This window comes from Hemicordylus capensis, chromosome 3, assembly GCF_027244095.1.
Source record: "Hemicordylus capensis ecotype Gifberg chromosome 3, rHemCap1.1.pri, whole genome shotgun sequence".
NCBI lineage: Eukaryota > Metazoa > Chordata > Lepidosauria > Squamata > Cordylidae > Hemicordylus > Hemicordylus capensis.
The window spans coordinates 357354092-357497132 of record NC_069659.1 but is presented as its reverse complement, the minus strand read 5'-3'; the positions used below and the strand labels follow the sequence as shown (position 1 = coordinate 357497132).

Here is a 143041-nt window from a genome sequence, read left to right as displayed (position 1 = left end):
CCAGGGATCTGTACTGGGACCGGTGCTTTTTAATTGATTCATAAGTGATCTAGAAGCAGGGGTAAGCAGCGAGGTGGCCAGATTTGCAGATGATACCAAACTCTTTTGGGTAGTGAAATCCCAAACGGATTGTGAGCAGCTCCAAAAGGATCTCTCCAAACTGGGTGAGTGGGTGACAAAATGGCAAATGCGGTTCAATGTTAGCAAGTGTAAATTGATGCACATTGGGATGAAAAACCCCAACTTCAAGTATACGCTGATGGGATCTGAGCTGTCGGTGACGGACCAGGAGACGGATCTTGGGGTGGTGGTGGACAGCTCGTTGAAAGTGTCAGCTCAATTTGCGGCAGCTGTAAAAAAGGCCTATTCCGTGCTAGGGATCATTAGGAAGGGGTCTGAAAATAAAACGGCTAACATTATAATGCCCTTATACAAAACTATGGTGCGACCACACTTGGAGTACTGCGTACAATTCTGGTCACCACATCTTAAAAAGGACATTGTTGAACCGGAGAAGGTACAGAAGAGGGCAACCAAGATGATCAAGGGCCTAGAGCACCTTTCTTATGAGGCAAGACAACAACACCTGGGGCTTTTTAGTTTAGAAAAAAGACGACTGCGGGGAGACATGATAGAGGTCTATAAAATCATGCATGGTGTGGAGAAAGTGGAGAGAGAGAGATTCTTTTCCCTCTCACACAACACTAGAACTAGGGGTCACTCCATGAAGTTGATTGCCAGGAAATTGAGGACCAGCAAACGGAGGTACTTTTTCACACAACGCATAATCAACTTGTGGAATTCTCTGCCACAAGACGTGGTGACAGCAAACCACCTGGATGGCTTTGAGAGGGGTTTGGATGACTTCATGGAGGAGAGGTCTATCAACGGCTACTAATCGGAGGGCTATGGGCCACCTCCAGCTTCAGAGGCAGGATGCCTCTGAGTACCAGTTGCAGGGGAGCAACAACAGCAGGAGAGAGGGCATGCCCTCAACTCTTGCCTGTAGGCTTCCAGCAGCGGCATCTGGTGGGCCACTGTGTGAAACAGGATCCTGGACTAGATGGGACTCATTGGGCCTGATGCAGCAGGCCTGTATAGAATTTTCACATCTGTACATACAGAGCTGGAGATCTACAAACTCCCACTATGGGGAGCAGTTTGTGCATCTCACTGGGTGGAATGGGCAGATGAAAGTTATCTTTTTCAGAGAACGTTCAGACACAAGGGAATGGGGAGTGTAGCACATGGCAGCATTGCCAAAGGTATCCTGAAAATTGCTCTTCAAAAGCTAAATTTGGCATATCATAGGAACCATGCAGAACAGCTCATCTCCCCTGCAAACCTTGCAAGACCCAAGTTCATTTGCCACATCTTTGCTAAAACTGCAAAGATCCAAACAAGAGTGTGTATATATAAAATAGAGTTATAGTATATAAAATAGTAGAATAAATAAATTTAACCAGCACAGTGGAGTGTCCCCCTTTTAATTGTGGTCAAATTATGAGAGAGGACAGGGCCTGAGCACCCCGCCCCCCCAAAAAAAAGAAAAGAAAGGAAAAAAGAAAAAGGCAATTCCCAATAGTTTTGCTCAACTTGACAGAGCTGATCCCTGTTCTCTAGAGTTCGGGGTGCTTTCCAGACTAGATGCTACAATGGGGTCAGGACGTATCTCAGAAGTGTGTTTCCACACTTACTGCGTCATGACAACACAGTCCCTACATGGACAGCAGGCTGCCGTTCACATTTCCAATGCCTTGTTGTGAATTCAATCACTGTGATACAGAGCAAGGATGTCGTATATCCAGTGTGAGAAAGTTGCTGTTTTTTCGGGTTGTTTGTTGCTGTGAGACTGCTCCCCCTACTGTTTACGATTCGAATGCGACTTGCCTAAATGGAGTCATTTTGCTGCTGATGAGCAGCTGGTCTGGAAAGCGCCCAGAATGGCTAGTCCTGGAGCTCAGGACAAGATTAGGCCTGACGCTGGAGCTTCCTGGTCTGCAGCCAGGACCAGAGCATTTGATGGACTCTCGAGCCATGGTGCAAGACCTCTGTGTGGTCCCCAAAAGGAAACGGAGCACCCTCTTGCAGGGATGCAGCCACCACACTCTCAGAACTGCAGGGATCCAGTTGACTCTGCTTGGTGACATGGATCCAGGCTGAGGTGGAGAAAGGATCTGAAAAAGCTGACTGCGCAGGATGCTTGATGGTGACACAGAAGGCCCCCTTAAAGGAGTGATAAGAAGCTTTCCAGCGGGTCGTGTTCATATCTATCAACTCTGCTGATGCTTTATGTTTCATTAGCTGCTGAAGCCATAATGTGAACCGAAGGCTGCAAGTTACGGTTGGATGATTTCAGATTAGAAATAAGGCAAAGGAGAGGGAGGGAGGAGTGGAGATAATTAACCCTCAGCAGGAGCGGGGAAGAGTTCTCCATCTGCTCAATCATGCAAATTGTGCTGGGGTCCTCTTTGGGGAATGCAGAGTTCCAAAACTGAAAGGCAATACAATCCAGAAGGCACAGTCATGATGAGAGGGGATTCCTAGGAGCTTGTAGACAGAAGAGTGGGCAGGCTGCTGCTGCTGCTGCTGCTGCTTCTTCTCCTTCTCCTTCTCCTTCTTCTTCTTCAGACCCTCCTTTCCTATGAAACCTTTGGCACAACCCCTTAGTTCCCATCCCTACTGAGATCAAGCCTAAGGAAGGCCAAATGAACTGGATCCATCTTCTTCCTCATTTACATTTGCCATAATTTCCCTCCCCTCCTTTCACTGCTCGCTCCTGTGGCAAGGTGTTGACTGTTTCTCTATCAAGTGCTATGCAAATTAATGCAAAGTGCTATGCAAATTAAGGGCATTCTACAAAGCCCAGCTGACAGGGAGTCGGCCGGCCGCTGCAATGGCTCTCTGGGGACCCTGCCTGCAGCGGTGCTGAGCCCCTCCCTGCTTGCTGGACCCTGAGAGAGTATTTTATTATTGTTTTTCTGGTTTTAACTTATTGTAATGTTTTGATGTGATTTTTATGGAATTTCATTGCATTGTGATTTTTGTAATGTGCCTTAGGATGGGTGATAGGAAAGGCAATATAGAAGTTGAACTATTAATAGATAAACAGAGGTGAAAATATTTTACTCATCAAATGGTGTCTTAAGCTATGTGGGTACATTAATCATCAGGATACCATTTTTCACTGGTCAGAGACTAGTAGACTGGTGGATTTCCTCAGCCCTTTAAATAAATAATAGTCTCATAATGTGTGCAGTTGGAATTTTACCATTACCATACCACCAGTGGACAGCTTTTCTCTGCTACCAGAAATGGAAGGGAGTGCAAAACTATCTCCCCCCTTCTTCCTCCTGAACTTCAGTAATATCACTCTTGGAGCTCCACTCACAGCTCTTTCCCGGGGAACCTTGAAATAATTCAGGTGGAAGCTTTTCACACAGGGCTTTTGAAGCCCTTTAACTTGCATCTCCTCCGGAATGGAGGGGGTGCATTCACCTATCGGCCAGATTTACCCCAAAGTCCATGCAAAGTTACTGGGGAGCAGTTCACACACAATTCAGGTTTTTCACTGTGCATTAGAGTGTAGCCTGATTTATATCTGGGGTAAAACAAATCCACTATTTGCAGCGGTTTTTTGGGACAATTTCAAGTTCACAGTAAAGCCTCCCGTCCCCATAAACTCGCAGTAAAACCTGCTGTGTGTAAAAGTGCCTGGAGAGATCAGATCTCTCTAAACAATTGTATGTCAACAATTTTAAAAAACCGTGTGTGTGTGTGTGTGTGTGAGAGAGAGAGAGAGAGATTTTCTCCAGCCATGGCCTGCCTGACCCCCACCCCAGCCCCATGCCCAGTCCCCTCTTGCTTTGCAAGAAGACTGCCTTTTACTTTGTGGTGTGTGACCATCTATACTTGTTTGACTGTCATAGCATTTTATTAACTGGGCGCTTTCCAGATTGCACACTACCACAGTGTCACAACATATCCCTTAAGTGTGCTTCCGCACTGCCTGTGCTGTCTCTGCGCTGTAACAAAGATGCCATTTACATTTCCGTTGCCTTCTTTCGGATTTTGTTGCTGCTTTGTAGCCCTATAACATTGCATATGTGGTGCAGAAAAATAGCTGTATTTCTCTGTAGTAGCTTACAATAGATTTCAACTGAGGTTTTAATCTGGCACACAAAAACATTGCCGTCTACACCACTTTTTGCATTGTAAGGCTTGCTATCTGGAAACCACCCTAGTCTATTTTGAGTTCTGGCTTCTTTTGCTGCTGCCTAATGAATTTTGAAAGTCCTGAAGGAAAAAGTCCTGTATGCTGCAGCTCACAAAAATCCTTGGTTGGTCCATCAGAAAAAATCCGTAAGGCGCAGTCCGGTAATCGCTTTATTAGAACCAGCCAAAATGACTCAAATGTCATCAGCAGCAAGCTTTCAAGTTACCCAGAACTCTTCATCAGTCTGGATGTTAAGCAGAGCAAATGGGTTTGAGGAGAGAAAAAAAGGTTACGGCCCTCAACACACTGCTTACACTCCAATCCCATCTTATGCACTTTTAACTTACAAATAAGTGCTACTGAGGTAAATGAGGCTGCTCAGGTTGTGGCCTGATGGTGTGATCCTAAGCATATTTACTCAGAAGTAATTCCTAGTGAATTAAATGGGAGCTTATCTGAATAGAAACAGAGGGAGGTAGAAAGATGCCATTTACTGAGTCAGACCATTGATCTATCTAGCTCAGTATTGTCTTCACAGACTGGCAGCAGCTTCTCCAAGGTTGCAGGCAGGAGTCTCTCTCAGCCCTATCTGGAGATGCTGCCAGGGAGGGACCTTGGAACCTTCTGCTCTTCCCAGAGCGGTGGCTCCATCCCCTGAGGAGAATGTTTTACAGTGCTCACTCTTCTAGTCTCCCATTCAAATACAAGCCAGGGCAGACCCTACTTAGCTAAGGGGAGAAGTCATGCTTGCTACCACCAGACCAGCTCTCCTCTGGATAATAAGCAATACATGAGCTTAGAACTGAGACGCCAGTTCTGCTTTCCTTAGATATACTTTCCCTTTTTATTAGGACTATGCGAAGCGGTGGCAGCTTGTTTACAAGAAAATGTTCTGGTGTCCTGTAAAAGGGTGGTGCCCCCCGCATTCCAACTCCTGAGCCCCCCCAGTGGTGACTTGCCCCAAGCCAGCTGAGCAGAACTGTTCCAGCTGGCATTTCTGGCCTTTCCAAGTCACGCGCTGTCATGGCTGGCCCCGAATCCTGGCAAGAGAAGCCTTTCTTGGCACAGGAGGAGAGGCACTGATGCAAGTGAGAGAGCCAGACAGCCAGTCTGAGGGGAAGAATCCTGAGCAGCCAGCCAGGCCCGCCGTCCCTTGTTCTCCTTGCAGCCCAGGGCACTGGCGGAGCGGAGACATAAATAGCAGGCGGCAGGGGCCCGGCATTGTGTTTCTGTGGCTCCGTTTGTCCAAGACGACAGCGAGATCAAAGAGGCGGCAGGCCTTAATCTTGATGGAAAGCTCGTCGGTGCCCAACACATTAAAGAAATTGTTCAAGAGCAGTTCATCCTTGGAAAAATATTGCTTCTGGGCAGCTGCCAAGATCAGAGTATGCCTGAGTTGCCATTCTGTTATGCAAGTGGTGCCCCACTGCTCACTCTCTCTCTCTCTCTCACTTGAGGGACAGGCGACATTTCCAGAGCTACAGGAGAGCCCTGGCAGGGTGGAAACCTGGGGCAGATCCACCAGTGCGCCGTCCCCTTCCGGTTGATTTTAATAGGGATTAAAAGAGCGGGACACAAGGCAGTTGCCCTGCTGGAGGAAGAGGAGGAGGAGGAGAAGAAGAGGAAGAAGAAGAAGAAGAGGAAGAAGAAGAAGAGGAGGGAGGAAGAAGAAGAAGAAGAAGAAGAAGAAGAAGAAGAAGAAGAAGAAGAAGAAGAAGAAGAAGAAGAAGAAGAGGAGGAGGAGGAGGAGGAGGAGGAGGAGGAGGAGAGAGCTGTCAAAATAGAGCGGGGGGGGAGAGATATGTCTGCAGAAGAGCCAGGGCCACCAAAATGTTTCAAGGTCCTTCTTGTTATGCTCATCTTCTTTGCCAATAACAAAAGATGTGCTCAGACCTGAGTTACTTAGACCAACATTGAGTCCTCCGCATTGTTAGCACACGTCTCCCGGTCACAGAAAGCTGGAGTCTGGCCACGTGAACTACCCAGCACACATTTGTGCATTGCTTCCTCAAAACAGGGGACTCAAAAGTGTACTCCCATTGGATACACAGGTTACCTAGACATAATTACTGGAAGAGGCTGAAAGGGGGGCATTTGTTCCTCCCCTCCCCCTCAAAAAATAGGGGATTCCAGGCCATGCAGAAAGCTGGAACTGTGCACAGGGGCATAGCAAGGTTGGAGGGGGCCCAGAGACAAGATTTTTAAATGGGCCCCTCGCTGATATACACACACAAACACACTTCACAATATATTGTGCACTCACACTCACATCCCCATTATGAATACGGTGAATATCTAGTTCACATTGAATCTGGTTTTCTTACTCTCTGCTACTGCCGATTCCAGGAGACTCAACATAATTCATAGGGGGTGCCACACGGGCAGGTGGGGAGTCATGTGACGTGCCTCGGGTGGGGGGCTCATCGAGGCAGTGGGGCCCCGAGACGACTGTCTCCCCTTGCCTAATGGTAGTTACACCCCTGAGTGTGCACACCTTCCACATACAAAGCGTTGACACTATCGTTAGCGGTCACGGAGATTTATTCTAACTGTTCTGGCACCAGAGCAGGTTTCCCACTGTGCACAAGCGGGGCACTGGAAATTAAGGGATTTGAGACTGAATCCCAATCCAAGTGTTTGATCTTTATCAGGACACAGAACAAGGCTGCTTACTTGCTGGCTCCTCCACTCAGAAAAAAGGCCATTAGGGTTATCACTCAGCCATTCAGCTCAAAATTAGCCGAGTACACGAGAAGTTCAGAAAAGGACTCTCTGCTGAGCATTGTGGGTTATAATTTAGTTCTGCCTGGGGGGATATGGCTAATCAAGAGTCAGCTCAAGCTGTTGATATAAAACAGATAGTTTTAATGGAATTCTCCACCACCACCGGCACCCCTCCTTGTTTTGCTATTAACAGCGACAGCACAGTAACTTCCCATTACCAGATCTTCAATTAAACATACTGCAAAAGTTGTTTTTCCCAGGGATTGTGTGCAAAGCAAGGTTGCCCAGAAAAACCCCAAGCAGGTGCTATGTTAATTCACCTGATTGCCAGGGGTGGGGGAGGGGGAGGGGAGATGGGGCAGCTCCCACGTTGGGAGGAATCACACAGACATCAAGGTATGCAACGTTACCACCACATTATGGAGGAAGAGGTGATGGGTGCCCCTTGCTGATCAGAACTGTGTTGAGGAGTGGAGCACTACCGATGCAGGTGTATGACAAGCCAGAAAGGGATGGAAGGAGAGAAGCCATGAAGAGGTGCCCGGCCCGGGGCGGGGGTGTCACACTGGATGGGGAGGAGGGGCAGAGCACCTGCCACTCCAGTTTAGGTGCCATCCTCTTACATGGTGTAACCCTGATGGGTTTCACACTGGGGTCAATGCACCAAGCAATAAGTGATCTACCTAATGCTGGAATATTTACTAATTTATTAGTTATTGAATTTATATACCGCCTAATATAGAAATCTCTATCAATATAATAGAGAAACTCTCTCCAGTGCTCATCAAAGTGGCCAAGAGGTCAATCATCATTGTTTGCTCAATTCACCTGAGCCTATTCAGTCCATTTTCTACATAGATTTTATTTTCATTCATTCATTCAATTTATATACCATCCTTGCTAAAGTGGCTCAGGGGGGTTTGCATTAAAGTCAAAAACACATAATGAAACAATTTTTTAAAAAACATTTAAACCAGATTAAAACTCAAAATTAAAACTAGATATCATTAAAAGCCAGGTTTAAAAGATGGGTCTTTAAGATGGGTCTCCTGATGGTCTCCAAGGAAGACAGTCCTTTTTATATCCACGGGGCGTGCGTTCCACAACCCAGGGGCAATTGCAGAGAAGGCCCTATTCCAGGTTGCCACTAGATGAACCAGTGGCACCCAAAGATGGACGCCTCCTGATGATCTTAATGAGCAGTGGGGATCTTGTAGAGAAAGGCACGCTCTCAGGTAACCCGGTCCTAAGCTATTCAGAGCTTTAAGAACATAAGAACATAAGAACAGCCCTGCTGGATCAGGCCCAAGGCCCATCTAGTCCAGCATCCTGTTTTGCACAGTGGCCCACCAGATGCCACTGGAAGCCTCAGACAGGAGTTGAGGGCGTGCCCTCTCACCTGCCATTACTCCCCCGCAACTGGTACTCAGAGGCACCCCGCCCCCGAGGCTGGAGGTGGCCCACAGCCCACCTTTAAAGCTAATAACCAGCACTCTGTATCTTGCCTGGAAACGTATCAGCAGCCAGTGCAACTGTTTAAGAACAGTCATCATGTGGTATCTCCAGGATACCCCAGAGACCAGTCTGGCTGCTGCACTTTGAACTAACTGAAATTTCTAAACTAATTAGAGGCAGCCCTACATAGAGCTCATTGCAGTAGTCCAAACTGGAGGTATCAGCTGGTGTACAACTATTTTCAGGTCATTCTCTTCAAGGAATGGGTGGAGTTGCTGAATCAATTGCAGTTGGTAAAAAGCACTCCTGGACACAGTCTCAACCTGAGACACCAGGGTAAGACTCAGGTCCAAGAGTACTCCCAAGCTACAAATCTGTTCTTTCTGTGGGAGTGTAACCTTGTCCAGAACAGGGCGTTCTATCCCATCTTGCAGATTACAACCCCCAACAATTAGTACCTCTGTCTTGCTTGGATTCAGCTTCAGTTTATTATCCCTCATCCAACCCATTACTACTTGTAGGCAAGCATTTAAGGGGCTGACGTCATTTCCTGATATTGATGACATGGAAAAATAGATGTTGGTGTCATCAGCCTATTGATAACACCCAGCACCAAATCCCCTGATGACTTCACCCAGCAGTTTCATGTAGATGTTAAAAAGCATTTGTGAAGGAATGGAGAACTGAGGGATTCCATATAGTAGCTCCCGTTTTGAAGAGCAACTGTCACCAAGCACCACCATCTGAAATCTACTCCAGACATAGCTGCGGAACCACTGTAAAACAGTGCCTCCTATCCCCAAATCCCTCAGGTGATCCATAAGGATACCGTGGTTGATGGCCACTGAGAGATCCAAAAGAACCATCAGAGTCACATTCCCTCTGTCAATTCCCTGGCAGTCATCTATCAGAACAGAAGAGAGCCAGCATGGTGTAGTGGTTAAAGGGCTGGACTAGGACCGGGGAGACCCGAGTTCCAATCTTTAGATTTAGATATGCAGAATGGCTTTAGATACGCAGAATGCATGTAACCTGAGCCTTTTTGTCTGTACTGATTCCATTAGCCTGCAGTTTTCTTCATGACAGAGAGAAAGCTCTGATGTCTGCTTTAAGCTTCTCTGCCTCTTAAATCATCTGGTGTGTGTGTGTGGGGGGGAGGGACATGAGGTGATGAAGGCAGTCACTCATAAAGGCAAGGGTCAAGCATTCTGCTGTTTGATTGAGCTTTTGGCAATTTGTCATGTCGGTATTCCGCTCCTCCATAGTTCAAACTAACAGCAAAAAAAGCTCTCTCACTCTCCTCCTCTCTGATGTGATTTGTGGTTGGTTGGAGGAAAAACCTGGTGTACGCCAGTGGGAACGCACAGGAAAAAGATCCGCCAGGGACTGCGGAGAGGAGCTGACCCTATGTGAACTGTCCGTTTAATCCCCCGAATTAAACATCTTACGAATCTGCTGCGAAGCAGATTCGCTCTCCATTTGCATGAAGGCATGGGTGCTTCTCATGAAGGCCTGTGTGAATAACTCCCAGGGGATCCAGAGTGGGGGGCTTCAGAAGGGGTCTAACCACCACCTCCTTGAAACAAGGCAGCCTCCTGCCCTCCCTCAGTGAGGTATTAATGGTATCAACCAGGCCAGCTGCAGCAACCTCCCTGCAAGATGAAATCAGCCATGCTGGGCAAGGATCCAAAGATGCAATGAGAGGGAGAGAGAAGCTGGCTTGGTGTGAAGGGCACCCTTGGGTGAGGGGCTCTGATGGGAGTCTAGACACAAGATACTCATCACCCCAAAGTGGGCCAGGAGGATTCTCACATTAAAGGGGGAAACGAGACCACGGTTGGAAACCTTTCTGCAGAAGGTGCATGGCACATCAGCTTCTTGACAACCAAGTCACTATGCAATGACTATCCCATATGCACTGCCACCCAGTCCTTCAGCTCCAAGTCCTCTGATCCTTTTCCTCACCTGCTGCAAGCACCAGCTGCATCCTTTTTGGATTCCTTCCCCTCACCAGCTGCAGAGAAATGGAGATGCATTTGACAGAATGTTTTAAAGCTGGGACCTAGTTGTGGAAGTGTTGAAAGCTGGTCTTGTGGTAGCAAGCAGGAATTGTCCTCTTTGCTAAGCTGGGTCCATCCTGGTTTGCATTTGAATGGGAGGCTACATGTGTGAGCTCTGGAAGAGATTCCCCTCAGGGGATGGGGCTGCTCTGGGAAGAGCAGAAGGTTCCAAGCCCCCTCCCTGGCAGCATCTCCAAGATAGGGCTGAGAGATACTCTGGCCTGTAACCTTGGAGAATCTATATATTTACCCAAAGCAAACTGTTGGAAAAAATAAATGGGGCCACTTGGAGTAATGGTTGTCATGAGCATCTTAGTGATCTCATTAAGTGTCAACTCAAACACTCAAGAGTCCCAGTCAGCTGTGAATAAATTTATTGCTTCCACAGCATTCAGATGACTCACATGTACAGAGGCAGTAGAATGCAGACAGTTGATGGTCCAAACGGAGACCAAATCACAATAGATGCACTACGTCAGATGGAGAGTGTGATCTGTTAGGTGAAAGGATGGAGCGTTTTATGGGCTAAATTGGGACCTTCCTGGTGAGTACCAGAGAGAGAAGGCTGCTTCGTGGCAATACCCAGTGAAGATGGAAGGAAACAAGCAGGCAGGGCTGCTTACAGCACAGGATTAGCTGGCTGAGAGAAAGACCCTGTCAATCAGTTCCTGGCACCTTGATTCTTGACTCTGGTTTTGATCAGGCTTGACTAGGTGATTTCTGCTCTCACACACAGGCGACACATGATTGATCCACGACATCCGAAGAGATTCTCCTAAAACTGCTACAAAAGGCTGACTCAACAATAACATGATTCTCTACTAGGCACACAATCTAAACCCCTGTTTACTACCACCACTACAACAAATATTTATATACTGCTTTTCAAACAAAGTTCTCAGAGCGGTTGAGATGCCCTCATGGCACCACAATGCTGGAGGGAAACCTGTGAGAAGTCCAGCTCAATGCTGATTCAAGCTCACTTTAGAGCCAGCTCCATCATGGCGGCAGCAAAGGAACCTTCCTTTCCCGCCACTGCTAACTGGGCCAAGAGGCACCTTTTACCATGGTGATTCTCTTTATTGAGCAGGGGGAGAGCAACTGGCCCTCTCCACCCCCAGCACAGCATCCCTCCAGTGACTGTCGCTGGTGTCTATCCTATGTTACTTTTTAGATTGTGAGCCCTTTGGGGACAGGCGGGTCCATCTTATTCATTTATTATTTCTCTGTGTAAACCTCCCTGAGTCATTTCTGGAAGGGCGGTATAGAAATTGAATAAAATAAAATAAATATGCCCATACAACACCAGCCAGCGGCGCATTTCCTGGTGGCCTGCAGCCTGTGACATCCTGGTCCTCAAGGCAGGGGTTTCCTGTGACCGATTTGTAGTGCACTTTGCAAAGAGTTGCGCACATTTGCACCAACCTTACTCCGAGGGTCACTTCTGCAGATATGCGCTTAAAAATAGCAACAACCATCAGTGCAGAAAATGTCTCTGGTCAATTTGCACTTTGAACCAGGGAGAAATAAGGTGCTGACATGAGGAGGGACCTAAGTGTCTTCCATCGTCTGCAAACCCTTCAACCAGTCCAGCCAACAGCCCCAGCACAGTGTTCAAGGGGCTGTTGCTGTTCTCTCTCTTTGGTTTCTTTTACACTGTGAGCCCTTTGGGGACAGGGTCTTGTTTCTTATCTATATAATTATTTCTCTTAGCCAGCATGCGTGCCCAGGCTTTTTTGCGGCTGAACTCTCGCGACATGCTGCGAGAGTTCCTGGCATTACCCCGTCATGGTAATGGAGGTGGCGGCGGCTCAGCCCAGCCCAGCCCATGAGGAGGAGGAGGAGGAGGAGGAGGAGGCAGTCCTGGCGAGAGCAGCCCGGTCAGTCACTGACAGCTCAGATGCCATCAGCGTATATGTGAAGTTGGTTTTTTTTGCCCCAATATGCATCACTTTACGCTTGCAAACATTGAACCACATTTGCCATTTTGTTGCCCACTCACCCAGTTTGGAAAGATCCTTTTGGAGCTCCTCACAATCTGTTGTGGATTTGACTTCCCTAAATAGTTTGGTGTCATCTGTAAATTTCAACACCTCTCCAACTTCTGGATCATGCATGAATAAATTAAAAAGCAGTGATCCTAGTACAGATCCCTGGGGGACGCCACTTCTTACTTCCCTCCATTTAGAGAACTGTTCATTTATTCCTACCCTCTGTTTCCTGTCCTTCAGCCAGCTACCAATCCACACATGTACTTGTCCCCTTATCCCATGACTGCTAAGTTTTCTCAAGAGCCTTTGATGATGAACTTTTTCAAGAGCTTTTTGGAAGTCCAGGTGTACTATGTCAACTAGATCACCTTTATCCACACACACTTGTTGACACTCTCAAAGAACTCCAAAAGGTTGGTGAAGCAAGATTTACCCTTGCAGAAGCCATGCTGGTTCTCCTTCAGCAGGATTGTATGGACAAATTACATATTTTTGCTAGGAGGTCAGTAATTTCACTGTTAAGTACTTTAAGGACTCTCGGGTGGATGCCATTTGGCCCTGGCAATTTGTTAATTTTTAATTTTCCATCACCTCTGTCTGACTCAGAGGAGCTCAGTTCAGGCACTGGTATATGCTCAGTATCCTCTGCTATGAAGACAGATGCAAATAACTGGATTAGCTTCTCTGCAGTCTCCATATCTTCCTTAATAATCCCTTTCACTCCCTCATAACCTAACAGACCAACCACCTGCCTCGCAGGTTTCATGCTTCTGATGTATTTAAATAAGTTTTTGTTATTCCCCTTGATACTTTTATCTAAATGTTCCTCTAACTCTCTTTTTGCCTCCTTTCTTGTCTCCTTGCATTTCTTCTGCCGAGTTTTGTGTTCCTTTCTGTTCTCTTCATTTGGGCAGGACTTCCAATTTCTGAAGGAAGATCTTCCCCACTTTATAACTTCATTGACTTTGCTTGCTAGCATGCTGGCATCCTCCTGGGTGGGACGCGGTGGTACCTTTCCTCCTTTTTGGTATACAGTCTAACTGGGCTTCTATTATTGGGGTCTTAAATAAAATCCATGCATTCTGGAGCATACTCCCATGTATGCACATATAGAATTTCAAACTTAAAAACCAAGCTCTAGATAAAAGGCTCACAACTGAGAATCCTAGAGGTGCTAATGGGATTCAGCCAAAGAAGGAATCCTCCCTCACAAGAAGCATGGCATTGGCATTTCAAGCAAACAGGCAAGACCTCCTTGCACCCGCAGATGTCAAGAAGAAGGCAAGAGATGGGACGCCATCTTGCTGACTCAGGGTGCTTTGGACACAAACCAGCTTTCCATTTCTGAGCATGTTTATCCAGAGCAGGTCTCTGTCAGGCTTCCTTCATGGGAAGGGCCAATTTTCAAGTGGTGGTGGCAGCAGCAGCAGCTGTTGGAGATTGAGTTCCATGCATTGACCTTTTGCACCAACTATCCTGATGACCACTAGGGGCATTGGGCATAGAGGTAGCTAGTGAGGGTCTCCTTACCTGTCCCTGCTTGCCTCTATTCAATGGCCCCTGCCTTGACTCCTCAGGTACTTCCTGTAGTGAGTCAGTCCTCTTCCTCTCCTCCTAGAGAAAAGATGGAAACATCTCTCTCTCTCTCTACCTATTCATTATGTAGCTGAAAGATAGGATAGGTCTTTCCTAACTCAAATGTACTTCACCAGAGAGGAGAGCTGGTCTTGTGGTAGCAAGCATGACTTGTCCCCATAACTAAGCAGGGTCTGCCCTGGCTGCATATGAATGGGAGACTTGATGTGTGAGCAATGCAAGATCTTCCTTTCAGGGGATGAAGCTGCTCTGAGAAGAGCAGAAGGTTTAAAGTTCCCTCCCTGGCATCTCCAAGAGAGGGCTGAGAGAGACTCCTGCCTGCAACCTTGGAGCAGCTGCTGCCAGTCTGTGAAGACAATACTGAGCTGGATAGACCAATGGTCTGACTCAGTATATGGCAGCTTCCTATGTTCCTATGTACCAATAAATCTATTTAGTATAGTTTGTACAAGAATCTCTATGTGTGTTCTTTAAACAGCTGCAACAACTAAACTCTGTAACTGGAATGGGTAGCTTCCTCTGGCACTTTGCTAAATAATTATAAATCCCAACAAGTCTCAGGTTTCATTCTCTCACCTGGGGGAAAGACTTCCGTCTTCTTCCTCCTCCACTCCTGATCTCTCTCTCTCTATTCAATTTCTATACCGCCCTTCCAAAAATGGCTCAGGGCTCTAATTTACATTAAAAACAAAACAATTAAAATCAATTAACAGTTAAAGACAAAAATTATAAAACACCATAAAAAAAATTAAAACATTCAAAACAGTTTTAAAACCCTAGAAAACCAGGTTACAACAAATTAAAAACATTTACAACAATTAAAAAACCCTGGAAGGCCAGGCCAAACAGAAAGCCAATAATGAATTCAGATTATGGATTTCTGCCGGGAGTGCATTCCACAGCCCAGGAGCAGCTACAGAGAAGGTCCCCCTCTGAGTTGCCACCAGACATACCAGTGGTAACTGGAGACGGACCTCCTTAGATGACCTCAACTTGCAATGGGGATCATACAGAAGAAGGCGCTCTCTAAGGTAACCCCGGACCCAAGCCATTCAGGGCTTTAAAGGTACTAACCAGCACTTTGTATTTTTCCTGGAAATATATAGGCAGTCAGTGCAACTGTTTCAAAACAGGCATAATATGGTCTCTCCAGGTTGCCCCAGAGACCAATCTGGCTGCCCCATTTTGAACTAACTGAAGTTTCTGACCTACATACAAAGGCAGCCCCACGTAGAGCGCATTGCAATAGTCAAGCCTGGAGGTTATCTGCTGATGCACCAGTTTTGAGGTCATCCTCTTCAAGGAATGGGCGCAGCTGTCGAATCAGCGGATCTAGTGAGCAGCTAGGCATGTAGGCCTTTCCTATCTCTCTGGCGTATTTCCTCAATAAACTATTTCACTTTGAACCTGAACTCCATGCCCCCATCTGCTCTTCTCGCCTGTGCACCTTCTGCTGCTGTTGCTGTGGTTGGGGCAGATAAGGAACTGAGCCCTCCAAACTCCAGCAGGAGCCACACTCAGCCCTTCAGAAGGAAAAGGAGGGCCTCTGGGGTGCCCGAGGATTTGCTGCGGTCTTCTTGTGTAATGGGCATCCCTTTGGGCAGGGTGACCAGTGCCTGGGCTTCCTCTCTGGAGAGCTACTGCAGGCAGATGCTGGCGGGCTAATTCAGGAGTAACACTGCTGCTGCTGTGTTAAGAACTGAAAGTATTTTGAACTGCCAGATCATAACAAAACACCCCATGTTCGAACTCTATTGTTGGCCTAGGTGTGCAGAGGGATATTTAGAAGGACACAAACAGCAAGGATGCTGGTCCCTTTAGCCTGGACCGACCAACCCCGTCCCCCCAGGGAGAGAGCCTGGATCGTGGGATCTGTGTAGCCAGGGTGGGGCCAGATGGCACAAGTCTATCCTGATACATGCAAGGGAGCGAGGGTTTAATCATGACACAGTATCTGCACACACAGGGCATAGCTCACCAACAAAATCCTCTGCCCTAAGTTGCAGTGGTGGCCACTGGCTTAGATGGCTTCAGAAGGGGGATCAGGCAGATTCCTAGAGGTAGGTCTCCCCTGCATTTCTGAAACCTGGTTGCTGGGAAGCAAAAGCAAGAATGGGCTTATTTCCATCTCACTCTGCTTGTGAGTTTCCCCAGAGGCAGCTGGGCGCTTTCCAGGTTAGACCCTGCAACGGGGTCACGTCGTATCTCAGAAGTGTGCTTCCATACTTCCTGCATCGTGACACCGCAGTCCCTACACTGACAGCTGGGTGTCGTTCACATTTCCAGTGCCTTGTTGCGAATTTAATCGCTGCGATATAGAGCTAAGGCATCATATATCCGGCATAAAAAGGTTGCAGTTTTTCCATGTTGTTAGCTTCCACGAGACTGCTCCCCCTGCTGTTTATGTTTCAAATGCAACTTGCCTGAACTGAGGCATTTTGCTGCTGTTGAGCAGCTAGGCTGGAAAGCGCCCTGGTCAGTTACTGAAGCAGCAGCGGGATGCTGGCCTGATGCAGCCCATTTCTCCTTCTATAATGCACCCCCCTCCACCCCCAGTAGATATGATACAATATAGGGTATGCTGTAGGGTGGAAAACTGGGTACAAAAGAGGTGTGGGGCTTGGCAGAGTACCTTGGAGGCCTTACAGAAGCAATGTCCCATTATGTGGCAACAATCCCCCCCCAGTCCCCAATATGTTGGGAAGAGTGGTCACTGGATGGAGGTGACGAAGGGGTACTTTGAACATGCCCAGTGGTGCTCATTCCTTCATGCATTCCGGCAGTGAGCCCAGCATCTATAAAGTTTTTGAGGCTTGACAAAGCTACGCAAGGGAGTAGACAGACGGGCAAGATTTAATGAAGACCTAGCTCAAGAATGGCTGGCCTGAAGATCTTCACACCAAATGCATCTGGAGGGTGCTGAACCCTGACAGCTGGAGACAAAAGCAAGGGAAAGAGAAGTCGGTTCTGCTTTGCTTGCTAGACTTTGTTAGACACTGTGAGAGTGGAGGAGATAAGATAAGAGTCCACTTTAAGGTTTCTCGCTTCAGCCAGAGGCTCAGCTTATCTTCACACACCATTTAAATGCCTCTATTAAAAAGGATGGAGGAGAGTTCTCCCTTGAACTCACACGTATTACAGAGGAGCTGGACTTGAGGGGTCAGAAGTTCTGCTGGATAAGACACCCCATGTTCAAAAGCTGGCTAGCTTCGCAATCTAGAATTTGAAGGGAAAATATGTGACCGCTAGGCTACCATCTGGAGAAAAACTGATGAGAAAGACATGCCCAGGGATTCCAATCCACGGCTGAGATAAGGAGCGAGGTGGCTTCCCAGAAGACAGACATCAAGCCTGAAGGTGAGCCATTCCACAACACGCAAACTTTTAAGCTCTGAACTTTGGCCCATAACTTCTAGAGCCAGCATTAAGTACAGTTTTGGCAACACGAGGCCTAATTGCTTTCTAACATGGTTGTGTAGTCCTCTTTCCTTAATCTTCTTTTTATACACAGAATTGATTCTGAAGCTGGGGGTGTTCAGTGTAGCATGGCTTTAAGACACTGCCTAAATTCCATGAGTAATCCACGGTTGGCATTTAAGAGCACCAGTCAGTTAAAATATTTCACACGCGCACACAGACTGCAGTATGAGTGGGTTGCTGCTCAGACCTTGCTGCAAGAAAAGTGTGTCCCTATATAAGTCTGTGAAGTGTGGAGAAGGTGGAATTATTCTTTGTTTTAGAGGAAACCCCTCTGCTGGGCTCTATTTCTCCTGCCTCCTGCTGCTCAGGTGCTTCAGAAGTCAGGACTTGATGGTCATGGATAAGGTATCATCACATATTAAAAGTTCCAGGTACTCAACATAGATATTTTCTTGAGAAATGGTTGCCCTCCCTCAGTCCCATAGATAGAAATAAACTGCCATGCTCAAGACTTGAAAAATTTAATTCAGTACCCCTCTAGTAAGTAGTAACCCTTACAGCTCTGATATACAGTATGCTGACAAGTCATAGATCAGACAGGCAAAATACATCACCCTCCTTGTTTCTTTTATGTGTATATATTAACCATTGAGTACAGTCAGGAGAGCCACCGAATGGTGCAGTGGGGAAATGACTTGACTAGCAAGCCAGAGGTTGCTGGTTCGAATCCCTGCTGGTATGTTCCCCAAACTATGGGAAACACCTATATCAGGCAGCAGCAATGTAGGAAGATGCTGAAAGGCATCATCTCCTACTGCGCGGGAGGAGGCCATGGCAAACCCCTCCTGTATTCTACCAAAGAAAAACCACAGGGCTCTGTGGGCGCCAGGAGTCGACACTGACTCGACGGCACACTTGACCTTTTACAGTTGACAGTGGATTACAAAGTGAAACACTTGAGAATACTTTTCTTCTTGTATATCTGATGTAAATTGAAAATGCTTGTTCCCTTAAAAAAAGATTTTCCCAATTGAAAATCAAAATAAAATATTTAAAAAGGCAAAAGGTGGCTCAGAAATTGCACTTAGATAACTTCCCCTTGTGCACAACTCAGTGATGGCTTTTGCACAGGGGTCTGTCCGACCACTCTTGGAATGTAAGTGAGCTTTTCCCAGGGGCGTTTTGCCACCTCTGATAGGGCTCAACAGACTGCCAGCATTGCCAGGGGGGCTCTAGAAACAGCTTCATAAGTATACTCACTCTCACTAGAGTTTGACATGCCATTCAACGACTGGGGGTTGAACTAGGCGGTCTCCAAGTCTCTTCCCGTAGCTTCCAAGCACGTATTGTAGTTGTCACTTGCAAATACAGAGCTTTTTGCAAAAGAGGTATTGGGACCATCAAGAATATTTATATTCTGTAAATGTTCCAGCCTCAGTTTATTAATGGCTCACTCTGAAAAGCCTTTAGCTGCCTGGAGGAGGCAGTGGTCATGAATAGGCAAATGCTGCTACTACTGTTAATTGATAATTGATTTTAATGGTTGGTTTTGTTTTGTTTTGATGTAAACTGTCCTGAGCCATCTTTGGAAGGGTGGTATATAAATCAAATAAATAACCAATACTGTTTACATACCACTTTTCAATGAAAAAAAAATCTCAATGCAGTTGAGAGAGAGAGAGAGAGAGAGAGAGAGAGAGAGAGAGAGAGAGAGAGAGAGATGGCTCACAGTCTGTGCTGGGGATGGACAAGGCCCATTGCTCTCCCCCGATCAACAGAAGAGAATTGCCACTTTAAAAAGGTGCCTCTTTGCCTAGTTAGGAGGGCGCAGCCTCTGCTCCAAGTCATTTTCTGTTCATGGGGAGTTCCTGTCTGCAGTTTACATTTTTTGAAAAATCCGGGGGATGACTTTTAGGAGTGCCAACTGAACACAGATTGCTGCTCTAGGCAACAGCCCACTTTCCTGAGTCTGAAGAGAGCAAGCCTCTGAGTATTACTGCTTGAATTGCAGCCACTCTGACAATAGCCCATAACCTCCAGAGCCAACATGAAGTACAGTTTTGGCAACATTCGGCCTAATTGCTTTCTAACACAGTTGTGTTGTCCTCTTTCCTTAATCCTCTTTTTATACATAGGAAAATAGGAAGTAATGAGTCAGACCATTGGTCAATCTAGCTCAGGATTGTCTTCACAGACTGGCAGCGGCTTCTTCAAGGTTGCAGGCAGGAGTTTCTCTCAGCCCTATCTTGGAACTTGGAATCTTCTGCTTTTCCCAGAGTGGCTCCATCCCCAGAGGGGAATCTCTTCCAGTGCTCAAACTTCTAGTCTCCCACTCATATGCAACCAAGGTGGACCCTGCTTAGCTAAAGGAACAAGTCATGCTTGCTGCCACAAGACCAGCTCTCCTCTCCTCACAGCTACACACACTATTTTTTCTTTTCTTTTATCCCGACTGGAACCTTGGTCCTGATTTGTTTTTAAGGAAACTTGGACATCTGCAGTGTATAGTATGTTTGTATTGTAATGATATTTTATCTTTGTGAATGGTACCGTCCCGCTTCCCCTGCTTATGTAGTATGATTGCCTCAATAAACCTTGAGTTTCAGTCCAAAGGCTGCAGCTGTTACGTGTCCAGCTATGTAGAGTTCTCTGGAATGATCTCTGAGCAGGAGAGCAGATCTCTTGCAGTTCAGGGGGTCATCAAACAGGAACTGGGCACTTTCCAGGTTGGAGACTACAACAGAGTCACTACGTGTCCATTAAGTGTGCTTCCGTATTGCCAGTGTATCAACATTGCAGTCCCTGCTCTGTCTGCAAGGTCCCATTCACATTTCCGATGCCTTCTTTTGGTGTTACAGTCCTACAATCGTGTTTTTTTTTTTAAAGCTATATTTTCCCATTGTAGGGAGTTTCTTGCACACTAGAAAAGACTGCTCCCCCTGCTGGTGGCTTTGCACAACACTCTTTAATTACATGGCCAATTTGGTCCTGCCAAGCCAAAGCATTTTACGGTGGTTGTCGTCTGTAACCTGGAAAGCGCCCTGGAGAGGCTGTCCTCGGAGTGGAGTCACTCCTCCCTAGAGATCCATCCTTCCAGAGGGATTCTCACACAGGAAGGGTGAATGTCTGAAGAGGCCTCTTTGCTTGCCTTTCTGCCCCACCTATTGCTGACTTGTGTCGCTGCATGGCCTTAAACTTAGCTCAGCTGTAAATGAAGACCATGATGGGGCCAGTGCCCACCAGGAGAGGAGTGGGGTGCTCCAGATGAGATGTTCCCACACCAGCAGTTCTGACCTATCCAGTCTTTCAGAAAGCAATTGCTCAAACAGGATTTGCAATTACATCATTCCAATTCATTTCAGCTGCTTTAGCTGGTTGAGCAGCTCTTTCACAAAGGGGCTGCTGGCACGACTTCGGAGAGCCGGTGCGTTGGTGGAGAGCTCCTGGCAGCAAGAGAGTTTGCTTTTCTGAGCTGGGCAGCCTGCATCGAGCCTGCTCAGTGGTTGGACGGTGACCAAGTTCTATCGGCCAGCCAGCAAAACCTGCATTCTAATGCCCGAGGCTTTTAATTTTCCATCATGAAAAGAATTAAGGGGGGAGATTACTTCAGGAGGACACTTCATTTTCTCAGCCCCTCAAGCAGGATAAATAGCAGGGTTCATTCCCCTTTCCTCTTCTCCTTGCTCAAAGCAGACTTAGCTTGCCTCAAGCCATGCACAGGGCTTATGTTCTTCTATGGAATTCTTTGCCATGGGATATGGTGATGGCCAACAGCTTGGATGGCTTTAAAAGGGGCTTAGAGAAATTCATGGAGGACAGGTCTATCAATGGCTACTAGTCTGGTGGCTGTGGGCCACCTCCAGCCTCAGAGGCATGATGCCTCTCAATACCAGTTGCAGGGGAGCAACAGCAGGAGCGAGGGCAGGCACATACCTCTTGCCTGTGGGCTCCCCAGAGGATTTGGTGGGCCACTGTGTGAAACAGGATGCTGGACTAGATGGGCTTCCTTGGGCCTGATCCAGCCGGGCTGTTGTTAGGTTCTCATGCACAGCATGATATTGCTCTTTTATTCATGTGGCTGCTGACAATGTGCATGAATGCTTCCCCTCGGTCACCTTCTGTCACTTGATGAGCTTCAAAAACTGTGATTACTGTATTTACCTGAATCAAAGACAACTCTGAATGGAAGACAACCCCCTTAAAAAGTAGCACTTAAAAATACAGGCCATGTTTTCATTCACTCAAAAGGAACAGAACTCTGAATTTAAGATGACCTCCTGGTTTCTAATCTCAAAAAGCCTGGGGGAAACATCTTCTTGGATTCGGGTAAACATAGTCCTCTTTCCACAAGCAGAGTGTTGAAAATATGCTGTCCTCCTAATATTCCCACAGGATGTAAACAAATACAGTCCACCAGTAGCCTTTACAGAGTCAACCAAACAGCATCAGCACAGAGCAATTTTAGCAGACTGGACTGTGAGTAGGCCTCATGGAACACAGAGGCACTTACTCTGGAGTAAGTATGATGAAAAGCCGAGGACATTTTTACATGGAACGTATGCTATAGAACTGAGAAGTGAAATGCCCTGAGGGAGGGAGGGAGGGAGGGAGGGAGGGAGGACACACTCTATCAGAAGGAGGTTCTCCTGCACATGCCCCATCTCAATACAGTTTGTGCATGGCGCTACCTAGATTACACCCTAGGACAGCAGTAAAATGCTTTGGCTTGGCAGGATCGTATTGAAAACGATTCCCAGAATCTCAAACTCCTACAATGGGAAAATACAGCTAATTTTCTGCAACGGACTTGCAACGTTGTAGCACTATAACGCAAAGACAGAATCCGGAAATGTGAACGGCACCTTGGGACTGCGGTGTCACAACACAGAGAGTATAGAAGCACACTTTGCAGATCCGTAGTGACACTGTGGTAAGCGGTGGTTGTTGGGGTAATTACTTATATCGCAGAGCTTTTCAGGAGCTAACTCACTCCCATTACAGCAGAAGATAACAGAGTCTCAGAGGCAACAGCTTGAAAATGATAAGCATGGCGATCTGTGTAAGGTTAAACAATCTACTTTATTAAGAAGTACATGATGATATGAAATGATATGATAAATTGAACTATTTAAGTGTTGTTTTACAAACACCCTTCTACCTTTTCTTCCATCTGTCTGTTGCCTAAAATTTAGTTGTTTGCAATTAGTGTGTTTAACCATTTTTGTCACAGAGTTTATAACTTAAGAAAACTTTTTATATAATAAACTTATAGGAAATAAGATATAGGAAAAGACCTATATCTAACAGTTGGCTACATGTTGGTCAGAGAGAGACCCATAGAAGCATGGTGCTCAGAGAGACAGCTGGAAGCATTCAGAGGAGGAGGAGGAGGAGGAGGAGGAGGAGGAGGAGGAAATCACACTCAGGACGTTCTTGAGTACACTTTGTCAGCTGAGGCGTCCTAAAGGCAGAGATAGACTGGAGGAAAGAGAAGGAGGCCCTAACTATCTGTCTCTACTCACAATGCCCCTTGTGGTCATTAGGGTTACTGGTGCAAAAAGTCGACGCCGTCTGGAGCTGGATCTCCAACAAATCTGGAAAGCGCCCAGGAGAGGACTTCCCAGTCAATTGCATCCAACATGCACAAAGCATTACTTGCATGATCTGATGAAGGGGTCTGTATAACTTGCAAATCTGCAGATTCCTCTCCCAGCTGATAATGGCACAGTGAGCCATCTCCTCCTTTCCTCTCTGGCATCCCTTCCACCCACACTCCTTTGGAAGCGAGCAGCCCCCTTCCTCCACCCATGCAAGCTCTCGCTCTGCAGCTGTCATTTTTAAAACCATTACAGTGAATAGACTTTAATTATTTAGCATTCCTTATAAAACGTTAACTGGCTCTTAATTGTTTCAGCTGAACATTTTTAGAGAAACCCTTTGTATTTTCAAACAGAGGCATTGTCCCAGGCAGCCAGGCAATTCTGAATTAACAGTAGACTTTTAAGTGCTGGCTTCTCCTTCTTTTCCTCCTCCTTCTTTTAAAAGCCCCCCCAAAACCCCCACAAACTAAATTATTATTTCAGACATTTCGGTTCTCAGTATTTGCTCAGATTTGGTTCTCCCTCTGCATTACTAGAGCAGCTGTGGAGAGGGCTGAGGGACTCCAGCCAACAGAAGCAGATGCAAAGACACTTTAAGTGGTTTTTTAAAACCTGTAAAATTGCATTCCTCCCTCTAAAACAAGGCGGCTTTCCTTGTGGGAAACACTTGCCAACTTCTTTGAAGCAAAGAGAAATTCCTGTTAGGTCCCCAAATGTTAGAAAGCAAGTGCCTCCCACCACCCCCAGCAGCCACGCTGGCCTTTGGCCAATGTGGCTGATAGGGTTGTGCGTTGTTTTTTTCCTGTTTTTTTCCTGTTTTTGGCCCGAATCCACAATACCCCAATTTCGTTCTTTGTTCAAAATTGCAAAATCCAAATCCGAAACGTTTTGGATTTTAAAAAATGGCCCCAGGGCAAAACTAGTGGGTGTGGGTGGTAGCGCCCAGTGGGTGGAAGCTACCACCCACATTTCAGAGGAACTGGGCAAAGGGCTGATTTTTGGTGAATTTTTGAAGTTTAAGATTTTTCCCATAGGGAATAATGGAGTTTTCAGCAAAAGTATAGCTTCACGTTGGGGGGAAAGGGGTGGCCCAGAGTAGAGTTGGGTGGGTGGTAGTGCCCAGTGGAGGTAAGGAAGCTGCCAGAATTATTTCAAGGGAATTGGGCAGAGGGATGATTTGTAAAGATTTAATTGAGTTTACGCATCTTTAAAGTTCTTCCCCATAGGGAATGATGGAGGTTTCAGCAGCCCCATAACTGCACTTGGGGGGCACCAGGGTGGCCCAGAGTGAGTGGTAGTGTAGAGCATAGAGGGTGCCAACCACCCTCATGGGTTGCTAACCCATGAGGTACTGGGTTCTGTTGTTTCTGAGATGTTTTGAGTGTAGATTCTCTGGTAGCATATGAGAATGGATTCATGGTTTGTTGTTGAAAATCTCATATGCTACCAGAGAATCTACACTCAGAACACCTCAGAAACAACAGAACCCAGCACCCCATGGGTTAGCAACCCGCCAACCACCATTCACTCTCCCCCCCCATGCCCCCCCAGGTGGAGTTATAGGTCTGCTAAAACCTCCATTATCCCCTATGGGGAGAAACCTTAAAGATGTGTAAACTCCAACAATTCCTAAGAAATCAGCCCTTTGCCCTATTCCTTTGGAATCTGGGTTGTGGCAGGCACCCCTTGGGGCAACCCAACCCACTGTTTTGCTCCTCAGACCCCCTTTCTGCCCCAAAGACATGCAAACTTCAGAAATTCTTTTAAAAATCACCCCTTTTCCTAATTCCTTTGGAATCTGGGTGACAGCAGGCACCCATTGGGGTGCTACCACCTGAGCCACTCTTCTGCCCCCAAAGCCCCCTTTCTGCCCTGAATCCACCCCAAATAACATCAACATCACACATCAACAGCAGCAGAGCTTTGCAAAGAACCAGGCAGATTTCCAAAGGTCATGCACATGCATATCCCACCCCCCAGAAATGCAACTGATCTACGCACAACAGTGTGAAACAACAACAATGAAATGCACACTGCCCCATGCAGTGTGCACACTACCCCACTTGCCAATGAGGGTAAAATTTACCCTTAAATTTGCTTAAAAGGAATAAGGAGCCAATTGCCAGCAGATCAGCCCATGCTTTCGCTGGCCAATCTGCAGGCTGGAAGGATTGGAAATTCAAACAGATGTCAAAACTCAAAATGGAGACTGAAGGAGAAAGACTTTTTGCAATTTCAAAATGGAGTTCCGAAACAGCCGAAACAACAAAATGTTTTGTATCTGAAACAGGGATGTTTTGTTTGGGCTACAAAATGTTCTGTTTTGAGCACTGGGTGTTTTGTTTTGGCTACAAAACAGCCGAAATGGCCTGTTTTGGGCACAAAACGTTTTGTATCCGAAACAAAATGCACATCCCTAGTGGCTGAGCATGAAAGGACTTGTAATCCAGCATCAGGGGAAACAACACTGAGAAGAACCCCCTGGCCTAGTCCCATTACTGTGGCCCAAATGACTTGCAAAAATAATGACGCAAAAGTCTCCCTGAAAATTAGAGCGTGTGCGTGTGTGTGTGTGTGTGTGCATGCACTCCCTGCCCCGCCCTTCTATGGCTCTGCTTCATGCCTGGCTTGTGAGCTTCCCAAATGCATCTGGGCAGGCCACTGCTGGGAAAGGGGGATGGACTGAACAGCGGCTAGATGGATCTCTGAGACTGCTTGCCGTGCACATATCAATCCAGTCTTGAAGGCACTGCAGTGGCTGCCAGGCTGTTTCTGGGTACAATTCAAGGCACTGGTTATTACCTTTAAAGCCCTAAGCAGCTTGGGTCTCAAATACCTTAGGGACCGTCTGCTCCCAGCTGAATCGACCCGCTTGACCAGATTGTCTGGGAGAGCTCTGCTCCACATGCCGACCCCTGCTAAGGTCCGTTTGTTGAGCACACGGAACGGGGCCTTCTCAGAGATGGCCCCCAGGCTGTGGAACCCACCTGGCTGCCTCTCTCCCAGCCTTTAGGAGGAAAGTGAAGGCTGCCCTCTTTATCCATGCTTTTGGGAAATGAGCTGTCCTTTGCTCTTTTACAACTTTTAGCTTTACTCGTCCTGTTTTTATTATTTGACATCCCAGATGTGCCTGGCTAGCCATGTCCCCGCCTCTGACTTCAGAGGCGGGGGCGTGGTCTCCCTTCCAAATGGGGCTGTGTGGCCCCGTTTAGGAGAGAGATCAGCCAGCGCTGCACTGGCAGCATGGCCAGAACAGCTCTCCCTGCCTTTAAGGCAAGGAGAGTTGTTCTGGTCCGTGCTACTCAAAGCAGTGCGGATGGATCTCCTTTCCAGATAGGGCCAAGCAGCCCCATTGGGAAGGGAGACCACGCCCCCGCCTCTGACATCAGATGTGAGGGCATGGCTAGCCGGGTGCAGAGTTGCCAGAACCTAAGGGGTATACTCGTGGGTCAAATGGGCTGTAAGCCAGAATTTGGCTTTTTAAAAGCCAAATCTGGCCACCTAGGCCAGGTGTGCCTGATGTCAGATGCCGGGGGCAGGGCCAGAGGGCCATGGCGGGGACTGCACATGGGTCGCCGCCAGCCTGGCTCCGGTCCTGGAGAAGACACATGGAGATCCTTGTAGAACTAAATACTAAGTAGATGCATTGGTGAAGTACACCATTGAATAGGAAAGACCTAATCCTTAATCTAAAGAACTACATAATGGATAGTTAGGGGGAGAGAGAAATATTTCCATCTGCTCTCTAAGAGGAAAAGAAGGGATTCTGACTCATCACAGGAAATACCTGTAGAGTCATATCAGGGGTCATAGAGTAGAGACAGGTAGAACAGATAAGGGGACCCTTGCTCATTATCTCCACTCCCAGTGCCCCTACTGGTCATTAGGATAGTTGGTGCAAAAGGTCGAGGCATTGGAACTCCAAGGTGCTTTCCAGACTAGACCCTACAACGGGCTCAGGACGTATCTCGGCAGTGTGCTTCCACAATTCCTGTGTCTTGACACCCCAGTCCCTATGCGGACAGCAGGGTGATGTTCATATTTCCAATGCCTTGTTGTGAATTTAATCGCTGCGATACAGAACAAGGATGTCATATATCTGGTCCGAAAAAGTTGCTGTTTTTTCAGGTTGTTAGTTGCTGCAGGACGGCTCCCCCTGCTGTTTCTGTTCCGAATACGACTTGCCCGAATGGAGGCATTTTGCTGCTAATGAGCAGCTGTTCAGGAAAGCGCCCAACAAGCATAAGGTGCGGGGAGGTGCCCGCCAGTCAGGTCTGTATCTCCGAAGCATGGAGTAAGAAATCCTTTTCTTAGTGGAGCTGCTTCCTCTGACTGTGCTAAATGAGAGATGCTCATCCTCCCATGCAATATAGAATGCATCTTCCCTCCCTGCTCTGTGAAGGGAGGGCCCAGAGCCAGCCTTGGCACTTACCAAATTGCAAGCCTTACACCGCAGAAAGTGGTGTAGACTGCAATGTTTTGTGGCACTGAATTCAAGCCACAGTAGAGGTCTGTTGTAATGGAGGAAGCCTCCTTCAACAGGCAAATACAGCTGTTTTGTTGCAGCGCAAATGAGTTGTTATAGGGCTCTGTGACACTGGAAATATGAGCGGCACCTTCCTTACCATGCAGGGGCTGCGATGTCAAAACTCAGGCAATATGGAAGCACACTTAAGGAACCCACTGCGACACTGTGACAGCATGCAATCTGGAAAGCACCCTGGCAAGATTGACAGCAGCCCCGTTCTAATTACATCCCTGTTCATGATCAACAGAGGTGTGATTAAAAGTGCCACTGGTTACAACACAAACACCCAGTTTACCTGGCGGGCACTCTCATTCCTTCCTCTGACTCTGCACTGGACTAATTGCATCCAGTTCAATTAAGATGAAGCTACTTGCAACATCTTAAGTGCATTGGGGCCAATCTGAAAGCTATTCTGCATTCAGAACACCTTGATCTGTCCTGAAAAAGGGAGGGAGGGAGGGAGGGATTATATCAATTTTCTGTGTGGAGCAGTAAGAAATGGGGGGGGGGAGCTGGCTGTGGAGGGTGCCTATTGGCTAGCACCAGTAACATCACTAAGACAAGCACACTGATTCTCAGAGCAATTTTGCAAATGGCTTTTGTGACTTTTTGCTAAGCTGAAGGTTGAATGTACAGATGTGTGTGTGCATGCACACAAACACATATTGCTTACTGTATGTGTGTGGGGTGTGTTTTAAGTGGAAGCATGTAAGGGAGGGGCAAGACAGGTGGCTGAATCTGTTTTAAGTTTGCACAGTGTGAAGCCAGGGCCACAGGACTGGTATATCACTGAGTGACAAGAGTATCAACCGATGCCTCCATCTCAGCCAGTTCATGGTATGGATGGACATTGGAAACTACACCCAACATGCAAGCTGGCAAGAAATGATGCTGCCCGGCAGCCAAGTTGCCTGGCCCTTTTCGTTTAGAGGAGAGAAGAGGAAGGAGAACCCTGGAGCAGGATATGTGCTCAGTGGAGGCTGGCAGTCCTAATCTTGCCCAAGGATACCTAACACTGCTGAATGTGTGCTAAATGTTTACCTGCCACAGTTACCACTCACGGTTGGGCATGCATCGCCTGTTTCCTTTCAGGAATAAGCTATGTTAATCTTCCAGTCACCTCCCTTCCTTTCTGATCTCTCTTTGCATTCCCATCAGTGGATGCAATCAATATTCCTCCGGACACGCTCTGGGTGTCCCTTCTTATATAAACAACAACCCTTGTTCTCAGACTCATAAGATGCGACATTCAGTAAAAGGAAATGACCTTTCTGCTCTAAATCATTTGAGCAATTTGTATTCCTTAGTGAGTCTGGAACAGCTCAGCCAACCCCCAAAGAAGCAGAACTCAGGCTGACAGCACCCAACAAGCTGAAACAAGCACCAGCATTACCGTGATGGCTCCAACCAAGGGTCCTGCTGGTCCCTGAGGATGTTGTTCCTAGCGGTGCCCAGCCAGATGCCTCTGGGGAACCCAGAAGGAGGGCAGGAGGGCCTCAGCCCTTCCCTACTCTTGGGCAGAAGCATCAGGCAAAAGGAGATTTTCAAGGGGTGCAGGTGCCTGAGAAACCTATTCACAGGACAGGAAGCCGCAGTTCAGATGGAGGCATGACTCGTTCCAGATCAGCAAGGAGTGAGACAAGGCTGTCTGCTTTCTCCTTATTTATTCAACTTATATGCTGAACATATACTGAGAGAAGCTGGATTGGAAGAAGATGAGCGTGGTTTTAAAGCTGGAGGAAGAAACATCCATAACCTGCACTATGCTGATGACACCACTCTGATAGCTGAGAATGCGGATGATCTGCAAGCTCTAGTAATGAAAGTCAAGCAGCACAGTGAAAAAATGGGACTACTATTAAATGTAAAGAAGACTAAACTAATGACAACGGGTACAGCAACCAGCCTCAAAATTGGCAATGAAGACACTGAAGTGGTGGATAGCTTCTGCCTTTTAGGATCAACCATCAAAAGTAAAGGATCCAGTAGTCAAGAAATACACCGCAGACTAGCACTTGGTAGGGTTGCAATGAAGGCCTTGGAAAGGATATTTAGATGCTGTGACGTGTCGACACCTACAAAGATTAGAATCATTCTGACAATGGTTTTCCCTGTGACACTCTATGGATGCGAAAGCTGGACTTTGAAGAAGCAAGATAGAAAAAGCATTGATGCTTTTGAACTTTGGTGTTGGAGAAGACTTTTGAGGCTACCACGGACAGCCAGGAAAACAAACAAATGGATCATAGAACAAATCAATCCTGAATTTTCACTCAAAGCACAAATGACCAGGCTCAAACTATCCTACTTCGTTCACATTACGTGAAGGCCCAGCTCCCTTGAGAAGTCCATAATTCTGGGGAAAGTTGAAGGAAAGAGAAGAAGAGGACGACCAGCAGCAAGGTGGATGCACCCGATGACGCCAGCAATGAATGCACCCCTGAGAGACCTTCAAGGCCAAGTTGAAGACAGATCACCCTGGAGAGAATCTATCGATGTGGTCACTAAGAGTCGACACCGACTTGACAGCACTTAAATCAATCAGTCAGTCAATCAGGTGCAGCATTAATCTGTGGAATCTGCTGCCACCAGATGTGGTGATGGCATCCAAAGGGGATTAGACATATAGTGGAGAGGAGTAGCGATGGATATTCATTGTAATGACTAGATACATCTCCATGTTCCAAGGCAGCATGCCCTGCTGGCGGGGGACAGCCCCCCAAAGTGGAGGGGCAGTTAGCATCATGCCCTGCTTGTGGGCTTCATTCTGGAGGAACCTGGCTGGTCACTCTGTGGAGCAGAGTGCTGGACTAGACGGACCCAGGCTCTGCAGAAGCTCTGACCATGTATCCTTGCAACACATCCTGTATTCATCTATCTCTAAACTTCTCTATATTGCCTGTTAGTATCAAGATTCCCAGGGCAGGGGGCAGATGAACAGAACGGCAGACATCCTATGCAGCACTAGTCCTCTTGCTTTTGAAGAGGAAGCTCTCTTGTGCAAGGATGCATCTCTCACAGATGTTTTTCTGCTGTAGAGCCCTCCCAGAGCAAAGGGGGACAGCCGAAAGCAACCATGCTCTTAGACCTGTCCATGTTTTGGAAACCAGGAGTCTAGCACAGGAGTTTGTGGCACATGCGTACTATTGTTAGAAGCATGTGTGCAGCGTTAAACAGGATGCCAGCCAATAAGATTACATAATAAAAATGACATATCTCACTGAAGCAGGGATACAACCTGGAGGAGAAAAAATCACCTGAGCAGATAAGAAGCCCAGCAGAGAGAGAAAGGGAGAGTCCATCTATCTCCCATCCATCCCTCTGCTGTTGCCTGCCTGCTTTTGCTTCCCCTGTGGGGCTGCAGCCTCAGGTTAACATCTGTGGGAAGTGGGGGCAGGATTGGGACCAGCACCTGAGTGACTCAGCTGTTCCTTGAGTCACCTGCTCAGTTTTGGGCTTTATAGGAAGGCTCCTTGTGGCGGTGGGCCTGCCACCGGCGGGTTGCTACCAAAGGGGCGACACCAAAGGGGGTCGCCCCTTTGGGGGAGCCACTTTGGGGGAGAACGAGAGCGAGGGCTAGCAGGCTTCTGTTTAATTAGTTTTAAGCTGTTTTAGACTTGGGTTGAAGTTGCTGCAATGTGTTTGGGTTCGTCTGGAGATGGGGAGTCAGTGGGTGCCTTCATTGACTATGTGGCAGCTATCCTGGTGGTGGTGGGGAATAGAAGAAGTAATGTTGGCAGGTCAGCGGGGCATTCCAGGGGAAGGGTAGCCAGAAATTTAATAGCTGTCTCTCCTTCCGGCTGTCCTGCCAGCTCTTTGACCTCGGGGAGCACTGCCAACAACCCACATAGCTTTTACCTGCTCCTCTGTAATGCCAGGTCGGTCCAAAATAAATCAGAACTCATCCATGATTTGATCATGGATGAAGGGGCCAACCTGATGTGTATTACTGAGACTTGGTTGGGGGAGGCTAGTGGTCCAGTCTGGTCCCAGCTTCTCCCTCCAGGATATTCTGTAGAGGAGCAGGTGAGGGGACGTGGGCGGGGAGGTGGGGTGGCTGTGGTCTATAGGGATAACATCTCTGCTACCAGGGTCCCTGTCAGGGTATCGGACCATCTTGAATGTGTGTACATGAGTTTGGGGACCAGGGATAGATTGGGACTTCTGTTGGTCTACCGATTGCCCTGCTGCCCAGCGAAATCCCTTACTGAGCTCGCGGACTTGGTCACGGAACTTGCGTGGGAGTCTCACAGACTTCGGGGACTTTAATGTTCATTTTGGGACCAACATGTCTGGGGCAGCTCAGGAGTTCATAGTGGCCATGACAACTATGGGCCTATCCCAAGTGGTCTCTGGACCAATGCGTATTGCAGGTCACACGCTTGATTGGGTCTTTTACTCTGATCACGGTGGTGTTCCGTGGGTGGAGACCCCTGTGATTTCCCCATTGTCATGGACGGACCACCATCTCCTGTATTGAAGGAGCTACACTGGCTGCCGATATGTTTCCGGGCAAAATACAAAGTGCTGGTTATAACCTACTAGTATTTTTAAGCCCATTAAAATAACGGGCGCTAGTAGACCTTTGGGGCCAACTATCTCCGCCTCTGCTGCACCGCATCCTCCTCCACCCGGCTGGGCCCACCGCCTCCTCTGGCCGTGAGTGGGGACCCTTTTCTGGGAGTACTGCCCCACTCTCCCTCCCTCCCTTCTGCACCACACTCTTGCCTCTCTTCCCCTCCCTCCCACCCCACTCTCTTGCCCTCCCTCCCCTCTCTCTCACCCCCCCTTCCTGTCAGCCTCCTGCCCCAGTCCCTTCTGCCCTCCCCACTCCCTCTTGCCCTTCCCTTCCCCCTCCCCCTTCCCCACTCCCTCTTGCCCTTCCCCCTCCCCCTCCCCCTCTCCCCTCCTCCTGCCCCACCCCCTCTTGCCCTTCCCCCTCCCTCCTGCCCCACTATCTCTTGCCCCTCCCTCCTGCCTCATACCCTCTTGCCCCTCCCCCTTCCCTCTGCCCCACTCCCTTTTGCCCTCCCCCAGCCCCACTCCCTTTTGCCCTTCCCCTTCCCCCTTCCGCCTTCCCCCTGCCCCACTCCCTCTTGCCCTCCCCCTCCCCCAACCCATTCCCTCTTGCCCTCCCCCTCCCCCCTGCCCCCTCCCCTTGCCCTCCCCCTGCATTTTTAAAATTTCTTCTTACCGGCCTGCCACTCCTCCTCCCAGGCGGCAAACAGTTAAGTTCCGCCGCCCGGTTCCGTCGCACCCCAGTGTCCCACGGGCTCCTCCTGGCCTCCTCGGCTTGTTCCGCCGGCGGGCCCGCCATGCCACGCGGCCTGACGTGGCTGCTGCCGCCGCTTGCCAGTCGTTGCAGGCAGCTGCAGGACAGCCACCGCTCCCCCCATTCCCACCTTTTGCCCCGGTATTGGGGCCCACTGCGGACTGCCCATCCTCTGCCGGGCCGGCCCCGCAACCACCACCCGTTGCCCCGCCGTGGCCGCTGCGGTCATGGGCCTCAGTCGCCTCCGCCATCACCCCTCCGTTGCCCCACCACGGCCGCAGCCGCCATCGGGCCCTGTTGCCCCAGCTTGTTCGGTTGTGTTGCCTCGGCGTGTTCGCAGCTGGGCTGGACCCGCCGCCACCACCCAGAGTGTTGCCTTCCGATCCCGCCTCTACCCTCCCCGTGGCATGGCCGGTCCTGTTGCCGCCGCCTCTACCCTCCCCCCGGCTTGTCCATTTGCATTGCCGCCGCCAACATGGCCGCCTGGTGCTGGAAGTCGTGTCTCCCTCGGCGTGTTCTGGGCATGCGCTCTGCGCATGCCCAGAACAGCCGAGGGAGACATGGACGCAGACACCATCCATCGGACACACGGACACACACCAGGCACTTTATTATAGAGGATAAAGCCCTAAACAGTTTGGGCCCTGGGTATTTAAGGGGACACCTTCTTCGGCATGAACCCCACTGCCCACTGAGATCATCAGGAGAGGTCCATCTGCAGCTGCCACTGGCTCGTCTGGTAGCCACTCAGGGACAAGCCTTCTCTGTTGCTGCCCCGAGGCTTTGGAATGTGCTCCCTAGTGAAATAAGAGCCTCCCCATCTCTGACAGCTTTTTAAAAGTCTTTAAAAACACATCTCTTCACCCAGGCTTTTAAATAATGTTGTTTTAATGGTTTTAATGCTGTTTTAAAATATTATTTAAAAATTTTTAAATTGTTGTAATGTGCGTGTCCCCCCCACCCCTTTTTGTATTAACGAATGTTTTACTTTGTTTTTATTCTGTTGTAAACTGCCCAGAGACATAAGTTTTGGGCGGTACGCTGATGACACCCAGCTCTACTTCTCCATGTCAACTTCTTCAGGAGCTGGCATATCCTCGCTAAATGCCTTCCTGGAAGCATTAATGGGCTGGATGAGGGAGAATAAACTGAAGCTGAATCCAGATAAGACGGAGGTACTTATTGTGAGGGGTCAGAACTCTAGACACGATTTTGATCTACCTGTTCTAGATGGAGTCACACTTCCCCAAAAGGAACAGGTTTGCAGTCTGGGAATACTTCTGGATTCACACCTCTCCCTGGTTTCTCAGGTTGAGGAAGTGGCCAGGGGTGCTTTCTATCTGCTTCGGCTGATATGCCAGCTGTGCCCGTTTCTCAAGATCAATGACCTCAAAACAGTAGTACGTTTGTTGGTAACTTCCAGACTTGACTTCTGTAATGCGCTCTTCGTGGGGCTGCCTTTGTACATAGTCTGGAAACTTCAGTTGGTTCAGAATGCGGCAGCCAGGTTGGTCTCTGGGTCATCTCGGAGAGACCACATTACTCCTTTATTGATGGAGTTACACTGGCTGCCAATAGGTTTCCAGGCAAAATACTAAGTGCTAGTTATAACTTATAAAGCTCTAAACGGCTTAGGCCCTGGGTACCTAAGAGAGCGTCTTGTTCGTTATGAGCCCCACCGCCCATTGAGGTCATCTGAGGAGGCCCGTCTCCATTTGCTGCCGACTCATCTGGTGGCTACACAGAGACGGGCCTTCTCGGCTGCTGCCCCGAGACTGTGGAATGCGCTCCCTGCTGAGATACAATCCTCCCTATCTCTGGCAATTTTCAAGAAACACTTGAAAACCCATCTTTTCGCCCATGTTTCCCCAGCTTTAAAAATAGTCTGTTTTAATTTTATGGTTGATTTTAAATTGTTGAATTGTTTTAAGTTTTTTGTATATGTTTTTAACTTGTTTTATGCTATTGTAAACCACCCAGAGATGAAAGTTTGGGGTGGTCTACATATCTGATAAATACAATAATAAATAAATAAATAAAAAGACAGCTTTGAAACCAACCAGCTACATCCCATGCTGGAATACTGGGAGGCTTTACAGACAGGGCTTTTACTTCGAATCCCTTCCTGATGGGAGAGTGCCAGTCCACATATTAGCTGCATTTAGCCCAACGTCTCTGCGGGCTATCAGAGACTAGTACAGACATGACTCTGTTTCCCCACGAATCAAGCCTGGGCATTCTGGCTTAGCCCAAACTATGTCCGGTTTTTAAAAAATCCTCTCGTTTCAGCAGCATTCGGGGGTGGGGACCGAGGCTTCTCTTGTGCCCTCGCTGCTTCTCCGGTGATGTGTGTAATGGCCAAGCCAGTAATTCGGTGTTTTTCAAATGTTAACTCCCCTTCATTGTTTACATAGGTGTTAGATATGCAGCATGGCTGTGACCTGGGCCTTTTTGACTGAGCTGATTCCATTAGCCTGCAATTTTCTTCCAGGACAGAGAGAAAGCACTGATTCTGCTTTAATCTTCCCTGCCTCTTAAATCTTCTGGGGCGGGGTGTAGCCTTACACAGCACCGGGTCTCAAAAAAGACACCCCCCCCCCCAGCATGTGGCAGCAGTCCTCACAAGCTGGAATTGAAACAAATACACACTGCAGCAGCCCATCAGACCAAGTGCATCTTGCCAACTCAAAGTCAACCACATGGTGTGTCAGGCTTGGACCTCCCCATGCCCCCTGCTGTGCTGCCACATCTCAGCTCCTTCAGGGGTCCTCACCCACATTCTCTGTCCAGGGTGGCCAGCACAAAAAGGAAAGCAAGCAGCCCTAAAATGGCCAGAGCTCCCCGTGCCCCACCTGCCTGGGTAGGGAGGGAGGGGCTGGTTGTGTGGTTGGGATGTGTGGGCTGGCTCTCTTCTGCTGCGGGCCTCTTCTGTGGACCACAGTCCATCAGCGACAGCAGCATCAGGGAAGCCTCCAACGCACCCTTCCTAGAGAGCGGCCTGCTTGCTGCCACCTCCCAGAGCTGGAGCGGTTTGATCCAGCTTTCGCCAACTGGTCATGCCGGTCTTCTACTTCTCCTCCATAGCTCTCAAACTAAGAGCAACAAAAAGGCTCTCTCATTCTCCTCCCCTATGATGTGATTTGTGATTGGTTGGAGGAAAAACCCGGACTAAGTTAGTGGGAACGCACAGGAAAAAGATCTGCCGGGGATTGCAGAGAGGAGCCAAGCGTCTGTGAACTGTCCATTTAAATCCCCAAATTAAACATCTTGCGAATTTGCTGGGAAGCAGATTTGCGCTTCAGCTATTCCACGGCATGAAGGCATGTGTGAATAACTCCCTGGGCAAGTGAAAAGAATGCCTTTGCCTGGCACCCAAAGTGCCTCTGAGTTGTCTGCAGTCCAGCTTTTCAAAGGGAGGGCACCACACCTGCCCAGGTCCTCTTGCCAGCCACCACTCCCCTCCTGATCTCAGCTGCCTGTCTTTCTCAGTACACCCAGCACCCTCCTCAAGGTCTCTGTGGGTCTCTCCCTCTGCTTACATGCTGCAGCCTTTTCAGGCAGCCAAGTGCTCTGGGCCGCCCATGATTCAGTGCCCTGTCTGTAGCTCTGCCGCAACAGGGGTCCTGTGGCTGCCCTTGGGCTGACATTGGTTGCATCAAGGGCTGGGCAGCGATGAAAGTGGGACTCCGGATGGAGCGGGGGCCCTTTATCCCCATGGGCTGCATGGGCTGTCAGATGGATTCTGGTCCGTTACTGTTAGTGCAAGCGAGCATTGTTGCTGTCTACACTAATAAGGAGATTTTTCACGGTGTCATTTCTGAAGTGGAAGGAGCTGTCAGGTGAGCTGCTGACAAATAGCCGCCCCACAGAGTTTCTTAGTTGGTTATTGCAAATAAAAGCAGAGTGCAGAGCATGCTATTAAGTCCCTGGCCCAGCCTTTTCTCTGCCCCCACCGTGCCTGTCCGACGGCAAGCCGAGCCAGAGATTCCTGCTAATTGAATGAGCCCAGCTTGTTACAGATGCAGCCCAAGCCTGGCACTTTCAGCACCAGTAACTTCCAGCGCTGCAGGAAACCTTGGAAATTGCACAGAGCCACATCGCCGGAGAAGATCGACTCCCTGTAGGAGACCAAGCACCCGAACTGCCCTGCCATTAAATTTATCCACGGCACAGCCGGTGGCAAATAGAAGTAATGGAGCAATCTGGAGGGGAAACGGGCACGTCCCCAGCTGCAGTGTGGAAAGTGCTGCTCTCCTGCTATTGTTTGTTAATCATTTCCATCATCTTTAGCCCAGGTGCCTCTCCTTTTGCAGCCTTTATTCCCCCCTCTAGTTGGCTCCCTCCCTTGCATCCCATCATGACCCGTCAATCCGAGCACCAGCTCCCCAGCCCCATCTGTATGCGAAGCACACAACAGAGAGAGGGCAGCCCCGTAACTGTGGAACTCCCTCCCACTGGAGAGCAGCCAGGCCTGCACCCTGAGGTCCATTCTGAAACGTTGTCAAATGTTTCATTTCTTTGATGTGGGATCTGGGACAGCGGTGGATGGGAATACGCTAAGAGTAGGTTTGCTTTGTGAAGTTGATTTGTTGTGTAATGTATGCTTCAGTGCATCGTTGCCTGCCCCAGAGCCCAGAGCTGGCGATAAACAGCTAATAAATAAATGAACAATCTGTTGGCTTTGTACAAAACACCAAATCGGGATCATCCGTGCCTGGCAGGCTCAGCTTCTCCTTGAGAGGCATGATGGATGGGCCCAGAGCTGCATTGGAAGGGCCAGTGGGGGGCAGTCAAAGAGGAGGCTGAGGGGGCCACCACTTTAGCCCCTACAGATAGCTGTGAGTGAAGAAAAAGAGTGTGGGGAGGCGGGGAGGGGAGACATCATCTGATGGACTTTGGTGGAACAGAGAGGTGCAAGGCTTGATTACTTTCAAGAAGTGACATGAAGTTTGACTTGTATAATAACTGTGGAGAGTTTGACAACCATGGAACCCTTTCAGCTAGTACCTTGTGAGGAAGGGCTGCATTGCACCTGTTTTGTTGATGGGTGTCTTGAGAGTCACACTTCTGTCCACAGCCATCCTGTGCATCACGAGCCAGTGTGGTGTAGTGGTTAGAGTGCTGGACAAGGACCGGGGAGACCAGACTTCAAATCCCCATTCAGCCATGAGACTTGCTGGGGGACTCTGGGCCAGTCACTTCTCTCTCAGCCTAACCTACTTCACAGGGTTGTTGTGAAAGAGAAACTCAAAGTATGTAGTACACCGCTCTGGGCTCCTTGGAGGAAGAGCGGGATATGAAATGAGTAAACAAACAAACAATCACTTCATGGAGGAGGAGGGACTGGAACCCCACTCACTCAGTTCTAAGCTGCTGTTTCCTAGCCCACTGGGTATGTGTGTGTGTGTGTCAGTTTTTTCATTGGCATTATTAGTAGGTTTTCTGTTCTGAAAGTTGCTCCAATTGGCCATGCAAAAATCAAAATCAAATGAAACCAACAACACAACACAAACTTCAGGCTGAACCTGCAAAGCAGAAGTCACCGGCAAAGCAAAATCAACCCCAAAGGGCACAACCAAGCCAAAGTGAGTGATGTTTGTGCCTAAGCATCTCTCTCTCTCTCTCTCATTCTCTAAGGCATACCCATGGCTAATCCCATGCGTGGCAGCTCTTGCGAGGACAGAGAGCTGCTGGATAGGCTAGCCACGGGACGGGTGAGAGAGGCAAGATGGCAGCAGCCAAAGAAAAATGTGGCAGCCGGCCGACCAGCAGCAAAACAAGTAGGAGAACAAAATGGTGGCAGGCCACGCACCGTGTGGATGGGCAAAATGGTAGAAGCTGGGTGGGAGGACGGGTGGGTAAAATGGTGGTGACAGTGGCTGGGGAAGAAGGTGGCGATGGTGGCTGGCTGGCCGGTGGGCCAGAAGCCAGGGGAAGGAAGAAGCCGGGCTGGCGGGTGATGGGAGAGGAAACAACAGTGATGGGAGAAACAGTGGCGGAGGGCGGGGGGGAGGCAGCGGTGGGGCAGGCGGCTAGAGGTGCAGGTGCTCTGTGCCTGGCCCAGCTAGTGTGCTTAGATTTCTCCCACTGAAATCACTGGGGCCTTGGCTAGCTCATGGGCACTGCTTCAACGGAAGAGTTTCCAGTTGGTAGTGGTGGAGGGTCTCCAGAGGGGATGAGAAAGAGCATTCCTCAGAGAAGGCACTGTGTCATCGCTCCTTCTAGAGCCAGAGGAGGAGGGGGAGTTCACTGGGGTGAATCCTTGCCTGCAAGGGATTCGCATTAGTCTGCCACTATCCACTTTGTTTTTATGTGGGACAACCTGCTCTCCCCATACACAGTTCTTCTAGGGTGTGTGGCAAAACCCTCCGTAGAAGGGCTGAGCAGTCCAAAGGTATGTGACTAAGGCAGAACTTGTAGCAGAGACCTTGCATTCACTCACCTCATTCAGACCTAACAGGGAACCAGAGGCCCTTCCACCTCTGGTTTCCTAACCCGCATGTCCGAATTTGGGGGAATGGAATTTCCAGGGGAAAGCAACTGTTGGTTGCTTTGGAGTGGAGTCTGGGCGCTGCAAATGCCTCCTGTCGGGAAGGAAGCCCACCCAGCCAGCTCCCATGCCTCTCTGTGGTCTTCTTGACTGCAGAGAGGCAGTTCTCCCCAACATTCAACAGCAGATGGGAGTGCGGGGGGAGGGTCCCCACGGTTCTGTGTTATGTCTGAATGGGGCCACTGAACAGGGAGCTCTGACTCCTTTGTTTTGCGGTTCTCTTCAGTCCGTTGTTTAGTAAAAGTGGCCTTGGATGCCTTGCACAGCTTTGCAGGGACTGGCTGGGCCCTGACCCCTGGAGTGCCGCCTGCTGTGTCCCAGGGAAGGCTTCATGGGGTGGGGAGGGGAGGAGGAATCCACCTACCTAGAGACAGTTGGAGACTCAACCAGCAGTGATTTTCTACGCCAGGGAGCTTTCCCGATTAGACTCTGCAACGGGGTCATGTCGTATCTCGGAAGTGTGCTTCCGCACTCCCTGTGTTGTGACACCGCAGTCCCTACACAGACAGCAGGGTGCTGTTCACATTTCCAATGCCTTGTTTCAAATGTAATTGCTGCGATATAGTGCTATGATGTCGTGTATCTGGTGTAAAAAGGTTGCTGTTTTGGGGGTTGTTCATTTTCGTGAGACTGCTCCCCCTGCTGGGTGCTTTGCTATTTATGTTTTGAATGCAATTTGCCTGAATGGAAGCATTTTGCCGCTGTTGAGCAGCTAATCTGGAAAGCGCCCTGGAGCAAGCCAGAAGAAGATGGTGGTGTTAACCTCTCTTTCTCCCTCACTCCTTTCCAATCCAGGCCCTCCTTATCCATTTGTTCAAATAAACCACCCTTTTGTTTGGCATTTGCTGGCTTGTGCCTAGTTTGCCCAATTGTAAAACTCTCCATGGGCTAGCTAGCTACTTGGTGCATGTGGTTGTGAAGATGGGGGTAGCTCTAGAGCTAGCCTCCTGCCCTGTCTTCTTCTTCTTCTTCTTCTTCTTCTTCTTCTTCTTCTTCTTCTTCTTCTTCTTCTTCTTCTTCTTCTTCTTCTTCATTTATTTAGAGAATAGCAAGCAAGAAAGGAACAGATTACATTTCCATCTCTTGAATTTCCATCTTACAGTAATTATATAAGGAATGTTACAAGTAGCGATTTGGAGATCTTCTTCCACCCTTTACCCACGCTTGCCCAGTTATCCAAAGTTACAGAGAAATATGGGATCTGTATATATAATACACAAAAGAGTCATCAGTGCTAGTGAAAACCAACTCTTGGATGTGGATGGTTTAAATTTTGCATCCGCTTGATCATGCAGTCCATGATCTATTCTGTTTCCATATCATATTTCAACAGCAGCTTGTATATCAGTCCCAATAGATGATCCGGGTTTTTAGTTACCAATAGTTCAAATTCAGTTAAGTCTCTGAGTTTTCCACCATGCTTTTGTATTTTCTTTCTTCATTTTCGAGCTGATTTGTAAATATGCCTTCTTTCTCCAAAGATCATATCTTTTGGACTTTTCTTCTTCATAAAAATATATTCAAAATAGATGACAAGGGTGATAAATCTGGGCTAACCCTTTTCTTATATTTATGCCAAACACTTAACAAACTGTTTCTGATTATATGGGATTTTATTTCTGCATTATTTCTTTTTATGTTGGTCTACAAAAGTTTATGTAGCCCTTCTAGCAGATCTGATCCTTCCATGTCCATAAACAAATGGTATGGTGTTCTAATCCAATCGAAAATCCATGTCAAACTACTGGTGTGATAATATAGTTTCACATTAGAAGCAGCAAGTCCTCCCCTTTCTTTTGTGTCTTGCATAATCTTAAATTTAAGTCTTGGTTTTTTGTGGGCCCAAATAAAAGAGTTTAAATATCTCTGCCATGTGGTCAATGTTTTATCTTCAATCTTAACCGGAATCATTTGGAATAAAAAAATTCATTCTTGGTAAAACATTCATTTTGACAGATGCTATCTTTCCTAACCAGGAAAGATTTAATTTTTTCCACACTTCTAGATCTGCTAGAATAAGTTTCCATACCTGAAAATAGTTATTCTTAAACAAGTCTTTATTGTTCCCTGTCAAGTTGATCCCCAACTATTTAATGGGTTTTGTTGTTATCTGAAATCCAGTCTTGTCTTTTAAATAACATAATTCCACGGCTGACAAGTTCCACGTAATAATCTGTGTTTTATTTTTGTTAATCTTGTCACCTGAAATCTTGCTGTATTAGTCTAGATGTTCTATTATTGCATCCAGAGAGTCCTTTGGCTGGCTAATGGTCAGAACCACGTCGTCTGCATAAAGCTCTATTTTATGCTCTTGGTTCCCCATTTTAATCCCGTGTATCCCTTGCTTGTGCCGAATTTTCTTTGCTGGAGGCTCCAAAGCCAGAATAAACAGCAGTGGGCACCCTTGACTGGTACCTTTATTGATGACAAACTTTTTAGAAAGAGTCCCATTCACTATTGTTTTTGCCAATTGCTGCTGATAAATACTTTGAATCCAAGAAAAAAAGATTGGACCACAGTTCATTCTTTCTAGAACTGAGAACAAGAAAGTCCAGTCCAAGTTGTCAAAAGCCTTTTCTTCATCCAAGAAGATCACTGCAGCTTTGCTCCTCTTTTTTGCAATATCATCGATCACATTTAATGCATATTTCATATTATCTTTCATGTATCTCCCCAACATGAATCCTGTTTGATCTGAATGAATTACATCGGTTAGAAAACCCTTCAACCTTCCTGCCAGAATCACAGTGAAAATCTTATAATCCACATTTAATAAAGAGATTGGTCTATACAACTCAGGAAGGGTTGCATCTTTTCCTTCTTTGTAAATGAGAGAAATAAACGCTTCTTGCCAGGAAGAGGGCAAAACATGGTGATGTAATATTTCATTCATTACTCGGGTTAATGGGCTAATTAATATTTCCATAAAATGCTAGTAATAGACTAATGGAAGTCCATCTGGGCCTGGAGTACTGTTTTTTAAACACTGTATTGCCTCTTTTGTTTCTTCCTCAGAGATTGGTTTATTCAACAGTTCTTTCTGTTTATCCATAAACAATGCAATTTGTGTCTTTTCTAAAAAATGCACGTTTCTTCTTTTCTTAATTAGTATGCCAATAGTTTGTCAGGTTTATTACCCTCCTTAAAATATTTTTGTTTTGTGAATGTCTTGTTCTTGTACATCTCTTTTGCTTCTGTGAGGTCCATTTGTTTACGAAGCTCCTTTGTGCTTTGCCATATGTCTTTCGCAGGGTCCATCTTATGAGTCACTTCTAAATGGTTCAATTCAGTTAATATCAGCTCTTTCTGTTTTTGTGAGTCCCTCTTCCTTTTCGAAGTCTCTGAAATAAAGATTCCTCTCATGAAGGCTTTACTTGAGTCCCATACAGAATATAATGAAAATTCTGAGGTCATATTTCTCTGGGAAAAAAATGTGTTAATTCATCCTGGCATTTCAACTTAATTTTATCTTGTTGTAACAGAAGATTATTCAGTCTCCACCTTCTTAGTCCTATGTATTCTTTATGAAATTTGATTATTAATGGATTATGGTCAGCATAGGTAAGCGGAGCTACTTCCACCTCCTTCAGTCTTGGTAATAGGCTTGTGCATTTTGATTTGGGTACAAAATGTTTTGTGCCAGAAAATGGCAATTTTGGGGTTTTGTAACCAAAACAAAATCAAGAATTAAAAATCAGAGATGTTTCCAAATCGAAATGACTGTGTTTCGGACAGAATACTTTGTTCTTCGGAAAAGCATTGCAATTCAAATTGACTTCTCTGGCTCTCTCCACTCCAGCTGAGGCACTGACTGGTTAGCAGAAGATAAGATATGCAAAAAGCTGTTGAGCATGAATAGTTTAGTTAAGTGTTGTATTCAGTGTGATTGAAATGCAAACTGACCTTGCAAAGGGATTTGGAAGACAGCATTTTGAGAAAGAAATACCCAAATATCTTTGGGAGCTCAATGCAATTCCAAAGCTCTTGCGAAAAGCCATGGTATAAATTGTATGGAGAAGCTTTTCAAGAAGCTGGTTAGGAAAGTTCTGAAATTACACAGGTGTTTCTTTCCAAAGGTTTAGAAAGAATCTCTTGACTTGTTCAGGGGTCTTTTGAAGAGCTATTTTGTTTTTCTTCTGATTTTTATGAGTTATAGTGGTGTCTAAGTTTTGTTGCCCAAGTTGAGCAGTCTAATGTAATTTAGGTCAAAATGTAATTTGGTGGGACATGATGTCTCAGCCAGGGGTTCACAACTTTTGCCATTGCAGGGGCAAGTCATCCACATGGGACTACAGGAGACAGAAGAAGGGTGGTGGGGAATACACCTGTCAATCTATTGACATCCCCAAGAATCTTAGTTGCTTCTCTCTTTCTAGTAACCATGATCCATGGTTTTGCACTTTCTTAAGTGCAGTGATGATAAATCTCAACGATTCTGAACAGTAGGCTGATTTGTTTGGGCTACGGCTCACTCCAGTTCAGTTAAATGAACATCTGAAGCTGTTCCATAGTACCAAGGCAGTTTTATTTTATTTTTTTACATTTTATATCCTGCTCTTCCTTCAAGGAGCCCAGAGCAGTGCACTACATACTTAGGTTTCTCCTCACAACTACCCTGTGAAGTAGGTTAGGCTGAGAGAAATGAATGGCCCAGAGTCACCCAGCTAGATCATGGCTGAATGGGGATTTGAACTCGGGTCTCCTCAGTCCTAGTCCAGCACTCTAACCACTACACCACGCTGGCTCATTGGTCTATCTTGCTATCTCAAATGACCTGTGGTCACTGTTCCATGGGGAGGGAGTGTTTTTATTGAAAGATTGCTTGAATCCACAAATGGGTTGTGCTGCTGTGCTAGTGCCACAGGGACAGGCTCACACCCCCTGCAAAATTCTTAAATAACTGTGCCAAAAAATTAAGTGGTTTTGTTCATCATTCTCTCCACTCTTTCAACTTGTTTATGTGGGGCTTCAGGAGCAAAACAGTGGGTTGGGTGGCAGTGCCCCAAGGGTGGTGCACCCAGATTCCAAATAGGGCAAAGGGCTGATTTCTTAGGAATTTTTGAGGTTTATGCTTCTCTAAGATTTCCCCCCATAGGGAATAATGGAGGTTTCAGCAGCCCCATAACTCCACCTGGGGGGCACTGGGATGGCCCGAAGAGAGTGGTGGTGTAGTGCACAGAGGGTGCCAAGCACCCCCCTGGATTGATAACCCATTGGGGTACTGGGCTTTGTTGTTTCTGAGGTGTTGAGTTTAGATTCTCTGGTAGCAAATGAGATTTTTTAATGAAAAATCATGAATCCACTCTCATATGCTACTAGAGAATCTACTCTCAGAACACCTCTAGAACAACAAAACCCTGTACTTCATGGGTTGGCAACCCATGTGGGTGGTTGGCACCCTATGTGCACTACACCACCACTTGCTCTGGGCCACCCCAGTGTCCATCAAGTGGAGTTATGGGACTGCAGGAACCCCATTATACCCTATGAGGAAAATCTGAAAGACGCATAACTTCATTAATTCTTTAAAAATCAGCCCTTTGCCAAATTCCTCAGAAAAAATTGTGGTAGCTTCCTTGTACCAACTCGGCACTACCACCAACCACACTCCACTCTGGGACACCCCTCCACCCCTCCGCGTGAAGCTCTACTTTTCCTGAAACCTCCATCATACCCTGTGGGGAAAATCTGAAAGACGCACAGAATTAAAAAATTCACCAAAAATCAGCCATTTGCCCAATTCCTTTGAAATTTTTGTGGTGGCTTCCACTCATTGGGCACTATAACCCACACCCACTCTTTTGACCATGTGATCCATTTTTAAATCTGAATTAATTCGGATTCAGATTCGGATTAATTTCGATACAAAACAAAACTGGGGTGATTCGGAAGGCTTAATTTCGGACAAAATACAAAATGGTGTTGATTTGGATTTGGTACAAATCGAAACAGGGGAAAAAACCACGCACAACCCTAAGAGAAATGCCTTTCACTATGCTGAAGGAAAGGGAACACCAGCCCTGCTGGCAGCCTGAGGGATGGGCCAGGAAGTTTTGGAAAGGTCCCTTCATCAGCACCTTTTTTTATGAGGCAAGGTGACAACACCTGGGACTTTTTAGTTTAGAAAAAAGATGACTGCGGGGAGACATGATAGAGGTCTATAAAATCATGCATGGAGTGGATAGAGAGAAATTCTTCTCCCTCTCACATAATAATAGAACCAGGGGTCATTCCATGAAATTGATTGCCAGGAAATCTAGGACCAACAAATGGAAGTACTTTTTCACACAACGCATAATCCACTTGTGGAATTCTCTGCCACAAGATGTGGTGCCAGCCAACAACCTGGATGGCTTCAAGAGGGGTTTGGATCACTTCATGGAGGAGAGGTCTGACATCGGGTACTAGTTGGAGGGCTGTAGGCCACCTCTAGCCTCAAAGGCAGGATGCTTCTGAGTTCCAGTTTCAGGGGAGTAATAGCAGGAGAGAAGGCATGCCCTCAACTCCTGCCCTGTGGCTCCCAGTAGCATCTGGTGGGCCACTGTGTGAAACAGGATTCTGGACTAGATGGGCCTTGGGCCTGATCCAGCAAGGTTGTTCTTATTTTCTTAAAGGAAAGAAGACTGCCTTTTCCTCCTTAATAAATCTACAGGCAGCACCATGAGGCAAGGCAAGGCAAGGTGGCATATAGGGTGGAAGACAGACCTGTGGGCAACTGTCTTGGGCTCGGGGAATCTGAGCATTGGTCCCTTTAGCCCAGGATTGTGCCGTCTTACTGGCAGCAGCTCTCTGCAGTCTGAGGCAGAGGGAGATCCTCTTCATCTGTTGTTACTACCTGATTCTTTTCATTCATTCATTCATTCATTCATTCATTCATTCGATTTCTATACTGCCCTTCCAAAAATTGGAGATGCTACCCTGCTAACTGAGCAAAGAGACACCTTTTCAAGTGGCAATTCTCTTCTGTTTAGCAGGGGGAGAGCAACTGGTCCTATCCCACCCCAGCACAGCATCCCTCCAGTGGCTGTTGCTGGTATATGCTTTATGCTTATTTTTAGACTGTGAGGCCTTTGGGGACAGGGGACCATCTTATTTATGTATTATTTAGTTCTCTGTGTAAACCACTTTGAGAACTTTGGTTGAACAGTGGTATAAAAATATTTGTTGTAGGTCCCATTGAAACAAAGAGGAGGTTTTGGTCAGTCAAGCCCTCCCTCTGCTGCTTGTTAGACTGCTAGACGGTGAGCCCCTTGGGACAGGGAGCCGTTTGTTCCTTATTATTCTTTTTCTGTGTAAACTGCTTTGCAAGCTTTTTGTTGAAACGGGGTCTATCAATAACAGCAGTCGGTGATGAACTTAGTTCTTCCTCTTGCAAATTGGCAGCTGGGCACGGAGGGCAGCCACCATAGCAATGACGGACCGGCTGCCTTTCAGAGAGACGGAGTGAGAGAAGCCCGGAGACAGCTCTGTGGTGTCTTCATCCCAGAGGAGAGAATAATTTGTTTCTCGTAGTAAATTCTATCACGAAGCGATGAATCACCAGGAATAAATCTGAGATATTACAAGAGGTGAGAACAGGTTGCTGTGGATTTACAGCCTGCAAAGAGCATGTGGGCTTCCGGGGGCTGGTGGGCAGGGAGGTGCCCTCAGGACATGGTGTCCTCATCACCCAGGAGGCTTCTTTTCCGTCTCATTTTGTTACCGGCAGAGACAGAACCATCAGTTAGGGAGATGCTGGAAGGGTTCTCAGGGGACTGGATCACATTCCCTCTTGGGATCAACGAGAGACTGACAGCCAGGGCTGGGCTGTCCACTAGGTGAACCGAGGTGCCCCCCCTCGCCCTCCTCCCTCAATGAACCACTGAGGTGGCTCCCTGTGGTGGCTGGTGGGGGGCAGTGAGGAGGCAGATTAGACCACTAAACATTTGCAAAATGTCCCACTGCTGCCACACCACTGTCTGCCTTGCTCCACACAGTCTGCCCTGCCACACGCCCCACCCTTCAGCTGGCCGCTAGGCATGCATGGTGGCCATTTGAGGAGCCATCCCCGTAAAAGGCTTTGCTGGACTGACCCTCACATTGGCCACCACGCATGCACACTAGCCAGCTGAGCAGTGGGGCCGGGGCAAGAGGCATGGGCATGGGGTGGCAGCAGTGGGCTTTGTAAAGGAATAGTCTGCTTCCTCACCCTCACTTCCCCTTCCCCGGTCAACACCAGCCTCCAAGTATGACTTTGGCGCACTCACCCACATGCACATTCAGTTAAGTGTATATCATGCACAGTGGTTGATTGATTGATTGATTAAGTGCCATAAAGTTGGTGTCGACTCTTAGCAACCACATAGAGAGACTCTCTCCAGGATGATCTGTCTTCAACTTGGCCTTTCGGGTCTCTCACTGGTGCATTCATGGCTGTCGTCATCAAATCCATGCACCTTGCTGCTGGACATCCTCTTCTTCGCTTTCCTTCCACTTTCCCCAGCATGATGGACTTCTCAAGGGAGCTAGATCTTCGCATAATGTGTCCAAAGTATGATAGTTTGGGCCTGGTCATTTGTGCCTTGAGTGAAAATTCTGCATTGATTTGTTCTATGATCCATTGGTTTGTTTTCCTGGCTGTCCATGGTCTCCTCAAAAGTCTTCTCCAGCACCCAAGTTCAAAAGCGTCAATGCTTTTTCTATCTTGTTTCTTCAAAGTCCAGCTTTCGCATCCATAGAGTGTCACGGAGAAAACCGTTGTCCGAACGATTCTAATCTTTGTAGGTGTAGACACGTCACTGCTTCTCAATATCCTTTCCAAGGCCTTCATTGCAACCCTACCAAGTGCTGGTCTGCGGCATATTTCTTGACTGTTGGATCCTTTATTGTTGACGGTCGATCCTAAAAGGCAGAAGCTATCCACCTCTTCAATGTCTTCATTGTCAGTTCAGAGGCTGGTTGCCGCACCCATGTCATTAGTTTAGTCTTCTAATCTTGACATTTAATTGTAGTCCCATTTTTTCACTGTGTTCCTTGGCTTTCATTACTAGAGCTTGCAGTTCATCTGCATTCTCAGTTATCAGAGTACACAGTACTCTGTACTGCACAGTACAGCATATAATTTAACAGAATGGGGGGTACCCACGTCATACTTTGCCCTAGGGCACCAAAACCCCTCAGACCGATCCTGCTAAGAAACTTTCCTGATGCCATGACAGGTAGTAATCACCTGTAATAACACCAAATCCCAGGGGCTGGAGCTTCATGTTTGGCTCTGTTTTCTAAATTTTTATTTTACATTTTATTCGTATGCCGCTCTTCCTCCAAGGAGCCCAGAATGGTGTACATGGGTATGTTTATCCTCACAACAACCTTGTGAGGTAAGTTAGGCTGGGGGATACTTGATTGGCCCAGATCACCCAGCGAATTTCATGGCTGAGTGGAGATTTGAACTCGGGTCTCCCTGGTCCTAGTCTAACACTCTAACCATCCACTTCCTTGTGAAGAGAGCACACAGGATGGTGTCTGGGCTTTGCAACAGTCTGTTTCTGTGCAGCAGGGTTTCTCAACCACAGAAGCTGTTGTCCGACAACAACTGGGGACCAGTGCCAGATTTAGGCCCAAGCTATTAGCTAAGTATGCTACAGCATAGGGCCCATCTCCAACACCGCTCCCATTATGAGGGGGCTGCTCTGAATACAAAACATTTCAAGTTTTACATAATTGGTTGAAAAATAAAGCACAATGAAAAAAAATTAAATTGTATTATTATTATTATTTTATTATTATTTTTACATTTATATCCTGCTCTTCCTCCAAGGAGCCCAGAGCGGTGTACTACACACTTGAGTTTCTCCTCACAACAACCCTGTGAAGTAGGTTCGGCTGAGAGAGAAGTGACTGGCCCTGAGTCACCCAGCAAGTCTCATGGCTGAATGGGGATTTGAACTCGGGTCTCCCCGGTCCTTGTCCAGCACTCTAACCACTACACCACACTGGCTCTCTATGTGATGTGTGCATACAATTTACACATTAAAACTTGTACAATTTGTATTGCTTCTTCAGCTGAGTAATGCGGAACTGCTCTTGTGCTTCTGTGCTTTAGAAGTATTCATAAATGCAAAGGAAGAAATCACAACATATTTTCATTTAAACACCTCCCCCACCATGCAAATAAGTGTAATAACTGCGTGTTTCAGATGAGTTTTTTGTTACAGGGAAACAACAGAAAAATCCCAGCATCCCCACCACGGCAAGCCCTCGCAACTGCGGTGCTGCTCTCTTCCAAGTCTGGCTACCTGCACCTCACAGCAGCCTCTAATCCTCGGCATCTCTGCTCAGCAGCAGCCTGCCGGTATGGCCTCCCGTTAAACCCTCAAGCATCTGAATGCTGCGAGCTCCAGCAAGTGAGGTGGGAGGCTGCGTTTTGCATTCCCGCTCCGTAGCAAGTGTCTACATCAGGTTCCCAAATATGCTTTGTTTGCATTTAATGAGACACAGGAGAGAAGCAATTCAGAACAGACTGAATAAAACACACAGAGAACTGGGAAGCGGAGCCACGAGCCAGCATGATGTGGCCCTCAAGAATGGCTGGAGTGAGTTTTAGCATGGATTCAGACCTAAGCCTCACCCTCATGCCAGAAACCAAGAGCCCTTCTTCTCCAGCGCTCTTGGCTTCTGGAAGAAGCGGACAGATTTCCTTCTGCTGGCAGCCCGTACAGGCAGCAGAGCCCTTCTGGCATATTCAGTGGCTGGCAAAAGCCCAGCTTCCACTGCCAGGGAGGCATTAGATATCCCCCTCCACCCCGTTCTCCATCTCCCCTGCAGAACAAGGCCACACAGCCCATACAATTTTCAGGGGCCAAGTGAGGCCTTGGCCCCAGGACCTAGCGGGAGGTGTCAGAAGCAGCAGGCAGCGGCACCCCTGTGAGTTCGTTGCACCCCTGCGGAACCCCCCACCATCCAGAAGTGGGGAAGTCCCTGCCTTTGGGAAGACTGGTGGGTGGTCAGCAGTGGTGTGTGTGGGGGGATTAGGGGGAAAGCTGGTGTGGAGGGCTGCCCCCGGCCACCTAATGGCGCAGCAGGAAAGTAACTTGACTAGGGAGCAAGAGGTTGCTGGTTCGAATCCCTGAACACCTCTATCGGGCAGCAGCGATATAGGAAAGATGCTGAAAGGCATCATCATCTCACACTGCGCCGGAGGAGGCAATGGTCAACCCCTCCTGTATTCTACCAAAGACAACCACAGGGCTCTGTGGGCGCCAGGAGTCAAAATCGACTCGACGGCACAACTTTTACTTTAGGGCTGCCCCCAAGAGACCCAGCAGCTCCCCCACTGCAGTGAAGGGGGGCACAGCAGGGGCAGCAGCCCCTCCTTTCCCCTCTCTGTGCTACCCCCCATTCGACACCATCTGGAATCTGTCCGAGAGATAAGAGCAGAACCACTGTAAAACAGTGCGTCCCACCCCCAACACTCTCAGACAATAGTAATAGGTCACTAGTATCGAAAACCACTGAGAGATCCAAAAGGACCAACAGAGTCACACTTCCTCTGTCAATTCCCAGTTGGAGATCATCCATCAGGCCGACCAAGGCATTCTTCACCCCATAGCCCGCCCCAAAACTAGTTTGAAATGGGTCTAGATAATCAGTTTCCTCCAAGACCGACTGGAGCTGAGAGGCCACCACCCTCTCAATTACCTTGCCCAGCCATGGGAGGTAGGAAACAGACCTATAATTGCTCAACTCCGAGGGATCTAATGCAGGCGTCTTTAGAAGAGGTCTAATAATTGCCTCCTTAAGACAAGGAGGCATCCTGCCCTCCCTCAGAGACGCATTTCTGATTTCTACCAGGCCGCCTACAACAGCCTCCCTGCTAGATAGAACAAGCCATGTTGGACAAGGATCAAGAGAACAAGTGGTAGGCCTCACCGCTCCAAGCAGCTTGTCCACATCTTTCAAATTTTGAAGGTTATCACCTTCAAAACCCTAAGCAGCCTTTGAGTGCTGGTGATATGGAGCAGGGATTCTCAACGTTGGGTCCCCAGATGTTATTGGACTTCAACTCCCATAACCCCCAGCCCTAGTGGCCTTTGGTTGGGGATCATGGGAGTTGAAGTCCAATAACATCTGGGGACCCAACGTTGAGAATCCCTGATCTAGAGGACTGCCTGCTACTGTGACCCTGTCTGCCAACTGAGGCCTTCTGGGTCAAGCAATTTGTTGTTTCAAGCACACAGTTGGCCCTCATGTACTTGGGCGGGCTGGTTTTCCTTTGCTAAATATTAGCCACAGGAGCTGGATTGGGATGGCTGCACTGTTGGTGGGGTGGGGGGAGCTTTGACCCTTGCCCCCACACTGTTCCTGCTCCAACAGGAGCTTCCCAGACAGGAGAAACAGCAATCACTGGGGGCCAACCTGGACTGGGACCAAGATCGGGTGGGACACAGGGTTAAAGCCTCCTCCCATTACGCTGGGGTCCTGATCCGGAACGAGTGCTCTGGAGGCTGCTTCATACACACAGACCAAGTGTGGGCTTGGAAACATTGTCCAGTTTGACCCTTGTTGCCAGAACTGCCCCAGAGCACTCGCTAGATGCTCCGACTGCGCTTTGGCTTAGAGTGGGGAAATTAGCTTGGCTTGAGGGAGCAGTTTGGTTCCAGTATCAATTTGAGCAAGTTCTGGTATATTGGAAAAACAAGGAAACAGGGATAAAGTTCAAAGGTTTTATTAAGGGTAAAATGGGGATACAGAGGGCAAAAGTTTGGTTAGGCAACAAAATCAATCTTAGCTGATATTTTAACTCAGCAAGGTCATTCACACAATCGAAAACTGTGTTCTACCCAGGTTTGGGAGCTGTGTGTGCTCCCAGTTTTTGATTGTGTGGAAACAAGGTTAGAGGAAAACCTGAGTAGAAGTGATTGTGTGGAAGGAAGGTTAGAGGAAAACCTGGGTAGCTTTTTCTCCTACCTTGCTTCCACACAATCTCTTCTACCCAGGTTTTCCTCTAACCTTGCTTCCACACAATCAAAACTTGGGAGTACACACAGTTCCCAAACCCAGGTAGAACACAGTTTTCGATTGTGTGAATGACCTCACTATCTTACTGGAAATAATTTACCTAAGGTCCTAATTAATAGTAAATTAGATTGGCTAGGGCTCGTAGACCAGAGCCTGGCTTAAGGCTTGCCCTGAAAAGCACTTAGGAACCAAGGAGGGAGGCAGAAAAGTGACAAGGAGATTTAGAAGGGCAAGAGGTTAATTTTAACTATCTTTCCCAGGTAAGTGGGTGCATCTGTTGCACATTGGCAGAGAGGCCTCCTCATGGGGAACAGGCAAGGAAAGTAGAGAAGAAGAGCAAGGAGTACAGGGCTGCAACATGTGTGTAATGTATGAAAGTCTGTAGGATAGTGATCCAAACAGATTCCAAGGCCATATCTTTGGCCAGAGGTAGGAATACCTCGAAATGTGCCCTGTGGCAGTTCCCAAGCCATCCTGCCTACCCAGAGGGTGACATTTTCCATGAAAGTCAAAGAAGTTTCATTGCTACTCAAACTTAATCATTCTGAGGGTAGCTTGCCCAACAAAGGCAAAAGGAAGCAATGCAGAGTACGTGGTGAATAGAGCTGTGCTTGGTTGACTGTCTTAAGATCAGGATGTCTTCCAGGTATAAAAAGATTACATATCTATAGTTTTTATGAGACCTTCCACTGGCTCCTTGGCAGCCAGTTTGTTAATTCATAATGAGCTTGGCAAATGTGCCATTTACTTGCGCTTCTCCTGAAGCGTACATAAGAACAGCCCGGCTGGATCAGGCTCTAGGCCCATCTAGTCCAGCCTCCTGTTTCCTACAGTGGCCCACTAGATGCCTCTGAGAAGCCCACAGGCAGGGGTGAGGACATGCCCTGCTGTTGCTCCCCTGCAACTGGTATTTACAGGTATCTTGCCTCTGAGGCTGCAGGTGGCCTATAGCCACTAGACTAGTAGCCTTTGATAGACCTGTCCTCCACGATTTTGTCTAAGCCCCTTTTAGAGCCATCCGTGCTAGTGGCCATCACCACATCCTGTGGCAGAGAATTCCATAAGAATTATGCGCTGTGTGAAGAAGTACTTATTTTTGTCGGTCATAAATGTCCCACCCTTCAGTTTCATGGAATGGCCCCTGGTTCTAGTGTTGTGAGAGAGGCAGATAAACTTCTCCCTGTCCACTCTCTCTACTCTAAGCATAATTGTATACCTCTGTCATGTCTCCCCATAGTCGCCTCTTATCCAAACTAAAGAGCTCCATATTCTGTAGCCTTGCTTCATTAGGAAGGTGCTCAAGGCCCCTGATCATCTTCTGCACCTTTTCCAGTTCTACAATGTCCTTCTTAAGATATGGTGATCAGAACTGTACACACAGTACTCCAACTGTGGTTGTACCATAAATTTGTATAAGGGCATTATAACACTAGCATTTTTATTTTCAATCCCCGTCCTAATGATCCCTAGAATGGAATTTTGCCTTTTCCACAGCTACCATGAGTTGACACTTTCAACGAGATGTCCATCACTTTCAACAAGCTGTCCACCTCTCTCCTGGTCAGTCACCGACAACTCAGATCCCATCAGTGTATATGGGAAGTTGTTGGTTTTTTGCCTCAATATGCATCACTTTACACTTGCTTACATTGAACAGCATTTGCCATTTTGTCACCCACTCCCCCAGTTTTGAGAGATCTTTTTGAAGTGCCTCACAATCTGCTTTGGATTTCACTACTCAAAATAGTTTGGTGTCATCAGCAAATTTGGCCACTTCACTGCTGACCCTAACTTCCCAGATCATTTATGAACAAGTGATTTATGACTCTGGAATGCTCTCCCAGTGGCCATTCACTCCTCAGACTCCATCACAGTTTTTAGCAAGCTTCTTAAATCTTGGCTTTTTATCCAGGTTTTTACGTGATTGTTTTTATTGCTGCTTCTATGTGTTTTTACCTGTGTATAGTTTTTATGCTTGTATTTTATAGGTTTTAAATTTGGTTTGTTTTTATATTTTTAGCTTAATATTCTTATTGTCATTTTATTGTATGTTTTTTAACTTTTGCAAACCACCTTGAGATTGTTTTTAATGAAAGGTGGTATATAAATTCAACAATAAATAAATAAATAAAAACTTAAAGAGCACTGGTCCCAGTAAAGATCCTTGAGGGACCCCACTTCTAACTTCCCTCCATAGTGAGAACTGTCCATTTATTCCTACCCTCTGTTTCCTGTCCTTCAACCAGTTACCAATTCACACAGGAACCTGTCCCCCTATCCCATGACTGCTATGTTTCCCCTGTGGTGGGGAACTTTATCAAAAGCTTTTTAAAGTCCACATGTACTATATGAACTGGATCACCTTTGTCCACATGCCTGTTGACACTCTCAAAGAACTCCAAAAGGTGAGTGAGGTGAGGCTTGCCCTTGCAGAAGCCAAGCTGGTTCTCCTTCAACAAGGCCTGTTCTTCTATACATTCAACAATTTTGCTCTTAAGTATACTTTCCATCCATTTGCCTGGCACTGAAATTAAGCTAACCAGCCTGTAATTTCCTGGATGGCCCCTGGATCCCTTTTTGAAAACTGGAGTCACATTAGCTACTTTCCAGTCCTCTGGTACAGAGCCTGATTGTAGGGACAAGTTACATATTTTTGTTAGGATATCAGCAATTTCACATCTGAGTTCCTTCAGAACTCTTGGGTGGATGCCATCTGGCCATGGCGATTTGTTAATTTTTAGTTTTCCAAGACAGTTTAGAACATCTTCTCTTGGCACTTCAAATTGGCTCACTTCTTCAGCCTCAGAGCCTGAGAAGCTCAGTTCCGGAGAGGGTGTATGGTATGGTCAGTATTTTCTGCTGTGTAGACAGATAGATGCAAAGAACTCATTCAGCTTCTCTGCAGTCTCCTTATCCTCCTTAATAATCCCTTTCACGCCCTACTCATCTAAGGGTCCAACCACCTACTTGCCAGGTTTTCTGCTGCTGATACAATTAAAGAAGTTTTTCTTATTCCTCTTGATTTCTTTTGCCTGAGTTTAAGTTCCTCCCCCCGCCTTCATTTGGGCAGGACTTCCATTTTCTGAAGGAAGGCTTCTTCCCTTTTATAGCTTCCCTGACTCTACTTGTTAGCTACGCTGGCATCCTCCTGAACTTGGTGGTGCCTTTCCTCCTTCTTGGTATGCATTCTATTAAATAAGTTCTATGCTTTCTGATTTGACCCTTCTGACTTTCCCTTTCAGCTTCCTTTTTACCAGTTCCCTCATTTTTGAGAAGTTTCCTCTTCTGAAGTCTAACACATCTGTGTTGGACTTCCTTGACAATTCTCCTCTTGCATATATGCTGACTTGGATCATACTATGGTCAATGTTCTTCAATGGTTCTACAACTCTGACATCTGGCACCATGTCACCACTCCAGATTAAGTCCAAGGTCACCATCTCTCTGGTTGGTTCCATGACCAATTGTTTTAAGGCACAGTCATTTATCACATTTAGATATTTGTCCTGTATGTTATTACCTGAATGTGAATTTTCTCAGTCTATGTTTGTGTAGTTGAATTGGATCACACTATGGTCACTTTCCCCCAATGGTTCTGCAACTCTGACACCATGCACCAGGTTGCAGGTTCCACTCAGGATTAAGTCCAAGGTTGCAATCTCTCTGGTTGGTTCTGCAACTTAAATGTTCTAAGGCAGTTATTTCATATGTCTAGAAATTTGGAGCCTCTGTCATTATCTGCATGTGAATTTGCCCAGTCTATTTGTGGGTAATCAAAGTTGCCCATTATTACAGCTCTCTCTCTCTCTCTTTGATGGCTCTCTGATTTGCTTCTCAAACTCCAGGTCACTCTCAGCATTTTGATCTGGAAGGCGATAGCACATTCCTAGTAACACATTTCCTTTCAGTCCCTGTATTGTCACCCATAATGATTCTGTGGAGGACTCTGGTCCACCTAGGTTTTCTAGCTTGTTGGAAGCTATCCCTTCTTTAATATATATTGCTACTCCACACACACACACCCCGTCCTCCCCTCCCTGTCCCTTCTACAGTTGAAACTCGGAAAATTAGAATATCGTGCAAAAGTCCATTAATTTCAGTAATGCAAATTAAAAGGTGAAACTGATATATGAGACAGACGCATTACATGCAAAGCGAGATAAGTCAAGCCTTAATTTGTTATAATTGTGATGATCATGGCGTACAGCTCATGAAAACCCCAAATCTCCAATCTCAGAAAATTAGAATATTACATGGAACCAAGAAGACAAGGATTGAAGAATAGAACAATATCGGACCTCTGAAAAGTATAGTGTACTGTGCTTGATTGGCCAGCAAACTCGCCTGACCTGACCCCATAGAGAATCTATGGGGCATTGCCAAGAGAAGGATGAGAGACATGAGACCAAACAATGCAGAATTGCTGAAGGCCGCTAATGAAGCATCCTGGTCTTCCAGAACACCTCATCAGTGCCACAGGCTGATAGCATCCACGCCACGCCGCATTGAGGCAGTAATTGCTGCAAAAGGGGCCCAAACCAAGTACTGAATACATATGCATGCTTATACTTTTCAGAGGTCCGATACTGTCCTGTTCTTCAATCCTTGTCTTCTTGGTTCCATGTAATATTCTAATTTTCTGAGATTGTGGATTTGGGGTTTTCATGAGCTGTACGCCATGATCATCACAATTATAACAAATTAAGGCTTGACTTATCTTGCTTTGCATGTAATGCGTCTGTCTGATATATCAGTTTCACCTTTTAATTTGCATTACTGAAATTAATGGACTTTTGCACGATATTCTAATTTTCCGAGTTTCACCTGTATAGAGTTTGCAGTCTCTATAGAATAACAGTATCCCACTGGATCTCACTGTTCCACCAGGTTTCCGTTATGCCCACTATCTCTCTTGGATGAGGAGATTCATTCCTCCTGTCAGTGAGTTACCTTTGAAGTAGGGTCTGAAGCCTGGCAGACCTCATTATCAAGGGCGTTGGAGTGTCCTTTTCAGCCTTGTTAGATGCTAAACCTGAAGGCACACTGCCAGCGCAGCCTGTGTTTATCGACCCATTTGGAGCCAAGTCTTCTGACTAGGCAGGGTAAAATATGCACTAAGAACATGAGCCCATGGATCCAGTGTGGTTGAAACATCATTTGGATAGAGTGGTGCTCTCTGTGCTACCCTGAACTGCAGCTTACTGGCAACACCCTTGGAGGGAACTCTGCTGTTCCACATCTCAGTGAGGTTAGATTGGTGACGGGGTCTCCTCTGCAGTGGCACCTGGGCTCTGGAATCCCTGCCACCATGTCTCACTGCTCTTTCCAGTGAATGCTGAAAATGAAAATGACTGTGCACCCGCCCTGGCTTCCTTCAGTTGGATTCACCCTCCAAAATTGACGTGGGTGTTAAGACCTGGAGCTACCAGAACAGCATGGCTTTCTCTAGTGCCATTAAATGACTTGCATCGTCCACAATTCACAAAATCTTTTAAAAAATAATTTAGGATGATGTTCTATTGTGACATATAGGTTATATATACATATAAATTTTACTATGCTTTTTGTTACCACTATTCAGCCTCATTTAAGATTTCTTTACTTCATGAGCTGAGCTTCAGTGAGGTGGTGGTGGTGGGGGGGGCATTTTAAAACCTTGTCTCTGGACCCACTCCAACCTTGCTATGCCCCTGGCCTGATTGGTGTATTGGGGGCCATTGGGCAAAAAGCAGAATCCAAGTCAATGTTAACATAACTTTAGCCCCTTCCCCTAGCCCACCACCCAAGAGCTTCAGACTTTCCTGGGGCCTCCACCCCAAGAGGCCTCCCAGGAGCTGCTCCTCAAGGGGATCCTAGTTCCTTCTTGTCTGGGAAAAAGGAAGACCCTTTTTTCATCCTCATGGAAAATAGAGGGTAAGATTTGTACGTCTTGTGTTGGGGTAACACACACACACACACACACACACACACACACTGCGTGGCAGGGCTTTCTTTCCCCCAATGCCACACACCTTTTCGAGTGTTGTAGATCTCATCGAACTCTTTCTCGCTCTCCGATCCCTTCTTCTCAGACCCAAAGGGCTCACGCTGGACTGCTCCACACTGAAAACACCCGGTCAGCTGAATTCACGCACAAGGGAAAATAAACCTTCTGTTCTTCTTGCAAAGTGGCGCGCACACACGGCACAAGTATAATGTTTAAAAGTAAAAACCCCAAATTAAACACAGAAAGGGAACGCCTACAGTGGATTCCACACAAGTGAGCGGAGTGGGGGGCTGCAGGCAGGAATCGGACAGACAAGCGCGGGGCGGGCAAGCAGGTTTTAAAACAACCGCCGATCATCCATTTTGCAAAATCTTATTCTGATGCAACTGGAAGAGTAAACCCTCCCGAGGAGCGGGGCGCTCTCTCCGGCTCCCCCCCCTCCTCCTCCCCACACACTCCCTGCTTCCTTCCTTCCTTGCACGGATTCACTTACAAACACACACACAGCACAGGTGTGTTGTTCTTTGGGAACCTCCCTTCACCGGCAGCAGCCGCCCGCCTCGTCTCCAGCGCAGAGCCGCGGCGGGCAGCAGCCGACTCGGGCGGGATTCAAGGTCAGTTGGGCAAATTGCTGCGGGGCGGCGGAGCAGCAGAGAGCCGGCCAGCCCGCCCGCCCGCCCGGGCAACCCTCCCTCGGCCGGCCAGCAGGGGAAGGAGGGCCGCTCGCCGCTGCTTCCCAGGGAGGGGAGGATTTGCGCTTGCCCCGGCCAGCCAGTCGCACAGGCAGCCCCCCCCCCCGCCCCGCCTTGCTTGCTCGGCCAGAGGGAGGGGCTGGCAAGATGAAGCCCCCGCCCCGCCCTCCGGATCTCCCCGCCCTTCCATTCTTCCTTCCCTTGCGGCTTGCTGTTAGCTCTGCTGGGGGGCAAAGCGGAATCCTGGGCATGGCAGCAGCCTCTCTTCCCCGCCCCCCCCCCGCCCACAAGTCGCGTGCAAAGCAGCGCTGCGCTGCTCCACCGTGGCGGCGCAGGGAAACATAGGGAGCTGCCCTATACCGAGTCAGACCCTTGGTCCATCTAGCTCAGTGTTGTCTTCACAGACTGGCAGCAGCTTCTCTAAGGTTGCAGGCAGGAATCATTCTCAGCCCTATTTTGGAGAAGCCAGGGAGGGAATTTGAAACCTTCTGCTCTTCCCAGAGCGGCTCCATCCCCTAAAGGGGAATATCTTACAGTGCTGACATGTGGTATCCCATTCATATGCAACCGGGGCGGACCCTGCTTAGCTATGGGGACAAGTCCTGCTGGCGACCACCAGACCAGCTCTCCTCTGGCTTGCTCGCTCTGCGGCCGAGCGAGTCTGACCTGACCCCCAATGCGGCGAGCAGGGATGGCTGGTTCGGGGTGTCCGGAGATGAGCCGCGGGAGCGGCGGTGGACGCCGCAGCAGCAGCCGAGGAGGAGGAGGAGCCCCGCCTGGGCCGTGGCAGTTCGCGGCCAGTCGCCCCAGCAGCTCCGTGGGAGGAAGAAGATCTCGGGCGCGGCCCAGCTGGGGACGTGAGGAGGAGCCCCCCGGAAGGAGGAGGCGGCGCCTCGCCTTTGCTCGCAGCCCTGGGCGCCGGCACAGGAGAGGAGGCGGAGGCGGCGGAGGACGCGCCCCGCAAGCGGTCCCCCGGCCCGGCACCTGGTGGCCAAGCTGCCTCTCCTCAGCCTCCTCCTCCTCGAGGCGTTGCTTGCTGGGAGGCGCCCAGCCCCGGAGGAGAGAAGCGCAGCACCAGCAGCCGCCGCCGCCGCCTCGGGGCCAGAGGACTGTCTCCCGCGCAAGGGGCGCCTTTGGGGGGGGGCACCGCAAGGCCCTGCAGCCCAACTCCTGCTGCCCCCCTCCTGGGCTCCCAGCCAGGCTGCTCAAGGGCTGGGCAGCCTCCTGCTCTGCGCCCACGAAGCTGTGCGTGGCTGCTCGCCCTCAGCATCCTGCTGCCACCCCGGCCCCCCTGGGGCACCCTCCGGAGGAGCCCTGCTGGGGGGCTCAAGCAAGCCTCTCAGACGTCTGGCCTTCGAGGCTGTCCCCAGCTCTCTCCCTCTGCTCCAGGGAGAGGCTCTGCCGCTGCTCCTTCCTGCAGCAGCGGGGTGTAGTGGTTAGAGTGCTGGACTAGGACCGGAGAGACCCAAGTTCAAATCCCCATTCATCCACGAGACTGGCTGGCTGACTCTAGGCCAGTCCCTTCTCTCTCAGCCTAGCCTACTTCACAGGGTTCTTGTGAAAGAAACTTAAGTATGTAGTACACCGCTCTGGGCTCCTTGGAGGAAGAGCGGGATAGAAATGTAAAAAATAAAATAATAATAATAAACTGGTCACACCTCCAGCCCGGCCACCTGAGCCGCCACAGAGCCCTCAAGGAACAGGGCCTGCTCCTCCTCGGGAGCAGAATGGCAGCGAGGGCCACAGCCGAGGCCCTCCTGGGGAGGTGGCTGCAAGGTGGGCTTAGGCCACCTCGGAAGAGGCTGGCCCGGCGTCCTCTTTTATCCTGGGCAGTTCTCTGGGCTTTGGTCAGGGCTGGGGCATCTGGCTTCATGTCTTTTCTCTGGATAAAGTGTGACAAAAGTTTTACAGAAAAAACCTGTGGGATGCTTCTTGGGTAGATCATGGTGTGGTGTCCTCCAAGGGGACACTCCGCACTCCAGGCATAGTAATTTACAATCCAGGGATGGTGGCCTTTGGCCTTTGTGGGAGTTGTAGTCTGAGGCGCTCTTACCCCTGGACTTCCGGGCCAGAATCCAGGGCCGCCTCCCTGGGGCCCCCCAAATCCTCTTTAGTCTGTCCTGGGTGGCGTGGTTTGTGCCCTCAAGAACCTACATGTTAAGAAATGATGCTTAACTTGTAGTGGTGGTGGTGGTGGTAGTGGGCCTCCAAAAGTCAAGGCTCCAAAATTACCTAATTGGTTTTAATTGTAAACCGCCCTGAGCCATTTTGGAAGGGTGGTATACAAATCAAATAAATAATAATAATAATAAATACCTAGGTGCACCTCTGGTTGTAGTCCATCTGCTAACCCCTGCTACCTGAGCAAGAAGAACCTTTTAGTGGTGATTCTCTTGACTGAGCAGGGGGAGAGCAACTGGCGCTCTCCATCCCCAGCACAGCATCCCTCCAGTAGCTGATGCTGGTGTCTGTCTTATGTTTCTTTTCTTTTTTTAAGATTGTGAGCCCTTTGGGGACAGGGGACATTGTATTTATTTAAATTTATATATCTTTGTAAACTGCTTTGGGATCTTTTGCTGAAAAGTGGTATCAAAATATTCACCATATTCGTACCTGGGGGACCCAGATTTGAGAACCCCTGTCCTAAATATCAACTTTGCAGTCTCATCTTTTTTTTTAAAAAAAAAAAATCCTATTCCCCGTCCACAGTTGTATGGTACCTTGGAATATCTCCCTACAGTTGCCCTTCATTGTTCTTTTGCTCCCAAGGAAGTGTTTGGTCTTGGATTCCACTCCTTTTTGGCCATTGTGGCTGGGAATGATGGCTTTGTCAATCAACATCTGGGGAGGCAAGGTTGAGGTGGAACCCAGCCCTAACAGATGTTTAGAGGTACACTGTGCCGGGAGCGGCAAAGAGTCGGCATTAGGGGTGTTTTTGGGGGGTGGGTTTTTTTTTTTTTTGGTCTTCATGTTCTACTGGCACTCCTAGAATGTTCCCCCTCCCATGGGTGGGAGGGTTGGTGACAGGCTCATTTCATCAATAGCGTTCAGAGCTGGTTGCATTTCTGTCAAGTGTTCCAGCTGTAGCCATGAGGGCCAGGACGTTACTGGAGGGAGGTGCTGGCAGCTTGTGGCATTTGATTCTCCACCGCCTTGGTTGGAAACGGGTTTGGCTGTCACAAGGAGTCCACATAGGAAAGTTTTATGCACTCGAATAGAAAAGATTGGGCAAGATATGTCTGGGTGACTCTGCTTCAGTCTTGGATGGACATGGAAGTGTCCTCACTCAGCCACTTCTGCTAAAATTCAGCCCCAGAGGGATGAAACTGAAATAAACAGCCACTTTTGGGGAGGCATTTCTTCTCGGCTGCAGAAGGCAACAAGGCCTTGCCTTGGGAAGCACCCTGTCAAAGGAGGGCCCTTGCAATAGTGGTGGGGTCATGCGTGTGGCCGGCTCCCCGCCTCTGTGTGCCATTCTTGGCGGCTCGATGCTCAGCATGAGCCAGGCACTGGCCGGGGACCGCTTTGTGTGTGCGTGTGTGTCCAGGCTTCTGGGCGGGTGCCCGCCTGGACTTGCTGCCGCCTCCCCTCTCGGCCCTGGCAGTTTGCAGACCTGCCTCCTAGGTCACGGGATCAAATCCTTCCTCGCAGCTGCACTGCACACAGTCCAGCTCCCCCCTTCTTTAGCAGGGCCCTGCAGCGTGCCTGTGTGCCGATGGCCCTGGCCGGGTCGCCAAGCCTCGTGGCTTTTTTCTCACCTCTTGGCTTGCCAGGTGGAGCTTTTGAGGAATAATAGTGATACTCGTGGCAGTTTCCCTTTAAAACACACATGTCAAACACAAGGCCCGTGGGCTGAATCCGGCCCGCCTGGCCATTTTATGTGGCCCGCGGTGACTATGCCGCATCCAAGCGCCTGACCGCGCTGCCTCAGTACCCATTTGCAGGCAGAAGGAGCCAGTCCCAGAAAGCTTGGTAGGAGCAGGGCGCTCTACACAAGTGCCGGACCGCGCCACAGGCAGAAGGACCCAGTCCCAAACAGTGAGCTAAGTTGCTTCTTCATATCCTTGCTTCTGCACACCCCTTCCCTGCTGAGACCCAGCACTAGGCCCGACCGTGCCAGAGTCCCGATCCTGCACCTGCTGCCAGTAGCAACTACACAGGTATGGAGTCTCAGTGGGATCCTACAGTAGCAATGTCTCCAGACTCAGAGACACAGGCCTCCACCTCAGCTCAGTCAGTGGCTCCATTCCCCTTACATAGACAGGCCAGGATAGGGCAGGTACCCCTACCTCAGAAAAAGCTGCTGTTTTGCAGGTTGCTACAGCACAAGACATAAAACCAGACATTGACTCACTGACCAGGGGAAAACGGTCTGAGACATCTGGCCAGAAAACAAATAGGTGAGCAATTTTAAAACCTAAATTTCAAATATAGAATTATAGATAAGTGTATTTAAAAACTGTTGAGTTTGTAATTTAACTGTTTTGCTTACAGTTTGTTTGTGCTTGTTGTTATTTTCAGAACATGATTAATGCACAAGGATGGCGTGTGATATGGTGTCTCAGGGTGAGGAAGGATCTATACTTCTACTAAGACTAAGTGTCTTAATAAAAAATTCGGCCCGCGACTTAGCCTGTGTTTTAGATTTGGGCCCCTTATGTGATTGAGTTTGACACCCCTGCTTTCAAAGAACTCTGAAGCCCTCTTCCCTGGAAAGAGTTTGAAATCCCGCCCCGAGTTCAGAGACTCAGAGACTCCCCAAACGGAAAGCAGGTCCAGCCAAACAAGCCCGCATCGCCATATGCATTGGCCATGCTGGCCTTCGGAGGACCAGTCATACGTTTTTGTAGAAATCCACGGTTGGAGGAGTAACCCTTACGTGCCTCGTACACGATCCCCAGATGCCACTCGGCGCCTCAGAAATGGGTCCCAGACACCTGGGGTCCACCCCCCCCCCAGCATGACATGCCTGTTGTCCTGGGCTGAGGCAATGGTTTGCCCAGCTTAGCTCTCCTTCTCAGAGAGGGTTGTGTGTGATGCACATGTGTGTGGTTAGGAGTGTGCTTCTTGATTCTGAAGGGCAGCAGGGCTGGCCTCTCTGGAGCGTCTGCTAGGGCAGTGGCCCCCAAGATGGCCGGCAAAGCAGACCAGTGGATCAGTCCTTCCATTGCAGGAGAAGCGGCTCCTTGGAGCTTGAGCAGGGAGCGTCTTCTGTCTAGCCGCACCATATGGCGCTCTTGTAATAAAGGGATTTCTAAGAGTTGGCGGGAGGTGGAACCCACTGCCAGCCCTGGAAGAACAGGAGCCCAAGCTCTGCTCCACCACCCCAGTGTCTGAGTGCTAGTACTAGATCGACAGAGCCAGACTGACCTAATGGGGAGAGGGGGGCCTGCATGGACTGGAAGAAGCTCTCTCAACTTGGGCCCCCAGATGTTGGACTACAACTCCCATCATCAGCCCCAGCCGCTGAAGGCAACAACATCTGGGGGCCCAAACTTGGAGAAGCTGGAGCTGACATAAGGAAAACAGCAGCTCTGTGCTTCAGGCTCTATGGACAGCTGTGAAATGTCCCCTTTGCTAAGCAGAGTCCACCCTGGTTTGCATTTGGCAAATGCAATCCAGGGTGGACTCTGCTTAGTAAAGGGGACAAATCATGCTCCCTTCCACAAGACCAGCTCTGCCTTGAGTCACCAACTAGGCCCTAGCTCAGTTAGGGGGAGAGCATCTGCTTTGCATGCAGAAGGCCAGAGGTTCAACCCCCAGCAGCATCTCCAGGTTGGGCTGGGGAAGACATCTTCAGATTGAGAAAATCTTTACATGAGATCTACCACTATTACGCACCACCTCATTTTTATAAACAAATCCTTTTCAGATGACCAAGCCACAAGGTGGGAGTAGCATTAAGCTCCTCACCAAACAGAATTCAGTGGCAAAAGCTGAATGTTGTACAACATCCAGAGCCTTCAGATGGGGCAGTTTATAAATGTAATAAATAAATATAAGTAAATAATAAATAAAGGGGCCTTAAGCACACCCACTGGGTCAGGTGGCACCTGTCAAGACTTCTTCACCCCTTACAGCTTTATTTGTACATTTTTAAATTTGATTTGTATTTTTATATTTCATTTTAATTCTTATTGTGTAGTTTTTTTCCCTAGTTTTATATCATTTTAAATGTTCTGTAAACCGCCTTGAGGTCATTTTAATGAAAGATGGTATAAAAATTTAACAATAAATAAATAATTTATTTACACAGCTGTGTGTCACCACACTGAAAATTATAAAACCACAACAAAATACCCCTTTGTAAATAAATGCCAATACTTTATTTATGTCGTTCCAACATTGCTGTCTCCAGAAGAAGAACAGCCTGGAATTCCGTCCCAACATTACACAGCTCTCTTTAGTCTCTCAGCACAGGAGTACAATCAAGCTAAAGTCTATACTATTTTGCTACTTCTAGTAGGCTGGAAGAACGTAGGTCCTTGGTACAACAAGCAACGCACAAGAACAAAGCCAGGGGGATACGGAGGGCCCTTCTGAGCTGGTCCTGGCAGAGCAAACCACCCGCGAAACAAACTGGAGGTGGGGGTGACGTTCTTGGCCAAAAGGAAGGGGGCTCATTCTTCCCAGGGAACAATCAAAATCGAGGGAAGAAATGTGGGGCCTGGTGGTTTGGGAAGCTAAAACCTTGGGCTCATTCAGAAAACGGAATATGCCCTCGACGATGTGTGAGCAAGTCTGGGCACATGGTGGGAAAGTCTGACTCCTCTGCTTATGCACATCCCATCCGACAGACACACGCAGGCATGTGACCATGCAAGTCCTTTGTGACGGGTGCCAGAATGCCCACAAACGTTGGACAAAAGTTGGTGCCTAACCTGCCAGTCCTCCAGCCCCTTCACTGTGGGCTCACCTTGGCCCATGGAGGAGGCTTCCAGGGTTGTGCAAACAGGCTTTACATTTAAGAGCAACAGATGATGACGTGGCCATGATTGAGGAAGGAAAAACACACAAGGCCTTTTGCCCTCCAGCAGCAGCAGCAGCCCCCCCGCCCCGCCCCACCAAGTTGCAAACTGAGGTTAAACCAGGAGTGCAGGTAGCCGTTAAGAAGCGACCAGACATTCAAGCAAGAAATAGAAAAAGGCAAAACAGTTCTATATGCCGTGCACCTCTGGATGTCTTGCCCATGTGCACACCTCTGAATTACGGCCGTCGTGTGTCACCACTCTGGACATTTATGAAACAGCTAGATGTTAAGTTTCAAAGGAACAATACCGTACAACTCCATATTATATAGTAAACAAAACCCAATCATTGTGGGAAACATCTGGCAGATATTCTTGTTGAAACCAACTGTCTGAGCTGCAAAGTCCAGTTGTGCAGAAACAGCAGTGCTACTAAACCCTGTGTCTCTCTATTCATTCCAAGATAATGCCACACACAATTCAATTTCTCAATTTACGAATTAATCAACTTTTCTCCCCCCACCCAAAGATGAAAATCATTTCTTGCACCTCAACTTTCAGATTCTGCTTTCACAATAAGAGCAACATTGACAAACCCTTTGAAAAGAGTTATAGAAAACTCAATCAACAGAAGAAGCTGATGTTCCTTTTGACATCCCAAGAGTTCAGGATGGTCAAGAGGCAGCCTTGGGGCAGGGGGAGAAGCAGCTGTTTCCTACAACCCAGCCAGACATTCAACACGAAACCTGGAAACAGTAGCAGAGGCCGAACAGTTGACACAAGGCAAGCCAATCTCTTGCATAGATGGATGGTTGAAAGAGCGCCACTGATTTTGGCAAGGCAGATTCCACAGGGTGGATCTTTAGTTGCTCGCACACTAGCCACTTTCTCTGGAATGGGCATCACTTTTCTCATTTGTATGGAGAATCCAAACGTTATCACCACTGGTTGCTGTGTCCCCTTCTTTCAAATAACCAATTTGTGGCTCTTTCTTTTATAGCACACTCATCCAGTGTGGACTGACAAAGTGCTCGAGGCTTCTTGCTGCTGGCTCTTGAATTTGTTCTTTCCTCTCTTCCCCTTTAATCAATTGCTTCTTGTTCAAATAGCCATGCCATTTCTGAGTCAGCCCTTAAATAGCTTGTTCTCTGACAGGGGTGTGAGTGGGTGTGTGGTTATCCATTACTACTGGCTTCCTTTTGCTGCCAGAGCAGTGCTATCTTAATTTACAGTTGCAGTTGTGCTATTCGTAGCTCTGACTGCAAAGAAAAACACAGTAATTTAAGCTCCCCTCCCCCACCCAGGGTAGGGAACAGAATAATTAAGAGCCAATTCAAGGATGCCATCACAGCAGCGCGTGAAGGAGCAGGAAGGAAGCAACTCTTCCAAGGGGCAGGGGCTGCTCTGCAGGAAAGGGCTGTGTGGCCTTTGGTCAACATGCATTATATATTAGGATCTTTGCAGGGCAGCTCTATAGAGTGCTGCCGTGTGTGGCCACAATCTCGATTCCGATTCCAGCACTATGGAAAAGCAATACTTCAGCAGTATCAAGTGTCTTTAGTGTGGAGGCAACTTTAGAGTAAGCTTATAGCTCTTGGAGGGAGGGAGATCTAGCTAGTTGAAGGTTTCCATCTTGCCAAATCCCCACATGCTACATTGAACACTGATCTCTGAAGGCAACGTCTTCAGTTATTTCTCCAAAAGTGGCATTTGGTAGTAGGGACACAAATACAGAGAGAGGCACTCGGGTGGGATTCCCTTCCAGGAAGTTGCAAAACACAAGCCAATCTGGCCTAAAGCTGGGGAGGGAGCACACAGTCACAGGACCTGCTCACAGCAAGAGAAACCAGAAGCTAGTCTGTACAGCCGAGTGGCCAGTGTCCACTCTTTTGCAGAGTGACTCCGGTCTTTGTGCTTGTAAGCTCTGGAGAATGGGGCTGCCCCTCTCCAAACTGGGACAGGGAGGCCTTCAGGAGGAGCTGCTTCTGCTGTCCAAGTCCAGCAGAGGGTCAGCTACCCTGTGCAGGGAGAATTCCATCCCTCTCCGCCATAACCTTAGAGAAACGGTGGAGGGCCAGGAGGCAGCTTCCTGAAATGGAAGGACTGGCTCCCTACACTCCAGCCACAGTGCTGCAGCTGCAGCTGTGTGTAGTGTAGTTACCCACTGGGGGGTTTACAGTAGGAATTAACTCAAGTGCACATGTGACAAATAATGCTTCCATGGGAATCCAATGTGCAACAAGGCATACCAGATGCTAGCGGTGGCATTTCTGCCCTCCACAGGTTGGCTGAAACACACATTCTGTGTGCTGGCAGAAGACACAACAAGCAGCCCTTGCTCAGTTGGTCCTGAAAAAAATGTACAACTCTATAACAAAACAGATGAGCATCTGTGGAAGATTATCTCCCTTCTGATCCCAGGAGAAGCTTTCGGTGGTGGTGGTGGAGGGGAGTGGCCCAAGGAAGAACAGGAGAGCTTCACATCATCAGAGGAGCTTGTGATGGTGAAGAGAGTCAGTAAACAGGGGTAGCAGAAGCCCATGGGCAAGAAGTGTGCAATGATCCTTAAAATGACGCCCCATACAGAGATGCTCATTTGAGTTGAAAGTCCAGGGTGGGGGCAGTGTTCCCTCTAACAGAAAATCCCAGATGCTCTTGACTACAATTCCCAGCATCCTCAGCCAAAGCCCACCGCAGCTAGGGATTCTGGGAGCTGTAGTTAACAACATCTGGGATTCCCTCTTTCAGGGAACACCAGTTGGGGGGAACCAAGTTGCAGGAGAGGACAGCTTCCTCTCTGAACTAAGCAAGGACTCTTCATCACTGAGGCTATTCTCATGACCCACAGAAACTAAGGGAGCCCAGCCCCTGCGGGTCGTGTGCTGCAACGTGAGCGGTGTGGCTCCTGGCAGCAAGCCTGCTTAACTGCACCTCCGTTAAACAAGGTTAGCAGAGTGTGCCCTCCACTAACCTGATTGTGTGTTGCTGCAGTGTGGCTCCGCACGGTGGTGACTCATGAGGAGACCCCTGACGGGGAGGCTACAAGAAGCCTCCCTGCATCAGGGGCTCCCCAGAATGCCCCACATACTCACACAGGTGTTCTGGGGGCCAGGAAGCCCCCGATCTCTGCAGCCCCAACCAGCTAAATGATGGAGCCGGTAATTGTGTGGGCGGCCAATCCAGCCACCTAGGGGTAGCCGCCTGATCATCTGCAGGGAGAGTGGGTCAAACCCGCTCTCCCCACGAAACCCCTTATGGCTCGCCACACTGCTCGTGTGGAGAGCCTTGTTGTCTTTTACCGAATGTGGACCTTAAAAAATTGCCTTTAGGAACCCCCTCACTGGCATTCACATCACCTTCTCAGTAGCAGATCAGCTACCTACCTCTCTGCTTTTGCCCCCGAGAAGCCAAGTTTCCCTTATGTTGGGTGAAAAGGTATGGAGGATGCAGCTTCTGAAAAGGTCTCTCCACTGGGAAGGATCCAGGAGGGGAGCAAGAGAGATGCTAAGATTTCCAGAAAGTGAATCTCAACAAGATGACAACACCTGAAGAAAGAGGTGTATCTAACCTAGGAGCAGAGGGGACAATGACCAGAGAATTTGCCAGCCATTTAAATGGAAGTCTGATAACAGTTTCAAACTACAGAGAGGTAGATTTTTTTTTTTAAAGATTAAGAAGAAACTTCTAAGCATAATTGCAGGTCATACATGTGACCTGACAAGCTGTCTAGAAGAGATCAGGAAAGATTTCAAGAAAGACTTACGGCACTTTGGCTGCATTCAGTAGTGCACTGTTGCTAACCATTTTAATGTGGCGTGGAAACAGATGGCAGAGCATGAGCCCATTCATTAGCGGCTTCTCCTAATGAGCCGGGGGCGACAAACGAGAAGCAGCTGTCTCTGGTTCCCAGCAGCTCCCCTGGCTCCTCTCTCCCCCAGTGCTAATGAGAGCTGTGCTGCCTGCAGGCTGGCCACTCATCAGGTAGAGCTGTGCAGGCTCACCCAGCTCTACCTGATGAATGGCCAGCCTGCAGGCAATGTGGCTCTCCTGACCACTGGGGAGGGGCAGGATGAGATAGAGAAGCACAAATGGAGCTGCCAGGAACCAGAGACAGCTGCGTTTCGTTATCCCTCTCCCTGCCCCCCGGGCTTATTAGGATGAATTGTTACTGGGCCCATTGTCAGAAGCAGTGGCAAGTGAGAAGGGTGCAGTGGGGGCTTCTCAGCTGCAGACTATCCCCTACGGCAGGCAGAAGCACACAGCAGAGATTCTTTATGCAGAGCTTTGTAACAGCACTACCGGCAAGGAACGTTTGCCTTCATGCGAAGCAGCAGAAGGAGAAATGCATGATCAGTCTCCAGACAAGTTAATCAGTATTAAATACACACATTCAACTCTGAATGGGAACAAAAGGACATATGCAAAAATGAGTCAGGTGGAAAGAACTGAGCAAACATTATGAGGTACCTTTGCTCAGAGCAGTGAGGATTTTGGCACAGAAATAAATCCCAGAATCGACTGATACCTGTGCATATAAAAGGAAGGGGCAAGTGCTACATCGAGAGTGGCAAACCTGAGGCTCTTTGTCTGTTGTGGGACTAAAACTCCATCACCCTCAGCTGCAGTTTAGTTGCAGTCTAACAACAGCTGGAGAGGCCGAAGGGGCCATCCCTGTGCTAAAACCAGTTAATTCAGTTCTCATACTTAAAACGAAGGGAGAGCAATACAGAACAACCTTGACCTTGAAGAAGAAGAAGAGCTGCCCACCATGGCCACCTTGACTGGGTCCCACCATTCCCTCATTGCCAAAACATTAAAAGAAACCAACGAGGAAAGGAAAACGCTCTTTCCGCAATGGAGATACACCGTTTGGATCAAGGGAAGTAATTCCACCTCTGCTCCCACCAGCAGCAGTTCATCACAGAAGATGGACCAGACGGCCTTTTGTGGCAAGGAGTTCTTGACCAGAACGGGGCCACTCGGGGCTTAAGGCACAGCAGCTTTCCTTGCCAGCTGCCAAACTGGGTCCTCATCAAGCACCAGAATAGTTGTGCTTCTGGGGTCGGGGGAGAGAAGGGCTGGCGAGATGCCCAGGGAAAGCCATTTACCTGCTTCGGTTTCCCTGTCACTTGGATGCAATGCGGGGCACACAAACCTCAGCTACATATGAACCCGAAGGGCTCAGACGAGACCCTTTATTATATAGGTGCCTAGGAAACGGCCTCTTTCCTAGTCCTGGGCACTTTCCAGATCACACCCTGCGACAGGGTCATGACGAATCTCGGAAGTGTGCTTCCTGTGTTGAGACATCACAGTCCCTACGCTGACAGCAGGGTGCCGTTCAGATTTACGATGCCTTGTTTTGTATTTAATCGCTGCAATATAGTGCTATGATGTCGTATATCTGGCGTTAAAAAGTTGCTGTTTTTTTTCAGGTGGTTAGTTTCCACAAGACGGCTCCCCCTGCTGTTCACATTTCTAATGTGACTTGCCTGAACGGACGCATTTTGCTGCTGTTGAGCAGCTATCTGGAAAGCACCCTGGAGAGGCTACAAAGGACCGAACCTGGTGCATTCTGCACACAAGCAGGTGCTCAGCCACTGAACTACAGCCCCATCCCCAACCACACTGTTGGAGCGTGGGAGGGCAAATGGCTCTGGGTTGCACAGAACTGTTGTTTCAGGTAGCACAGGAGGGATGCTTCACTTCCCTGAGAGACAAGCCTGCGATACAGGAGCCACTGATCTGACTCTAAATTGACACAGATGTTCACAGAGAGAGTCAAGAGACTCACTGGGAAAACTGTTGCCTCTAGTCTGCTTTCAGAAAACATCTCTGGGGAAAGGCAACAGCGCAGGCCACCTTCATGAGTCAGAAGTGTCCATACTGTGTCCTGATTAATTGCTAAAAACAGGCATGAAGAGAGAACATTTGGGGGCCAATTTAATTTCAGAGAGAACCCCTTTGTGGTTTCTAAGGAGAAGCTATAGCTGCCACTTGCTCCTTGTTAGGTCACATAAGAACAGTCCAGCTGGATCAGGCCCAAGGAGGCCCATCTAGTCCAGCATCCTGTTTCCCACAGTGGCCCACCAGATGCCTCTGAGAAGCCCACAGGCAAGAGGTGAGGGCGTGCCCTTTCTCCTGCTGTTGCTCCCCTGCAACTGGGATTTAGAGGCATCTTGCCTCTGAAGCTGGAGGTGGCCTATAGCCATCAGACTGGTAGCCATTGATAGACCTGTCCTCCATGAATTTGTCTAAGCCCCTATATTAACACAAGATCTGGCAGAAATTTCCAGGGAGGCGATTTCGAGAATCAGCAACTCAGGTACTGATCCACAGCTCCTCAAAGTTATAATCCAATTCTGCTGTGACAGATCCATCTGCCCAGATTTTGCTGGCATGCTCAGAACACATGGGGCAGATTTAGCTGAGCAGTACCCACTCCCCCCTCATTCTGAGCATTGGTTTTTATCATCATTGTGCACTGGAATCAAGTAGAACTAGTTTGTCTGAAAGGTCTCAATGGACAATATTAAGTTGGTTAAGCTAAAAACAGGTTGTCTGAAGGGCTGAATCCACCATGCTCAGACAAACAAGTTCAGCTAGATTCCTTTCTCAGAGGAAAGGTGTGTGTGTGAGCGTGTGTGTGTGTGTGTGCTTGTATAGAGACTCACAATGCTCATGTGCATTGGTATAGCTGCTTGGGCACAATCTCCAGAAGGTTCTCCTGTGTAGACCCCATCAAAATGAACAAGAGCTGTGCAGAGCATCATCATATACCCTTGCATAGCCCCCATTTGTTTCAATGGGACTCATATGCAGGAGAACTTCCCAGGGGATTGTGCCCTTTCTCTGCACTCATCCCTGTAGAGCCTCCAGGAGATTGGAGCTTAGATCCAAATGTGCTTACAAGTTTGCAATATGACCTGCTCTTTAACAAGAAAGGGGTTTTGCTCCTAAACTAGCCCTTGATTGGAGCGTCCTAGACTCTCCTGATGAGTCTGGGTGCACCCATCAAGTACTCTGGGGACAAAAAGAGCAAGAGAGGAACTTCAAGGCCCGATTCTGGCCACTGGAGGGCGTTTTCTCCCTGACTTGATCCTCTCATCTGATTTTGGGAGAGGGGAGCATTCACAATCTCAGCTGTCGCTCCATTTCCTCCCTAGTTCTCCCCTTCCTGAGTGCAAACAGGTCTGCTCACCAGTGCAAGAAAGAGAGACAAAACAGAGCAGGGGCCTGGATCCCCACCAGAGAGAATTTCCCACGGATGTGGCAAGAACCCACATCTGGCAACCAAGAGTCAGAGAGGCACGTCTTCCGCTTCGGCACCCCAAAGTCCCCCGTCACACTGAACAATAAATAAATACAGCACTGATGTGATGCAGCAACACAGAGAGAGCGCGTTGGGGTGGCAGCTTCATTAGTAAAAAACAAGCCACCACCTTTGACTATTCTATGTCATATAAAAATAAAACCTATTAAAAAAACCAAACGGCTGAACATGGCACTGTAGAAGTATCAAATAAAAAAAGGAAAAATAATTACACAGTGCACATTGGTTATTTTGTCAGCGAAAGAGAGAGAGTTAACACTTCTGAACAACAAACAGAAAGGGTGAAAGGGCAGGGGAGTGAAATCTAGGCAAGGCTGAGACCGGAGTTTTAAAACCTGGCAGAGAGGGAGCGGAGGGGAAAGTGGAATTCATGTGGAATCTTTTTCGGGGGTGCGAGAGAGAGAACGCACCGCACAGTAGCGCTCAGAGCAGGAATGGGAAACTGAAGCTCTCTAGCTGCTGTTCAGCTACAATCCCCATCTTCCCCAGCCACAACAGCAGCTGTGGATGATGGGTAATTTAGTCCAGCAGCTGAGAGCCTCAGGTTGGCCGCCCCCAGCTTAAGAGCAAAAGTCGCGCTAACTGTATTCCCTCTCCCCTCCCCACCCAAGGCACTTTTGACCTGTCTGTGGAATCCTAATATACTATTTTTTAAAAAGGGGTTTCTAAACCTCACTGTTTGTCTCTGAAATATATTTGAAATGATGAAGGACAAAAAATTAAAAGCAAGGAGAAGTGTAAGAACAAGAGCAAAACTTAACTTCACTTTCCAACTCTTATGGTTTCTAAGTCTCTAAACTCAGTGGTTTTTCTTTTTAATGAAACGAAGCCAGCTGAGGTAACTAGTGCAATCATGACCACCAAATGTATCCGCTCTGGGGCCATTCAAATGATATACGGATTATGTTAAAAACGCATGGATAAACAGTTGTGGCCCTTTGGCTCATGAGAGATGCCCAGCTTCTGTACCCGATTCCAAATTCCACGCCCTTCCTCACGCCGTTAAAAGGCAGAGCTCTCCCAAATGCCGTAAGACAACCAGTGACATCAGCTCAGTGAGTCTGACAAAGGCAAGTGGACGTGGGGCTCAAAGCGACTTTGGGGGGAGAGCCTTTGATCTCAAGCCTTTGGGCAAGTATTCATACATACAAGTTTGTAAATTGCACCATCAAGTGATAACTTGCATGCATGAAATGGCTACATCGCCTGACTTCACTTCAAAACAAAACATGTTCCTGTGAAGGCCGTTCCCATGATTGCTGAGGGCCATTCACAAGTTACAAAAGGCAGAGACCTCCCTGCACACAAGCAAGAAGATTTAACTGCCCTGCCCAAGAGATCAGACACATCAAGGAAAACAGACTGAAGAAGAAGAAGAGGCACTGTTTGTGGGCATCGTGATGCTTAGGAAGGAAGCGATCCTGGGACTGGAACTCTCAGAGGCGAAAAAGAATTCGGAAGATCTCCCGGAGAAATCCCAGGATAGAGTTTGCTACAAAAGAGAGTCAGTAACAACACAGAGTCTAGTTTATCTACTGCTTATAGTGGTAACCTGCAAGAGAGAGAGAGAGAGAGAGCGATTGAGAGAGGAATATTTGGGTAAGCAGGTGCAAACAAAACCCAGTTATTGTATTTATCCATCCATCCATCCACTTTATTACGGCCAACGGCCATACTGTATTTATTGTATTTGTAAGGAACTGTCCCCTTCTGGCTGCTGTTCATATTTCAAGGGAAGGGGGGAAAGTCTTATGTTTCCCCACAGCTAGTTGCACGGAGCAGAATGGCACGAGGGACGGCCCCGTATGCGCAGTGGCTCTCCACATGTTTGGGGTGAGTTGATCCCCCACATATCACAAGATGAATCGGCTGCTTCTTTGCTGTCAACATGATACGTAAGGCATGCCCACAAAGAAAGGCTGCAGTTGAGCAAAAAAGAGTGAAACTGCTACTTCTCGTGACTTGGGCATCACTGTTCTATTAAACGCCTAAAATCGCATGCATCTTTTTGGCAGCTGCCTCACACTGCTGAACTCGATTCTACCGAGGCCATCTTGAATTTGATTCCTGCCTTCTAGTAACTATCCCTCCCAGTTTTGTGTCATCTGCAGATTTGATAAGAATTCCTTCCACACTTTCATCTGTCACTGATGAAAAGGCTGAAGAGCCTCAGGTCCTGGACAGAGGCCTAACCCCCTCTGTCTTTTAGCACAAAATAAAGACATGCACGTTTATTGCTAGATGGCCCTTAGCACTGAAAATAATTGGCCTTATTAGATTTAGAAGGCTGCACATTTTAGACCCTTATATATCAAAACTGGGAGCCCACCTCACCTTTTTGAGAAGGCTCTGGTTTGGATATCTGAGCTGAGCTATGCTGGCTTGCAAGAATCGACGGATGACTCAGGTCCTCTGTGGGAGGTGGGGGTGGCCTGGCAGAAGAGGATGCAAAGGGTAAGAAGAAATACCCGCTGGTGCTGTCCTCCCACCCCTCCTCTGGGAATGGCCTGGAGGAGCTGACCTCTGTTTCCACATTTGATCATCAGACAGAAACACTGGCTCATGCAAGATGCTTTAAGGTCCCAGACAGACGGAAGTATCAAAAGCACTTGGTCTTATCACTACCAAGTGCTTTTCTACAGAAGCCCCAGCCAAGGGGAAGAGAGGCTGGCCAGCCAGCCAGGAAGACCCCTTCTGCTAAACCAGGGCTCCCAACCTTGGGAGCCCTGATGGTGCTGGACTGCCCAACCTGTGACTGCCCAAAACCTTACAGGGTCTCAGGAATGATACCAGTGCACAAAAAAGAACCCCACCCCCCCCCACCCCAAATATGTTTATGTTTATATAGCCCCTGGTGGCGCAGTGGTAAAACTGCCGCCCTGTAACCAGAAGGTTACAAGTTCGATCCTGACCAGGGGCTCAAGGTTGACTCAGCCTTCCATCCTTCTGAGGTCGGTAAAATGAGTACCCAGAATGTTGGGGGCAATATGCTAAATCATTATAAACCGCTTAGAGAGCTCTGGCTATAAAGCGGTATATAAATGTAAGTGCTATTGCTATTGCTAGTTGGACTGTCCCTCCCATCACCGCCAGTTCATCTGGCCAGCAAACACCTTCTTTCCCCCTGAATCTGTGGGGCCTCTGCACCCCTTACCGTGTGGGTTTGTGGCTCCTGGGGCGATGAGATTCGTGGTCTTCTCTTGACCTTGGGTGCACCAATTCATGGGGATCATTCTGGGTGGAGAAGAGAGAGCAAGCTGCTTAGCAGTCTCTGGAACACATCCTCATTAGCAGGACTGTCTCTCCAAAGAGACACAGCAGAAGCATGAAAAATGGGATCTGGCCGACAAGCATAAACATTACAGCCTGAGAATGTCAGGATCTGTTTTTAAAAAGTCTACTCCTTGGTGCTTCATAGATAAGCTTGAGACCGTAGGAGTGATGCTACTGCAATCTCTGCCTCCCTGTGGCTGAAAGGGGTGGGGGGGAAATCTCTTCATCCTCTCTTGCTTGTGAACTTCTGTGGGGCTCTGAATGGCCTTACATTATTTGCAGATGTTAAACATGATTTGCCAAATAACCCAACATTCACATAATCTATTAGGGTGGCAGAATCTTCCAGGTGGGTTGCATGGTAGATGGGACAGAAATGCCTCCTCCCTTTTTACAAGTTTGCTGGCTCCAATTTTATATCACATGCCACTGGAATTAAACACAGATACTGTTAAATACTCATTTTGTAACTTCTGTCCCACCTTCTTCTCACCACAATTTCGCCCCTGGAAGACCTGCTCTGTGAATGTCCCTGTCAGAATTGCAGCTGGTGGGAATGTGTGGCAGGGCCTTCTTGGTTGGAGCCCCAGGACTGCAACCCTGACCCCCCACCCCAGGCTTGCCTGGGTCCCTCCTTATTGCATGTCAGATGTAGCAGGCTGTGACACATTTGCACAGCACTTTGAGGGTAAAGTTGCTTGCATTCGCCATGAGTTGGACTCTACAGTTGATGCAGTATCATTGGGAGAGGTGTCCAGAGTAACACCTGGTCTAGTTTTACTGACGGAGTTTCAGTTATTGGTGCCCAAGGATGTGGACAAGGTGTACAGTCAAGTTCAGCCGACCACATGCATGCTTGACTCTCGCCCTTGGTGGCTTATTAAATCTAGTAGGGAGGGAATTTTTAATTGGGTCCAGCAGGTTCTAAATGCCTCATTGAGAGAGGGAGTGGTCCCAGCTTCATTGAAGCAAGCTACTAATTGAACAGTCCTTTATTTATTTATTTATTTATTTTATATACTGCCCTTCCAAAATGGCTCAGGGTGGTTCACAGCATGATAAAAACAATTAAAACAAATTAACAATTAAAAACTATTGAAACACAATAAAACCAATAAAACAGCTAAAAGCCCTGAAAATCAGGGCAACAATTTAAAACAGTTAATCATTTAAAACCCTGGAAGGCCAGGCCAAATAGGTAGGGTTTAAGGGCTCTCCTGAAGGACGGCAATGTTCTCAAATTACGAATTTCTGCCGGGAGCGCATTCCACAGTCCAGGAGCAGCTACCGAGAAGGCCCGCCTCTGCGTCGCCACCAGATGAACCAGTGGCAACTGGAGATGGACCTCCCCTGATGACTTTAAGGTGCGGTGGGGATCATGTAAAAGAAGGCGCTCTCTTAGATAGAAATCCAGTCTGGACCAAGAAGATGTAAACAACTATAGGCCTGAGGCACCTTGCCCAGGAAGGGAATATTGGCCAGAGTGTGTCGTGCCTGACCGTGATTGTGCTGTTTAACATCTACATGAAACCTCTGGGAGAGGTCATCCGGAGATTTGGCCTGAGGTGTCATCAATACGTAGATGACACTCAGTTGTATCTCTCTTTTTCATCAGATACAGGTGAGGTGGTGACTGTCCTGAATCGGTGCCTGGAAGCAGTAGTGGACAGGATGAGGGTGAACAAGTTGAGACTCAATCCAGACTAGACAGAAGTACTGCTGGTCAGTGGATCCTCTGCCTGGATGAATGGTGTTCATCTGTTCTAGATGGGGTTGCACTCCCCGTGAAGGACCAGGTTCGCAGTTTGGCGGTGCTTCTGGATCCAGCAGTGTCCCTAGAGGCTCAAGTCGCCTCTGTGGCTCAGAGCACCTTTTATCAGCTTTGGCTGATACGCCAGCTGCAATCTTACCTGGACAGAGAGATCTTGGCCACAGTTACTCATGCTCTGGTAAGCTCTCGCTTCGATTACTGCAATGTTTTAATTGTTCTGATTGTTTAATTTTTTTAATGATGTTTTAATTGTTAATTGATGTTTATATTTATATTTCTGTTTTAATTGTTATTGGTTTTAATGTTTTCTTTTAGTTGTAAACCGCCCTGAGCCATTTTGGAAGGGCAGTATAAAAATCGAATAAATAAATAAATAATAAAGTAAATGTGTTGTATGTGGGGCTGCCTTTGAAAATGGTTCGGAAACTGCAGCTGGTACAAAATAGAGCTGCAAGATTTTGCCCTGCAAAACTGGGCATTTTGTTCATATCACGCCAATGCTTCATCAGCTACACTAGCTCCCTGCCTGTTTCCCGGCCAATTAAAAGTGCTGGTTTCAACCTTTAAAGCCCTAAATGGCTTGGGACCGGGTTGCCCCATATGTCCTGACTTGGACCTTAAGATCTTCTTCAGAGACCCTCCTGCGGGTGCCCCTGCCAAATGAGATGAGATAAGTGGCTACCAGGGAGAGGGCCTTTTTGGTGGTTGCACTCTGTTTATGGAATAGTGAGATTCGCCTGGCAGAGGCGTAACTAGGGAAAACGGCGCCCGGGGCAAGCACTGAAATGGCGCCCCCCCGCGCCCCCCCCACCCCCCAACATACTGCATTATACTTAGGTTTTTCCTCACAAGCGCCTGCTGCCGCCGCCAAGCCAGGCCACTGACTGGCCGCCAGGCGCCAGCAAAGCAATGGGGGGGGGCGCACGGGTGGCGCGGAAGGGTCTGCTCGTGGGGGAGGGGGCGCCGATGCGCTCCCTTGACTGCTGCAGCGCTGCTGCACTGAGCAGGAAACAGTTGTATTAACAAAAAATTAAAAAAAAATTAAAAATATTTTTTGTCATGGCGGCGCCCCCCACATGACCAGAAAAGATGGCGCCCGGGGCACGTGCCCCCCCTGCCCCCCCTATAGTTACGCCTCTGTCGCCTGGCTACATCCCTTTGTTCTTTTAGATGCCAGGTAAAGACCTTTTTGTTTACTCGGGCCTTTTAAATTTTGATTTTTAAATTTGATTTTTAAAAAAAGTTTTAAACTGCTTTGTATTATATTTTGTAATCCCCCCCGCCCCCGGGTCTATTATGAATTAATGTGTTATGTGTTTTTATTTGATGAGTGCTGTGTTGTGAGCTGCCCGAAGAATAATTTGTTATGGGGCGGCTAACAAATAAAGTTTATTATGCTTATTAATTATTACAATATTATTATGAATTATTGTTATTATCATCTTCTTTCAACAAGCTGTCAGCATGGGCTAGTTATCCCCCGGATGTGCAACTGGCACTGACCACCCTGAGATTTCTCTTGTTTATTTCCTTATTGTTCCATATTCAACATTTTTATTCCATTATACATTTATCGCTGCACTGTATGCCACTGTGAGGGCCCTTTGTGGATGACAAAGCAGCTTACACTATTTAATATAAAAAAACACTCTACCACGTAGCGCTCTACTTGGGGCTGCCTTTGCACGTAGTCCGGAAACTTCAGTTGGTTCAGAACGCGGCAGCCAGGTTGGTCTCTGGGGCAACCCGGAGAGACCATATGATGCCTGTTTTAAAACAGTTACACTGGCTGCCAATATGTTTCCGGGCAAAATACAAAGTGCTGGTTATAACTTATAAAGCCCTAAACGGCTTAGGCCCTGGGTATTTAAGAGAGCGACTTCTTCGCTATGAGCCCCACTGCCCACTGAGGTCATCTGAGGAGATCCGCCAACTCTGTGTAGTTTGGTGGCTACACAGAGATGGGCCTTCTCAGTCGCTGCCCCGAGATTGTGGAATGCGCTCCCTGCTGAGATACGATCCTCCCCATCTCTGGCAATTTTCAAAAAACACCTGAAAACCCATCTTTTTGCCCAAGCGTCCTCAGCTTCCTAATATTTTTGGGTTTTAAACTCTGGTTTATTTTTAAATTGTTAAATTGTTTTAAAGTTTTTGTATATGTTTTTAACTGGTTTTATGTTATTGTAAACCTCCCAGAGACGAAGGTTTGGGGAGGTATACAAATTTGATAGATAGACAGATAGATAGATAGATAGATAGATAATAAACAATCGACCCATTTAAAACAATACATTAAAAAAAACAAACCAGTAAAAACAGTAGCAAGGAGAGGAGTGGCTCGTCCCAATGAACCAGAAAGGGCCCCCAAGGAGGCACTGGCGACCTCTGCTTCCCAGAGCTCCATTTGCTCTTTGCCCTCACACCCGTGCTGCCTGCAGACTGGCCATTCATCAGATAGAGCTGTGCGGTTAACCACACAGCTCTACCTGGTGAGTGGCCAGCCTGCAGGCAGCTCATGAAAGCAGGGTGGGAGAGAGTGTAGAACAAACGACGCTCCGGGAAGGAGAGGCAGCTGGTTAGCATGAAACACACAATGGTTCACAAACACCTCCTCTGACTGTCATCTCGAGCAAACAAGTGAGTAATACACATATAATAATATTCACACACAACAGCCAAAAGGTCTCAACAGAGACAGTTTCATGGTGGTGGCGGCGGCAGCAGGGGGTTGTGCCAGCAGCCAATGGCTTGGAGCCACCATTTTATTTTCCAGAAGGCCCTTGTGGAGGTGCCATTTTCTGCCCAGAATGCCTCCTGCCACAGGACCCCTAGCAGCATTCATGGAGGCATTCTAAGGGGAAATGGTATCGGCCAGCTATCAGGAGAACCACTGCTGTCATCACCTCCGGCAAGCTCTCCCCTTTCCCTGCATCCCCCCAGTAATCAAGACACACACACACACACACACACACACACACACACACTTTGCCTCATCTTTTTACAATGGCCGCAACTGTGCAAGCTTAGAGACAGAGGGGATCAGTAACAAGCCATCGTCACCTCTGCCTGGCAAATGGGGACTCAGCGACTCCCCTGACCCAAGTGGACCGTAACTGACCTTCCAGTCCTGGTCCCGCCTTTTCTTTTCCGAAGACACCTTTTCTCGCTCCTTTGCTTTCCTGTAAGCTTTCTTCTCCTCAGCCATCAGCAGGCGAGCTATTTCCTACAACCAGGAAATGGTGGCATGACGACACTCCCGAGAAAATCAAGGCAAAATGCCTTGACCCACAACACACATCCTCCTCCCACCATTGAGGTCACATCATCATGGGCCTTATTTGGGCTCCAGGTCCAGACAGGTCAACAATCTGACCTGCTTGTAGGAAACTGGGTTTACACACAAGCTTCTGGGAACCTGGGACCAAAACCGGAACCAGGAACGGCTGGATCCAACTTGGAGCACATTCAGAGCAAAGAAACCCAGGTCTGACAGAAAGGGCGCCTCCGTCTCACAAGCCTACTCTGGGGCTATTCTCACGATTGCAGAAAACCGGGCTAGCCTCCACTAGCCCGATATTCTGTAATTGTGAGAACCACCGGGCTCGGCCACCCGGTAACCCGCTCAAGTACCCCTGCCCTAAAACCAGGTTTGCGGAGCGAGTGCTCCGCAAACCTGGTTTTGAAGATCGTGAGTAGCCGTGGCGCAGCTCCGCACCGCGCCTACTCACGAGGAGACCCCCGGAGGGGAGGCGAACAGCCGCCTCCAGGCTCCGGGGGTCTCACCAGCATGACCTGCGCACTCGCGTAGGGCATGCTGGAGCTTCTGGGGGCCAATTCGCCCCCACTCCCCCCAGCCCCCCCCCCCAGCTCTGTCACGGAGCCGGAAATCGTGTGGGTGGCCGATGCAGCCGCCCAGGGCTCCCTCCGCGATCATCGGCTTAGCCCACTCTCCCCACTTAGCTGCAAAAACCGGGTCTCACTGATTGTGAGATCGGCCCACAGTCTGCACACCAACTTCGAATGCAGAAGCTTTGCTGCAGGGCTGACTTTCCCAATGGGCTGGCATTTGGTAGTTGGGGCTGAACTTAATTTTGGAATGAGGTTTTAGCGTCTGTTTTATTTTCGCCAATTCTTATTTCAATGTTTTATACATGTGTTTTTCCTTTCATAGCCCACCAGGACTCCACATAACACTCCCAAACATTCCTCCCCAGTTACGAAAGCCAGACATTTGTTTTCTAAAACCTGCTTTGCCAGATTACACATTTGTTGGTTTAATTTATATCGCACCCTGCTTCCAAAGAGTTCGTGACAGTGTAAATGGTTCCTCGCCCCATATTATTATCATCACAACAACTCTGTGAGGTAGGTTAGGCCAAGGGAAGGACCAGGCCTCACAGTGAGCTTTAGGGTTGGGTGGGGATTTGAACCCTGCATCTCCAAAGTCCTGGTCTGACACTCTGCCCACTACACCATGCTGGAGAGAGTGTGGACGTTCCTTACACTGGCAAGAGTTAGCTGCAAAAATGACATCTATACTGTCCAGATTGTTCTACAGGGCAATCCCAGGCAGGCAGCATTTGGGGGTGTTGCTCTAGACAGGCACTTCCCTCCTCTGAGCAACTCCCGCTGCAGCCAACACACTCCTTCCTTCCTCAGGCAGCAAGATCAGTGCAGGGCTGTCCTCTCAACCTTTTCCAGGCTGGAGAAAACCTCAGGGCTCCCAGGGCCGAGGCCAGGACTGGACTCACTGCCACTCAACCCAGGCAGGAATGAAACAGCGCCTGAGGAGAGAGGGGCCCTTCCAGCACTGCAGCGGACAGCGGCGGGCACTTGGAGAGCTGCAGCCCTCAGGTCACAAGCCGTGGCTGACTGCGCATGTGGGTTGGGGTGTGTGTGTGTGTGCGTCTGTCCCGGGCAAGACGGACAGCTGAGCAAAGGGCATCACAGTAGCAGCCAAGACAGCAGTGATGGCCACAGGCGATGATGCCAGATGCAGGAGGGTTGGCAAGCCGGGCGGAGTCAGGACACACAAGCAAGGAAGTCAGGCTGAGGGGTGGGGAAGAAGGGGGACGTGGAGCTTTGGGGGACGGCTGCACTGCTAAGAAGCAGAGAGCCTGGGAAGGGAGGGCACCTGGCCACCCACGGAAGGCCCAAAGCGCCCCAGAGCCGCCGGAAGGAACCAAAGGCTGCGCGTTCAGTTGTACGCCCTGCCCGCCCGCCCGCCCCCTTCACCTAGGCCTACCTCGTCCTGGGCGACCTGTGCTGCTCTCTTATCCACCTGGCTAGCCTAAAAAGAAGAGAAAGGGAACAGGGATGGGGGGGGGGAACTGGAGAAGCAGCCACACCTGCTGCAGGCGTGAGAGGCTTTATCCTGCACACCTCCAACCCCGGCTATCCCCAGGGCCTTCCACCTCCAGGGCCAGCAGCTCTCCTTCCTCTTTCGTCTGCTACCTTCCTCCCCTCTGCAGACACCGTCAACCTGGATACCAAATTTCCCTCTCTCACGGTCCTGGGCGTGTGGGCTTGGTTCTGCTTTGCATCAGATCATGCAGATCATGGAGGGTTTCCTCTCTCCACAAAGAGCACTCTTGTCTGTAGAGGAAGCTGCCAACTTCCTACACCTGGCAGGAATTCTAACCCCAGCTCTCACGCCGTTTGAGATCCACCTCAGAGCAAAATCCATCGACAGCCATGGGAATGCCATCTGGCCACCTTTCTGTCCAAGTTGCACAAAGTCATGATATTCAGCTGCACAGTTAATAGCAATCTAGGATGCCAGTCTCTCCCGCCCCCTTCATCTTTTCCTCTATGCCTCAACTTCTTGAATTTTTTTTTTTTTAAAGAGGAGTGATCTGTTTGGATCCAATATTTGTGAAATTACTTTAAGCATTCTTTATATTCTACTTTATGATTTGCATCATTTGAAACGTCTCCGTGTTTTAACCGGTTGTTATAATGTTATGGCGCTCAGAGATTTATTTATTTGAAATATTTCTATACCACCTAAAACTTGCGCCTCGGAGCTGCTTACAGAGCCGCTGCTGAGATTTTTCGCTTGGAATGACCACCCCAAACTAAAATGGCATGGAAAACTTTTCTCATCTCCAGCATCAGTGCTTGGCCTCAGGCAGAAGCTCCCCAGTTTGAGTCCCCCCACCCCGGATGTTTTTGGATGGCTCTAACAGCCAACGTGATTGGGGATGATAAGAGTTGCCATCCACCAGCAACATATGGGGAGCAAAGGTGGGGAAGTCCAGGTCTAAGGAGAAGCCAGCCGCTATTTGGAGGAGTGCATGTTAACTGCGGATTGGCCCCTCTCCCCACCCATCCCGTCTGGAGAGAGCTCTACCTCTTGTCTTCAAGAGCTCAAGAGATGCAAATGACAGACACGGCCAACAGGCTCCTTTTTCCAGAACAATTTCCCACCAGGATCAGAGGGGGCGTGCCCCCTAACCCACTCAAGGTGGGCTCCCCAGATGCACCAGGTTGGGCCCTGCATGAGGCAGGAGGCTGGCCTGATCCAGGAGGACACTTCTTATGTTCTTAACAGAGACTCAGAGAGGCCCATTTCTGCCCTCCTCCCAACACTCACGAACAAGAGACTGGATGTCAGGAAAGTCAGCTGACAAGGACACTCTGGAAGAGCATGGCCCGAGGCTGGAGTAACGGGTCCCATCAGCACCTCGGAAGGAGAAACGAAGCCATACCTGCAAATACTCCAGAGGCCTGGGGGACGTCAGAGTGCCCCAGGAAGAGATCTGACCAAGGGCTTGCCAAGGAAGGCGAGCCTAAGTTTTGAGTGTGCTACTGGTTATTCTGTGTTGCAGTGAATAAACAAGCTGCCCAGTTATGAAGAATAATTCTGGTGCTGGAAACTAAATTCTGGTCTGACCTCCAGGCTGAACACTTGGGAGGACACCTTGGGACACAGAAGTTAGCTGACATCTGCCTGCTGTCCTGTAAGAGTCATGATGCCATGCGGCCCTCGAGTGCTCCAGGACCTGAAGAGCCTCCCTACAGCAAACACTGGCCCTCCTTGGGGGGGAAACCCTCGTCCGCCCTGCTCACCAGCAGTTCCTCCTCTTGCAACTTCCGGGCAATCTCGGCATCATAAGATTCCTGGGAAGCTGGGCGGGGTTTCTGGTAAATGGCTTCTTTTGCCCCTCTTGGTTTTGTTCCTAGAAACACAGAAAAATTCCTCATTCCCAGCAAAGATGCAGAGCTAAAATTCAGAGCTGCACACACTCTCACGTTCTGCACCAAGTTAACACGTCATGCAAACCAGAACGATCTGATCTTGTAGAGTTTATTCTGCTTCTGGTGACTTTAGGATGTGCCCAGGAACTCTGCAGAGCGTTGGAGCCAAGAGCCTGCCTGATGCAGAGTCAGACCACTGGCCTAGTTAGCCCACCACTGTGTGTTCCAACTGGCAGGGGCTCTCCAAGGGCTCAGGCAGAGAAAGGTCGCTCCAAGCCCTGCTGCCCAGGAGCCTTTTAACGGGAGATGCTGCCAGGGACTGAGCCGAGGAACTTCTGCACCCAAAGCCTGTGCTCTGCAACCCTCCTGCGACTGATGGGGAGTTTTGCTCCGCTCCTGTAGGGGTTTCGTCAAACATACATTCATTCATATACATTCATATCCTGCTCTTCCTCCTCCAAGGAAGCCAGAACAATGTGCATGGTAATCTTTATCTTTGCAACCAATAAGGTGGAGAGGTTAGCCTGAGAGGTAAGTGACCAGCCCAGAGTCACCCAATGAGTTTCCTGGCTGAAGTGGGATCTGAACTCGGCTCTCCCCAGGCCTAGTCCAACTCTCTAACCCAAAGCACTGTGAGATATTCCCCTCAGGGGATGGAGCCACTCTGGGATGAGCAGAAGGTCTCAAGTTCCCTCCCTGGATTCTCCAAGAGAGGGCTGAGAGAGATTCCTGCCTGCACTGCCTGAAACCTTGGAGAAGCCGCTGCCAGTCTGTGAAGACAATACTGAGCTAGATGGACCAATGGTCGGACTCAGTATATGGCAGCTTCCTCTGTTCCTATGAGGCCAAAGCAAGGCTGTGCTGCACTCAGTATATGGCAGCTTCCTCTGTCCCACTGCACACATAACCACAGGTTTAAGAATGCAGAAGGCCCCAGGTTCAATCCCAGGCATCTCCAGGTAGGGCCGGGAATGGTCAGCAGGAGCTCCCAATGTCCCCCTGATGAACAAGAGGCTCATCTGAGGCTGGTGCAAGGAGCAGGGCCTTATCAGTTGTGGCACCGCTGCTCCAGGGTGCCCTCTCCAGGGAAGCTGGACAGGCCCCATCACCATATGCATCCCATTGTCTTGAAGTGGCTTTTGCAGGAGGCTGATAGTGTGTGTGTGTGTGTGTGTGTGTGTGTGTCAGTCATTTTCACTGTAGTGGTACAAAAACAGCTAGCTGACTACGAGTTAGAAGAAAAGCAAGATATAACTTATGATGGTTTGTCAAGACATTTTATAGAACTTTCTCAAAATAAAATTCTCAAAATCATATGCAAAAACAACGATCAACCACTCCTTAAGACATCAAAATCATAACAAAAAGCTATTCAAAGACAACTAAAACAGTCAGTGAAGAGAACTTTTAAAACCAACTTTTGAAGGCACCAAAGCGGGGGGGGGGAGGAGAGAGAAAAGGGTCTCTAGTTGCTTCCAGAAAGATAATGGGAGAACAGAAAGCTAAGAGCAGCGCTGAGAGGCAGCCAGCTGCCCGCCCCCCCCAACTTCTCTTTTGTGTACCAGGGTGGTTCGAGGTGGGGGGAACCCGCTGCCCCCCCCCCCGCACCTGGACAGCCAGCCCTGAGCCTCGCCCCGTCCAGGAGTGGGCCCAGCATTGCGGCAAGGGGCCCTGAGGCACGGCCCTCCCAGGGGAGCAAGCAGAGAGAGCGGCACCCAGCAGCATCTGGCATCCATCAGGAGCCTAGGGGGGGCTCTGCCACTGCTAAATCAGTCCTCCTGGAAGGAAGCTTCACCAGGCCGATGGCCGGCACTTCCACGCTCCTCCCACACACTCTTGGCACGAGCCTCCGTGTCTCAGTAGGGAGCCAGCTATGATTAGCGCCCACACAGAGAGGAGAGGAGAACCTGCTTATAGACACTCAAGTTATTTCTAGCCCGTCCCTGCAAACAGAACCAAACGGAAAGGAAAACAGAGATAGAGCGGCAGGAGTGCGTCGACACTGGACTAATGCAGCAAGGTCCCAGAAAACCTCCTTAAAATCTTCCGGGTATGGGGGAAGAGAGCGAGAGAGAGAGAGCGACAGCAGCTCCCCATGGGAGAGGGGCTGGGCAATTCAACCGGCCTGCATTGGGAGACAGGGAGAGTTGGTGTCGCACCCCGGCTAAGAGCAGGGCACCAAAAGCCCCTGGCAGCACGAGTCTGCCCTCCCATGAATTCACCAGCGACTTTTACATACAGGGCTTTTGGCTCACAACTCCTCCGGAACGGAGGGTGCGAGTTCACATATCAGCCGGATTTACCTCGCAGTCGCAGCAGGCTATCAGGGACCAGTTCACTCACGATTCTGGCTTCCCCCGAATTAGGGCTGCACATTCTAGATAGAGAGAAATTCTTCTCCCTCTCCCATCACACTAGAACCAGGGGTCATCCCATGAAATTGATGGCCGGGAAATCTAGGACCAACCAACGGAAGTACTTTTTCACACAACGCATAATCAACTTGTGGAATTCTCTGCCATGAGATGTGGTGACAGCCAACATCCTGGATGGCTTTAAGAGGGGTTTGGATCACTTCATGGAGGAGAGGTCTATCAATGGCTACTGGCTGGAGGGCTGTGGGCCACTTCCAGCCTCAAAGGCAGGATGCCTCTGAGTACCAGTTGCAGGGGAGCCACAGCAGCAGGAGAGAGGGCAGGCACAGACCTCTTGCCTGTGGGCTTCCAGCAGCAGCATCTGGTGGGCCACTGTGCGAAACAGGGTGCTGGACTGGATGGGCCTTCTTGGGCCTGATCCAGCAGGGCTGCAAAAATCCTCTATTTGCAGCAGATTTTTCTGGAACCCCCCCCCCGGTTTCTGGTATGCCCTGACACTTCTCCGCGATGTGTGGAGGGGCCTTTGCCAATGAACCGCCCTGAGCCATTTTTGGAGGGGCAGTATATAAATCAAATAAATAGATAGATGAATTGGCTTTCCCCAAAACTCACACTTCTGTGTTTTGTTTTAAATATTTGCCGGGTGGATTTGCGGAAGGCCAAGAGTCAGCAGAGGGGGCTGCTTGGGCCCTTGTCTAGCTGGCCTTCCGGGAGGAAGGGTTGGGTGGTGGCCACGTTCCTTGCCCTCTGCTTTCCCGACTGCGGCGAGCTTTGCCTGGGAAGAAGAAGAGTCCCAGCTGCGCCTGAAACGGGCTGCAGGGAGAGCCCTCTGTGCTGCGAGGAGGAATCTAGCAGCCAAGGGCTCGGGCCCCCGCAAGTCCGGCTGGCTGCTGGCTGCCTTCCTCCCCGCTCTCCCAGAGGCGGCCTTTCCCCAGCAAGTGGCCGGCCGGAAAGCCAAGGCCGGAGGGGAGAGGCACGCCCTGTGGCCAGTCACCTAGGAGGGAGCGGGGGCAAAAGAGAGCCAGCCAGCCATGCTTTCCAAGGGAGGACAACCTTCGCGGGGAGGCTCTTCGCGGGGCAGGGGGGGGGGTCGCCCTGGCTTCTGGCTGTGTTAAGGAAGTTGGGTGGGCCTAGAAAATCCATTCCAGGCTGGGCTCAGAGATCAGAGATGGCAAGTGGTGGTGGTCAGTGTGTGTGTGGGGGGACCCTTATAAAGAAAGGACTGGTGCAAGGTTCGTTTTGGGGGGGGAGCTAATGGAGGGGGGGCTTTTCACTCCTGGCTAGTTGCAGAAACTCAGAGCTTAATTTTCAAAAATGAGAGGTGCTGGGACTCAAGTCCGGGACTCGGTTGTGACCGCAACGGCACTCTGCACATGCTCAAAGGGGCATTATTTTCTTGCTTCACATAGTTTGGAATAGTTCTAGGTGGGTCCTAGTACTAATTCCGCCCTGTTGAAATGTAAATGGCCAAGAAGTCAGCCCTGGCTAGTGCCTCTCCAACTTCTCGTTCATTTTTGCAAGTTGAGAAAGGAAACTTTGGGATAATTCCTGTGTGTGGTGGGGGAGGAACTGCTGAAAAATAGAGCCCAGTGATTTCGTTCACGTGAATAAATTATCCGGGAGGATCCCTCAGTTGCTATGGATGCCGTAAGGATAAAAATGAACCCACCCCACCCCGCCAATGGGGACTGGCTTCTACAAAGATCCACACCGGTACATTCTTCGGTTTACGTGTTCTGTTGTTTTGACTTTTCAAACTAACAACAGCAAAAAGGTCTCCCGCTTCCTCCTCTGGGATGTGATTGGTTGGAGAAAAAACCTGAAGCAAGCTGTGGGGATGCACACAGGAAAAAGAAAGGCAAGGAATGTGGAGAGGAGCCGCCCTTATGTGAGCGGTCCATTTAATTCCCCGCATGAAACAGCTGCGAATCTGCTACGAAGCGGATTCGCTCTTCAGATACCCCGTGGCACGAAGCCATGTCTGCATCACTCCCAGGAGGCACACACAGGCGAGCAAACTCCCTGTCCGCCTCAATGCTCCATCACTAATATGGATCTCCCTTCAACAATGCCAGGATCCTGTGTGGGGAGCACTCTCTGGGCACTCCACGCGGTGCAAGCAGCATGCTCACCACCACCAACTGGCCATGGGGCAGTGTTTAAGCAGCAGGATGAGGGCCTGTTCACACAACCAGGGAGGGCAGCACACTGAGGATGAGGGTCTGATTACCAACCTGACAAAGAGCGTTCAGATGCAGTCTGCAGCCTTCCTTCCTTCCCTCCCTCCCTCCCAGGAGAAAGAAAAGCTCCATCGGACCAGGATGAGAGCAAGGAGACAAAGAGGGCTGTGTGGGGTCATCTGGCCCCTCTTGTGCCTTGCAAAGTCCTAAAAGGAGCTTGCAGCAATGAGGCAGCATTATGGCTCAGGGCCCTCAAGAGTCTTCTCCCATCAAACCACTTCCCTCTCCAAGACCGGCATCCTTAGAAAAGCCATTCCAGAACCGCTGAGCCTCCCCACCTGGCTCCTTCTCCCCAAATCCCATCCCTGCTGCTGGCCATCAGTCCAGACAGGGGCCACGTCACCAGGGCCAAGAGATCTCGCCACTCCAGGCCGCTGCCCCACAGATGTGCCCCAGAATCCCTTGCCACCTTGCCAAGGCTCCTGGAGCACAGCCACTGGAGCATGTGCTCTTCGCCGGCTGCTGCTCCAAGAGGCCCTGGCCAAGGCACACAGGGCTGGGGGCGTTCCTTCTCGACAGAGCCTAGCAAACCCACGGAATAGCAGGGCTTCTTTGAAAGACTGCAAGTGGCTTTGGGCAGCACCTGGTTGGTGTTTTCATTTGTAAGCGGCCCTGTGTGTTTATAGGCACTCTCTAAATTAGAGCTGCATTAGAAGCGGGCAGAAGATACCACTGAGACCTGGTACTAATCTTGGGAAGCAGTCAGAAGTGGAGCCATTTCCAAAACACAATCCCAGTCTGAAGTGTCATTTAACAACCAGGAAATCTCACAGTACGGATATGATTTTCCTTCCTATACCATTCAAAGTTCATCTTGCCGTCTGTTAACATTTGGAGACCAAAACCTGGCATTTAGCACCCAAGTCAGCACATTTTAGGTAAAATGAGGCAGACTGGAACCTCTAGCTCTGGCTGACACATGTCTTTGTTTTTGAGCTCAGACCGACCACATTTCTACTTGAATAGAAGCTGAAATAGGAAAGCCAACGGAAGATAGAATCCCAACCGCCCCCAATCCCACCCCCATAAAACACAACTATTCTCCAGTGCATACAAAATGTGCTCAGCAGTCTTTACTGGGCCAAAATTAGAAATTGATATTTTGTACAACTCCCCGCCTACAAAGAAATATTTTGCACTTCTCATATATTCCACCTGCTCTGCTCAGAAGAACAAGGCTCAGTTCAAGACATGCTCATTCCCTCCCTCCCTCTGACAGAAGCCAGGGCTCTCCTTTCCTAAACAGGGACCATTTCAGCAAGGCTGGAAGGACAGAGGCTGAGCATGGACACGGACACCTTCCCAAGAATCAGGCACACCGGCTCCCCGTGACCTCCTCCCGGTTACCTGGATTCCGGCGGCATCCTGGGTCCATTGCCAAGTCCTCCCCGTGGCGTGGGGAGGCTCTTTCCCTAGAACCTGCTCCTTCGTCTTCTCTTTCTACTTCCTTCCTGCGGCCTCGCCGGTGTGGAGCTTCCGTGTCCAGGAGTCTGGGGTCCCGGGAGGCCCGCGGTGACTGACGATCCTCCCGGGGTGGCCTACGGCAGTCAGGGTTTGGTGAATGGCTGTTGCTGTATTGCCGGCCAGGGTGACTTTCCTCCCTGTCGGCATTCCGGTGTGGTGGCCTTGGAGACTTTCCCAAGAAGCTGGGCGAGTGCCTTTCCTGACGCTTACACACTCTGTTGCCCTGCTCGAAATCTTCCCCCTCGGCTTTCCGTTCCCAGGTGCGAGGAGGGGTTGGCCTTTGGGTCCTCTCTCGGCTCCGGGGCCTCCTCTCTCGCCGCTCCCTGCTTTCTCCGCGGCCTCCGCCACGGTGCTCAGCCTCCCCATCCAGGAGAAGTGAAGATGGACCCCGAGCTCCCTCCTGGCCGGATGGCTCCACGTCCCTGCAGCTCCTGCTTCCCCAGCTGCTTCTGCCCACGTAGTCGTCCTCCAGGTCGAGAGGCGACTTGCACGGCTTCTCCTGGCTGCCTGCGTTCCTCTCCCGCTTCTCTCGCTTGCGTCTCTGGCCACCTCTGGCCTTCCCCACTTCAGCGGAGCTCCCCAGGACATCCAGGTCAAGCCCCTCGGAGACCAGGGGGAGGCCCCTGCGGTGTTCCCTCGGCTGCGGGGGCTGCCTATCGCCGCTCCCAGGCTGGCGAGGCCCGGTGGGCTCAGCAGCCGGCTCCCTGGGGCTAGCGCAGGAGTGCTCTGAGCAACCAACGGGTGAGACAAACCATGGAGGTGGGTTAGTGACACAGCTTAAAGGCAGACACACACTTACAGAAAGGGGTGCAGCGGGAGAAAGGGCTTCCCCAACCCAAAGGAGGAAGCTTGGAGGTGGACAGCAGAATGTGCCAACTGATGAAAGGGAAACCGAAACCCACAGGCGAGCGCCAGGGAGAGAGAGAGCGAAGCGGAGGCTTGCATCCCGGAGACCATGCAGCAGGGGCAGGAAACAGGTGAGAGCAGGGGCAGGGATGGTGAGGCCAGGGATTCCCAGCCACAGACCCTCAGAGGCTGCCAGGTGACATCACCCACCATCCCCAGGCACGACTGCAGGCCAAAGACATCTGGGGACCCAAGGCTGGGAGAACCCTGGGTGGGCGAGGCAGATGCTCAACTCCAGAAGGCTCCACCTGGGGGGGCAGAATTCAAGGGCAGCCCACCAATGCATGCCAGCCCAGGCTCTCGTGATGGCCTCGGCATGCGTGCTGCGCCACCCGCAGTGCAGCAGGGGGGCTGAGACCCCCACATTTCTTGCCAGGCCGCCCGCTCAGAGCGGCCACCAGGCCTTGCTCCAGTCCTGCCCTCAGGCCACGTCTTGCCCCACAAGAGCTCCAGAGAAGAGCAAAAGACACGCTGCACAAAAAAAGAGAGGGCAGGATCCTGACGGGGGAAGTCACAACTGCATCCCACGGAGACGAGGGGGACTTCAGTTCATTCCATCTCATTCATTTCAGTGGCGCTCAGTGAAAATAACTGAGTCTGGATCCTGCACTTGGATTTCTGTACTATGGTAAACCACATTGAACAGTTTTAATAGACTGCACCCATTTAACCGAGGGCACAGTTCCCATTCATTTCAATGGGACCTGAGAGGGAGAATCTCCTGCGAGACTACACTGCCCATTACTTATAGCTACGAGACTCAGTTTCTCCTCTGCAACAGACCTCAAAAAGAAAAAGAGGGGGTTGGGAATTCAGGGACAGGAGCTCCAAGAAGCGTGGATCTCATTAGACTTTCCCACAGACAAAGCAGCCCATGGAGGGCCAGGAGAGACCCACCCCACCCCCCAAACGCCGCCCGATGACACATTCTTATTCCATCCACACATCCCTTTTGCAAGCAACAGCAGAAGGCGCACAGGCCCTTCAGAATCCCCAGCACACACCACACAAATGTCACAGGGAAGCCCAAAGATGCCCATGCCATGCTGAAGCGGTGTTAGGGAAGGCCTTTCTTCTGGGGAGGGAAGGAGGCAAGCCAGAGCACACCATATATCACTTCGTTCTAGTGGAAGGCTGCTGCAAGGTCCCTGGCCTTCCAGCTCTGCTCACCAGAAGCCACTGAGGTCTGAGTGGCTATGTTTCCCTGTAAGGAGTAAAACCTGAGTCTTGGGATCTACAAGCAATGAGGTCTCTGCCAGGCCAAAGGAAGCCTCTGTGTGTCTAGCAGATCTAAGCACTGACAGTTTCAGCTCAACAGCTAGATGAGGTCCATCCTTTAAATGAGAATGGGAGATTTGACCGGGGTGGGGGGTGATGGTGGAGAAGGCAGGGTGCATCCCCCTAGAAGCCTTTGCACGTCCTGGGCAAATGAATGGGCCGACGGCTCAGTGGCGGAGCACACGGACTGCAGCAGAAGGGCAGAGGCTCAGGCGCCAGAGGGCAGGAGATGGCCAAAAGCCTCTGGAGAGCTACTCTGAGTCGGAGGAGGGAATCCTGGGCAAGATGGACCAAGGTGGGGGCAGGATCCAGTTGGGTAAAAGGCAGCAGCTTCTTGGTTCATGTGGAAGGGGCTTATGCAAGAGACTTGCACAGGAGAAACCCTTGACGGATCGTGGCCACTGGTTAGCAAGAGCTCTTGAAGAAAACGGGGAGCAGGATGGCCACTCTTCGTTATGGAAACCCCTGTGAGAGACCTCAGAATAGGGAAAGAGGAAGAGGCCCCAGCAGAAACCGGCTACTTTCCCAGCGTGAGAGAGAGAGAGAGAGAGAGAGAGAATGTGCATCCGTGGAGAAAGGTGCATGCCAGGAGAAGAACCACCACCAGCAACTGCAAAGCAATTTCTCAGTGCTGAAGTCATTAGAGTCCCCAGGATCATGGCTCATTTGATCCCAAAATCATTTCAGAGGAGGAAAGGAGATTTGGCAAGGAGCGTGACAGCTTCCTGCAATTTCGAGCCTAGAGCAGCAATCGGTGATCAGAAAGGCACTGCAGCCAGCTCCACATCCAACGCCTGTCGGGCTTGCATTCTGTGCATCCATCCTCCGTGAACCATCTCCCGAGAGCAGCGCATCATTTCTCACCACACCATCACCAACAGCCTCTAGCGCTTCCGCAGGCCCGAAAGGAGAACCAAGGCCCGCCACGGTCGCCCGAGGGTGCAGTCAGCATCGACCACCGGTGCCCATGATCAGGTCCCTCTCCACAACCGCTGTGCTGTGAGCCCAGGAACAAGACCCACACCCCACCTGCAATGCCTCAGCTTCCACTAGCAACCAGATTTTGAGCTGCACAATGCATAAAACCCAAGTCAGAGAGAAGGAGGAGTTTGGAAACGTCCTCATGCCATTTTGAGGCTGCTACCCAGCAGGACAAACGCCAAGCCTGTCTGCACACCGGAGGTTTCCTACTAAGTTCCCTCTGAGCAGCTCCTGCCATTAAACCAGTTCTTAAACTCTGCCAAGCTTGGAATGTGGTTCAGGGGCCCAGCAGGAGAAGAGCTGGGAGAAGCCAACCTGCCAGGCCCTCTCTGGGGTGTGAGTGCTCCCGTGACCGCAGGATGCCCTCTGGAGGCATCACCCAAGGGCCAAAAGTCTTCGACATCATGCAGGGCTCCTGGCAAGAGGCCAGGATAGCAAGACCACCCTAGAGCCAACTGGCCACCGCTGCCTGTGCCACACGCGTGGCCCGAAGGGGCCGTTACCTCTGCTTTCTGGACAGTAGCCCTCTTCGTAAGGGCCGTGTTGCAAAGGCTCTGGAGGAGGCTTCTTCCTCCTCTTTTCCTCCTGAAGTTCTCTCTGCTGCAGAATCCGAGCAATGTCCTAGAGAAAGGAAGGACATGAGTCACGCTGCACACTTCTGAGGACCCTGGAAATCCCCTCCTTCTGCCCTGTATCCTGGGCTCTACGGCCAAGCCAAATGCCCGCAGCACTGCTCCCCACTGGCTAGGAGCTGCAGCAGCCTTGGACCAGCCAGCACTCGCGCCCCTCCCTCCCTCTCCCCACCTGGAAATGTCCTCTCTGGCTGCTGGGGACAGGTTCCCAAGCAACAGTGTGTTTGCCTCGCACAACTGCACCAAGAGAACTAGCCAGCCTGCTTCTGGGGAAGCGCTCAGCAAGCCTGGCATGAGACCAAGCACCTTCCTCTCTGCCCACAGCCTCCAGGCTTACCTCATCGTCCTCTTCCTGCCGGCGCCGCTGCTCCGCTTCAATCACCAGCTTGACTTGGATTTCCTGAGCTATCTCACAGTCCTGCCGCTCTCTGGAAGACACACAGCCAAGGCAGAGGGAGAGGAGGAAGTCTCAGCTCTGCAGGCGTAGGCAGCGAGAAAGGTGGCCCAGAGTTCAGGCTGCTGCCACAGGCTCAGAGACAAGCAGCCCCCCCATGGGAAACTGCTAACCCTCTCCTACGCCTCTACACCTTGGCGGTGATGACCCAGGAACCTGGGGGGGGGGAGCAGGCTGTCTGCCAAATGGCAAAGGTCCCCCCAGGGCTCAGGCAGGGCTCTTGCCCAGTTCTGCCCCCAGAGACAGAGGAGGCGGCTGTAACCCAGTGGCAGGACCTCTGCTTTGCGGGGAGAAGGTACCAGGCGCGCTCACTGGCGGCATTTCCAGGCAGGGCTGGAGAAGATCCTTGCTGGGACCCTGGAGAGCTGCTGCCAGTCAGTCCTAGATGGACCCCTCACCCAGCTCAGCAGAAGGCAGCCTCCTCTGTTCCAGTGTTCAGAACGAGAGACAGGGGGTTGCACTTCGGATGTCCTATAAGCAAAGCAGGGGCTCTTGGCACAGAGCTGCAGCCCTCTAATGCAGTGGGGCTTTGGCATCAGATCCCAGATAAAGAGAAGCGGGCGGGGGGGGGGGGGGACGAAAACCTCCTGCAGACCTCTGAGGTACTGACTGGGCGAGAAGGCAACGGGATTTAAATGCCCCAGATGTGAGGAACGCACACAGAAATGCACACACTCACTCTTACTGTTCACGCCAGACTGATACAGCAATTGCAATAAAGGAGGGTTATCTTTTTAGGGTTTGGGGTTATCCGTTCAAATCTCCAGGATAATATGAGGTGAAGGGAATTATGCATGGGATACAGTATCATAGGGTGTGCAGAATCCCACCGGAAGTAACACTAAGGTTATCAGAGACTCCAATGTATTTTCACCTTTGTAATATAAACAATAACCCTTAATAAAGATTTCCCCATTTTTCTATCATAATTGCCCCCAAACAGCTAATGGGTATTTAAAAAACTGTAACAAACTGGGGTGTAAATAGACTGCCAGAGTTTCCAATTACCAAGCGGCTCTTGCAAGCACAGATGTGTGGGTGCATAAAGAGGTCAGTTCCTAAGGGGTCTGGGGGCTCCCCCCTCTGAGCTGCCTCCCAACCACACGGAAAGCCCTGCCACTCACCCATCGTACAACCTTCATAGGTCTCCCCCATGGGCTGCGAGCTCAGTGGGTGGAAAACCTGCTTCTGTGCTCCTAACGCTGCAAGAGGGCCGATACAGGGCATCATCTGCCTTGCAGAAGGGATCCCCAGCACCACACCATGCTGGCAAAAGGCCCTTTTCAGCGGAAGCAGAGCACGCAGGGCACAGGATGGGGCTTGCCTGCAGGAGGCTGCCTCGTCGAACACTGGCAGCATCTGCAGTTCAAAGAATCTCAGAGAGCAAGGCTGGGGGGAACCCTCCACTCCCCAAGACCCTGGAGTGCTGGGACCAGTCAGAGCAGACAGTGCCGGGATAGCTGGACCAAAGCCTTGTCAGCTGCAAACGGTGGTTGTTTGGTACAGGGAGGAGCCCTAGCTTTGCATGCAGAAGGCCCCAGGCTCAAAGGCCAGCAGCATCTCCCATCAAAAGGAGGGGGAAGAGAGCTGGTCTTGAGGCAGCAAGCATGAGTTGCCCTGTTGCTAAGCAGGGTCTGCCCTGGTTTGCATTGGAATGGGAGACTACATGTGTGAGCACGGCAAGAGATTCCCCTCAGGGGATGACGGAGCCGCTCTGGCAAGAGCAGAAGGGTCCAAGTTCCCTCCCTGACGGCATCTCCAAGATAGGGCTGAGAGGAGATTCCTGCCTGCAACCTTGGAGACGCTGCTGCCAGTCTGTGCAGACAATACTGAGATAGATGGACCAAGGGTCTGACTCAGTATAGGGCAGGTTCCTATGCTCCTAAGGATCAAGCAGCAAATGAAGAAGGGGAGAGCCTCTCTCTCCTTGAGGTCTTGGAGAGCCATTATCAGCCAGAGTAGACCATACTGCGCTGGATGGACAGTGATTTGTGTGTCTCTATAGCTGGACAGAGCCCGATGAGATATTTCGACAGCTGCCCCTGCGAAAGAGCATGGCCCCCGTCTCTCTCCCCCGCTCACCTATCTTTGTGGTGCTCCTGGGTCCGGGCGTGTGCCCTGCGGTCCTCTTCCTCCTGCAGCTGCTTGGCCATCTGCAAGTCATGCTGCACGAGGCGGTTGCGCTGGATGTTGGTTGCCAAGTGGTGCTCGACTGCACGGAGACACAAAGGGGCAGAATCAGGCCATAAGGCCCTCGGAGGACCACAAGGCCCTCGGCTGCACTCCAGCTGCCGGGCTCCCCCCACCCCACCCACCCCCTGCCAAGAGCACAGTGCTCAAGACCTTGGATCAATGTCTGGGGGAGGTCTGGGATTTTGAGGGAATCTGCAACAAGGAACGAGCCCACCCCAAGCTCTACTTGTCCTTCAGCTGCCATTTTATTTCCAAATGGGGGTGCGCATGTCGCAAACATGAGAGGGACACTGATGATTACGGGGAGAAGTCCTCAAACCCTAAGCGAAGCACCCAAATACAAGGCGGCAGCCAATACACCTGCCATTCCCCTGAGGCATGTGGGGCATGCCACCAGGTGAGCACCCAGAGGCCAACTGTGCCTGCCCCACATCCAGCACTCTCTGGAAAGCTACACATGGGGGTGGCATAGGGGTCCTCTGTGGGAGTGGCAGCAATGTGGCATTAGCTTGCACGGTCACACGCTTTCTCTCTTCGACCGGGACATGACACAAGAGCACCCCTCTGAGACTCCTCACCCAGAACTGGTTCAAGACTCACACATCACGAATGGGGGTTAGAATCAAACCCACAAGTACACCCTACGAAGGCAGGAGAAAAATACAGGAGAATCCTGCAGGGATTGCCTCCTCCGCAGAAGAGGGCAGCCAGGATGGGCAGGGGCCTGGGGCACCTTCCTTATGAAGCCAGGCTGCAGCATCTGGGGCTCTTTCCCTTGGAAAAGAGGCGACTCAGGGGAGAGATGGTGGAGGTGTATAAAACTATGCATGGAGAGAGAGACATTTTCCTCCCTCTCTCACATCACTCGAACTTACCGGGGGTCATCCCATGAAACTGAAGGCTGGGAAATTTAGGACCAACAAGAGGAAGTACTTTTTCCACACACGGCACATAATTAATCTATGGAATTCTTTGCCATGGGATGTGGTGATGGCCACCAGCTTGGATGGCTTTAAGAAGGACTTAGACAAATTCGTGGCGGACAGGTCTATCAATGGCTACTATTCTGGCTGTGGGCCACTTCCGGCCTCAGAGTCAAGATGCCTCCAAATACCAGCTGCAGGGGAGCAACAGCAGGAGAGAGGGCATGGCCTCGACCTCTTGCCTGGGGGCTTCTCAGAGGCATCTGGTAGTGGGCCACTGTGGGGCACAGGGTGCTGGACTAGATAGGCTTTGGGGCTGATCCAGCAGGACCTTTCTTATATTCTTATGCTATGGGGCTATTCTCACAACCAGCAAAAATCAGGCTAGGAGAGCGGAGCCCGGTTTTTACTGGTTGTGTAAACCACCGGGCACGCAGGCTAACCCAGTGGCTTACAAGCGGGTAACTTGCTTAATTCCCCCTGCCCTTAGCCGAGGTTAGTGGAGTGAGTGCTCCGCTAACCCCATCTTTGTGCTCGTGTGTCGCCGCAGTGCAGCTCTGTGCCACAGTAACTCACGAGTAGACCCCCAACTGGGAGGTTAAAAAGCAGCCTCCCGGCTTGGGGGTCTTTCCAGCATGCCCTGCGCGCTTGTGCAGGGCATGCTGGAGCTTCTGGGGGCTGCGCGGCCCCCGATCCTCCCAGCCATCGCCGGCTCCGTAACGGAGCCAGCGGTCATGTGGGCGGCCGCCCGGAGCAGACTGCCTGCTCGTGTGCAGGGAGAACGGGCTAAGCCCAGTACAAGTAAAAAATCACAGCAATCCCTCCACAGAGGCTTGCAACCTAATCCAGAGGTATGGGAGGCCACAGAATGTCCAGCTCCTGGCTTTTTTCCCCAAAAACACCAAAAGCCCACAGCTCTGCATAACAGATGCAGTTCTTCCTTAGCAGCATCTTGTGCTGCAGTTCTGTGGGGCTACAGAATGCATGCACAAAATTCACCTCCCTGAGCATTTCTGCTTTTTGTTTTGTTTTGAAAGAGCAAGTTTCTAGTCCTTCTGCTTGCAGGTCTGAGGGCAAAAGCCTGTAAGGAGCCAGAGACACGGCTAAACAAAGCTACCAGCCTTGTTTGGGGCAATGTGATCCTGCCTAGCTCTTGTCATCTCCCTGGCCCCCCAGGAGTAACAAATCCATATCAGACAAAGCAGAAGGGCAGAGAACTAAATCTATATCTAGAGAGAAAAGCTGGGCAAATTGGCTTGATTGGTGCAGTTCCCCAAGGCACAGAATCCAGCTTTGCTTGTCTGATGAGACTTACTTTCTTGTTCTTGCAGGTTGTGGGCCAAGGTGTGGTCCTCCAGGACAGCAAAGTCTCGGCATACTGTGGGAGGGGAAAGGCAGAGAGGGGGTGGGGGGTCAGGAGGAGGAAGCCAAAGCAGCCGCCGGCCCAGCTGCTGCCATCGCTGTGGCAGAGCTCAGCCCCCCTTCTCCCCCTTCCAGTCAGCAGCACTAGGGAGCTAAAGGCAAAAAACCATGAATTGCATCACCTCCTTTTGGGTACCAAAGTAAAATGTTGCCTTTGACATGAAGGCCATTAAAGGGACAGCGGAATGCAGCACAGATTCTTTTTTGCCTCCATGCTGGGGAAGTATGACTATTTTTGCAAGTCTGTTCTAATTTTGCCCGATTTATTCTGAGCCAAGTATTGAGTTATGGCAGGCATGGATGCATTTCTATGGGGGTTTGTACCTCCCCCCGCCAAAGGACAGCACTGCGGTAAGAAAAGAGCTCATAAGCAACAGTGAATGACCGAAAACATGACCACTGTTGCTTTATTGAACCCCATTCATGGCCCTTTTCCAGATGAATGGAAGGAGGCGACCGTCACATTCTCCATGCAAACTTCCCTCTCGTCATCCGACGGGCACTCCCAGGCCAGTTACTGAGGTGCAGGGCTAAAAAGACTGAAGAAGCAGAGAAAACTTTGACCCCGGCTAAACCAGAAGCCAGCAGAATTCACGGCCAAGCTGCAGGAAAGAGGCGCGAGGAAGAGAAAGCAGGAGGCGGCTTCTTCCGCTTGTGGGCTGTGCACTCCGTTGCCGGTTGTGCTGAACCAAGCAGTTGCGCAGAGCTTCGCAGGCTGAGTCAAGCATAGCCAGCTGCCGGGGACAGACGACAACCTTGCATTTGCTCAAGGAAGTGGCGGGACAGAAGCCCTGCTGCTGCATCCAAAGAGCTGCTCTGGCAGCACTGCCTTGCGCGGGCCTCTCTGCTCATAGGAACATAGGAAGCTGCCATATACTGAGTCCGACCCTTGGTCCATCTAGCTCAGTATTGTCTACACAGACTGGCAGCAGCTTCTCCAGGGTTGCAGGCAGGAATCTTAGTCTCAGTCCTCTCTTGGAAATGCTGCCAGGGAGGGGACTTGGAACCTAGATGCTCTTTCCAGAGCGGCTCCATCCACCAAGAGGAATCTCTTCCAGTGCTCACACTTCTAGTCTCCCATCCATCTGCAACCAGGGCAGACCCTGCTTAGCTAAGGGGACAAGTCCTGCTGGCTACCACAAGACCAGCTCTCCTCTGCTCATTTGGGTCTTGCTGGGGCAGCTCTGGTTGGTGCCCCAGAAGCTACCAGGGGGACTCTGAATTGCTGCCCTCTGGCAAAGGTTCAGCAGCACAGCAACAGCAGCCAGCTCAGTGTCCCAGAGGTGCTGCTTGTAGGGTGGGATGGCAGAGACCGGCAGGGGAGCTGCTGGTACAGCATACAGCATACTTGGGTGTGTGTGCATGCGCACGAGAAATGTGCCTGCCATATCCCTTCCACAGTGCCAGGATGCACTTTTACACAACACAAGACCCCTTCACTGTTCAAGACCACCACTCGTGGATTCCTCATGGGGAAGAACCACCACCCAGTGGGTTCCACACTCATAATCACTCAAGTGGGTTAGAATTGCCTGGCGTGAGCATGTGCTGTGGGGCATGAGACAGCTTATACAGTCTGGCATAATGTAGGGATTGCTTCCTCTGCTATTACAATTCTTATTATGAAGTCAATGAGACGGGTCTCTCGATCAGCGAGACCCGGTTTGTGAGGCTAAGCCCGCTCTCCCTACAGACGATCAGGGTGGGAGCCCTGGGTGGCCGGATCAGCCGCCCACACGATTGCCAGCTCCGTGGCGGAGCCCGGGGAGTTCGGGGGCTGCATGGCTGTGCAGCGCCCGGAAGCTCCAGTATGCCCTGCGCAAGTGTGCAGGGCATACTGGAGAGACCCCCGGAGTGAGGAGGTGGCTTTTCACCTCCCCTCTGGGGTCTACTCGTGAGTAGCCATGGCATGGAGCCACACCACGGCTACTCGCGATCAGGAAGCCCGGGTTAGTGGAGTGCTCGCTACAAAAGCGGGTGACCCGCTTTGACTCAACCAGGCTCGGCTGCGAGCCTGGTGAGTCTCACGATCAGTGGAAAGCGGGCTGAGCACCCTTCGCCCGCTCCCCACTGATCGTCAGAATAGCTCCGGTGCTTACTTCGGCCTTCCATATAAATATTCTCCAGGCAGCTCACAATAAGAAAAATGTCTCATCATGATATTGGAATATGTATATATGATGAATATTTATATACTGCTTTTTCAACACAAGTTCCCAAAGCGGTTTACATAGCTATAAATAAATAAATAAATAATGGCTCCCTGTCCCCAAAGGGCTCACAATCTAAACATGGAACATAAGGTAGACACCAGCAGCAGCTCCTGGAGGGATGCTGTGCTGAGGCCAGTTGCTCTCCCCTGCTCAGTAAAGAGAATCACAAGTTGTAAAAGGTGCCTGCTCAGACAGCAGGGGAATCTGATCTCGAAGGCTTACTAATGGCATCCTTTCGACAACCCTAACCATGCACCAGAGTCAGACAGCAGAGAGGCATTCTGGGAGAGAGTGACATCAGTTACCTCTCAAATAACTTCAGTACCTAGTACTACAAGTAATGTTTCACAGCAATCTCTCTGCAAAGAGAGATGAAGAGGAGAGCTGGTCTTGTGGTAGCAAGCATGACTTGTCCTCATAGATAAGCAGGGTCCGCCCTGGTTGCATATGAATGGGAGACTTGATGTGTGAGCACTGCAAAATATTCCCCTCAGGGGATGGAGCTGCTCTGGGAAGAGCAGACGGTTCCCAGTTCCCTCCCTGGCAGCATCTCCAAGAGAGGGCTGAGAGAGATTCCTGCCTGCAACCTTGGAGAATCCGCTGCTGCCAGTCTGTGAAGACACTACTGAGCTAGATAGACCAAGGGTCTGACTCAGTATATGGCAGTTTCCTATGTTCCTAAAAACTTCAAACTAATAAAGACAGAGGGAAGATGAATTTGGGGGGGGGCCCGCGTGGGGCACAGAACCTCCCAGTTTCAAATTTCCCTTTCCTTGTAAATTTGCTTTCTGCATCTTCAAGAAGTGTCATGAAGGCTGAACTGTATGAGGAGACTTGGAGTGCCAGGGTTAAACTACCAGAGGGATTTTTTGATCGTTTGAGAGTAGACTTTTTATTCTGTTATAAGAGGATATGATAATGCAATCATTCCTATCTGCAATGCACTTTCATTAAAAAGCAGTATATAAATATTTGTCATGATATCTGCCTCAGGCCTTAAGCAGCCTATTGCTCTTTTGTAGCTTCACTTATCCATGCTTACAGTCCTACCAAGCATTTTAAAAGGTGGCTGTTAAAATTCCCCAAGGATGACATAGGATTTGAACAGCAACAAATCTACGGTAAGTAATCTTGCATTGAGAGTACAGATTTGATTTTATTTTTTAAGCAAAAATGCAAACATTCTATATGTTGGGATTTTGACATAGACATTGTCACAGTTCTTTGTATGGGGCATGTTTCTCTATGTGAATGTCTCTATGTCCTGATTTAGGTGTGGAGTCACGGTTTGTCTGTCTGCTCCTTACTTGCTGCCTTGAATTCAACTGAGAGGTTCTCCCTCTCTCTGCATAAGAGACCAGGGATGTGCACAAATCAATTTTTTTGATTTGATTTGTGCCCCTCCAAAATCACCCCTGATTTGTTTTGTGTCCAAATCTACCCCCACCCAAATCACCCCAGATTTGATTTGTATTTGATTCAATTTGATTTGATTTGGACAACTTAACAAGGCCCTAGTGGCACCAAATTTGAAAGATGAGTAGGTCCCCATGGGTGCCACCTACCAGCCAGGTTTCAAGGCAGTGGGGTGCTTGGTTGATTTTTAATGATTTTTTTTAAAAAGTTTTTACTGATTTTGTATATTTCTGCCATAGGAAAAAATGGAGATTTGAAGTCACCCTATCCTAACCCTAACATGGATCCCCAGCTTTCATTTTTTTTAAAAGTGCCTTGCGGGTGGGAGGGGGGTATAGTTGGCACATGGTAGTTGACATTTGGCACTGTCCAAAAGACAGTCAAAATGAATAGAAGAAATGAAGGGGTGTAATAAATCCTCATAGGGATTCACTGAGGGAAAGTTTTTATACACCAAAGAATCCAAACACTTGAAAAATAGTGACCACACATTTTGCTCCATAACTCTGCTTCTACAAGGGCTAGAGCTTAGCTTTAAAAAAAGAAGAAAAAGAAAAAGAAAGCTGGGAATCTGGGGGAATTAATGGGAGGGATCCGAATCTCGAATTGATTCAAATCGAATCAGGTGCAATTCAATTTGTGAACCAGGGTGGGGTTGGTTCTCCGAGAAGCAGCCAGCCAGAAGTGCCACTGGCACAGAGCTGCCACATCCTTGGGCGGGTCTGCACTGCCGCATCTATGACTGCACTTTGAAGATGGGCACAAAACCGCGGATCTGGTGGCGTTTGGAGTAGGACGTAATGCTTCGGGGGACAAACTGGAGGTCTTGGTGGTAAACCTTTGTGCAAACTGAAGGTTCAATCTGGAGTTTGGCAAGGCAAACCAGAGGTTGCTTTTGTCACAAAACCACGGTTTCTCACGTCTGGACGTACTGGAGTTCCAACCTCTGCCACGTTTAACTCCAGTTTGATGTTACGCGTGAACTGGGTCATAGAGGATAAGTACTAACTACTCTGCAACACTGTAACCCACTCTTAAGTAAGAGGCTGGGGAAAGCAGAGGAAAGGGACAGGCGAGCTACGGACTCCAGAGGATTCCCCCAAGGGGCAGATGAACTTCACTTGCCACAAAGGATGCCTGTCGGTGCTTGAGGAAGGGCCTGTAGTATCCAGGCTGCCTTCCAGCCTGTCTGTCTGTCTGTCTCTCTCGTCCCACGCACAATCCCTGCCTCTCTTGCCATATGTTTCAGGAAGCAGAGAGAGTTCTTTGGGGCACCATGCATAGCTGAAAACAAAGCCCAGGACACCAAACAACTAGCTCAAACCTTTTAAGAGGAGCGGAAATGTAGCCTTTCGATTTAAGCAGCTGCCTTTTTACAAGTTACTAACAAGGGCATTGCATAAGGAGGCTTCCCAATGGAAGAGCACCTCTCTCTGCTTCTGTTGCTGCAGTTTTAACACACAGAACCAAGCGAAACAACGGCTCGAGCAAAACACAGCACTGAAGACAGCATGCAAATGAACCTGCCTACACTTCCAGGGTTGGGGATCTGGCAGCAATCAAGGCTGCTTCCTCTGTGGCTTTTTGCAGACATGTGTCTGAAGACCTGCATATCTCAGGATGTCTGCCATCTGCTATACGTGTGTCTTTCTTCACTGAAAATGCGGACCCGTTTCTGAAAAGAGCTTGTCGCTGAAAAATTTATAATAGATGCTCTTGGATCAAGAATAGCTAAGGGAGGGATTCCCTTAATATAGAGACTAGCGATGCTCATTCTTGTTCTCAGCTGTTTAGTAGGGAGAAGGGGATGCTGAAGCTGCTTCCTCCAAAGCAGGAGCATGTCTGGAAAAACATGATCTTGGGCTGACAAAGAGCTGAGCGGACACAAACACACCCTCCCCCCGGGGGCCATAAGGGGGAGCCCCCCCCCGTCCTTCTCCCTCCTCCACAGAGGGCTTGGCTTTCTTTGCCCCAGATGTCTGCTTATCTCTGGGGAGACCAACCAACAGATCTTCCCAAAATGCAATAAAGGAAGATCTGGTTTCCTTTTCAACAGTGACATGCACTACCATGATCTGGAAAGCAGACATCCCTTGTGTATATAAAGACATCCAGAGTCAAGCATAGAGCTGACAAATAAGTGAAATTTCAGAAAACTATTCCGTCTTTCTCCGGCTCACGGAAGCTGTTCAGCCTTTGTCAGCTCAAAAAGTAGCTGAGCAAGACAGAGGCTGGCAAAAATAAGCATCGTACATAAAGAACTGAGGTAAATCCATTCATTTACAAACCAGATCTATTGTCTTTTGATCACAAGCAAATTGTTTGCCATTATCATTAATTCTGTTTGTGTAAAATTCATTTAAACACTGTATTCCACTTTTCAACAAGAAGTTCTCATAAAGTCATTAAAAGCATTTTAAAAATACACCATTTATGCAGTGAACTAAGACATGAGCAGCACAAATGCATCTCTTCCATTTAGCAGGGGGAGAGTAACTGGCCCTCTCCACCCCCAGCACAACATCCCTCCAGTGACTGTTGCTGGTGTCCCATCTGATGTTTCTTTTTAGATTGTGAGCCCTTTGGGGACAGGGATCCATCTTATTTATTTATTATTTCTCTGTATAAACCGCCCTGAGCCATTTTTGGAAGGGCAGTATAGAAATCAAATAAATAAATAAATAAATAAATAAATAGGCTTGAAACTACCAGCCTGAGCAGACCAGGCTCTAAAGCTGTTGGAACTCTGGGTGCAGCTGCTAACAACAAAAAATGCGCGAGAGGGGAGCATTTATTTCCTCTCATGGAAGTAAAGTTTTGCTACTAGACTTCCACAAACTCAAGAGGCCTATATGAGAGAAAACATCCTGGGCTTGGGCAGTACAGGCCTGTAAAAGGCAATGCCTTAAACCCAGGGTGAAAACACTGGCATTAGACACCCCTTTAATGGTGCAGAGCTACTGCCTGCAAACCGCCCCCACGGCATTTAGTAACCCAGAATCCTGCTGTGCATGGGGAGGCAATTTTCAACAACCACTCCATCCCCCTTTCCCTTAAAACCACTAATTATGTTCCGAGGGGCTGCACCTCGGGGGGGGGGGGTTGGCAAAAAACTAATCCCCTCCTATCCACTGAGCACACAGCAAGATTCTTAAATACTCAAGGCTGAGGAGGTGCTTCACAGGCAGCCCCCTCCTCCATTCTAGTGGAGATGTCGGCCACCAAGCTGAATGCAAATGAAATGGACAGCTATGTGGTGGCATACAGACAACAGGACCAGCACCCCGAGATGCAAGAGACTGGATGTCTTTCTGGAGAACCTGGGAACTGAACTTGCAGAAAATAGGCGGACACTGTGTATAGTGTATACCAGGCAGGGTTCTCAAACTTGGGTCGCCCGATGTTGTTGGACTTCAACTCCCATAATCCCCAAGCACCATGGCCAAAGGCCCCTATGGGTGAGGGTGATGGGAGCTGAAGTCCAACAATCCCTGGGGAACCAAGTCTGAGAAGAACCCACTCAGGAGGCCTTGCACTTCCCAGCCTGGAAGTAAAACAAGGCTCCTCACCCCAAAAGGGAGCGGTTTCTCTATACCTGTGGGGTGCAGGCACGGCTCGTATGCAGAGGTGTACCCGTTTGGAAATGAGAAGAAACACAAAGAGAGAGAAAGCCCTGTGAGCTTCTTCTAGGACCTTATTGGAATGTGGAGGGCACAGAAAAACCCTACCACTCTCCTTTGTCTGGAAAGGGGGAACTCCGAGCTTCGCTGCCGCCGCCGCTACCCTTTGTAGGGGAGAAGAGACCGTGCTGCCTCCCTGTCACAGCTCCATTAGAATCCTGGCCTGCTCTATTATTATTTTCAGGCGGCTCTCATTTCCACCCTGGGAAGAGCGGGGAGGTGGAGAGGGACAAGAGTCCAAAGGAACCAGAAGGGCAGGCGGTGTGAGCCTCTGTCCCTCACGTCTGCAGTTCAGACTCAGAATGATGCTGGGGCCAAAGGGAAAAGGTACAGGAACATCGGGAAGGAGGAAGGCGGGCACGGGCCTGCTCAAGCCCCTGACCAATTCCTGCAAGTTTCCTGAAAGGGAGAATCCGGGAGGGATGCACACTGTTAATGTTTTGTTGTTGCTGCCGCTAAAAAACAAAACAAAACTTAAAACCAACCCATCCTCTCCTCCTCTCCACTAACCTCATAGGGATGTTTCAGGAGGGAGGAAAGGGGAAAGGACACCTTTCCCGTTCCTGCTCTCCAGAACCACCTCTTGAGTAGCGTTGATGGAGTGGAGGCCTTGGGTAGGCTCAGAATCGCCAGTCTATACCACCCTTCCAAAAATGGCTCCAAAAATGTATATAACAATAAAATGCTCAGGTTCAGAGCTCTCCATCACCCTCAAAGCAAAACCTCCGGCATTATAAAGCCCAGCAAAAGGCGGCCTCGAGAGAGAGGGGGAAAGACCAAGGGTGCCCCTCCTTTCCCCTTCCCGCAAGGCTCCTGTTCCAGGCTGTCTGGAGCCCTGGCTAGGAGCGCTCCTCCTCACAGAGGCTGGGGACAGCAGCCACTCTTGGCTGTTTAGGATGCCACTTATTTATAGCCCTCACTACAGATCCTTGCTTGTGACTCTGGGCCAGTCACTTCTCTCTCAGCCTAACCTACTTCACAGGGTTGTTGTGAAAGAGAAACTCAAGTATGTAGTACACCGCTCTGGGCTCCTGGGAGGGAGAACGGGATATAAAATGTAATAATAATAATAATAGTAATAATAATAGTAATAATAATGATAATTGCTGGTCTTATGGTAGCAAGCATGAATTGTCCCCTTTGGTATTCTAGACAACCACAGGGCTCTGTGGACGCCAGGAGTCAACATCAACTCAACGGCACACTTTACTTTACATGTGTGAGTACTGTAAGATATTCCCCTTGGATGGGGATTCTCTGGGAAGAGCACCTGTCTGTTTGCATGCAGATGGTCCCAAGTCCCCTCCCTGGCTGGGAGAGACTCCTGCTTGCAACCTTGGAGAAGCCACTGTCAGTTTGGGTAGACAATAGTGAGCTAGATGGACCAAGGGTCTGACTCGATAGAAGGCAGCTTCCTATGTCCCTAACCAGCTCCTGTGCTCAAGGGCCAGCAGGACTGGCCAATCTGAGCCTCTCCAGCTGTAGCTGGACTACAACTCCCATCATCTCCAAGCACAACAAATTATGTCTGGGGATGATGGCGGCTCAACAACAAACCACTGGACAGCCTCGGTTGGCCGTCCTGGTGTGGAGAGCCAAAAAGAAATGATTCTGTCTCCCTGAAATGCCAGCAAACTGACTGGCAACAGCTTCAGAACAGGCTTAAATCATTTCACTACATGAGCAGAACTAATACCTCATGGAAGACGCTGCTGCAAGGTGGGGTTCAGGCCACGAGCTGAGATGGCTTTCTCAAGGCAGTAAGGACTGAGGAGGAGGAAGTTGCAGGCCGTGACAAGGAAGCCAGTGTGGCTCTCAGGGTCTCTCAAGCGCTGGAGGCAAACAACATCATCTGGCTCTTCCTGCAAGTTCCCAGAGGCATCCGCCTGGCCATTACTGGTGTCAGAGCCAGCGATATGGGTTTTCTGACATGCTGAACTGGAAAGGTTCCCCCATGCACATTCCCTCATCTTGCATACATTTCTTCCATAGAAAATTTTACAATGCAAATTTACTCGACACCCGAAGTACATTGGGAACTGACTTGACCTGCTATCTGCAATGATGTGGGGCGCAAAGTTTTCTGCAGAAGAATCTGGTAGTGAGATATTTTCCAGTCCACATCACTAGTCAGGACCAAGACAAATCCCAACCCCAATGAGAAGCCTTCCAGAGAACTCACTGCAGCCCCCAGAAGAGAACAGGACCTCAGGAAATCAATACCCCCATGGGACGGCTGCCCAGCATCACACTTCTGAACCACGCCCCCACACACACAAAGGACCCTAGGAACAGTAGCAGCAACAGTCTAATGCTAACCCCTGCTAACTTGGCAAAGAGGCACCTTTTAACGTGGTGATTCTCTTTATTTAGCAGGGGGAGAGTAACTGGCCCTCTCTAGCCCCAGCATGGCATCCCTGCAGTGACCGTTGCTGGTGTCTATCTTGTGTTTCTTTTTAGACTGTGAGCCCTTTGGAGACAGGGAGCCATCTTATTTCTTTGTTGTTTCTCTATGTAAACAGCCCTGAGCCATTTTCGGAAGGGCGGTATAGACTGGCGATTCTGAGCCTACCCAAGGCCTCCACTCCATCAGCCCTACTCAAGAGGAGGGGGCCAGTGCACAACAAACCCCTTCACAATGGCATTGTGGCTGGGGGTTGATGGGAGTTGTAGTCCAGCAACACCTGGAGGCCCTAGGCTTATTAGTTGACAGGACAAAAAATGGCACAGATCTGGGCTTTCGTTTCGGGAGCTTAACACCACACAGCTCACAGGTCTTCTCCAAGTTCATGCCTGAAAGTTCATTGAAGGGCTATCTGCACAGGAGATCGCCAGCCAGTTTCAATCCCACTTTTCAAAAACACAGCCGGAGTTCGAAGTAGGTTCCTTGGGCGAAGCAGGGTTGCAACCTAGCCCAGCCCACAGAACACATGGACAGACGACTCGGCTGCCCTTCGCAGGGGCCACTGGTCGTGGTGGCGGCGGCAGCAGCAACCGCCCCCCAGGCCCAGAACGCCTCTCCCCGCCCAGGGCTGGACTGGGGACTTCCTGTCTGCAGAGCACAGGCCGCAGGCTCTGGGCTCTCCCCGAGGCCTCACTGGGCTCCTCTATCACTGGCTCGGACGCTCCCCGGCACAGCAAATATACCCCCACGGCTATTTGTCCTCAGACAGTTGTGGATTGCGCAGTTAGCACTCACCCAAGCAGCCTTTCCAAGATGCTGGATCTACAACCTGGGGCTGCAGATAACCCCCAAAGGAAAGCCCGATTCAGACATTATGCTGTACGAGTGTACAGATCCCTGTGCACTCACACACATGCCTGTGTGAATGGCTGTACCTGTGTGCCTTACAAAAGTGAACCTGGATACATTCCCTTCAGAGGCATGGTACAGACAGGGAGTGTACTTCTGTGCCTGCGTTCAGCATAATGTGTGAATGACTGAACCTGTGTACAGAGCTGTACCTGAGCTGTACACCGTACACTCATTATACGAGTGTTGAGCACAACGTGTAAATGGGCCTGAACTCAACTTTCCTGGAGATGACTGAGGTGAGGCATCTTCATTTCAGTACCGATTCAAGGAAGCGACCCGGGGTGGGGTGGGGGGCTTGCAAACGGCCAGACCCTCTCCTTCCTGCTGCTGACCCTCACTCTAGAGAGAGCCCCCCGTCAGAGCCTCCAAAATCTGCACTGCAAAGGCAGCCTCAGTCCTCCGCAAAACATGCCACAGCAAAAAGGGACGGGTGGAAAATGAATAAAAGAGCTGAGCTGAAAGGAGCAGCAGCGGCGGCTGCCTGGCCTTTCAGCCCCATTAAGAATGACTCAAGTGACCTTTACCCAAAGTCGGGGCGGGAGGGAGGCGGTTCCCCGCTCAAGGATTGGCTGCAGCTGGCACCAGCGGGTTGCCCTGGTGACGGACATCATTCCACCGGCTCTCGGGCTTCTTGGCCCTTTGTCAGGCAACAGATGCAGCTGCTCCGTCTTCACCAGGCCTCTGCACAGGCTGGGCTCCTTGCAGATTTGTGCAGCTTTAATGCAAAGCTGAGGCTTAAACCCACGGAAACACCCAAACTGTTTCTCCCTTTCCATGTTAAAGCCAATTAAAAGGTTGTAGACCACTGTCGATAGAGACGAGGGGACGCCACCTTCCCAGGAGGGCGTTTCCACTGGCTCAGAAGGCAACAGAGTTGAATGCCAGGATGGAGCACGAGGGAAACCCAGACCCTGGTCCAGAAGTCCAGGATGTTCAAGGCCATCCTCTTCTGCCTTGGCTGGTTTGCCCAAGAAGGAATCCTCCCCATTTACTTCGCTTCCGGCAAAATGGCAGTGGTAGCTCTTTGCACAAGGTTGCTGGCCCAGCAGCTTCACACTGAGCAGAAATGCAAGATTAGCTGGAGCCCCACCATCGGTGGCGAGGGGTTGCTCCCGTGAGGCCAGCTGGAGACCACATCACGGTGCAGCAATGGTCTGAGGTGCATAGGAACATCGGACGCTGCCTTCTCCCGAGTCAGACCCTTGGTCCATCTAGCTCCAACTTGGCTACTCAGATTGGTAGCAGTTCCAGCTTCTCCAAGGCTGCAGGCAGGAGTCCCTCTCAGCCCGGTCTTGGAGATGCTGCCAGGGAGGGAACTGGGCACCTTCTGCATGCAAGCAGGCAGGGGATCTTTCTTCCCAGAGCAGCCCCATCCCCTCAGGGGAATCTCTTACAATGCTCAGTCAGGGAGTCTCCCATTCAAATGCAATCCAGGGTGGGCCCTGCTTTGCTTGCTACCACAAGACCAGCTCTCCTGGTCACGCGTGTGCCGAAACCACATGAGCAGGGCCGATCTGCAGGACTGCTGAAAACGCAGAGTCCCCATTCCTGGAGTGCTTCTTCTTGCACATTTCTGAAGTGTGGGGAAGGGAATTTTACAAACAGAGTGAATTGCTGCTGGGAGTGGCTGGGTAAATACTGTCGTCAGGATCCCTGGGGAAGGAAGGGGGCAGGGAGTTTCGAAAGTCTCTTGGTGAGAGAGGCACGTACAAGGGGAAAGGGATGTGATTCGGAGAAGGCGTCATTGGAGTGAGAGGGTTGATCCTTGGGCTGGGATCACAAAGATCGTTGATTTGGGACAGGAACTGATCCGAGAAGCAGGGCATGGGAGTGGAACCCCTAATATGCACATTTGGAAATGGGTTTCCCCATTTCTGACTTTCCACTCTCATGTGCTTTAAAAGGCTCTGCTGCCCAATTGCTTAGTACAGTAACACTGTATTGTCCACTCTGGTTTTCCACTGAAACACACCCTGTGCCTTTGAGAAAGAGAGAGGCTCAAATCTTAAACAGAGAGTAGGCAGAGCTCAAGCCTGCCTGGCAGCTGATCCTTCGATTTGGGGTTGGCCCGAAGGCACAACCAACAACCCAAGCAGTCACTTAGGGAGACAACACTCTCAGGTGTGCTCTAGGGCCTCTCGCAATGTGGAAGAGGCTAGGCATGGCCCAAGCTCTCCAGCCAAAGCATCTTCTGCAGCACGGCGAAAGACCCAGGAACGCTGCATTCCAAATGCATGAGGAAGCCACTTAAGTGGGAAATGCGCAGGACCAACCATGTGGTGGGAGACTGAGTGTGCAAAGTGCCTTTACAAACAGCGAGAGAGGCCATAGCTCAGGGCAGAGCACCTGCTTGGTGTGCAGAAGACCCCCACTTCAGGCCTCGATGTCTGCAGGGAAGAGAGGGAAGCTGGGAAGACCTCGAGAAGCAGCTGCCAGCCAGAGACAACCATTGATTCCGCCCGGAGGTTCCAGAGCTGCACTTCACGGTTTTCTCTCCAGCTGCGAGTTCCCACAGCAGCAGTGGGAAAGGCCATCCTTCCCGCTCCCCCTGCTCCATTCCATGTTCTCAGCAGTTGCTGCTGGGCTGTGGGAAAAGCTGCGTGAGATGGCATCCGGGCCTCATAGCCAGAAAAGGAGTTCCTGGCCTTTTCATAGCCAGTCTGGACTGCGACGTCTGGAGGCAAAGATCAAGGTGCAGGCAATGCTTTGTGGCAGTCTCAGGGGTCTGTGCAGGCCCCTCTTTCATGGCAGGCAACAGCTGCCTTTCGAGTTAGATGCACACAAGACAAGAGCCCAGATCCTTCCCTGTTCAGTCTCCTCTTCGACTTCCATGGAGAGGGGAGGAGGGGGCAGATGCTTCACGTTGGCCAGCTTTTGAGAACCTGGCTGGAAAAAGCAGAACGGCAGGCAATGCAAAATTCAGCTAACATTTCTCTCTCTACCTGTTTTATTTTAAATTACTTTTGTCTTTATTTGAAAACAAAGCAATATTTGTTTTTTTAAAAGTCCTTCCAGCACACTGCTTGGAGCAGTGTGAGACATGCACACAGACTGAAAAGGAGAGAGTGCATTTCTCCCTAACAAAACTAGCAACTGAAACCTGATAATCTTTAGGGTCACCTTTTCACAGGAACTGGGCATCCAATGGATCATTCTAACTTTCCATAAAAATTCGAAGTTTCCATAAAAACAAAGGTTCTCTTCCTGCTCTGCCCCCTTCTGCTACACACTGTGTGATCCATATTCAAATATGCTGGAAAGTAGGATCAGCACAACAATGCTCTCTCTCTCTCTCTATAAAAGGTACTCCAACTTTTAACCTATAAACTGCTTTTTCAAGGTGGCTTGACAGGCATTTAATACAATTCTAATAAACAGAGCTTTCTTGCCAAAGGATGGCATATAAATCTTTTAATACATTTTTTTAAAACCCATCAAGACATACAACAGATGGGGAAACGATGGAACATCCAAAGCATTTCATGGATGCTATCTCAATAACCTTTAGAAAAGCTTTGCAATGTGGGTCAGTGGGTATATCCCCATTTTACAGCTGTGGGCCTGAGGCTCGCCTTGGGGCACTGCATGAGCTCAGGAGGAACTGCGGCTTCCTGGGCCTCAGCTTGGTTCCTACGCCACACCAGCGTGAGGACTAAGGAAAGATACTGTGTGCCATTCCACACATGACGGACCAGCATGTCCTTTCCTTGGGCTTCCTGCATCATGGCCAGAGGGTAAACTCAAGCAATGCAGCTAAAGCCTGAGAAAGAGAGACACAAACATCACACAGGAAGCACAAAACAGGATGTGCGAGGTCACTCGTGCTTCCTGTCACTTATCACACATGAAATTATCCTCACAGACAATCCTGAACACAGACTTCGTTGTCCAGTTGGCGGGGGTGGGGAGGAGATCAATCTAAAAGAGGAGAAAGATCTTGGAATGCCAGAAGATGTATTGGCCATTCATTTGGAAGCATGGCCCACCTTAGCCCTATCCAGTTGTTATATGGTACAAAGGTCTGCACACTCATATGTTTTTGTGTGAATGGCTGTACCTGCATTTATTTTTAAAAGTGAACCTGGGTCAGTGTTCCCTCTAACAGGAATCCCCAGAAGTTGTTGACTACAACTCCCAGAATCCCCAGCTACAGTGGCTTTTGCTTGGGGATTCTGGGAGTTGTAGTCAACAACATCTGGGAATCCCCATTAGAGGGAACACTGACCTGGGTACAGGCTTTCAAATGTATAAAACAGAGTAGCCCTATTTGGAGGTTTGCTATGAAACAGACGTACACGGTTTCAGTACTGAAAGGGGGTCCAGAAGTCCTGTTCCACTGTGCCACTCATGGTTATTGTGGTGTGTGTCTGCAGAGGCAAGCACCGTAACTTCGTAATGACAGCTGCTTCTGTGATTGGCAGGCTGGACCACCCCAGAAGTGCCCATCACACAAGTGCCTAGAAGACTGTTAATGGCATTTGCCTCTGCAGAGAGCACAGTAACCATGAGTGGCATCATGGAGGGGCTGAGCCATGTGCCAGGGTGGGACTTCCAGACTCACTTCTGGAGCTGAAACCTTGTACAAACGTCTGAATACTAGGGCTACAGGAAGCATACCACTGTTCCTGTGTTCAATACAACACGTGAATAACTGTACCTGCATACAGATTTGTACTTGTGTAGACTCGTACAAGTGTTGAACATAACGTGTGAACAGGGCTGGGCTAATGAACAGGGATGTGCACGGTACATGATTTGCGTTCCGTTCCAAGCCTGTTGGAACAACCAGTCAAGCCAGTTGTTCTGACAGATCTAGTTCAGAACAATCATATCAAGTTGAATAGTATGGTAACAAGCCAACCAAGAAGCAATGAGATCGCAAGCCAACCACAAGCCTAGGCCAAAAAACCAGTCAGCAAAGGAAAAACACGCCCCCCAAATGGTGCTCGGAACACTCGAAATGTTTCAACTCGAAATGGGGTCGTTCCGTTCCCTGTTTGAAACAGGCCTTTCATTTGAAGGGCTTCTGTTTTGAGCTTGAAATGGCCCGTTTCGAGTCAGAATGTTTCAAGCTCAAAACATCCTGCAAATCCCTACTAATGAAACTGTCTTTCAGATCAGTACTCCAAGTGCAGAAGATGCTAACTACCTACAGATGTGATGGTGAATGACAGGACCATCCTGACCCCCAAACTGCCATCCGTTATCCCCGATATATTATTACTCGGTTGCATTACCTAAAACATGCCTACACTTCTGATAACCACAAGGCAGGATGCCTCTGAGTACCAGTTGCGGGGGAGTAAGAGCAGGAGAGAGGGCATGCCCGTTTCAACTCCTGCCTGTGGCTTCCAGCGGCATCTGGTGGGCCACTGTGCGAAACAGGATGCTGGCCTAGATGGGCCTCCTTGGGCCTGATCCAGCAGGGCTCTTCTTAGGTTCTATGTTCTTAAGGATTAAGAGAGCACTCTCTTGTACATCCAAACAACACCTTTATGCAGATTGCTGGCTGAAGAGGACATGCGACAACATAGAAAATACCACTTCCAGGGGGGAAAGTATTGTAACTGATGTTAGGAACAAGAGATATTCAAGTATCAAAACACAAAACAGTATGTTTTCTTCAATAATCTAACTTTTCTGAATCTCCAAGATTTAACCTATTTTGGTCTTGGCCTAAATACTTTCCCCCAACATAATTCTGCAAAAGGGGAATGAAACTTAGGGCATCTTCTGCTCCTCTATGCAGTGGCACATAAACAATCACACATTTTAAAGATGTACTGTATACTTAAGAGGACACATGCACACACTCTACTGTGAAGGCTCCTTAATCAAGGAATTGCAATCAGCTGCAACTCCCCTGTCCTCTTCAGAGAGCAAGAAGCTGAACTGGCCATGAAGCCACTGGAGAGCTTCTACAAGCAAGAGGGCCATCCTACGTTGTTCACAGAAAGGACATGCAACCAGACGTTCTAAATAGAGGCTGTACTCACGTGCAGTCTACAAAAATGCACTGGAAGGCCTCTCACCTGGTGTGTTAAATCACTTCCCCACCTCTGCCAGTGGGTCAGTCATGCCAAGGCTGTGGTGTGATGTCATGTGTGACTGACCCACCGGTGGAGGGCGAGTGAGTGACATACTGGGTGGGACTTCCAGCGCATTTTTGGCTGTCCTTGAGCATAGCCACCTTATTTAGGAGCAGGTGCGTAGCTTGGGAGTACTCCTGGACCCAGGCTCACCCTGGTATCTCAGGTGGAGGCCATGGCCAGGAGTGCTTTCTATCAGCTCCGGCTGATTCGTCAGCTGCGCCCATTCCTTGAAGAGGATGACCTCAAAACCGTGGTGCATCAGCTGGTAACCTCCCGGCTTGACTATTGCAATGCGCTCTACGTGGGGCTGCCTTTGTACGTAGTCCGGAAACTTCAGTTAGTTCAGAATGCGGCAGCCAGATTGGTCTCTGGGGCAACCCGGAGAGACCATATGGTGCCTGTTTTAAAACAGTTACACTGGCTGCCAATATGTTTCCGGGCAAAATACAAAGTGCTGGTTATTACCTTTAAAGCCCTGGACGGCTTGGGTCTGAGATATCTTAGAGAGCGCCTTCTTTTACATGATCCCCACCGCACGTTAAGGTCATCTGGGGAGGTCCGTCTCCGGTTGTCACCAGTTCGTTTGGTGATGACTCGGAGGCGGGCCTTCTCTGTAGCTGCTCCTGGACTGTAGAATGCACTCCCGGCGGAAATTTGTAATCTTGACTCTTTACTGTCCTTCAAGAGAGCTCTTAAAACCTATCTGTTTGGCCTGGCCTTTCAGGGTTTTTAATCAGTTTTAATACCTGGTTTTCAGGGTTTAAATTGTTTTGATAGTTTAATTGTTTTTTAAGTTGTTTTAAATTGGTATTTATATTTGTATCTCTGTTTTAATTGTTTTTAATGTTTTCTGTTTTAATTGTAAACCGCCCTGAGCCATTTCAGAAGGGCGGTATATAAATAAAATAAAATAAATAAATAAATAAATAAATTTAGAACGTCCGGATGGGGCTGCCGTTGCGTGTACTTTCAGCGGCCACATCTGTGCAAGATGTGGGATGGTCCTTTTGCTTGGGGAAGCTCTCCAACTGCTTGTGGTAGCAAGCATAAATTGACCCCCTTTGCTAAGCAGGGTATACCCTGGTTTGCATTTGAATGGGAGATGACATGTAAGCACTGCAAGATATTCCCCTCAGGGAATGGGGCCGCTCTGGGAAAAGCATCTGCATGCTTGCCTGCAGGTTATAAATGCCCTCCCTGGCAGTACCTCCAGATAAGGCTGAGAGAGAGACTCCGGCCTGCAGCCTTAGAGAAGCTGCCGCTGTCAGTCTGTGTAGACAATCCTGAGCGAGATGGACCAAGGGTCTATGTTCCTGTGCTTCACAGCAAGTTCAGTTCTCGTCATATTGGCCCAGAAACCCTCTCCTCACCACCCTAAAGGGGCTGAATGAATCTGCCCTGTCCCAGTAGACTGACACACGCACAACCCCACTCCCATTCTCCTCAATTCATAGTTAACCTAAACTCATCCGTGCACACCCAATCCTGTCCTCAACGTTACTAATAGACACGAAACCTAGGACGCCGCCTTAGACCAAGTCCATCGAGCTCCATATTGTCTCCAGGGACTGACAGCGGCTCCCCGGGGCAGGGCAGGAGTATTTTACAGCCCTACCTGGAGATGCTACCGGGGGAGTGAACCTGGTGCCTTCTGCCTGCAAGTCCTACATGGACTAGTGTCAGGACATTTTGAAAGAAATGACAGGGAATGCCCACTCAGATGCACTGGTTCCTTCCAAATGGCCACAGGAAAGCATGGAGTACCATACTTTCCTACGGCCATTTGGAAGAAGCCAGTACATTTCAGAGGGCATTCCCTGACATTCGTTTTAGTACATCCCCTGGAGTGTTCATGTTCAGATGCCTAGCATCAGCCCAGCGGACTAGGGACAGCGGAATCTGCCTTATACTGGGTCAGGCCCTTGGTCCATCTAGTTGGCTGGCAGTGGCTTCAGGCAGGCGTCTCTCCCAGCCCTACCTGGAGATGCTGCCAGGGTTTGAACCTGAGACCTTCTGCATGCCTAGCAGGGGCTCTTCCACCACTAAACTGCAGCCCCCTCCTCCTTACAGAACCCGGAGGGGCACACCAGCTACTCTTTTGCCAGCCTGAATCTGAGCAGGGCACCGGGGTTAGGAGGCACTGCAGGAGAACCAGCCTGAGCTCCAGGATACTGAGTCTACACACTCCCACAACAAGCACTCCATCCACAAGTGTCTTTGGAATAGGGTTGCCAGGTCCCCTGGAATTTAGGGTAGCCCCTGGATTGTGGCTTCTCCACCTGGCTGCTAAATCCCACCTGGATTTACACGGATTTCAAATGCACTGCCCAGATTTTACTCGGGATCTGATCACATGGGAGGGCAGAGAAGGGAGAGTATACAGATCTGTCAAATAAATAAATAAATAAATAAAATGCAAACTAGTTGCCGCATGATTTGCATAATATGCAAATCCCCCCCCCCGCCGCCGGTTTGGGAAACTTGAATATGGCAATCCAACTTTGGCGCAGCAGGGAAATGACTTGACTAGCAAGTCAGAGGTTGCCGGTTCGAATCCCCGCTGGTATGTTCCCTAGACTATGGGGAACACCTCTATTGGGCAGCAGAGATAGAGGAAGGTGCTGAAAGGCATCATCTCACACTGCGCAGGAGATGGCAATGGTCAACCCCTCCTGTATTCTACCCAAGACAACCACAGGGCTCTGTGGGCGCCAGGAGTCGACACTGACTCAACGGCACAACTTTACCTTAACTTTGGAAGAGCAGGAAAGGATGTTCTTTGCCACCCTTGAGCCACCTGGATAACGAGTGCAAATCCACACTCAGATCACAAGACCCCTTTCACAGGGCTGGTGAAAGCCTGCCAAAAGGCAGGAACGGTGGCCCAGTTGATCCATTCAACAGAAGCAAGTGGTAAAGCTTTACCTGGACCGTGTCACTTCAGTCTGGATGCAAAGTTGTTTTTTATTTCTCACTTGTGCTTATATACACTTCCTAGCCAAAAAAGACACTTTGCAATAAAATAGGACCAAATACAAACAAAATAACAGAAAAATAAAACTGGAACCAGAAGATGGAGCTGCCAGATGCTGTTGTTGAAAATTTTGATCACCTGAAAAAGTGCCCCATTTATCGTGTTTTATATCATTGTGTATAAACAGCAACAATTTAAAATATGGTTAAAATATACAAGTACAAATAGAAATACATTGCATAGCACATGTAGAAAATCCTTAGGTGAAATAGACATACAGGACATGTTACCTTAACTCCCTTCTGACACCCTGGCAATAATAAAGAATTATTTTCCAGCAGTGTACCAAAACTTGGGGTCGAGATTTTTTTATAGCAGCTTCCATTTCAAATTATGGTTGGGTCAGAGGTGCATCAGAACATGTGCATCAAAGGAGAGCTGGTCTTGTGGTAGCAAGCATGACTTGTCCCCATAGCTAAGCAGGGTCCGCCCTGGTTGTATATGAATAGGAGACTAGAAGTCTGAGTGCTGCAAGATATTCCCTTCAGGGGATGGAGCCGCTCTGGGAAGCGAAAGACGGATCCAAGTTCCCTCCCTGGCACCATCTCCAAGAGAGGACTGAGAGAGATTCCTGCCTGCAACCTTGGAGAAGCCGCTGCCAGTCTGTGAAGACAATACTGGCTCTGAGCTAGACAGACCAAGGGTCTGACTCAGTATATGGCAGCTTCCTGTGTCCCTAACCCATTATCTTCCACAGGACATGGCAAAATCGGGAAAAGTGGGGATGGAAAGAGGAGCTCTGCAGGAGCAGATGCAGCGCCTGCCCCCCACCCCCGGGACCCCGCCGCCACCAGACCTGCCCGGTACTTTCGGGCGCCCTTGGAATTCAGTGTCTGGACTCGGAGGGCCTGAGGGGTCTGGGGAAGAAGAAAGGGCGGGCGGGCAGGTGCCCCTTTCCATTCCCCACCGGAGGCGGGGAGGGCGACGACGCCTCTCCCGAGAGGGCGCCTCGTCCTCCTCGGCAAACAAAGCGCGCCGCGCAGGCTTCTTCCCGGCTCGGCAGGCAGGGCGCGCGCTCTCTTCTGTGCTGCCCTGCCGAATCCGAAGCCCAGCCGGGGCCCCTCCAGGCTGCAAGCCACGCACTGGTCCCCGGAGGGAGGCCCGCTGCGGCTGCCCACAGAGAGGCAGGCAGGCAGGCAGGCACAGGCTGGCTTGCGGCACTGCACGGTCGGGGGCTGCTGCTGCATTCGCCGGCCCGCCCGCCCGCCCCGCCGAAGAAGCGACAAGCCGGCGGCACGCAGCTCGAGGCCCCCGGCCAGGTCGTCCAGGCAGTCGCGCCTGGGAGTCCGCCTCTTACCCGCCGGCCCCGTCCCGTCCCTCCGCTGGCCACCTCCCCGCAAGCAGAAAGCTAGCAAAGCAGGCAGCAAGGGCTGGGGCTCGCCCAGGCCGGCCTCCGTCTGCCCCGGGCCCCGGGAAGCGCCAGCCTGCTGCCTGCGGTGGAGTTCGTCCGCAGCAGCAGCAGCAGCAGCAGCAGGAGCAGGGCCAGCCCACGCCAAGCCAGGCAGGCGGCCGAGAGGGCGCAAGGGGGCTCCTGCAGCTCCTGCCAGCCGCTCGGCCTGGGCGCATCGAAGGGGTGGCGCGGAGGGCGGCGGGGAAGAGCGCCACGCTCGGGGCCGGGGCCCACTACTCGGCCGTCGCCCAGCGCGGCGCGCTTACCTTCCTTGACGCCAGGTAGCTTGGACTGGTCGATGCCGAGCTCGGCCATGTTGGCAGGCGGGCAGGGCGCCTCTCCGAGCGGGGCTCGCTCTCCCTCGCAGGCGCGGCGGCTCGCGGGAGGAAGGGGCCCGGCCGCCGGACCCCCGCTGCCCAGCCTTCCTCCTCCTCCTCCTCCTGCTGCTGCCGCTTCCAGGGGCTGGGCTGGCAGTACCGAGGGCCCCCGATCCAGGCGCAGGAGCCGCTCCGGACCGACTTGCCCGTGCCCGGCGGCGCGCGGCTACAAGGTTGCGCCGGCAGGAAGCGCAGAGGGGGCGGCGGCAGCGGCAGCCGCGGCCCCTCTCCCAGCTGGCGCGCCTGCCTTGCTCTCCGTCTGGCGGCGGCGGCGGCGGGGCTTGCTTGTCCCCCCCGGGAGGGGGGAGCTGGCGGGGGGCGTGGCGGAGGTCGGAGGTGGGGGGCGCGGTCCCGATTCGCGGCGCACAAGCCCCGCTCAGCTCAGGGGCAACAAGCCTGCCTGGTGCCCGCCGGCCGCGCCGTCTCCGAGGGAGGGAGCGGGCGCGCGCGGGATCGGGGCCTTCCTCGCGAGGGGGCTGCTCCTCGCCCCCTCCCCTCGGGCTCCCCGCCGGCCGCAAAGGTGAAGCGAGCAGCGCCTGAGCGCGGGCAGCGGCTTCACTTTCACCTTTCTGCTCCTCCCCCGCCCCTCTCTGGGCATGCTGGGAAGTGTAGTGTCGCCGCCGTCCACCCTGCTGCCGGCGGAGGCTCTCCTCGCAGCCCTTCCCTCCCACCACGGAGGGGCGGCCGGCCGGGAAGCCGCACGTGTGCAGAAGCTGCAGCCACCCTGCTGCTTGGCTGAGCCTGCCCCGCCCGCTGGCTTGGGGGTCGCCGTCTCGGGCAGCGGGCCGCTGCTGCTCCCCCGGGCACCGCCTGCAGCCATCAGCCGCAGTACGCCCGGGGCTCCCCTCGGGGGGACGTGCTCTGCTGGGGCTTGCCGGAGGGCTGCTGCTGCTGCCGCCAGTGCCCAGCCTCCCTTCAGGTACGCAGCCAGCCGCCGCCACCGATCAGCCCGCTGCTGTCATGGGCAGGAGCATCCAGCTCGCCTCGAAGCAGGCGGCCCGAAGCCCTCAGCAGAGAGGCCTTTCCCGGGCTTGTGGCCGGAGGTGCCACGGGCTGCGGCGGCGGCGGCGGCCTGCCGGCAAAGCAGGAGCTCCGAGACTGGCTTCTGGGCCCTGCCATACTCCGCTCCCCCCTTGCTGCTGCTGCTGCAGGGGTGTTTCGCCGGCCACCCGGGCGCCTCCTGCCCTTCCCTCCCTCCCTCCCTCCCTGCCCGCGGAAGCGTGCCTCCTGAGAGCCCGGCCGCGCGGGGAGCAGCAGCAGCAGCAGGTCGTGCTGGGCTCGCGCCCGGCCCCTCCGGAGGGGCTTGCTGCCGCCCAGGCCTGGCTCCCCAACTGCCCGACCGGTCCTGAGCTGTGTGCACGCAGGGAGAAGCCGGGAGAGAGCGGAGGCGCCTCCCTCGCTCTCTGCCTCCGCCGCGGAGCCAGCCAAGCCAAGGGGGTGGTTGGGTGGTTTGCGGAATGGCTGGGGAATCATCTCTGTGGTCTCTCTCGGGCTGCTCTGAGGGCGCCACCGAGGGAGGATGGCAGCTTCGCTGTCCTGCGTGGTGCCCGTTGCCAACACTCACAGGCCGGTGGTCAGAGCCACCAGGCGGGACGGGGCCGCCGCCGCGCAGAAGTGACACCTTCCCAGCCGGGGCCGCTCCCTGGCCTGCTGCTGCTCTTACACGCCCGCCGGGCCTTTCTAGGCAATGTTTCTTCCTACTCCTAATGAGTGTCAGGAGCTTGTCCATCAGCTCCGAGCAACTGGTTTAGCAATTTTAATGTAAACCGCCCGGAGCCACTTTTGGAAGGGCAGTATCGGAAGCAAACCGACTGCCGATGGGCTCTGCATTCTGTTGCCTCTTTGCGGTCATTAATGATGATGCCATGGCCTGGGCTGAGGGGCTCCTCTGTGCTTGCCTTGGGCTGTGAGTGGATGCTGGGACTGATCAGTCCCCGCCCCCCCCATCTCAGTTGTTACCATTTCAAGGAGACAATATAGGCCCATTCACACGTTATGTTCAATATTCACACGGGTACAGATCTCCACACAGATACAGTCATTCACATGTTATGCTGAATGCAGGTCCAGAAGTCCTCTTCCTGTCTGTACCAGGCATCTGAAGGGCCTGTATCCAGGCCCACTTTTAAAATGAACACAGATAGAGTCATTCACACCAACAGATGTACGAGTGCCCAGATGAGTGTACAGCATAATGTCTGGATCAGGCTCAAGTCAGAACCCAAAACCTGCCTGAGGGCCACACAGACCAACTTGGAAAAGGCCTTACCTCCCAACCCCACAAAGTGTTGGAAGCTGGGCCATGATTACTCAGTGGTAAGAGAGTTCCATTCTGTACATGGTCAGAGATACTCCCGTCCTTGTGGGTTTTTTTCACATGTCTCATAGCAGAGTCCTGGCTCTCAAAACAAGATCTGGGGCTCAGATCAAGCCCTCTGAAGTCCAGTTAAAGTGAGCTGCAGCTCAGAGCGACAAGTCCGTATGCATTCCTGTATCTTTGCTTCCTGAAAGTTCTTGCAAACTGCACCTATGGGAGATGGGACATCTGCAGTGGATACTATCTCAGCACACCCCCTTCCTAATCATGCAGGCAAGAACAAAGTAATAATAATAATTAATTGATTACAATATAATATAATTTGCTGGTCACCCCATAACAATTGTTCTCTGGACAGCTCACAAAATAAACCAATAAACCAACAATTGAATAAAATGTACAGTTAAAAGTAGTCACCTTAAGTGGCGCAGCAGGGAAATGCTTGACTAACAAGCAGAAGGTTGCTCGTTTGAATCTGCTTCTACTGTATCGGGCGGTAGTGATACAGGAAGATGCTGAAAGGCATCATCTCATACTGTCTGGGAGGAGGCCATGGTCAACCCCTCCTGTATTCTACCACAGAAAACCACAGGGCTCTGTGAGCGCCAGCAGTTGAAATCGACCCGACGGCACACTTTACCTTACAGTCAAAAGTACATTAAAACAAAACAAAATACAAAAACAGAAGGGTCTGCGTGAACAGAAGAAGAACAGAACAGAAAGACCTGGCACCTAAAAGAACAAGTGTCACTGGGGAGGCTATTCCACAGATGGGGTGCCACCACCCCAAATACCCTGGTAGCCACCTGCCTCACCCCATTTGGCAGGGGGACAGAGCAGGGCCTCTGAAGAAGATCTCAAGGACCAGGTAGGGACATTTGGGACAGGTCCATCAGTGGCTACTAGTCCTGATGGCTATAGGCCACCTCCAGCCTCTGAGGCACGATGCCTCTGAAAAGCAGTTGCAAGGGAACAAGACCAGGAGGGAGGACATGCCCTCAGCTCCTGCCTGGGGGGGGGGCTTCCAGCGGCATCTGGTGGGCCACTGTGTGAAACAGGATGCTGGACTAGATGCCGGCTTCCTTGGGCCTGACCCAGCAGCAGGGCTCTTCTTCTTTGGTCTTTCTGTTCTTCTGGCCAGGTGCTCTTTCAGCAGCTGTGTTGGGGGCGGTAAAGCAGGGCCGGTCTGGGGGCACTGAGAGGGTGGTGGAATGTCTGTGGGGAGGGCGCGGGTCTTGAGCAGAATAACGGGTGCTGAAGGGTGGGAGTATTCACTGCTGCCGAGTGCGGTGGGGCACAGGGGGGCGCCCTGCAGGTGGGGCGCACCACCGGGAATATGCCCGGTTGCCCTGTGGGCCAGTCTGAGCCTGCTGTAAAGGTTAAAACCAGCGCTTTGAACTGGGCCCAGAAACAGATGGGAGCCATTGCAGCTGACGAAGCGCTGCTGGGATGGGACCAAAGCGCCCCCAGGCCCCAGTTGCTCAACTTGTGTCCCTGTTGGGGACCAACCACTGCACTTTCTGAGCCATCTTCAAAAGCAGACCCACAATACAATGTGCTGCAGTAATCTAAAGGGGAGGTGACCAGCGCATGGGCAACCAGTGATTCAGGATGGGCATGGAGTCGGCTCTCTTCGAGCCGATGATGGGGTGGTGGGCGGGGTGGCTTTAAGGATGGGGGAGGGTGCACTTATCCCCCCCACCACCACCACACTTCCCCCTCTGGTGCTCTGTGGATAAATAGTCTGGCGAGGTGGGAGCCTACCGCCTTGCCACCCCATAGTTTTCATGATTGGGTGTGTGCATTGCGTGGGTGTGCCCACAATGCACACACATGGACACCACACTTCTGGTCACTTCCGGTCAGTAAAACAACTGGGCGGCATGGAGGTTTGCTGCAGCCCTGCTGGACTATTTATCCACAGAGTGCCAAGGGGGGAGTGCAGTGGCGGATGGGGGTGGGGGTGGTAAGTGCACCCTCCCCCATCCTTAAAGCCACCCCCACCCCCGTGTTAGAACCAGTTTGAACGTGGGGTTCCGAACCTGTCCAGAAGTCAAGGATCATGTAGACTCTAGGGCATGGACTCGGGTGAATGACAGGCAGGCATGCCCACTGAAACGCACTGGCCCCTTCCAAATGGCCATAGGAATGCGTGGGGTCTCTAAACGGCCAGCGGGCATCCTGTCACTCATTTCAGGATGTCCTCCTGACACTAGCCCACTGTTGGCCTTGCATGCTGACGGTCCCAGGTTCAGTCCCTGGCAGCACTTCCAGGAATGGCCGGGAAAGACTCCTGCCTGGAACCACAGAGAGCCGCACTGCCAGTCAGCGTAGACAGAAGACGCTGCACCAAGCGAGAGGGAGCACTGCTCTGATGAAGCAGAAGGCGGCTCCCTGGGTTCCTAAGACAGGGAGAAGGGCAACCAGCACTCGTGCTCTGGGAAGCACATTCTTTCCAGGGCTTTGTGTTGCTGCTGAGACCCTGGAGGGTGGGGGCCGTACTGGGGCTACGTCTCTGCCCGCCCCTGAAGCACGGACAAGGTGCTGTGGGGAACTGAGGCCAAGCTGTCTCCATCCAGGTGTGGGTGGTGGAGCCAGTGCAGCAGCCGAAGCTGACAGAAGGTGCTCTGAGTCCAGGTCACAGAGGCCCCTTGAGCCTCTCGTCCAAAGGCTGGACCAAGGAGCACCCCCAGTCTCCAGACTGTGAGCCTGGCCCCTTTCCCACCCCATCCAGAAACATAGTCCAAACCAGCCCTCTCTTCTAACGTGTAGTTTTGCCCTTCATCCTATTGAAACCAATGGGGCCAGTAAGTTAGTTGAAACTTGATTTACATGGCACAACTGACTTTAGCTGAATCAGGGCCCATGCAAAGGGATGCTTCTATTGTCTAGGGACATATCACGATCAGGCAGAAACATTGTGCTTTTGAATTCAGGTAAAAGGTAAAGGTAAAGTGTGCCATCTAGTCAATTTCGACTGCTGGCGTCCACAGAGCCCCGTGGTTGTCTTTGGTAGAATACAGGAGGGGTTTCCCATTGCCTCCTCCCACGCAGGATGAGATGATGCCTCTCAGCATCTTCCTTTATCACTACTGCCTGATATAGTGCCAGTGGGGATTTGAACCGACCACCTTCTGCTTGTTAGTCAAGCATTTCCCCACTGCATCCTGAGCAATTAAGTCTATCCTGGTGGGTGGGTGAGTGGGGGGGATCCAATTTACACATACTTTCTGGAGTCCCACTTGTCAGACAGGGAAACCACATCTTTTAACTATAAAGGCTAAAAAGCTTGAGTTTGTGAGGAGTTAGTAGGAGAGAGGGACACTTGGGTGTTGCTGATTCCAGAATGTTACCTTCTGTACTGTTTTAGTTAGGCTTTGTTAGCTGAGTCCCTTCTGCATGGCTCCTAGGAGCCTGCCAAGTTCACCATGATGCAACCTTTTGTTTTGTCACCTGCAGCTTAAGAACTAAGATCTACCGAGCCTCCTGTCTAAACACCAGACAGGGAGAAAGATACCTCACTGCTGCATTTTGACCATTTTTCCTTGTTTGCCTGTAAACTGGCCTGTTTTTTAAAATATTTATTTATTTAGTTTACTTAAATAAACTAGACTTTGATCATTTTAAACTTGATCTGGAAACTTGCTCTGCTCTGTCTCTCCAGGTTGTCCACTCTGGCTTACATGCTCTTTAGGAGGTTTTGAGGTATTTTGCTATGTTTTGAGTTCACCCTGGAGAGAACAGGGAAGGTTTGAGGGTATTTGTCTCATAGGAGACTGGTGGCAGTTCCTATGGATTTCATTGTGAACTTGGGGGAAGCCCAAGGGAGTTCACCACAACCACCTCCTTCCATACAAGTGAAGATATTTTTCAAAGCCTCTACTCTGCATATGCCACCCACTCCTTCCAAAATACGGTGGGTGGCCACACAGAGCGGGGGTGGGTGGGTGGGCTTTTCAGTGGTGGTCCCTACATGGTGGAACTCCTTCCTGGGGGATGTGTACCTTGCCTTTTCCTTGTTGGTTTTTAGGGAGTTGAAACAACCGATGAGGAAACCTCCATAGTACATTAAAATGTGGCTTATTATGCATTGCAAGTATTGTGCAGTGTATTGTTATGCATTTGCAAGACATTTCAAGCAGACACAGTAATTACTTTGAGATCACACAGTAGGCTGCTTTGCTTCATCAAGGACCCCCTCTGCCACCAGGAATGTCTCCTCAGCACACACTGGGCCCCAGGAAGCCACATTTCCGTGTGCCACTGAAGTTTCCTCTTATGTTGGTTTCCCTCCACCCCCACCCCCACATCCTCTTCTCCTTTCTCTTAGGCAGCTGGCCAAGGCTCTACTGGTGTGACATCTGGCATGGACTTCTTTTAATGGCTGCTGTTCATAGCTTGCTGCTATTTTGACAAATGGTTGTTGTTCCTTATATAATTTCTATTTAATTTTAATGTTATGTGAAATGGAAAAGCAGGATTCAAGGCTTTTAAATACATACATACATACACAAACCAAAAAGGATTCTGCCAACCAGCTCCTTCACAAGGTAGAAAGCAGGACAGGGCATGGATCACCATACCAGAAAGTCCATGAGGCACTTCCACCCTGATTAGAGTTATGAACATGTGACCTGGAGTCAAGATTGCTCCTTCTAGTCTGATCTTGTCTGTTCTGCCTGGCAACACCAGTCCAGGGTCCCAAGCAATAGAGGCTCTTTCCCAGCCTTGCTATCTCAGACCCTTTAACTGGAAATGCAGCGGAAACCTGGACTCTTCTGGATGTGAAGCAAGGACTCAGCCACTGAAGACCAAACGATCTGCACTAGGTGTGAGTTTTGCAATTGGAATTCCCAACAGAATGTTCCTCTTGTAGAAACCAGTCACAAAAACCTCTGGGTTGGTTGTGGTACAAGGCAAAGAGCATTAAGCCTTTCTTCCTGCAAAGATTGCTTGGTCCAGAAATCAGGAACTCACAGGGGTTCTTGACAACCCTGATTGTCAGGGTTACAGCACCCTGGAGAGCTCACAGTGAGCGGTTTGCTCTGAGGAGGGCTGAGGTGGCACTGAGGCCTTAAATACCTCTAAGCTCAGGCCAGCCCTCTCAGGCTCCACCTCCCTGCCTGGACAGCAGAGAGATTTAATTATTTTTTATTTAAAAAATTTATATGCTTTTATTAGTATTATAAGTAAAAACAGAATAGGTTACAAGATCTCTGAGAGTTACTCAAAACAAAACCATACATGTTTGCATACACGATCTTGTCCATCCAAAAAAACCATAAGAATACAATAATATTAATTGTATCTAAAAAATCTAAGACTAGGCATCATCAATAAAGAATTTTGAACCCCTCAAGGAAAAATGCTCCCCAACCTAATTGGTCATCATACAATCAAGCAGTCTAAAGAGGAGAGAACCAATCCAGCCCTAACATAGAAAATAGAAGTGATATAAATAATCCAAGCACAGAACCAAACATGCCCCGCAGAGAGATTTCAAGGGGAAGCCCCTTAGCCTGGCGTCTAGCACTCATCTCCTGCTCCATCCAGTCCCTCCTGGCCCACCGCGGGCACCGGAGTGCAGATTTCAGGGAGTGTGAGGGGTGTGGAAGGGGCCAGTACATTGGGGCGCAGGCTCCATGTGGGGGGCTGATGTGGGGGTCTCAGGCTCCAGGGTCTCCCAGCGGGCAGGCTCAGACTCCAGCCTGTGCCCAGCCTTGGACGGGGCCTGGGGATGCTCCACTGGGCTTGCAGATGCTTCACCCTCTTCAGGGTCAGACTCTGTGCTATTGCTCAGGGTGGGGGTCACCACACGGATTGCTTCAAGGAGCCCCCACCCCTGTGCAAGCTGCTATTAGCTGTGAAGCGGGAAATGGTCCAGCACAATTGTGTGCCAGTACATTTTTCACTAATGAGCAGCTGCGGGGAGAGCCTAAGAACAGGGCCGTGGCAGGGCAGAGGGAGGGTTGGGCCTCCCTTCCCCAGCCAGCAGCAGCCCCAGTCCAAAGCCTAGACACCACCCACTGCTGCAGGGCTTTTAGCAATAGCAATAGCAATAGCAGCAGCACTTACATTTATATACCGCTCTATAGCCGGAGCTCTCTAAGCGGTTTACAATGATTTAGCATATTGCCCCCAACATTCTGGGTACTCATTTGACCGACCTCGGAAGGATGGAAGGCTGAGTCAACCTTGAGCCCCTGGTCAGGATCGAACTGGCAACCTTCTGGTTACAGGGCGGCAGTTTTACCACTGCGCCACCAGGGGCTCTTTTAGGGGCTGGAAATCCTGCCAAGAGGCCCACTCATGGAGCTGCCCATTTTAAGAAGGAGGTTGATAAAATGGAAGGGGTTCAGAGAAAGGCAGCAAGGAGGGCGAGGGGGTCTGGACATGTCGTCCTGTGGGGAACTGTTGAAGGAGCTGGGGTGTTGAGTGAAGAAAGGAGAAGATGGAGGGGGGCTAGGAGAGCCATCTTCAAATCTCAGAAGGGCTGCCCCATAGCAGGAGGAGTGGGCTTGCTCTCAGGTGCTCCTGAGGGCAGAACTAGCACCAATGACCTGGAATGACAAAGGAGCAGATTTGGGCCAGATATTAGGAAGAAGAGCTGTGTGGCAGCTGTGGAAGAGTCCGCCTCATGCAGTTGTGGGCTCTCCTCTGCGGGACGGCTGTCTGTCCAAGATGCCGTCGCAGTTTCCTGCACTGAGGATGGGGGTGGACTAGAAGACCTCCAAGGACCCTTCTCACTCTCACCTTCTAGGAGTCTCTGAGCAGAGTGTGGCAAAGGGGTTCACATGGTTGCCAAAGGCAAGAAGTCCAAGAGATAAGTAAGGGGGCTTGGCCTTGGAGGATGGACCTGATATAACTGCAGGGAGGAGAGCTGGTCTTGTGGCAGCAAGCATGAATTGTACCCCTTTGCTAAGCAGGGCCTACCCTGGTTTGCATTCGAATGGGAGGCTACCAGTGTGAACACTGTCAGATATTCCCCTTAGGGGATGGGGTCGCTGGGAAGAACACCTGCAGGCATGCATGCAGAAGGCCCCAGGTTCCCTCCCTGGCAGTATCTCCAGATAGGGCTGGGGGAGACTCCTGCCTGTAACCTTGAAGAAGCCGCTGCCAGTCTGTGTAGACACTACTGAACTAGGTGGACCGAGGGTCTGACTCAGTAAAAGGCAGCTTCCTATGTTCCTATGAGTGTGAATGACTCCATACTGTGGATCTGGCCAGCTGCAATAGCTAACAGTCGTTGTTAATTGTATCTAATATGCCCACAGATCATGTAAAATGAAATGTGAACGAAACTCCTAGTGTACATTATTTCCAAAGCTCGTTAGACTGATATCTTAAAGTATGTAACCAGAAAAGGTTCTCAGCAATAAAGGGGGGGGGCAAGTTCCATACTAGCAGCAAATAAATATTTAGAAGATATCCAGGTGCCCAAAGTTCCATTCCAGGTTTTGCGTCGGGCTGGTCTCTCTGTCTTGGATGGGGCTAGTCAAATGGCTAAAAAGCAGGTGGAAGAAATTTGCTCAGCACTGCACTTTCCCTGCCCAAGTCCAATTTGCATCTCAGCTGCCACAACAGCTTGTTTTTCTGCTGCTTCAACTGAGTCCAAAAAAGTAAAAAAGCAATGCAGAAAGGAGGAAGAGCCTGTAGGGGGGGTGGGAGGTGCTTATAGGGCTGAGGCTTTGATTGAAGTGTAAGTGTGTGTGTGAATAGTCAGTTCAAGCCTTTCTCGCCAACTAAAGCTGAAACTCCCATAGGGTTGCCTGTTAGAGGTTGTTGGTTTTTACCCACAATAGGTAAAACAGCAGAGCACTAAGGAATGAGCACACACTCCAGTTACAGAGTAGGTAGCAGAGGATGGTTTGGATATTGCAGCTATTTAGAGAAAACACATGGAGATCCTTGTGTGACCAAACACTAAATATTTATTGGTTAAATACACTTAGATAGGAAAGACCTGTCTCTAATCTAAAGGACTACATAGTGGATAGGTAAGGAGAGAGAGAGAGATGTTTCCATCTGCTCTCTAGGAGGAAAGGAAGGATTGTGACTCAGCCCAGGAAGTGCTGCAGAGTCAGTTCAGGGGTCATAGAGCAGGGACAGATAGGGAGACCCCGACTCACTGTCTCTACTCCCAATGCCCCTCGTGGTCATTAGGACAGTTGGTGCAAAAGGTCGATGCCCTGGAAGTTCATCTCCAACATTGCCAACATTTTTAGTAGTTGCTGCTGCTGTGTTTTTAACAGCAGATTGATATCCAGATATTGAAAATGTTTTATCGCCATGGCAATGCCATGCCATAAAAGGACTCACTTGCTGATTTCGGCAGACCAAGCTGCTGTTAGAAGCATAGGAATAGGCTAGATAGTTTTTGTGGCCAGTTGGCAATTGCACTCCCGAATAATCAGTGATTCTGAAAAGATGCAAAAGTTTCTTTTTTTAGAAAACATTCCCACAGAAACACACGTCTGCTGCAGCAGCCCTAAAGTGTGATATGGCCGTGCAGATGCTACTGATAAGGTGTTGTTGTTTTGAGTGATGCTTTTTGTTGTCTGGGGTCAGTGTCTGCCCCTGAACCAATGGGTTATATTTCATTTCCCTTTCTTTTGCAGATACCCAGCACTTTCACAGATCTCCAGCCTGCACTGGTGCAGTTGATGGGATGGGACCCTCATGAAGCTCACTGGTTGACTTTGGACAAGGCGCTCTATCAAGCAAGCAAAGAAACCTACCTACTGCCTCTCCTACTGCCTTGCAGCAGAGCTGGTCTTGCAGTAGCAAACATGAATTGTCCTCTTTGCTAACCAGGGTCCACCCTGGTTTACATTTGAATGGGACACTATGAGGTGCTTCACACAAGCAGTGTAAAGTGCCGAGAGATGGTTTGCAGGGGGAGCAGGTCTGACCCATTGCTGGTTGTACTGATCACCCACGCATATGAGTGGTGGTTTGTCTCCGTCACTCCCACGCCCACCCGCGGCTTTCCCAGCAGCTCCTGGGTTGGGGTAAGGGAAGCACTGCCGCGCAGCAACCCCCCGGGGGCCCAATAATGCACCACACTGGGAGACCCCTCCCTCCCTCCCTCCCTCCCAGTGTGTCCACCATGACTGCAAGCAGCTGCAGCAGACACACAATCAATTGACCTGGTGTTTGGGCACACTCACATCCCAAACCTGGGTTAAGCAGCAGGCTACTTAAGCGGGCTCACCACCACTCTGCCACTGTTGTAAATCTGTTGGCTCAACTAACCTGACAGGATTTACAACCCCTTCAGCTGTACTTCTGTGAGTTAAACAGAAAGTCTGGAAATAAGAGTAGCAGCGAAGCTGCACGAATGAAAGCAAAAAAGACTCACAAAGAAAAATAGTAGCAAACAAAATAAAGTCCCCTGAACTAAACTAGGTACCCCCCTCTATGATTTATTTTTATTTATTTATTTTTGCATTTATATACCGCCTTTCGTTAAAAAGATAACCCCAAGGCGGTTAACTGAGTAACTGATAACTGATGATAACTGAGTAATAACTGGAAAAACAACAGAGCAAAGAATGAACAGCAAAAGGAGCAGGGAATGAACAGAACAAGGGCAGACTGGAACACGAAAGGTTGAAGAATGCTAAGTATGAACACAGTCTGCGATAAGCAAAAGTTGCTAACAGCAATATGTGTCAATAACAGTTTGATTAATATAGGACTCAAGATAACCGGCAGCCAACCAGGCTTTCCTGACTCAGCACTTCTATTTCCTCTCCTGTGATATTTTGCACCTGCGTGTCTCCCACTGAGCCTTTCTCTTGAGACGCCTTCTTAACACAGGTGAAATTCCAGCTTCCTCCTGATCAGCCTCTTCAGCACTCATGTCTGCCAGCTGTCGAGATTCCTCTGTATGCTGCCATTCCAGCCCAGGTCCAGAGTCTGTTTCCCCAGCCAAATCCTGCTGCTGTGCCTCTGAGCCTGCACTCCCAAGCGAGTCCTCCCATTCCTCCTCTGACTCTTCTGACTCAGAGGTCTGAGCCATGACAGCCACCACCAGGAGCTGCGTGACACCCGGTGGTTCACACACGCAACAGAAACTGGGCTGGGCTCGTTTAGCCCAGTTTCTGCTGCATGTGTGAATATAGCCTCTATATGCCGGAGCACTGTGAGATCTTCCGCTCAGGGAAGAGCACCCGTATGTAGAAGGCTCCAAGTTCCCTCCCTGGCAGCATCTCCAAGACAAGGCTGAGAGAGACTCCTGCCTGCAACCTTGGAGAAGCCGCTGCCAGTCTGGGCAGACAATTCTGAGCTAGAGGGACCAGTGGTCTGACTGGGTATAAATCAGCTTTCTCTGTTCCTGTGTGTTGCCCACCTGGGACCTGAAAAAAAGAAACTTAAATCTTAATATTTGGAGAGTCTTAATATTTGGCTTCCAGCGGCATCTGCTGGGCCCCTGCGTGAAACAGGATGCTGGACTAGATGGGCCTTGGGCCTGATCCAGCAGGGCTGTTCTTATGTTCTTATGAGTGGTCACAGTCCATTACTTTACTACTGCAGATATTTACACACCACTTTGTTAAAAGGTTCTCAAAGTGGCTTCATAGAAAAGATGCTTCTCTGTTCTGAAAAGGGCTCACAGTCTAAAAGAAACGTAAGGTGGGCACTAACTACAGCCAGTGGAGGGATGCTGTGCCGGGGCTGGATAGGGCCACCTGCTTTTCCCCTACGAAACATGAGAGAATTGTCATAAGAACATAAGAAGAGCCCTGCAGGATCAGGCCCAAGGCTTGATCTAGTCCAGCATCCTGTTTCCTATAGTGGGTGGCCCACCAGATGAATCACTTTAAAAGGTGCCTCTTTGCTCACTCAGCGGTGGGTACCGAGTTAGTCATAACTGAAACCCTCTTCTACTGAATGGGGAGAGATCTGTTTCTCAGAGACATATTTCTTGCAAATACTAGCAAATGAGTGTCTCTGGATCTTTGCTCTTCAGACTTTTGTTACACAACATATCCAAAGGGTAGCTGGGCATCTTTCCCCACTTATTCTCTGTGAATAAAAATGCACTCCAGCGTAGAAATGTACCATGAACAGCAGATGGAGTAAATTGTATCGCAACAAACAAGTAGAAGTAATTACCCACCCCAGCTAAAGTTCAAAGTTTTAGTGCAAACTGAAGGGACCCTGAAAGCTATTAACTGCTCGTAGTACCTTCATTATATTCTAACACATTAGATTTTTGAATGGTATAAAATTAATTATATAACTATGAGATGAAGGTCCATGAACAGTGATGGGCAGAATGATAAGTAACAGTTTTTGATGTTGTGCCACCTTTCTCCCTCTCCACTTATGTTAGTCTCCTCCCTCCTTTGTTTCCCTTTCTTTCTTTGTACCTAAAGAAGTCCTGCTGTTCTCCTCCTCCAGTCTTTCTTAACAGGTGGAAAGGTGGGGAACAGTTGTTGATTTCATGTATCACTTTTCTGCCTTTCTGGTTATCTTAGGCTCCTTTTGCTTACTCCCTCTGTCCTTCATTTATTTCTGTTTTTTTCCTGTGTACCTGGAGGAGTCCTACCCTCCTCCTCCTCCTCCTCCTCCTCTTTCTCCTCCTCCACCGCTGCTGCCACCACATTTATTTTTCTGGACCTTCAGCTCAGCTTTCTTCTTTCTTTCCTTTCATGTCATATTGCCTACTTCTTCCTTCCAACATTCCCTTTGCCTGTTGGTGACAGATGTTGGTGTGATGTGTTATATTCCCCTCCTCATCCCATGGTGGTCAGCTGTAATTTTAACTGGTTTGCAGCATTACTACTGGAGTTCCTTAGACAGCCAGCAGAGGTCACTGGCTGGCCTGAGCATTGTGAAAAGGAAATCAGGTGGCAACATGAAACTCCCTGCTTGTCTTTCCAGAGGCACAGTCATCCACTGAAAATTGTGGTTGAGATGATGATGAGAAAATTCAGTGGGACTACTTTGAGTAATTTTCCTCATCACATCAGTCAATGGGGCCTTCCCAGTCATTGCCCCTAGGCTTTGGACTCTGCCCCTCAGCTTCCATCACAGTTTTTCGAAAACAAGTTAAAATGTGGCTCTTCACCCAGGCTTTTATATGATAGTACAGTATTTACTGCTGTTGCATTGTGTTTTGTGTGTTACTTACTGATTTATATAAGTTTTAAAAATTTTACATAGAGATATATTTATATTTAATATCTGTACTTTTTGTGTTTTAAGTGTGCATTGTTTTAATTATATTGTAAGTAGGAGTGTGGATGGACTGGTCCGTGGCCATGCAAAAGGCCTCCGGACCAGTCTGGAATTCAGCCGGTCCGGCAGTTTGCGGGGGAGGAGTGTGGCTTTAAGGGTGGGGGGTAGTACTTACCCCCCCCGCCACTCTTCCCCCTCTGGCCCTGGACTTTTCTAAAATGTTTTTGGGGCACCAGAGTTCCTCCCTGCTGCCCCTGCCCCCATCGTTGTCTTCCAAGTTTACAAGCAGTAAAAGCTGGCGCCATGCATGCGCCCATCATGGTGCGTGCGTGCCCATCACAGCCGCCGGCGCACACGCATACGTATGCGGACCACGCCTCTGTGGTTCCGTGCACATCCGTAATTGTAAGCCACTTTGGGATTATTTTAATGAAAAGCCATATAGAAATTGAATACATAAATAATAAACAGGGCTTGTTTATTAAGTTAATTTATTATTTAATTTATTGAGTCAATTATTTATTAGGTTCTAAGTTCCTTCCCTGGCAGCATCTCCAGATAGCGCTGAGAGAGACTCCTGCCTACAACCTGGGAGAAGCTTCTGCCAGTCTGTGTGTACTGTAGACAATGCCGAGCTAGATGGACCAAGGGTCTGACTCAGTAGAAGGCAGCTTGTTCTTATGCCTAGAGACTCCCCTCTCGGTCAAACAGCGACCCAGATCTGCATTCATCCCAAATCCTCTTACAGGACACCCATTTGCAGTAGAAGCAGACATGGATGATATAATTTCCATCAAGCAACTAAAAATTCTCTATAATCCTGAGTGGGATAAAGTGAGCACCAGATATATATAGAAGGGGGGACGTGAGTGAGTGAAGTGAAGAAGCTTCTCTCTCCCGCTGCAAAGGGATTTGCATGGCGTCCTGTGTGTGGACATTTAGAACTGAGATGCTGGAGCCAACGAAAGGTCCATCTAGCTCAGCACTTTGTCTAGGGCCGTGAGTGGCCAGCTTGGGGTCTAACAAGCAGGAAATTGCTTTTCTCAGCATTTAGGAATCAGAGGTGGGAATCCAAGGGGTAGCGCTTTGGGCTGTCTTGGCTGGGAGAGAAAGAGAGACCTGGCCTCTGACTTTCCCGAAGCCCTTTGGGCTCTAAGAATGCTGCTTTGTGATGTGGCAATGAATTCCAAAAGCCAGTCGCAGTTGGCATGAGGAAACGCCTCGCTCTTGGCCTCACCCCGGAATGGGCCCCTGCTGCCTCAGAGGCAGGAAACATGCTCTGGATACAGAAGGCCAGAGGTCTACTCCACTGGTGTCTTCAGTGATGAGAACTGTTGGAAGTGAAGGACGTTGCGCTGTCTCTTGTCTCAGCAACATAGGAGGACAGACTAGTGAGTCAGAGGGCTAGAGGGTCAAGACATTGGTCATCCCTTATCTACTGCTCTGACACTATCCCTTTGAATATGTAGATTGCTAATCTCAGGGACTAACTTCCTTCCTCTCTCTCTCTTCCCTACCTGCCCTTCTACCTTGCAACATGGCAAGCCTCTCTCCCTGCACCATGTGTGCAGAGAAGATGCAGAATCCATCTGCATCCAGCTAGATAGATAGATTAGAGATCCTAACTCCTCACTTTCCTATCTAGAATGGAGTTCCTTAATAAATGCCTTATATATTGACTTGAAACTATGAACTGGCTCAAGGTTACTTTACTCTCAGCATATACGCATGCCTAATTATATTTCCGCTGTGTTGTGCCTCTGTGCACTCTGCTATATTGAGAAAGGGATTCTCTCACCAAAGAGAATTCCCAACAGAACCCCAACAGGGACCCCAGAACCTGAGGCCTGGGAGAGCTGCAGCCGGTCAGAGCAGGCAGCCATGGACCATTGGTCGGACCCAACGCAAGGCTGCTTCTTCTTATGTTCTGAACCTTCTTCTTCCCCGCCATCAATTCAGTTCTAGAGACTTTTGGAGAGAATTATAGTGTCGTCCTGTTTCAGGGGCCATTGTTTGTTTGTTTGTTTGTTTGTTTATTAGATTTTAATACCGCCCTTCCAAAATGGCTCAGGGCGGCTTACAGCACAATAAAGACAATTAAAACAAGTTAACAATTAACATCTAACTGGCTGGCTGATGTCAGTTCCTCACTGGGCAATGGGTGAAGGGGTCTGGAGGGTGTTTTGCTTATGACTCTCTCGAAGCGCTCCTGGATGGCTCCTGGGTGGAAGTCAGCAGGACAAGAAGACTGCCACTGAGAATGGTGACAGAGGAACAGACCTGCCCACTCCTGGGAAGGACTCCGGGGAAGGGACTCCGGTGACTGATCCCCCCCCTCCCTCTCCCTCTCCCCAGGAACTGTGTGTGTATTAAGCCAGTAGATGAGAGAGACTCAGGGAAGGGTTTCAGAGGCAGTCTGGAATGGAGCAGCCAGAGCAGAGAGCGGCTGCAGCATCTTGGGACACAGGCGTTGCCCTCTTTGTTGTCACTGGCTGCTGACTTCTCAGAAGGAAGGCTCTGTTATCTTCCATCTCCACCCAGTGCTCAACCTGCCTCTTTGTACCAATAAGCCAAGCATTCCAAAGGCACCACACATCTGCCTCAGCTCTCATTCCAAAGGAAACCAAATCCCAAGGCGTGTTGCAAAGCCTTAGAACTTCTCACTGCTCAGGGAAGTGGGACAGCCAGCGGCAGCATGGCCCTGTGATGGTGGGTCCCCTCAGAGTAGACGTAGCTGGCCATGGATTGAGTAACATAAGCAAAAGGCAGGTTTTGCCTTCAGGTGACTGATTGATTACCTGAAGGCACCTCCCATGTAAGACAATGAGCCGGGTCTCATAATTAGTAAGACCTAGTTTGGGGACCTAAGCGGGGAGAGTGGACTAAGCCCGCTCTCTCCACACATGAGCAGGGCAGGAGCCCTGGGCGGCCGGATCGGCTGCCCACACGATGGCCGGCTCCGTGATGGAGCCGGCGGGGGCTGGGGGGGAGTAGAGGCCGATCAGCCCCTGGAAGCTCCAGCATGCCCTGCGTGAGCGCACAGGGCATGCTGGCGAGACCCCCAGAGCCGGGAGGCGGCTTTTTGCCTCCCCTCCCGGGGATTCCTCATGAGTAGCTGTGGTGCGGAGTCATGCAGTGGCTACTCATGATTTTTAAAACCAGTTGCAGAGTGCTCACTCCGCAAACCTGGTTTAAGGGCAGGGGTAGTTAGGCGGGTTACCCGCTTAGGAACCACCGGGCTCGCAGCCAAGCTTGGTGGTTCACACAATGGGACAAAATTGGGCTAGCCTCCGCTAGCCCGCTTTTATCCCATCATGTGAATAGCCTCACTGGCCGCCTTCAGTCCTAACGGTTCTGTCCCCCCAACCCACACACTCTCCCATCTGCATTCGGACAAAACAGAGAGCTCCCTCTATGCTGTCTCGCTGACTGCAGAGAGGAGGGGGAACCTTGCAGCCTTTGTCCCGGGACATCTTTGGTTGGGTCTTATAAGAACACAAGAAGACGAACGGAATATGGCCTGATCCAGCCCATCTAAGCCCAGCATCCTGTTTCGCACAGTGGCCCCCCAGATGCCACTGGAGGAAGCCCACAGGCAGGAGTTGAGGGCATGCCCTCCCTCCTGCTCTTACTCCCCTGCAACTGGTACTCAGAGGAATCCTGCCTCTGAGGCTGGAGGTGGCCTATAGCCCTCCGACTGGTAGCCGTTGATAGACCTCTCCTGCAAGAAGTTATCCAAACCCCTCTTAAAGCCATCCAGGTTGTTGGCTGTCACCCCATCTCATGGCAGAGAATTCCACAAGTTGATTATGCGTTGTGTGAAAAAATGCTTCTGTTTGTTGGTCCTAGATTTCCTGGCAACCAATTTCCTGGGATGAACCCTGGTTCTGGTGTTATGGGAGAGGGAGAAGAATTTCTCTCAGATTTTGAAAGTTTGTGTGGCGACTGAAGAATCTCAATCTGAATTTCAGATCTGATACCTGAGCTCTGTGTTCCAAGTGGACGTCAGGACTGTAGATGATGCCCACAGTCCTGTGAGTGGACAAGGCAGGGAAGTGATAGGGATCTCTTTCCCCTGTTGCCTTCCCCAGCATCTGGTACTTGGGGTAGTGCTCTCAGTTACCACATCAACTCCAAAATGTATCTCAGCCCAAGTATTTCATTTAATTTCTGCTCTGAATTCTGAAGCCTGCCATAAAATGCCTGAATAATATGGAGGTCCATTTTTAGCATTGTGAAGGAAAAGGGATAGTTATTGGCTTCAATTTCATGCGCAGGCAATTCAGAGCTGTGAAGTGGAGCTCAGCCTGCTTCAAGTGGGTGCTGCTCTGATTCCTTTGCTTGTTTCAGACAACAGGTCATTATATATTTCTTAACCTTGGGAGAAAATAGCTATCCTGATTATGATACTAAATTAACTTCTTGTTGTAAATAAGCCCTTGTAAAACTGTATTAATATGCACAAACCTCTTCATTACTGTAAACAGAATTTCTGTGTTAATATGCTTGCAAATCCCTATTCATGCAAAAACTGGCAGTGTCAAGAGTTTATACCTTCTGTATTTTAAGTTTCACATTTAGACTGTCAGTTTGGTTTTGAAGGGAAGAAATCTTTTGGAAAACGGAGGGAACTTTGTGTTGTGTGGATTGGTGTGCTGGAAAGAAGTGCTGGAACAATTTGTGTATATATAGGAGGCTGCTTTAGCAGAGAGTCAGTCAGCAGTGAGAGCTGAGTTTTGGAAGTCAGAGTTGCAGAGTCCTGGAAGAAGTTAGGCACAGTTGGAGTCCTGGAGAATCAGAGCTGAAGAAGTCACAGCTGAAGCTGGTGAATCAGAGTCAGTCAAAGTCAAGAGGACAAGAAGTAAAGTTTGGAGACTGAAGGAACCGAGTCCGGCTGAAGAGTGGAGGCGCTGAGGCCAGTCAAAGCGGAAGAACTGCTAGCCCCGGCTGAGAGAATCCGTGCTGGGGCTGAAATTGCAGAAGCACCAGGCTGGACTGAACCCCAGGGCCCAGGCCTGAACTGTGGCCAGGACAAGAGAAGGTACAAGCCAGAGTTGCTAAAGGACTCTCTCAGTGAGGGCTCAGTAAGCGTCAGGTTGGTGAATGTGTGTTTGACCACATTTTGTTTCTTCCTTATGCTCTTTTGGTTAATGGTAGTTTTAACTTATGAAGCAAGTTTAAAATGGAACTATTTGCAAAGTAAAATTACTTGTTTATCAAATAACAATTTGTTCAAATAACAATTGTATGTTTTGTTTACTCCACTGCATACCTAGGCCTTACCACTCTATCAAAGTTGTTGTTGTTGTTGTTTTGTTTTGCAGCAGAAGTTTGAAAGGCTGTTGTGGTAGACTCAGCCTAAAGCACAAAAGTCTACTTGGTGGCAGCAGTTAAACTTGTAATTGTCAGGGAGATCCGTGTCTTGTGGTAGCACAGCGGGGCGGATTCTCCACATGTGGTGGCAATGCAGTGGGACAGACAAGCTATTCCTCCACACCTATATTTTCTCACATGTAGTTTGGATGGCAATTCAATGGATCACGTAAGAACATAAGAATATAAGAACAGCCCTGCTGGATCTGGCCCAAGGTGGCCCATCCAGTCTAGCATCCCGTTTCACACAGTGGCCCACCAGATGCCTCTGAGAAGCCCACAGGCAAGCGCTGAGGGCATGTCCTCTCTCCTGCTGTTGCTCTCCTGCAACTGGGATTCAGAAGCATCTTTCCTCTGAGGCTGGAGGTGGCCTCAGACTAGTAGCCATTGATAGACTTTTCCTCCATGAATTTATCTAAGCCCTTCTTAAAGCAATCCAGGCTGTTGGCTGTCACATCTTCTGGCAGAGAAATCCATAGATTAATTTTGTGTTGTGTGAAAAATTATTTCCTTTTGTTTGTCCTAAAATTCTTGGCAATCAGTTTCATGGGATGACTAGTATTATGAGTGGGAGAGAATAAATTCTCTCTGTCAACTTTCTCCATGCCATTTATGATTTTATAGACCTCTGTCATGTCTCCCCGCAGTTGTCTTTTTTCTAAACTAAAAAGCCCCAAGTGTTGTAGCCTTGCCTTGTAAAGAAGGAGCTCTAGGCCTCTGATCATCTTGGTTGCCCTCTTCTGCACCTTTTCTAGTTCTACAATGTCCTTTATGAGATATGGTGACCAGAACTGTACAGACAGTACTCCAAATGTGGCCACACTATAATTTTGTATAGGGGCATTGTAATTTTAGCAATTTTATTTTCAACCCCCTTTCCTAATGATTCCAAGCATGGAATTGGCCTTTTTCACAGCTGCTGCACATTGAGTTGACACTTTCAACAAGCTGTCCACCACGACCCCAAGATCCCTCTCCTGGCCAGTCACCGACAGCTCAGATCCCATCAGTGTATACTTTGAAGTTGGAGGTTTTTGTCCCAATGTGCAACACTTGACACCTGCTTACATTGAACTGCATGTGCCATTTTGTCGCCCACTCACCCAGTTTGGAGAGACCCTTTTGGAGCTCCTCACAATCAG

At 49.8% G+C, this 143041-nt stretch overlaps 1 protein-coding gene across 2 annotated transcripts; it reads right to left on the bottom strand.

The window, feature by feature from the left end:
* Positions 1–65392: 65392 nt before the first annotated feature.
* Positions 65393–122041, bottom strand: CCDC50 (coiled-coil domain containing 50). 2 transcript variants are annotated; one of them, XM_053309239.1, is made up of 12 exons: positions 121910–122041; positions 100396–100458; positions 98047–98176; positions 95848–95938; positions 95382–95499; positions 91597–92439; positions 85506–85615; positions 83680–83724; positions 81553–81657; positions 76545–76624; positions 75725–75822; positions 65393–74942 (listed from the first exon to the last, which is right to left on the bottom strand). In XM_053309239.1, the coding sequence occupies exons 1-12, from the start codon at positions 121956–121958 to the stop codon at positions 74923–74925; spliced, it is 1752 nt and encodes a 583-aa protein (XP_053165214.1). In that variant the 5' UTR covers positions 121959–122041; the 3' UTR covers positions 65393–74922. The 2 variants fall into 2 exon arrangements, with proteins under 2 accessions (XP_053165214.1, XP_053165213.1); XM_053309238.1 differs by lacking the exon at positions 65393–74942 and adding an exon at positions 74972–75309.
* Between the last annotated feature and the right edge of the window lie 21000 nt (positions 122042–143041).

Coding starts and splice junctions, on each gene's coding strand:
- CCDC50 (XM_053309238.1), bottom strand. CDS start 121,958: ATGGCCGAGCTCGGCATCGACCAGTCCAAGCTACCTGGCGTCAAGGAA. Junction 95,500..95,847: donor GGCAGGAAGAGGACGATGAG/GTAAGCCTGGAG, acceptor TCCTTTCTCTAG/GACATTGCTCGGATTCTGCA. Junction 85,616..91,596: donor AGGATGCCGCCGGAATCCAG/GTAACCGGGAGG, acceptor CTGTGTTTCTAG/GAACAAAACCAAGAGGGGCA.